The sequence below is a fragment of the Micromys minutus genome (genome assembly GCF_963924665.1).
Source record: "Micromys minutus genome assembly, chromosome: 1".
NCBI classification, from domain to species: domain Eukaryota; kingdom Metazoa; phylum Chordata; class Mammalia; order Rodentia; family Muridae; genus Micromys; species Micromys minutus.
In genome coordinates this window covers 243075088-243185732 of record NC_137969.1, presented here as the reverse complement: position 1 = coordinate 243185732, position 110645 = coordinate 243075088, and the positions used below count along the sequence as shown (strand labels likewise).

Sequence of the window (110645 nt, the reverse complement as noted above, 5' to 3'; positions counted from 1 at the left end):
ATTTTCTTATGTGTCTTTCACCAAGATATAACTCACCTAATTGGTTTGAGGTGGTCTCCCTAATTATCACCATGGAATCTTTAAAAGGCCCCATGATTTGTTTGGCCTATGGCTATTTCTTCTTTGCCTGTGCCAGAAGAATAAAAGGGGAAGAACCCTGGTTCACGTTGCCTCATCCTGAATCTACTTGCACTCCTGGGCCTCTTGGTTGCTCATGAGACAGATGCTCAAAGGAGCTGCCATGTTGGACGCAAGATCCAAGATCCTTGGAAGCAGAGCCATCTTTTTTATTGTTCTATCTAAGCTTCCTATCAAAAGCCTTTCACATCCTGTAAGCATCCTTCTGACACCAGGAAACCTCTTCCCTGACTGTTCAAACAAGATGTTCAACTGCTTCCTAATCATTCTGGCTTTATTATTTTTTTCTCCCGGAGCCTTACCCCAGCTCTCAGGTACATAATGGGGCTTTCAGTGGATCTGCCTTTCTTGAAGTTGGGTCTCTCTGGACTGGCTTAGAACCTTCTGAGCAGCTCACAGAGGCCAGGCCTTTGATGTTTGTTGAGCCTTGAGCAGAACTCATTCCCAGGGGGCTGTGGGGACTCAGTTGGCGAGTGGCTTGATTGTATATGGAGAGCAGGAAGGGGTGATGCCCAAGACCACACTGGTGAAGAAATTTGAGAGGCACTCATGGTCCCCTGGGGGTGGGTGATGGGGATACCTGTGGGGTTAATGTCTCAGTGGTGATGCTCCCAGACAAGATGGCTGCATGAAGCTGGCTACTGGGCAGATCTTGGTGTTTGCATGAACCTGTCACATTAAGTCTGAGGCAGATCCTGCATCTCTTGTGAGGTTGTCCTGATTGTCACCTCATTGTGTCCCCCCTCCCAAAAAAAAAAAAAAACCGAAAAAAAAAACAAAACATAAAAAAAAAAAACCCTCGGTTCTCAAAGGTTTATGTGCAGAGGAACCAGACTTTGTGTGGACAGAGGATAGGTATGAAAATGGAGATTCTTTTGCTTTTCCATGTGGACCTTCTGATGGTTTGGCTGGGAAAAGGCACAAATACCCTCTTTTAAAAAGAAAAAATAACTCTTGGGTCTGGATGAGAGTACTTGCTGCATGATCACGAGGAACCTAGTTAGGATCTCCTGCACCCCTGTGCCTGTAACCCAGCTCTATAGGGTGGTTTGGGGGCAGAGTCAGGAGGACCACTGCCTTGGGGCTTGCTGCCTGAGCCAGGTTCAGTGAGAGACTGTCTCAAGGGACATAAACATCCCTTTGTAAACTTGTTTGCTTTCCTCTACCAAGGAGAGGGAAGGGGCAGTTATTATCGGAGACCACTTTGACTTAACAAGCATTACTGAGATGACCTCATCTACCACTCAGCCTAACACTATTAGCTTTTCTACAATCATTACCCAATGCCTGCCTCCAAGCTCCTCAAATTTCTACAATGTATCACTCTTAGCTTTTCTCCATGAAGGTTCCATGGCAGGTAAAAAAATGTTATATAGTTTCATATCAAACACTAAAGTCCTGCTTTCCCTTTAGTTAGCCCTCCGGTGACTGACTAGAAGCAGACATAAGAAAAAGCTTTCTTTTTTTCCTTAAAGTTTTTTTTTTTTAATACAGAATATTCTGGTTATAGTTTCCCCTCCAGCAGGTCCCCTCCCACAGGTCCCCTTCCCACCCACCCAAATCCATATCCTTTCTTCGTCTCTTTCATTAAAATGCAAACAGCTGTCTAAATAATGATGATGATAAATAAGATTAAAAACAAACCAGAATAGGGCAAACCATATAAATAAAAAAAATTAGCCAAAGAAAAATCACAAGAAATAATACAGAGGCTGACATGCATTCATACACGTAGAAAAACGCATAAAAATAAAACAGGGCATCATAGTGTATAAGCAAAAGAGCTGTAAGGTTAAAAAAATAGTGAAGACAAAACTTGATACAAAAACAAAAATCCTGAAAGATCCCTTCAGGTTTGTTCTGTGTTAGCTGTTTACCGCTGGGCATGGGGCCTGCCTTAAGTGTGGTTAGTATATCCAGTGAGACTGCTGGAGAAAACAATGTTTCCTTTTTGAATGGTTATTAAGTAGAGACAGCTTCTAGGTTAGGAATGGGGTTTGTGTCTCAGCACTGGGACCCCATCTGGCTTAGACCTGTAGTGGGCTTTGTGCATGTTGCCTAGGTCTCTGTGAATATGTAGTTTATCAGTCATACCGTGTTGGGAAGGCCCTGTTTCCTTGGTGTCTTCCATCCCCATTGGCTCTTACAATCTTTTGGCCTCCTGTTCTCTGAGCCCCGAGGGGAGGGATTTGATGGCAATGTCCCATTGAGAACCCAGTGTTCCAAGGTCTCTCATTCTCTGCACAATGTCTAGTTGTGGGTTTTTTTTTTTTTTTTTTTTTTTTTTTTAATTATTTGTTTCCATTGCAGGAGGAAGCTTCTCTGATGGTGACGGAGTAAGACACTGATCTATGAGTATAGCAAAACATCACTAGGAGTCATTTTACTGCTATGTTCCCTTAGCAGAATTTGGTTTTTCCTTAGGTTCATGGCATATCTAGTCTCAGTTTCTTGGCCACCCAGGCAGTGTTGGACACGAATTTCATCTCATGGAGTGAGCTTTAACAATCATATAGCGGGTTAGTTACCTCAGTTAGATGGTAGGTTGGTTACTCCTACAACTTTTGTGCCATTGTTGCATTAATGTATCTTGCAGGCGGGTCACATGATAGATGCAGAGTTTGTAGTGGGTTGGTGTTGCATAGTTTTTGTTTTACTCACCTTTAGGTCTGGGAAGTGACTGCACTACCAGCCCCTACTTGGCTTCCCTTGAATCCTTGGATAAAACACACACACACACACACACACACACACACACACACACACACAGAGTTACATGTTTTCAACTTGCCAACTTGGCACAATTGTTGGGTGCTACTTCTTCTGCCTGGAAAAGTGTGCCCTTATCAATTTCTTATCTCCATCTCTCCCACCTGCCCTAAACTTCCGTTGCTAAACTATTCTGACTTCCCTTCCTATTAATCCCCCCACTTCTATTTTGCCTTCCCAGGGAGAGTCTTTCTTCCCCACTATCCCTGAATCTATACCTAACCCCTGTTTATGTACTGTAGCCTGATTATCAAGATGTAATAGCTAATGTCCACTATATAAGTGAATATGTACAATATTTATTTTGGGGGTCTAGGTTACTTCACTCAGGATGGCATCTTTTCTAACTCCATCTATTTATCTGTGAACTTCATGATTTCGGTGTTTTCTCTTTTAAAAAGTTGAGTAATACTCCATTATGTAAATAAAGAGAACATTTTCGTTATCCATTCATCCATCAGTGGACATGTAAGTGGTTCCCTATATCTGGCTCTTATGACGAGCAATGAACATGGATGAGCAAGTCTCTGTAGTAGAGTGTAGAGTGCTTTGGTTATGTGCCCAGAGGTGGTATGGCTGGACCTTGAGGTAGAACTACTTTTAGCTTCCTGTGGATCTGCCTACTGGTTTCCATAGTGCCTGTACAGACAGATTTGGACTCCTCAGCAGTGGATGAGTGTTTCCCAAACTCCACATCCTTGCCAGAGTGAGCTGTCATGTATTTACTGATCTTGGCCATTCTGATTGGTGTAAGGAAAAGAAATCTCGAAGTAGTTTTGATTAGCATTTCTCTGATGCTTACAGATGTTTCTTTTAAGTGCTTCTCAGCCATTTGTTTTCTCATTTGGTAATTCTGTTTAGATTTGTACTCCATTTTTTTAAATTGGATTATTTGTTTTCTTGAATTGCAGTTTTTTGACTTCTTTTCATATTTTGGACATTAATTCTCTATTGGATGTAAAGTTGGTAAGAATGTTTTCCCATTCTGTAGGCTACCCCTTTGTGTGTAGGTGTCCTTTGCCTTACAGAAGCCTTTCAACTTTATGAGGTTCCATTTACTAACTGTTCTAGTGCTTGCACTGAGAATTTCTGTTCGGACAGTCTTTCCTGTGCCTGTGAGTTCAAGACTATTCCCCATTTTCTTTTCTGTCAGGCTCGGTGTATCTGGCCTTTTGTTGAGGTCCTTGATATAGCTGGAGTAGAGTTTTAGTCAGGATAGTGAATGTGGATCCATTTGCATTCTTCTCCATGCAGGCATCCGGTCTAAACAGCATTTGTTGAGGATGCTGTCTTTTCCAGTGTACGTTTCTTTCTCAATTATCAGTGTCTAGGTGTGTGAACTTATCATGTCTGCGTCATCAATTCAATTCCACTAATCAATGTGTTTGTATTTAGGCCGATATCGTGCCATGTTTTTTATATAGCTCTGTAGTACAATTTGAGATCAAGGATGATGACACCTTTGGCAGGTCTTTTATTGTTCAGGATTGTTTTAGCTAATTGTAGTTACCCCCCCCCCCGCCTCTCTCTCTCTCTCTCTCTCTCTCTCTCTCTCTCTCTCTCTCTCTGTGCATGTTTTCACACAAAACTAAATATTGTCCTTTAAATTTCTATGAAGAACTGTGTGGAAATTTTGATGGGGATTGATTGAATCTGTAGGTTGCTTTTGATAGGATGGTGAAAAAGCTTTTTTCCCCCTTTCTGATGAACCCGTTGTCTAAGTACCAGAGACTTATTTCTTTTTGTCTGGTCGGCCTAGTGTTCTGAAGCCATTGCTTGATGGAATACAGGCTCCTATTTTTCCATCTCTACACAGTTTTGTCTTAAAGTGCAGCACTGAGAAAAATAATAAGTGTGGCTTCTAAAACTTAGATCTTTTTGTCCAAGGGTGAATAAGAGGCTATTATTGATTCCTACATGGGCCAGCAGGAGAGAGATAAAAACCAGTTATAATCTTCAAAGGGTTTAAGGGGAGAATACTACTAATAAATAATAATAATAATAATAATAATAATCATAATAATCATAATCATAATAATCATAATCATAAAACAGGCCCCTAAGCTCTCAAACAAGAATATTCTAACAAAAATCTGAGACAAAGCACAGCAAGACTGTCTCTGAGTCAGCAGGTGACTTGGGGATACACAGGAACCGAAGTGGGCCTGCTCAGCTTAACAGATAAGGTTAGTGAAGAGGTGAGAGAAAGTTCTAGAAAACCAAAAGGGAGTCTCAGAGCTGGTGATGCCATTAGAATTTTTGTGGAGGCTGGTTCTCGTGGCTGCCTCTCCTCAGGTGGACATTTTTAACAAGAGTTGCCCTCTACAGAGAGTTATCCCACCTTAGAGGCAGTCGGATGGTACAACCTGTAGGAAGAGCCTGGATTCCAGTCCTCATGGCACCAGCATGAGCCACGGTGCAATGGGGACCATGTCTGCTTTCCTAACACATGACTAAAAGAAGATCTCATTTACTAATTAATTTAGATATTGTATGTGTATTGACACAGGGGCTCACGAACTCTGGGCTTAGCCTTAAAATATGTAGCCTTGAACTCCTGATTCAAAACGAAACAAAACCCAACCAATTCAGAACAACACCTTACACACGTGAGTGGTCTAAGAAAAAACTCAAATCTAACTTAAAATCTGCATTATTTGCAAAAATTAGATTCTTTCTGCTCTATACCTGTGGGTCCCAGTTTTGGCCCCCAGAACCTTGTCTTCAGGACCTGCTAATGTTGGGATTTGGAGTTCCTTCCTTGAATGTAAGGACTGAGAATTTGCATCCGTAACAAGTCTCTAGTCACTGATGCTGCAGCCTTTGGCCTAAGAACCCCCGGCCCCAGACACTTCACTTCAGACTAGTGTCCTCAGCTGCCGAGGACATGAGAATGAACTTGTGTCACAGCGGTGAGCTCAAGTCACACCCCAGTCCAGGTGTGCCAGGCTGCGCCAGCTGCTGAAAGCCTTGTTTTGTTTCTTTCCAATTCTCCTACTTTGAGATAATTTTATCCTTACACAGCTGTAGAAACAGTGCAGAGTGTCCCATATACTTGTTACCCAACCTCCCCTTGCGCGAACAAACATCTTGCATAACCACAGAACACTCATCCAAACTAAGGACTTAGGCTTGGAGCAATGGTATCAACTAGACACCACCATTCACTAGACTTCATCCCCATCTTAGTGCCCCAGTCACACTCCATGATACAGCCCAGGACCTAGACTACATTAGTTCCAGGGGCCAACACAACCTACATCTTTGTTCGATCTCTTCTTCATTCTCCACGTAGCTCATCTGTCTCCATGACCCCGAGCTTTGAAGAGCCCTGGTCAGTTATTTCCCAGAATGCTCCTCAGTGGGGTTCAGCTGATGTCCTTATGTGATCAGATGGCAGGGATGGGTCACTCTGAGAACATAGGGCTCTATGTGTTGTGTCAGATAACACAGAAGTGACATGTTTCATTACAGGGTTAACTTAAGTTTTCCTTAAGAAATATGGTGCCTACCATGATTTGCCATTGTGGTTGTTTTCTTCATAAGTATCAAATATTTATAATTGCTAAAGAGTGAACCTGGGACCTCACAGGGCTTTGTAAGCTTCCTGTCATTGAGCTACAGTTCCAGCCCAAACTATCAAACATTTTGATAGCCACTCCTTGAGACTGCAAACACACTCCTTTTGCTTGAACTTTATATCATTAATTTTAATATTTATTGGTGGATCTTGCCTGTGTGTATCACTAATCTAGTACCTCTCCCTCTCCCTCTCCCTCTCCCTCCCTCTCTCTCTCTCTCTCTCTCTCTCTCTCTCTCTCTCACACACACACACACACACACACACACACACACACATATCATGTACAAGTCACAAAGAGATAATTTAGAAGCCAGCTAGAGAAAAGGGAATATTATGTTCTCAAGAACCAGAAAAACATAGCAAAATTCTTATTAGAAGCCACACAAATCAACACACAACTGTGCGGTACTACTTGAAGGGTTACATTATTTTTTTTTAAGACCTGGCAGTGTAGAATTCTGTTAGGAGTATTTTCAAAAGCAGAGGAGTAGGCTGAGGAGATTGTCTCAGTAGGTGAAGTGCTTGCTGCACAGGTTTGGACCTCAGCATGCATAGAAATTCTGAGCAGGCATGGTGGCCCACCTTACATCTATTGCTCAGGGGGTAGAGAAAGACTATCCTTAGAACAAGCTCACTAGCTAGACTGGCAATACCAGTGAGCTCTGGGTTCAAGTGAGGGACTCAGCCTCAATATATCAGATGGAGTTCAATTAGGAAGACCTCTGGTCTCCATATGCACCCACACCCACACATCTGTACCTATATGTGTAAACATACAACCTCTCTCTCTCTCTCTCTCTCTCTCTCTCTCTCTCTCTCTCTCTCTCTCTCTCTCTCCACAACCCCTCACCCTCACCCCTCAGTCACACACCCATACAGAGAGCAGAGGCATAACAAGGACTTTTTTCAGATAGATCATGACTGAAAGAATGAATTCATTGTTATCAAAGGTGCCTTGAAAGGAACATTACAGAAACTTCCCTACTATTTCAAAACAATGGAGGGCAGGAGGAGAAACAGTTCTAATAAACAGGATATTAGAGAAGAATTATAACTAATATCCATAGGTATTAGAGAATTACCACCAGAACACCAAAGTAAATCACTTCTAGCCATATTCTCAAACCACGGCCAACCCAATCCTCAGTAACTGGGGTAAAATCAGATCACTACTTACCTTCCTATTCCAGAAAGGGTAGAAGGAGTTTGAAGATAAGTGCCTGACTGTTCCACAGTGTGGTTATGAAAACATTACAAATATGAGTAAGCCCTAGATCTTCAAATGCTTCGTGTGTGTGTGTGTGTGAACACATGTGTGTATGTGAGTGTTTGTGTGTGTGTGTGTGTGTGAATGTGTATGTATGAGTATGTGTGAGGGTATATGTGTATGTGATTGTACATGTGTGTGTGAGCATGTGAATGTGTGCGTATGTGTGTGTGTGTATGAATGTGTATGTATGAACATGTGTGTGATTGTATGTGTCTGAGTGTATGCATGCGTGATGTATATGTGGTGTGTGTATGAGTGTTGTTTGTGTGAGTGTATGTGCGTGTGTATGCATGTGTGTGTGATGGTTTCCAAAGTGTTGTATCAAGTGCTTTGCTGAGGTCAGCTGATACTGAAATAGAAGCTCTCTGGAACAGATACAGGATTTGGTGGTGGGGGGTCTGGGGGGCAGAACAAAACTAAGGAGACACCACTGAATGACAGAAGGAAGTCAGTCATTTAAATGCTTGGCGTGCCAAGTCTTTCCTAGCTGGATGCAATGTTAGTGGACCTCCCCTTCAAATCCAAACCCGCAGCCCAGCGCCCCATGCCCGAGAGTCCTGATACCTTCTCTAGGCATCACCTCATTGGATCCTTCCATAGCTTGCGGAGGGAACTGGCGTTCAGAGATGGGCTCGGTGGAGAAGAGACTGAGAGCCAAGCTCCGGTGTTCTCACACAAAGAGCTGCTTGTTCACACGCTGGTCTGACCGCAGAATCAGTACTCTGTTATTTGTGTGCTGCTGCTCCAGATGTGGGCACCAAGGATATGGGCAGAATGTGAGATGCCTTTAGGGGCCCTCAGTGTGGAATTAACAGAATCACACAGTAAGGGAGAGTCCTTCTCAACTCCCTCTGGTTCTTTCGGCTCCATCACAGAACAAGTTTGATTCAGGTGCTCCCTTCCCCTTTCCTACATTTGATGACATGCTTTCTGTTGTGGATTAACAATGTGAAATGACATAGTCCTTTGGAAAAAAAACACTGTGTGCATATTTGCAGGCAAGTGCATGCATGTGCGTGTGTCATGTGCATGTGTGTGTGTGAGTTTGCTGTGAAGGCCAGTGTGTGTGTGGTGTGTGTGCATGTGTGTGTGCATGCATTTGCATGCATGTGCATGTGTGCGTGCATGTGCGTGTGTGTGTGTGTGTGTGTGTGTGTGTGTGTGTGTGTGTGTGTGAGTTTGCTGTGAAGGCCAGTGTGTGTGTATGTGCATGCATTTGCATCCATGTGTGCGTGCATGTGTGCATGCATGTGTGTGTGTTTGCTGTGAAGGCCAGTGTGTGTGCATGTGCATGCATCTGCATGCATGTGTGCGTGCATGTGTGCATGCATGTGTGTGTGTTTGCTGTGAAGGCCAGTGTGTGTGTGTGTGTGTGTGTGTGTGTGTGTGTGTGTGTGAGAGAGAGAGAGAGAGAGAGAGAGAGAGAATTTGCTGTGAAGGCCAGTGTGTGTGTGTGTGTGTGTGAGAGAGAGAGAGAGTTCACTGTGAAGGCCAGCTTATGACAGTCAGTTCTTTTCGTTCATCATGTGGATTTCAGGGATTGAACTCACGTCAGGTTTGCAGCAAGTTTTTACCACAGAACCATCTTGCTGGCCTTGTTTTGAGACAGGGTCTCATGTGGCCTTGCCTGGCCTGGAATTTCCTATACCACCAAAAAACAGCCTTGATCTGGGTCCTCTCACCTCAGCAGGCACAACTATGGCCACCTATTCTCCATTTTTCTAAGAGAGAAAAGCCCACAGGCTCAGAGTCTTTGCTAGGATACAGGATTTGGATAGGATTTAATAACACAGTTTGAGATTCACTTTATCATCTCCTATTTATAGCAAGTGCTTATGGCTTTCATTTGGTATGACGGTCTCTTTGAACAACAAAATGAATTATGAGCTGAGTTGATGGAAAATGTGGAGGCTGAAGCATGGAGTTTTGCCCCAGTGCAGGCAAACCATCCGGAACGAACCTCAGAGAGATGGGCTGCCGGGGTCACATTCCTGTCTCAGAGAAAACGCCAGACCTCGAACATAAAGCCTGAAGCACCATCAGCAGGGAGACCCTGAACTCCTGACACAGGATGCTGGGCCAATTTCTATGGCTTCTTGTTGAGGGGAGCTGAAAGCAAGCCAGGTGGGAACAGAGGCAGCAGGAGGCAGTAAGAGCAAAGAAAAACATGGCTGCCACCACCCAGGGCATCCACAAGCTTGCTTCCTTTCTGTGTGTATCTGCTACTCTTTCAGGAGCCTCATGAACTCGGCTTTGATTATCACTGTCTAAAATGTCCTCTTGACCAGTTCATGTCTATTAATAATAATAAAAACCTTTATTACGTGAGGGTTCCTAATTTTTCAAGTTGTTTATTTCCTCCCTCCCTCCCTCCTTCCCTCTCTTTCCCCCTCTCTCCTTCCTTCCTCCTCTCCCATACACTTTTCTTCTAATACTGGTTCTCCAATGTTCCCACTAGGAAACTCTCAGCCCACAGAAAAGGGGACTCACACTCAGAGACTCAGAATGGATTTTGAGGGAAGCAAGTTCGGTTTTCTAAAACTTTGGGTGAGTTGGGCACCATGGCTCACTCCTGTAATTCCAGCATCGGGGAGGCTGAAACCAAACAGGTCACGTGTTCGAGGTCAGATGGAGCCGCAGAGTGAGAACCTGTCTCAACAAACAGACAAACAACACAGCTGGGAAGTTTATGCTGGTGTAGGCGCACAGTTTCAGGAATCTGAGTTTTGTGATTGGAGCAGCTCTGTAAGCAAGCATCCTCTTTTGAAGTTGACTCACTTGATGAACCTTGATTGCAAGGATGCACCTGGCCTCCTGACACACTGCTGTGATCTCTAGGGACCTTTTTAGAGAAGAAAGGACATGTTCTATGCCGCTCTTGTATCAGAAATAGGAGCATCAATAAACTGTTAAGAAGTAGCATCCAGCTCCTGGTGGCACAGAGCAGAGGGGCAGCTTGCTTTGTGGTGACAATTACCCACTCTGGTAGCAACTCCAGGTTGCTTCCCTTTAAAAGCCATGCAGGTCCTGGAAGATAAAGAAAAGGTCTTCCGGCCTACAGAGAAACCTGGGGGAAGGGCTCAAAACTGGATGGAGGAGGGGCCGAGAGAGCCAAGTTTATTTCCCAGACTCCTGAGTCCTTCTCCCAACTGCATCTCACCAGGCCTGAGACTCAGATGAGGGGCTGGTCCCTGAGTTACCTGCTGCTTCCTTTGTGAAAGTCAAGGGTGGGATGAGGATCCCTAAGGATGTTCTGAGCTCCCAGGTTCTCTTCTGCCCATCCCTTGACTGGTTTTTCTGGTCCATTTAATCACTTCTGAGAGTGCTGTATGTACTCAACTCTAGTCTTGTAAAAAAAAAAAAAAGACTCCTGTTGTGCCTTACATGCTTTTTTCTCTTGCATTTCAGAAGGCTAGCAACCTCCATTCCTAGGAAGGATGCTGTAACAGGCCTGGAAGCTTCGCATCTCTGGCTGTGGTACAGTTTCGGAAGCCAGCCCTGCAGCGGAGAAGACTAGAAATCCGTACTTTATTATGTGGCCTAGAACGTTATGCTCCAGTCCAGACTCCAGGATGAAGCTCGTAGTTCCGGCTTCCTTAACCCTGTCTGCAATGATCACCATGGACTCTCGTAGTTAACAAAATGAGAATTTATTCAATGTTCAGTTCTAATAAATAGTCAGTTGCCTTTACAACAGGCTCTCAGCCCTGGTAAAGTGACCTAATCCGTGTAAACCATTCAGAGAGAACACAGCAAGCCGTGGGCTTCAGTGACAAGATGGAATTTTCCTCTTCTTTGACTCACTGCCATCATCTGCAACAGCTTAAAGGTTTGAAGATGGATTTGGTTTTCTTACTAGTAAGATCCAAAGGATACATTAGTCAAACAGGAAACAAAAGGAAACAAAACCAAGACTCCCAGACAGAGAAGCAGGTATAAAGAGGATTAGATGACTTCCCCATTAATGGAACCAACAATAGCTATGCTTGGAAGGAGGCCCAGCAGAAGGAAGGCCAGAGACATTCTGGAATGTTCATGGCTTTCTCTTGAGGGGCCGGATGAAGATCAGCCACCATTCCCAACCTGGGATAGAATCAGGCTTTACGGGGCTTTCCCTCCCTAGGGATGGATCGTGGAGGGGGAGACCAAAGCTGGACTGAGACCTGTCTCTCTTAGATAATCACGACTCTGGAGGAAGGTGAGGCCCTCAGCAGTTCCAAATATGAAATTTGGAATTCAAGAGTAAAGCAAGAGTCAGGTAAGGAGGCTCCAGTCTCCAGCCTTGAGAAGTTACTGTTGCCCGAGGCCAAGGTCAGGTTCCAACAGCTGAACTGGAGGCACTCACTAAGTACAACAGCCAGAGACGCCGCTGAGCTCACTGGGGTGGTAGCAGTGTCTTATTCCCCACTCGCCCTGGGTTTCCTCATCTAGCAGCTACTTTTGGTTCCTACCTATCTCCACTGGTCTCTGCCAGCCTGTTATTCATTACTGCAAAGGCTCCCACTCCCCCTGAGAACTCATCATCCCGGGAGGATGCACTGGTCTGGTGGGGTCCACCATTGGCCATCTCGGACAACTGCTTCTGCAGGATGGCCAGGGACACCTTGTTGGTGTCCTTCATGGAGATCATCTCCCCCGAGAGACGTCGCCCATCAGTGTCACTTTCCATCACCCCATCCGTCTCTATGGAGATGTTGCACCTGTTCCGGATGTTGCCTGGCATCACCACATTCCTCCTGGACCGCAGGAGTCCTCTTTGGCAATGTGAGAAGCACCCGCCATCCAGTTTCCTCAGGATCCAGTTCACTGTCTGTTTGATCAGGATGGAGATGACGTTAAACAAGGAGTAGATGCAGCAGACGCCCATGAGGATGAGGAAGAAGTTGACAAAGCGGTAGAGTCCTTGGCTCTCATATTGGGCGTTCTGGCTGCTGACTAGGTCCCCGAAGCCAATGGTGCTGAAAGCCACAAAACAGAAGTACACGGAGTCAAAGTAGCTCCAGCCCTCCATGGTGGTGTACAGAGCTGAGGCTCCGCAGGAGATGGCCACAGAGGCCAAGCACAGGATCAGCATGACGTAGTACACAGAGGGCTTCCAGCCAGCCAGGCTGTCCGCCTCTCCCTTTTCAGGGGCCTTCAGGTTGCCCTGGGTCACCGCCCCACGTCTGCGCAGCTGCTGCTGGTGACAGGACCTCATGACGTAGGCAATGACAGTGATCAGCCGCTCCAGGAAGAGGTTGAAGAAGAGGATGGTACTTGCACACCCAATAAGACCATAAAAGATCAGAAAAATCTTCCCTCCCGTTGTGGCTGGTGTTGTCATCCCGAAACCTGAAGAAGACAAAAGCCAGAGGGGAAAGGAGTCAACAGGAGCCTGGCTGGGAGTGGAGTTGGTGTTGAACAGTGGTTCTCGACCTTCCTAACACTGTGACCCTTTTATACAGTTCCTCATGCTGTGGTGAACCCCCTCCCACCAGCCATAAGGTTATCTTGTTGCTAGTTCCTAGCTGAAAGTTTGCTACTGTTATGAATTCTGATGCAAATATCTGATATGCAGGATATTTAAAATTCAAACTCCTAAGGGGTCACAACCCACAGGTTGAGAACCATGGGTGTCTAAGGCTTGGAGGCTGGTGAAGGACAGGAGGAAACAGAGTTATAAAATCCCTCAGCCCTAGCCTTTCTAGGACAGCAGAGAATCCCCTTCTCTGTTGGAAGGCAGTTAGTTGTTCAGCATACAGTTTGGCCTGCTGCAAGCCCATATGGTGCTATTGTGTGAGGCGGGAAAAGGCCCCTCTTCCTCTGAGTAAAGAACAGATCCAGCCAGAGAAAAAAAGTCTTAATGACAAGGATGAGACTCGATCTCGATCTCCTTCCCCCATTTTGCTGGATGCTCTTGTACACTGTGGAACATGAACAGCCATAATCAACAGACCTTGTTCAGAGACGCAAAAGCTTCTGTGAAGACTCTTGAGAATTCATTTATTCCACAAACACAGAACTAGGGATAAAAGCGGAAGTGCTCAGTCTCTCCGGATCTCTGGTTCTGCAGGATGACTGGTATATTTTATGGTACATGCTGGGTTTGGAAGTGGTTCAGGGCTCTGTTGGAACTGCTGAAAGGCGCTCAGTTTACACAGAGGGTCTTGGAAACCCAGAAGAAACACGCACGTAGTAATGATGGTCCCTTTTCCTCTTCTTCTGTGTGTATGTGTATGTACGTGGTAAGTGTGCGTGTCTGGATGTGCATGTGAACTTGCTTGCATGTGTGCATGCATTTGGGGACCGGAAGAAGATGTTGGGTATCTTCCTCAGCTGCAGTCCACTTTATTTATTGAGCCAAGGTCTCTCACTGAACCTGGAGCTCACTGACTCTTTCTAGCTTAGCTAGTCAGTGTGCCCTGGGGATGCCCACACTTGTCCTCCTGAGTGCTGGCATTAGAGGTTCTAACTCTGGTCCTCACACCTTTCCCTTCATTTGCAAGTTCCTCTCTCTCATTGTGTCCCATCCCTGGGATCCCAAGTCTCAACCATTATCCTTTCCTTGTAATTTCCTCCCCAGCCTGTCCTTTGCCTTGTTGCTACTGGTCAAATAGTGGCAGCCTGCCCTACGTTCCCTTGGGAAATGGTCAGATCAGATCTTGGGCTGCATGGACTTCTGGGGTTATAACTTTATGGTGACTGGAAATGAGGTCAAAGGGGCCACCTTTCCCAAGCACCTTACCACAAAGTCACAAGCGTGTTGGGCAAGTAGTTCCCAACTATTAAAGGAACTTGGAGTTCCTTGGATGAACTCCATGGATTTTCTGAACCAGGCGAGCTTGTGAGTGCTCCCTATAGAGTGAGTGCTCCTTATAGAGTGAGTGCTCCCTATAGGGTGAGTGCTCCCTATAGAACATAGAAGGCCGGAAGCTGAGCCCATGCACTGTGTGTTGAGCCACACCTATGATAGGCATGGTTTTTATCTCCCCAAATACACATGCTGATCTTTACCTATGAAGTGGAAGTTTTAGAAAATGCTCCTATGTGAGGTGATTAGCATGTGGGGGAGGGGCCTTCATGGATGGCATCTGTGTCCTTATAATACCTTGGGGGCGGGGGATGATAAGCTGGGTGTGGTAACAGGTGTCTGTAATTCAGCACGTAAGAGATGGAGCCAGGAGGATCAAAAGTTCAAGATTATTGTAGACTCTGTTTCTAAGCCTGGTGGCATTTGCTACAGCATCCAGAATTAATTTAGACAGCCATCCAAGATGACCTGGACAAGCTCCTTGGGAGAATCCCCTCCCTGAAGAACTGTAGACAATGTCTACCCTCTGCTTATGAGATCCCAAAGACAAATCAAAATATGACCTGCAATAAGCTCCCAATGACAAACCAAAGTATCACTCTGCCCGAACTTCACCCTGGGGAACCAAGGAGCTTACCAGGCTTCCTTATAGCACACAGGGTGGGTGGTTGCTTACATGCGGTGGGTGACTATCACAGAGGAAAGTCTTCATTTAGCATGGATGACGGCCTCCCCATAGCGACATAAATGCAGTCCCCAGTTAACCTCCTCCAGCCTAGAGAGATACTCACACTTCTGGACACCACAAGGCCATATGCAATTAGGGCCAAACTGCATACAAATGGCTGGGAGAAAACATTGAAATATCAGGGGAGCTTCACTGATCCTTGATCCTCTCTCTCCAATCTCTCCTTCTTTAGGGCAATCACCTGTCAACAAGCTCTATGTGATGGTCTCTTGCAAGCAGGTACAACACAGTTGATCTAGTGAAAATGGTGACCCTTGACCTCAGAGAGTCTACATCAAGGTAAGAACAAGAGGGGCCATTTACAAGAGAAACAATGAGTAAAAAGCACTGGGTAAATGCAAACCTAAGGGAGTTATCTCACTACAGGGGTTTTAAATGAAGCCTTGCTTTGGGCAGCGTGACCTAGGAGCCTTTGGGTCCAGCGATGAGGTATTGGTGACATGTTCCAAGGATTGAATGTTTCTGGATCCCATCTGTTGATGGACTTCTTAATTAAAGAAGGAGTCATTGTGACTTTAGGTCACCTGTTGGGCTCACTGGATCACAGCCATCTCTTCCATCATCTAAAATGGCAGAAAATGGTAAGAGTGGAAGCGCCATGGACCGCTGAGTGCCGAGGGCCTGAGAAATAGCCCAGTTGGTAACATGCAGGTCCCTAGCTCAATCCCTAAGTGCAAGGTGTTAAGAAACCAGGTATGGTGTGTGACTGTGATCCCAGCACTGGGGAGGAGGACACAGGTGGATCCCTGTTGCATCCTTTCCAGGTCCATCAGACACTCTGTCTGAAAAGTCAGTGGTGGACAGCCTGAGGAACATGACCCAAAATTGCACACGTGTGTGTGCGTGCGTGCACACACACCATGGTGTGTTCATTATGCTCTTAAACTGTTAGCAGCTGAGATTCTCAGCATAAGAGCTGCACAAGACTGTCCATGGGGCTCTGGACAATTTGTCATGGAGCGGGGAAGGGCTTATGTGCCCCCTCTCCAAGTAAGTACAGTTAATGGTTGCAGAGGGAAGAAGAGATGTTTTCTTTACTTTCTAAACTGCCAGGTGGAACTGAAGGGAGAAGATGGAGCAAGTATGCATAGTTGTCGACTTTAGCTTCTAGTTTTTAAGTTAAAATAGTTGTCATTATTATTACTACGTGAATGTGTGTGTGTGTGTGTGTGTGTGTGTGTGTGTGTGTGTGTGTATGTATGTATGTATGACATGCATGGTAAGCTCATGCATGGCTGGCACAGCACATGTGTGAAGATTAGAGGACAACTTCCTAAACTACCTCTCTCCTTCCATCACTGACCTCTGACCCTTTTGGCCTCTGGGGCACCTGCACTCAACTGCTCATCCCCACTGATCCACATACATAATTTAAAAAGGATATTCTCCCCGAGTAGCCTAACTTCCTCCCAGAAGGCCCCGCCTCTCCAACATTTCTCCTGGTTTGGGTACTCAAATGTTAGCACAGACTTTGGGGGGCAGTGTAGATAGGCCCAGTCACAAGCTGATCCACACTTGTGTGTTTCTATTGTTTTTGCTGACAGAGGTTAAAGGCTCACCCCAGGGGGTGTCGCTTCCACCAGCAGCTAGGGGATTTGCATGCTGCCTTTGTAGCTGTACATTTTAAGAGCTGGATTTCAGAGAGAGCCAGTTGGAGTTGGAGTTGATGGAATAAAACATTTTTTGGTAACTCGAATAATCAAGTCATGTCTTTCTATTCAAACCCCCAGGCTTCGCCTGATTCGAGGTAGATTAACAATGTAGGTGTTATTACATCCCCTAGGCTTGGCTTCTGGACTACATAAAATGGAGAAAGTGAGCTGAACATAGCCATTCATTGCTCTCTCATTCTTGATTGTGACCAGCTCCTGTCCTTCAAGCAGTTGCAGGACTTCCCTGCTATCATAGACTGCACCCTTGAAATGTGAGCTGAGTTTCCCAGCTAGACCCAGGTGATATTGATTGTCGTAAAAAAGCTATGAACATTAAGGATTTTATAGGTCTGGCATCTCATGTAGAAGGGAAATTTAATGTCTTTGTCTATTTGATGCAATCTTGTTGTGTAGAGGATTTGTGGGTTGAGAGTTGAATATATAAACCTGTATGAGAAGCTATCGGGCTGTAGAGTTGTGTTTGTGGGATTTTGGGGTACAGAAACACCCCGCCAAGGAGGCGGAAAACAGGCGGTAGTAAACTGCCAAGGGAAGGGAGTTGCAGGGACAAGTTGGGCCGAGGTGGCTCAGACTGGGTTCCAGAGGTGCTCGCGGCTCCGTATCAGGGTTGGGCCTGAGGAGTGAGACCTCAGGGCCGGTAAAGAAATAAACCGTTTTTTGTTTTTTTTAATATTTACTGCAACAGGTCTATATACACACACCCCATGGCGCTATACCTCAAGCCCTTTTGCTGGAGTATTATAAAGCAAATACTATACAGTACACTTAATTTACTCATCAACAAAGAGTTATCTCTGAGTACCAAGAACTTTATCTACCATAACCACTGTTCTATCACCACACTTAATAAAATCTAATTCCTAAACATCAGATAAGCCTGATTGATCCATATTCAGCTCTCTCAGAAACATCTTTCTATGGATAACCTGTATGAACACGGTTCTCCCACACCACAGACATCTCTTTCTATTGATAACCTGTATGAACATGGTTCTCCCACACCACAGACATCTCTTTCTACAGATAACCTGTATGAACATGGTTCTCCCACACCACAGACATCTCTTTCTATTGATAACCTGTATGAACACGGTTCTCCCACACCACAGACATCTCTTTCTACAGATAACCTGTATGAACATGGTTCTCCCACACCACAGACATCTCTTTCTACAGATAACCTGTATGAACATGGTTCTCCCACACCACAGACATCTCTTTCTACAGATAACCTGTATGAACATGGTTCTCCCACACCACAGACATCTCTTTCTACAGATAACCTGTATGAACACGGTTCTCCCACACCACAGACATCTCTTTCTACAGATAACCTGTATGAACATGGTTCTCCCACACCACAGACATCTCTTTCTACAGATAACCTGTATGAACATGGTTCTCCCACACTGCAAACATCCACCATCAATTGTTAGTTAAATGTTTCCTTGAAAGAAAATGTCTAGAAACAATGGAAGGAGGGAAAACCTTCGGTGTTTACGGGAGCGAGACACCTCCACTTTTGACGACTCATGCATTCTTTGAAGGGACAGAGGAGTTGGCACAAATTGTCTGGAAGCAAATTGGGAACATGTAGCAGTTGTCATATGTTTATGATGACAATAATTTACTATAACCTCCAAAATATCAGACATGAGACTAAGGCCACTGTACGCCCAACAAGCTATAGATTGCATTTCAAATCCCCAAAGACCACGTAACAACAGCTTGGCCATTATCCTCTGGTACTGGGTAGTGGGAGAAACACTCAGACCTGGGGCCAAGTGGGAGGAAGTTACATCACTGGGGCCTGTTTCTGGAACTTCTCTCCCCTCTCACCTCCTTCTCTCTGCTTCTTGTTCTCTCTGTCCTCTTTCTCTGCTTTTCAGCTTCCAGGAGGTGGGCTATTTCCTCATGTATGAGGCTAGGATGTTCTTGCCTTACCACAGGTCTAAAGGCACCAAGAAGCCAAGAGACTGTGAACTAAAATTCCTAAAACCAGGAGCCAAAATAAATCTTATATTATTATTCTTCTCATTGGCATCATTATCAGTGTGTGTGTGTGTGTGTGTGTTGGGAAGCGAGCCACCATGCTTACCCTAACTCTTTCCTTTTAAGAGTTCCTTATTTCAAATACTTTGTCATGATAATCTGAATAATAGAGGTCTCTTCACCACTTTAATGTCACATAATAGGGAAATGACTCAATGGCAGAGCTGCTTAAATTGGCACATACATCATGTTCTAAAGCCATCAGATTTACCATTGCCGACTGCCCTGCCTCTAGCCTTCTGCTTCATAGGCTAACACAACCCCTTCGCGCACTAGGACTGGCTGACAAAAGCATCTCAATGCTATGCATACCCAGGGTGTAAAGCTGATTTCCTCACCTAATGAATATTTAAGAAGGATGCTCTATGCTGAGCTTCAGCTCTTCTGAAGGTGTCCTCTGCCTCTGCTGTCTTAACATAACAGTTCCTTCAGTTGGGAAGAATTCTTTGGATTATAAAAAGACAAAAAAAAAAAAAAAAGTCTGAGGACAAAGTCCTTGACTAGCGTCTCCTAAAGAAAATGCCGTAAAGTACAGAGATTGAATATCCAAGGTCAAGGGTTCCCAGCCAAGATGTGCTTCCCCTGGGAAGTCATTACTTGGGCTTTGAACCTGGTCTTGGAGATCAAGTACCAGAAACAATGTAAAGTGGTTGGTGAAATCAGGCCAACCATTTTCTGAGTCATGTCTGATGGCAGACACTGTTGTCTGGCTTCAGGGAAGCTCTGTAAGGTGGCTAGAACTGGCTCTGTAAGGTGGTTCCTTGGATCTGGGATCCTCTGGGCTGGGTGGGTCTGCCAGAGCCTTAGCAGGGAGTGCTCCCCTCTTGCCTTCACTCCTTGCTGGTGTAGCCACTCTTTGCTGACATTGGGCTCTGGCTCCTTACCATTGCCACGTGAAAACCAGCAAATCTTCTGGGCTTTTGGTGTGAAACTGGCAACCAGATTCATGGGTCCTCGGCCTCTCCCCAGCATGCAAATGCCCCATGCTGGGTGACCTAGCCAAGGTAGGACAATCTAACAAACACTCTGTAAGATGTATTTCTTCTGTCAGTCTCTCTCTGGACTAACCCAGAGAGATAAAGCAGAGTGAGCTAAAGATCATGCAGGGCAGAACCCAGGTGCTGCAGTAGGCCTGTCTGCACATCCACCCCTGCCCCCCCACCCCCCAAGGAGCTTGTTAAAGAGTAAGCTACCCAAGTCTCACTCTGACATACTCCAATTCAGCAACCAGGGGGATGGAGGGCAGAATACCTCCATTTCAAATGGCTTGGAGTAATTCTGTGGCAAGAATGATCAATCTCAGCCGGTAGCTTGTAGAAGAATCCATTAGCTAGGGTCAGGGCTCTGGAGGGAGACAGGGTTGATTTAGAGGAAGGGAGAGAGCATCAGGAAGACATCCCCTAATGTCCTCACAAAACTCGATGAGGAGTGTTCATGGAGATGCCTGCAGCTCTGACTTCCATTTGACAGAAGAGGCATTTCAAATATTACATTATATCAGAACAGTCTTCAGAAATATTAGGTTAGCTACATGCCTCATGGCCGGTAAGATGATAGCTTGCCTTTTCTTCTTTGAGTTACAATGTTCTCCATAGAGTCAGGGCACTTTCTACTTCCTATATTACCCATGAGAAAGGACATGAATAGGTTTTCTGTTACTGTAACAAAATACCCGAGGCTGCACATTTCATAATGATAAGATGTTTATTTAGCTCACAATTCTGGAGGCAGTACCTTTGAACAGCATGGAGCCAACTCTCCTGCATGCATGATGTCATGGCAGATGTTGTCACTGAGGGAGGAACTGTAAGAGAGAGCAATCAGCTGGCAAAGACAGGAAACAGAAGTGGGCAGCCATCTTGCTCTTTTTATAGTAACTCTCTCAGGAGAAATACCCAGGGTCTTTGGAAAAGTGAATCAATTCTTTCTGGAGGGCAGCACATCCTGTGGTTTCTCACTACAAATTCTTGGCATTGCTAAACTAGGGACTAAGTCTTAACACTAAGCAAAACACACAGGGGCATACTCAAAGCATCTCTATCTGTTAATCCACCACTTTCAGTGAGGACCTTCTGTAGGGGACGGTCCAGTTCGTTTTATAGAATGAGGTTTTAGCTTATGGGAGAAGAGAAAGAAGAACAAAGAGATACAGAGATGGTCACTGGCTCAAAAGTGGATTTCCAGGTGGGCATCTACTTGTGGGTGTGTTCAGTGGACAGTTTGGGGTTGCATTGTAAGTTAAAAGTGGTTTGTTTCAAAGTGGGTCCCCGACCCTTTCTACTATTGTCACACATCCTTGCCTAGGCAATGAGGACAGCTTTGAGGTTCAGAGAAGCTGGTTGATTTGACCACGGGGGACCCACAACCACACAACTGAAACTTGATCATCACAGCTGTCGACACACTGTCCCAGCAAAGAGAAATTGGCTTAAAGCATTTCCTCCTTTGTTCTGTGGACTGTTGGCTCCTGAGCTTTGAACCTCTCTCTGCATCCTGAGAGGAAGGCCACTTGACTGTCATCTCAGCTCCCAGAGGCAAACATAGTCTCTCAAGGAGGATGTGCTGCAGTGACAGACTGCACAGGCAGAGCCCTGAGCTGGAGACAGACACTGTGTTCAGTGGTGGTGATCACATTTCCCATGGGAACCCCGCCTACTCCTATCACACTGGGGAACGCTGACAGGCTGAGTTCTACAACCTGCTCAGAGCTAGTTTGGTGGCAGTCTCCGTGGTTCCAACCATTCTTAACCTAAGTCCATCCTGGATGCCACTTGTTCTGGGTTTCCCTTTGATAAAATGAGGATGGGGACCTAGGCGAACCCTAAGACCCATTGAATTACAATGTTCTATAGCTTGGGTGCTGACGCCCGGATCTGGGCTCATTCATTTATTTGTTCCTTGCAGAATTCTGGGAAGATGAGCTCAGGGCATGTTCAGGGCTCCCCAGGCACGCAGGCCAAGCAGATTACCTGCCTCCCTGAAGAGTAGTTCCATATATACCATCTCTCAGGTGACAAAGGCATTGCAGGGTGATTGATCCCAACAGAGCCAGAAGGAAGCCATGTTTACTACCCCAGGCTCCAAGGCCTACAGTAAGGGCTACGGATGTAGATATACATGTTCTTCCTGAAGTTAACAGGATTTCTGGAACTTGATATTCTTAAGGTTATGGTTCCTCTCTCATCTTAATAACAACCAGCCACCACTGACAAAGGACTGGGAAGTCTTTAAATAGAACAAGCCATTTCACGAGTAACTTCTGGACTTAAGCGTAAGTATTTTACAGGTACGGTTTAAATTATTGCCCTCCTAACTACAAAGGCGACAACCGAGATACAGCAAATTAGGATTCTCTCAACCAGATGCATTACTGTGAATTACAGTCATTTCTGTACTCAGGTTACAAAGACCTGGACTCGTGATGGGAGTCAGCCCGGCACACAAACTCCTGAAGAGAAACTTAAAATTTCATTTCCTTGAGAGAGACCCACGAACAACAGGGTCATCCGCTGTGTGTTTTGTGCTTCCTCAGGCCTTTTTCCTCTTCACAGACATTTGCTAGAATGATGCTTGGAGTCAGCTCCGGCAGCAATAAATGCCATTATTATCTCTGACTTTACCTCCTTTAAAACGGGAGCGGGGAGGGTTGGGAGGAGGAGGATCATGTGATCTACTTTGCTCCAGGCACTGTCCTGATTCTAGTGCTTCCTAACTTTTAAATCTTAAAAAGTATTTCTTAAAAGCAAGTAGATATAATTATGTTCTCTCCTGAACTAAATTGCCCTCCCCCAGACTTGGAAGAAATGGTTCGGTTAAGTAGAGTGTTAGCTACCACAGTGCAGGGCACATGACTGAGGGAGGCTGCCTCGTCCTCAACTCCAGGGAGAGCTGGCATCTTGAGGAGTCCAGTAAGGAGACAGCTTTGTTCTGTGGACTTCTATCTGCCATTTAAATTTTTCTCCTGTAGGACATTGATGTGGAAGGGTTCTATAGACTGGATGATGGTACCCACAAAGCTGAGATCTCCTGCGGGATCTAGGATGGGTCTTTACCCCACCCTGCTCAGAACCCCATCTTTCCTATCTAGTGGCATCTTAAATACCTTTAGAATGAAACTCAAAGACCTACAGCGCATTGGTGGCTCTCTGTTCTTTACGGTTTACCCTCCATGTGCCATCTTGTAACAGGAACAAAGGTGGCTTAGGGATGCTGAACAACATCATCAGGATCTGAGGTGGAGACTTTTGCATTTCTGGAGCAGGCATGCATACAGAATGCCATGTGGAATCTGGAGCTACTGCGTGGCTTCTTTTGCTAGCCAGGGTCTTCACTGAAGCTTGGCCTCTTCCCTAGAGGATGGGTCTAAGGCTTATGTGGCAGTCACCAGAGCAGCATGGCTGTCGGCTCTGCTGTTGAGTGCACCCTGGATGATGTCATTATGATGAGCTTTAGTGTGGACGGAGGTCCTGAGCCTAGCAGGCCTAGCCTTGCTTACCAGGAACTCTAGGGAACCGACAAGTACAGCCACAGCCTAGCGGTCCACGTTTTCACAAGGAAATAGTTCTGGTTTTGTTTTTGTTTGTTTGTTGGAGATAGGGTTTCTCTATATAGCTCTGGTTGTCCTGAAATTCACTCAGTAGACCAGGCTGGCCCCAAACGCAAAGAGATCTGTTTGCCTCTGCCTCCCAGAGGCAGAAAACCCTTCCTGGAGGGTTTCAGTGAACTCTTGACATGGTACAGACGTGTGAATGGGTTAGTCTAATCAAGCGTAAGCAGAAGTAGTGGGAAACCATTATCAAGGAACAAATTACTTCAGTGCAAAAGTGAAAGCCAAAAGTACAAAGGTACAACCCAACCCCATCTGCTGCAGGATGTTACTGCAGAGAAGGTCACAGAGATGGGATGGCAGGAGCATCCAAACTCTTGGCGTTGTGGTGTCATATGCAAATGCATTGTGCTATGTTAATAAATATTCCGGCACACCCCAGGACCATGGATGAGCGTGTGTGTATGTGCATATATTATACACACATTTTTGTTTCTTGAGACATGGTTTCTCTCTGTATTCTTGGATGTCCTGGAACTTACTCTGTAGATCAGGCTGCCTTCAAACTCACAAAGATCTGCCTGTCTCTGCCTCCTGAGTGCTGGGATTAAAGGCATGCACCACCTCTGTCCAAATTTTTCCTCAGAAAAGTCAGCTGCTTAAATTAATTACGATAAAGTGTTTTCTTTCTTTTCTTTTTGCACTTTTGAGACAGGGTCTTACTGTGTAGCTCTGGCTAGCCTGGAACTCACTAGGAACTCATGAGCCTCCAAGAACAGTAACTCTTTAATCAAAGGTCTGGTCAGAAAAAAATTCTTCCTTTCCCCCTCGTCCTTCCTCGTTTTCTCATCCAACTTTGTGTTCCTCTCTTGATTTCTTCACTTTGCTTCTTTAAAGGAGTCTTTGCAGTATATAAGGCTCCTTTATTTTTTTTAGAGGAACTGATGGGCTGGTAGGGAAATGAACCACTACCCTGTAATAAAGTGGCCTTCAAAAGAGTTATGTTGGGACTTTCTCTTTATAGTGTTTAATTTCCCCCCCCACCCCCAGAGCTGAGGACTGAACCCAGGGCCTTGCGGTCTACCACTGAGCTAAATTCCCAACCCCTATAGTGTTTAACTTTGATATATCAGTTTCAGAGAATAGTTATTGTTGTATTTATACAAAGATAAAGAGAGTGAATATATTCTGTGGAGGTGTAGTGAGGTGTGGGGGGAGGGGGATACCTCCAGCAGACCCAGGTTGAAGCACCCCTTCCCCCTGAGGGATCAGCCACAGGACTGTACAGTATAAAATAGAGTTATTCAGGGCATGGGGAAGGGAGTTATAAGGGGAGATGGAGAAGGAGAAAAGACAGGAGAGGAGAGGAGAGGTCAGCCATGGGCAGGTGGAGAGAGAAGGAGGAAAGGAATGGGAAGAGGGCAAGAGAGCAAAAGCAAGAGAGTGAGGAGGGGGCAAGCAGCCCCTTTTATAGTGCCAGGTAACTGTGGGGTGAAACTTAGAATGCTAACAGTTATAGCTTTCCTTTGCCCAAAGCCAGGAGAGAAATTATTTTACACTTGATCTTAGCCAAAAGGCCGAAAAGCGATGAGAAATTATTTTAAGTTAAAAAAAAATTACATTTTTTTGATTTATTTTGTGTGTTCAACTTCCTGGAGTTGCTTCACGCAGGCTCCAGGGATCAAAGTTAAGCTTGGTGTTGGGTGATGTGCAGCTGAGTCATCTTGCCAGCCCACGAGAAAACGCCACATTTTAGAAGGCGTTTGTGATGCTGTTGGGATCCGTATACAGAAAACGGCTGCCAGAGGGAATGTTCAAAAGTATGATGCCACTGTGGTTTGCTATTTACAATGAGAAAAAAAGAAAACGGGCATGGGGGGGGGGCGAGTGTGAGCACAGAAGAGGTCTTTGTTAGGATTTATTTAAATACAAAGGGAACAAACAATGACATCAGCCTTTCCTGTGAACTTGGGGCTGGTACCATAAAAGCCAAAGTTTCAAGTGAGCCCCCTGGGGAGGGGGGGTGGCACATTGTCAGTCACTCCAGAACTGAAGGTATAAAATGCCATTATCCCTGGGGCGAGAGGAGGAGGAGGAGGAGGGAGCAGACAAAAAACCTAAAAGACAAGGGCAGAGCACCCTCGGAGCTCACTGTCAGTGGAGGCTCTGTAACCAACACAAAGACTGCTCCTCTGATGACGTCATCTCTAACCCTACTGGCAGAACATCTACCACGGAAGTCGACCTAAGTGCCCTTTCTGCGCATAAAAACCATTCTCTGCCCCCACTTTTCTCCTATCTGCACCTCGATTGTATCTGCAGTTTGGCAGCAGGTGCGTATTCTTCATCTCCATGTACCCATTCAATAAGCATTCACCGAGCCGCCGAAGACCCGGCGCCCACTGTACTCCGCTGAGCTCCTTCAGGATTTTGTCTTTTCCTTCTTTGTCTTTTCGGCTTCATTCTCCGTGCCCCTTGCTCCACCTCCCCTACTTATTGGGCTTTTGTGTCTCTTTTTGTGAGCTGTATACTTTCATCTTTAGTCCTTTCCCTATGGAAATACTCATCCTTTTTATTGACTTATTAAGAAAATTTAACTCTTCTTTTAAAAGGTATATTTTATTAATTCGTAAAGAACTTCATACAAGCATGCATATTTCGATCCTAGACACTCCCATGCTTCCTAGATTCGTCCTGCCTCCTTTTAATTTAACTCTCAAGTTTAATTCTGTCTTTTGATATGCACTGCAGATAGTTTTTTTCCTGGATGTGTTTGTTCTCACACTAATGTGTTGAAGTCAGGTGGAAGTTTCATTTCCCTACAAGTGAACCAATTTGCACCATTGGCTTGGAAAGTTGTTTACCTTGGGGATGTATTCAGGGTTGTAGTATTTTAAAAATGTGCTGCCGAAATGGAGAGGTGACTCAGCAGTTAAGAACACCGACTGCTTTAGCAGAGGACCTGGGTTCAGCTCCCAGAACCCATCTGGCTGCTGAAAGCCATCTGTAATTCTAGCACCCAGTCTGACATATACTTCTGGCCTCTGGGCACAGCTGTATCCAGTATACACAAGGTACAGGTATGGCATTCATAGACGTAAAATAAAAATAAAAACATCTCTTAGAATAATAAAAGACTCGTTGAGTCTTTGCTTTCAACTTTTTGGGGAATATGCTAACCAAAGAAGTGTGGTGGCTGGCACACAGCAGAAAGATGGTCTTAAATGTCTAATTATTAATATTCATACAAATAATATAAATAAATATTAACACCTGCCCCCAATAAAGCAAAAAGAAGTTATCGTTTTGTTTTTGAGATAAGGTCTTATCTAGTATAGATTGTCTTTTTACTTGTAGCTAAGAATGACCTTGCATTTCTACTCCTCCTGTGTTTATGCGCCCAGTGCTGGGACTATAGGTTTGCCCCACAGCGTTCAGTGTGTTCAGCTCTAGTGGGACAAGCACTCTACCACATCCCCAGCCACTCAGTGCTCCTGTTAAAGCCTATTCTGTTTCCCTTTGGCTTTGATTGCCCATGACAGTTATTCAAAACCCTCATCAATCCCTAGCCCGGGAGTACAGCACACACTAGTCCCTGAAACTACCTAGGTTGGATTGTTTGTGAAAAATCATTTCTCTCTTTGTGCTCTTGAGTCTTCCAGACGAGGTTTTGGTTTTCTTTTCAAAGAAAAGCAAAAGGAAGGGTTTGGAAGGGGTGCAGAAGAAAGCTACTTTCAATCCTGCAGAAGGGGGCACAGCTTGAGGCCCCCAAAAGCAGGTGGACTTATCTGAAGTGCGGCCTATTTCTGCCAATGTCTAGGTATTTAAGTGCTGGGTAATGCACTTAGAATATATTTCCCTTTTGCTTTCCCGTCGATGTGTACTGGAGTTTAGAGCTGGCCCCCTGGTCAATGCATCTTTGTATTCTTCCTTATTGCCTTAAAAGCAGGGGTGTGTCCCTCAACACCACCCCTGCCCCATATCCCCTTCAGTCTGGGTGACCGTCTGAATTCATTTCTCTGTCCTGTCCTTTATCCCAAGGACACCGAGATATCACAAGGAGATTTTTAACTTAGGCATTTTGGGATGTACTTCTAATCTCAAAAAAAAAAAAAAAAAAAAAAAAAAAAAAGTTCCCAAATTCCTCTTAATTTTGTCATTTATAGAAGAGAATGACAGTAGCATCCTCATAGGAAATTTGTAAAGATAATAATCCAGTATAGGTGAAATGCTAGGAGGAGGTGAGATCTAAGAGCTAGGCCTCTTTTTGGTATATTTTTCTTTGTTTTTGCAGCCCTAGGTATGGGACCCAGGGCCTCACACACACATACCCTTATGTCAGAAAGGAGCTCATCCCTGACCTAAGCCCTAGCCCGAGTCAATTCAGCTAAGAGCAGATGCCCTGAACACCTACTTAGGATGCCTCACAGTCCTGACTCTGCAGCCATGGTGACCCGGAAAAGATTTTGTATGGAATCACACCCATGCTGTGCCACATACAGAAAAGAGGGTGCCAATCAGCAATGCTAGACAGCATAAGAGGAGCCTGGGTGTTGGGCTGACTGACTGTGTTCATGGCCTTGGGAGGAGCCTTGACCAAGATCTTACTCATCTCATCTTCCAGCCCACAGCAAGCAGAAGGTCTATATGGAAAGGAAGGAGCCAAGCAGCATAGAGGGGAAGGGAATTATTTCTCCCTCTTGCAACCTGCTATCCACCACCTCTGGCCTCACTCACTGGTTCCAAGAAGCTTTCCCTGGTTCTCCAGCCCCCCCCCCCATACCCTAGAGAGGCAAACCCCTAATCCCCCCTGGTACTAAGGTTTTAGAAAGCAAAAGCCTGAAGTCATTGAGCTTCTTGCCCAGTGTGGGAGACATGCATTTCTAGTTGCTGGGGGCCAAGAACAAGGGTGAAAAAAGTCTGGACACTACTCAACACTCTTGATATCCCTGACTCTCTGGCCCAGTGCCTGGCTTGCTGCTGGTCAAGACCTTGCACCAATTGTGCATGATTCCTTCTGGAAACTTTCACTCATATTCTTTTCTCCATCAAGGACAAATAATAAAACAATCTCTGCTCTTCCACCTCTTTCCTAAAAGACATCAGCCCAGAGTGCACACCTCAAGACTTCCAACAACCTCCAAGGCTACACCATGTTAGAGCAGATGGGAACCTTCCAGACCAGCTTTTCTGCCACCATCTCACCGGGCCATGGATACATCTGCTTTGGCTGTGATCACTTCCCATCTGGTCCTTTGTAGAAATCAATGCCGATAGATCCTCTTTGGTTACAGGCAACTTGACTACAAAGATGAGCTAACTGTGAGGGTCTGGAAAGAGCCAGAACGTGGTGCTAGGAGATGGTTCAGTTGATAAAGAGGGTGTTTCTCAAGTATTAGAGCCTAATTTTGATCCCTTGGAGCCATGTAACAGATGTGGTGTGAATCTATAATCCTAACACCGGGCATGTGGGCCAGGTGGATCTTTGGATCTTGCTAGGTAGCTACTCTCACCACACCAGTGAACTCTGGGTTCACTGAGAGACTCTGTCTCAGATAATAAGTTAAAGATCAATAGAGGAAACATATATCTTCCTCTAAGAAACCTCCGGCCTCCACATTCATGCATCACATAAATACATGTATACACGTGCAGACAGACAGACAGACAGATGGTAGATAAACAAATAGAACCATCATATGTACAGCGGGATAAGGTCAAATTCTCTTAATGTTTTGCCTAACTGGGTATCACAATAAACAACAGATGATAACATGCAATTGTCAGAGTACACCAAACCCTGCTCATCAAATAAATTCTTCTAGATTATATTTTAAATGATCCTCGATGGTCCAGATGGTATTTCAGATTCTTGCAACGCATCAAAAAAAAATTATTAAAATGAGCACACATTTGTTTTTTGCAATAGCATTGAGGGGTACGTCTGATTGCACGAAGCTACTCTCTACTTGAATTCCAGTGAGTGTATTTGTTAAATCTATTTATACATAGAGTAAACTCTGGTTAACTATTACACACAAAATCAAAATATACACATTTAATGTAATGGGAGTAAGCATAGCCACTGGCTTGGAGACCAATGCGTCCCACTGCTCTTGGGGGTAATGAAGGCCAGGGCTTGGAAGGTTCACTGGGGGGAAAGGAAAGGGAGCAATGTCTTACACATGAGGCAGGACGATGACAGGGTGAAAGCGCGGACTCACATCCGCCTCTGCTACCATGTATGGACTGGCCTTGGACATGGTACTTGACTTCACTTGTGCCTCTATCTTTTCATCTGTAAGATGGGATGATGGTAAAAATGCCTACTTCTTAGGACTGATCATCGGAGTCAAGGAGGTGACAGATGTACTAGCACTTACTGCTCCTCTTTGTTTTGGCCCCTCTGCCTGGACTCTCCAGACAGACAAAATCAATGGGATGCAGACACAATGGTTTCCTTGATACTTAGGGGGTTGTTCCTAAGGCTTTCTGCAGATACCCAGGTCTAAGGATGCATGGATGCAGGGATCAGAGGAAGCTCTGAGTGATGGAGTCCTAAGTGAGCATGTATCATTGACATGATGCAGCCACAACAAGAACTCAGGCCTTGGACCCACAGGAAACTGGCAAGGCCTTCTACCGGTCTAACTACAACTGGACACAGGGCTAGCCAGTGACTAGCAGCTGCAGCTTCCTCCTCTCAGATGTTTGCAATGTGAGACTGCTCACCCACAGAGACCTACCGAGACTAGCTAATCCCTTCCCCTGTGCCTTAACAATCACCACATCGAGGGTCCCCATTGACCACAGCCTTTCTGTCTGTGTGTCTCTGTGTCCATCCTTTCTTTATTTCATTGCTGCTCCTAGTCAGGGTTCAGGTCCCTTATATAAATAGTAGAGTATTGGTTTATAACCTATAGTCATCCTATGTACTTTAACTCATCTCTAAATCATTTATAATATCTGACATATAAATATTGTATACTGCAATGCTATATAATTTAGGGAATAAAGAGAAGTAGAAGGAGTCTGAATATACTGAATTTGCTACAACTATTAGTTTGGGGATACTTTTAATACACAGTTGGCCAAGTCCGTGGCTACAGAATCTGGGACCCTGGGGGGATAACTGAACAGACAGATGGGAGGGGATCTAGCAGAGGAGTGAGTGCAATGTGGAATCTGAACATCCCAGGACACTGTCCACAAGCTTGGGACCCTGATGGTATGGTATGGCTGAAGTCCAAAGGTCTTAAAACCAAGGATGTTGATTGTATTATTCTTCATCAGAGGCAACAGACTTGAACATCTGGAAAGAAGGGGGACAGTGACACAAATCTCCATGTTCACAAACCAGGCAGCCTAGATTTCTGATATCTGAGGACATTACAGATGAGAATTCGTCCTTTCTCTGCCTTTTCTTCTGTCTAGGCTCCTTGCAGTAGAACTGAGGGTGGATCTTCTCCACTTGGCTCACAGCTTGATCTGCTCATCTCTTCCAATGTATGCTCATAGGCACAGTCATGACTAATCTTCATCAGTCCTCCAGGGATCCCTACTTAAAGTGTCACCTAACATCAAGCATCAGTTCCCCAGGTGCCTCTACCAAGTTCTTGAATATTTTAATCCTAGTCTTTACATCCTACAAGCTTGCCTCCTGTGCTTTCTTCCTCTAACAAACCACACCTCCTAATCCTCCCTAAATAGTGCCACAAACTGGTGGTCAAATATTCAGATACCTGAGAGTATGGGGGATAGACTCGAATGTAAGATCTAAAATGATGTTGGGTGGTGGTGCATGCTTTTAGTCCCATCACTCTGGAGGCAGAGTGTAATTCTCTTTCTGTGAGTGTGTGGATCTCAGGTTAATCTCTGTGAATCCAAGGCTATCCTTTATATATAGAGAGAGTGTCAGGACAGCCAGGACTACACAGAGAAACCCAGTCTCAAAAAACAAAAATGATAATAATTAATAATATTAATAATAATAAAATTAAAATTAAAATTAAAAATTACAAAATGGCTAGAAAAAATTGCAGGGGAAATACTTTAGGCATTGGTCTGGTCAAGGATTTTTGGATAAGACTCCAAAGCATTCGAAACAAAAGCAAAAAACGAACAAATAAAACTTCATCAAACCAAAAAGCTTCTGTAACAACAAAAAACATCCATCAGGATAAAGAAGCATCAAAACAGGAGAAAGACTTACGTTTATGCACCAAACAAGGCATTAATCTCTAGAATATATAAAGAACTAAAACAACTGCAAAGTAAAATAATATCAATAATTTAATTTAAGAATAGGTAAATGATCTGAATAATACTTCTCAAAAGAGGAACTGGTTAATAACTATATGGAAAATTTTCAGCACCACTCATTATAGTGGCTGAATGAAAATGGTCCCCACAGACACACATAGTCTAGTGCTTATTCATCAAAGAGTGGAACTCTTTGAAAGGATTAAGAGAATCAGGAGGTATGGTCTTGTTGGAAGAAGTATGTCATTGAGGGTGGACTTTGAGATTTCAAAAGCCTGTGCAATTTGTCTTAGGGTTTCATTGCTATGAACAGACACCATGACCAATGCAACTCTTATAAAGGCAAACATTTAGTTGGGACTGGCTTACAGTTTCAGAGGTTCAGTCCATTATCATCATGGTGGTAAGCATGATAGCATGCAGGCCGACTTGGTGTTAGAGGAGCCAACAGTTCTACATCTTGATCCAAAGGCAGCCAGGAGCCCATCTTCTGCAGAGAGCGGGGAAGAGGATCTGATTCCACTTTGGGCAGAGCTTGAGCATAGAGACCTCACAGTGACACACTTCCTCCAACAAAGGTCACACATACTCCAATAGGGCCACACCCCCTAATAGTGCCACTCCCCATAGGCCAAGCATATTCAAACCACCACACTATCCCAATCTCTCCCTTTCTTTGTCCGTGGAAAAAGCCCTAAGCTACTTCTCCAACACCATGCATGCTGCCAAGCTCCCAACATGACAATGATAAACTAACCTCTGAAACTGTGAGCAAAACCCCAACTAAATGCTTTCCTTTATAAGAGGTGACTGAGACATGATGTCTCTTCACAGCAACAGAACAGTGACTAAGACACTAATCATCAGTGATAAAACCAACAGTGAGATACCATCTCACCCCAGTTAGAATTGTTACTATTGAGAAGACAAAAGAGAATAAATTTGGTGAGAAAGTGGGAAAAATAGAGGCTCTCGTACATTATTAGTGGGAATGTAAACTGGTTTCCAATTACAGAAAACAGAGTGGGTTCTCATTCGGAAGAGCCACTACCGCGTGTATATCCAAAGGAAATGGGAGTTGTATGTTACAAAGACATCTGCCTTTGTATGAACTAACCTAGATGTCCATCCATAAATGAATGGGCAGAATGCTGTGTACCATATACCCAACAGCACAGCATTTAAGCCAAAGTGAATCTTTCTAATGCCACAACTGTTCTGCATGTTGTGATGGCCTCCAACCATAAAATTATTTTCATTGCTTTTCCATAACTGTGATTTTGCTACTGTTCTGAATTGTGATGTAAATATCTGATATGTAGGATGTAGGATATTTAATATGCAACCCCTGGATTGTTGGACCCCAAAGGGGTCAAGTCCAACAGGATGAGAACCATTGGCTTAAAGAGAATGAAATTCTGTCATTGTCAGCTGCCATGTAAAGCTAAAGAATACCCGGTTGAGTTAAATAAGTCAGGTACGCAAGGACAAAGGTGGCATAATCTCACTTATTGGTACAAGCTGAAAAGCTGATCTCATAGAAATAAATATGCAGTTGTGGTTTCCAGAGTTGGGAGAGAAAATAGAGAAGGGGAAGATGGAGGGAGGGCAGTTAAGGGTGCAAGTGGGTGGGAGGAAGGTTCCAGTGTTCTAGAGCACAGCAGAGTAACTGTGGCTGATGACATCAACCAATTGTAGGTTTTGAAATGATCTCAGATGATTTTGAATATTATCAACATGAAGAAATGCAAATGCCTGAGATTTCACATATGCTAATTACTCTAACTGGTCACATAGTATATATATACACACACACACACACACACACACACACTGAAATGTCATTTTGTACTGCAACAAACATGTATAATTGGTATGTGGTAATAAAAATAAAAGCAAACAGGTGTTATGAATCCCAGGATTCATTTTCACTTAGTCATCAAAGAAATGGGTATAAAACAGATCTGTCTATCATATTGATAAAGTTTTTTTCACTGACAAATTAGTCACCAATATACATATATGTATTGACAAATACCATATTTCTAGAAAACAAATTAGGCAATGTGTATACACTGAGAGTCTTAAAACCAGTCATTCCCTTGATCTCTTGGCATTCATTCTGGAAGAATGAGAAAACAAGACAGTGACTTAAAATTTTTAAAATAAGGAAAAGTCCGGGTGTGACAGGACATGTCTGTATTCTCATCTCTGTGGAGGCAAAAGCAAGAAGAGCCCTGGGGCTCCCTGGACAGCTAGTCTAGCCTGGGGCTCCCCAGACAGCTAGTCTAGCCTGGGGCTCCCCAGACAGCTAGTCTAGCCTGGGGCTCCCCGGACAGCTAGTCTAGCCTGGGGCTCCCTGGACAGCTAGTCTAGCCTGGGGCTCCCTGGACAGCTAGTCTAGCCTGGGGCTCCCTGGACAGCTAGTCTAGCCTGGGGCTCCCTGGACAGCTAGTCTAGCCTGGGGTTCCCTGGTGAGCTCCAGGCTCAATGACAGAATTGATCTCAAAGAAAAAAAAAAAAGATTGATAGAACTGCTGGATAGAAACCACCCTCTGCATACACGTGCATACATGTGCATACACGTGCATACACATGCATATGTGCTCACCTACAACATGCACACACATATCCATACATACAAGGTGACTAAATACACCACAATATTATAAATAACTTATGAGCAACAAATTAGGCAAGTTGTATAAAATTTCTTTAAAAGAAGCAAACTAACAAACATCCCCAAAGGAGCTGATGTGACAAAATACCCTTGTTCTAAGGAAAGTGGGCTTCTGATAAAATCTCACAAGCCTAGTGCGGTAGTACATCCTTTAACTACAGCACTCAGTGGGCAGAGGCAGATGGATCCTTGTGCACTGGAGGCTGGCCTGATCTATACAGCGAGTTCTAAGTCATTCAGGGCTACCAGCAAACAAGTAAACAAACATCAAACCAACCAAACCAAAAAACAAAACAAAAAGAACTCAGAAACCAAGTCCAAATGGTTTTACTCCTAAATATTTCTGAACATTTGAGGGACTGGTAACACAAGTTCACACAAACTTGAAAAAAAAAAAAAAAAAGGAGATGGAGAAGAGAGGAGGAAATATGCTTTCTAGTTCCTTCTATGATGTCAACCTTACTCTGACATATTAAGAAAACTGTATACTTACTTATCAGTTCATGTATGCATTCTCATTGTGTGTGTGAAGACACTGGAGAGACCAGAAACATTCTTGGATTCCTGGAACTGGAGATTCGGGCAGTTGTGAGCCACCATGAAGGTTCTGAACCAAACCCAGGCCCACTGTAAGAGCAGCACCTGTGCTTGACCACTGTGGCATCTCTTCAGTGCCCGATGACAATTCTTGGCATGGCTTTAGCACATCATAACCCACAACACATAGAAAAGATAATTCATCATGATTGGGGGGGGTTTGTCCCTGAACTGTTCAGGTGATTTATTATTTGGAAAATGGGCCGAATTTACCAGGTAAACAGACTGAAAAACAAAACTGCAAGATCACTCCCTAGGCACCAAGCGGTCATTTGAGGTGATCCAGCATGATGACAATGGGGACTAGATGGGCTTGTCACCAAAAGGTAAATATGAAAACTCTACAGCAAAGGAAGCTTCTCTATATGATTCTGAATGGGGCAAGACTTTCTGGATCTTTTCAATTCAGCATGCACTGGATGTTCTAGAGATGTCAGACAAGTTAAAAACATCGATGGCACTGAGATGAGAGAGGCTTAATTCACAACGAAACAGCTGTCTGTGAGACTCATCCAACAAAATCTAGAAAAACAATTAAGAGCTAATAATGAGCTTAGGAAACAGGCAGGCTACAGTATTTGGCTGTGGACAACGTGAAAGCAAACTAAAGGGTTGGGTGCTCATTGGCTGAGTGCTTTCCTCATGTGTCCCCGTCCCCAGCACTGCAAAAGTAAAAGCAAACTAAGATCATTTACAATGCCATCAAAAATATAAAATACTTGGGATTAAACATCCAAAAGGTGTGTAAAACTTATATTTTAAAAAATTGTATACTATAACCAAAATGAGAGAAATTCAAAATAAATCTGAATGTATGGAGGGCAGAATTACGTTGCTGAATCAGATTTACTATTTTGTTATGACTTTTATTCTCTTGAGATCAATCTATATCTTCATAGCAATCCTAATTAGAATTCTAGCTACATTAAAAAAAATGTTTTTGTAGCAGTTCTAGAGACTTGCAGTGTCTGCTTTCAAGATTTATAACGTGGCTGCAAAAACCACACATTTACACTTTTTGTAAAAGCATTTATACTTCCTTTGATGATGTAGAGTATTCTGGGAAGGTATGAGTCAAATAAACCAGTTGCAGTAAATATTAAAAGGATGGCTTAACCTTTTATAGGCCCCCGAAGTCTCAGTCCGCTCTAGTGTAGAGCCAAGCACATGGACTTTGTCACAGGGTCCTCAAGCCACACTCTTTACAGGGTTCCCTTCCCAGGTGGTTCACTCCTTCTGCCTCGCTTCTGCCCCGGGTGGATATGACCGCCCCGGCATTTTTTCTTTTCTCCACTGCCGGGTACAAACATGACCCCAAAGCCCGATCGATAACTTATCATACAGGTTTATATATTAAATTCTCAATCCACAAACCCTCTGCACAATAAGATTACATCCAATGGACAAAGACACCAATTGCCCTTCTATATGAGATAAAAAAAAAAAAAAAGACCTATAGGAACCCTTAAAATATTCATATCTGCCTATTGCCAAATAAGTCCACTTGGATCTAGATCCTCCTTCTCCAGCTCCATCTTGATTCCCCTCCTCCAATCTCCCTTTCGCCCCTCCTCTTCTGTTTCCCTAGCCTTCCCCCACCCCCACCTCTCCACTGTCCAATCATGTACCACCTTAACATATACGCTTTCCTCCCCACTTTGCTTTATGGTCATCATGTTTTATCATGGCAACAGAACCCCTCAGACATACTGGTACCAGGTATCACTTGACAGACCTGACCATGTTTTTAGGAGGACTGTGAAAGGACTTTGGAACTCTGGGATAGAAAAGCTCTTGGGTGTTGAGAGCTCAGTGAGCTGTTCTATAGGAGCTTGGGGGATAAGAATGTTGAGAACAGTGCAAATGATGGAGGCCTGGCTTGTGGCATTTCAGAGGGAGGCAAAGATTCTACCAGCCTTTTGTGCATAGAATCTGTGGTTCTGGTTATCTGTGGCCTAAGAATCTGCTGTGATTAACAAGGGACCAGAATTACTGAAGTGGAACATTGTGTTTGCTTTAGGACACTTGATGCAGCTTGTCTGGCTCTTGGAAATTAGTGGTGATTAAGAAGAGACCAGCAAACCCTACCGGCGTGTGCCACCACAAGTGACACTGAAGGCATGAAGGGGTCATGGAGAACAGCTGAGACTTGGCACTGTGGGAGGTGAAGCAAGGCCATTGGTGAAAATTTTCAAATCACTGTCTTGTTTTCTTAATCTTCTAGAATGAATGCCAAGAGATCAAGGGAATGACTGGTTTTAAGAGTCTCAGTGTATACACATTTCCTAATATGTTTTCTAGAAATATGGTGTTTGTCAATACATATATGTATATTGGTGACTAATTTGTCAGTAAAAAAAAAAATTTATCAATATGACAGACAGATCTGTTTTATACCCATTTCTTTGATGGCTAAGTGAAAATGAGTCCTGGGTTTCTTAACATCTGTTTGAAGGATCAGAATTGAAGGGGTGATTTATCTAGATTACCATGGGGAAATTGATTGCTTCTTCACAAGGAGGTAAGAAAGAGTCTGTATAAGTGCAGAAGATCCTTTAGGGATTTTTTGGGGGGGGTGCTACCATATCTTATGATTAAAGTGAATAGAAAACTACAACAGCCTAATCAAGGCAGGATGACAAAGGGCACAGACTTATCAGGAATAAAGGTATTATTATGACCTGCTTATTGTTTTCATTTGGAAATTAATCATGACATAAAGAGATATGGCTGTATATCAAGTTGACAAGGGGTGGACTTATGGCTATTTTGGGTTGTCACTCGATGGCATTTGGAATGAATTATAGTTCAGAAATGGAAAGAACACTTGTGAGAGATTGCTGCTTGGTTTAAAGTGAGTGAATCCACTTCAGCAGAAGGTTTGGCCCAGATGTCTTCCCAACCTTTGAAGTAGGAAGAGATACACCTTTGATCCAGATCTTGAGTCAAGAAGACACATATCTTTGATTTAGACCTTGAAGTAGGAAGACATATCCAGGTCAAACTTTCTGTTGGCAGCCTATATAAAGACATGGAAGAAGGACACTTTTGCTCTTGGCCTGCTTGCTCTCACCTTGCTAGCAGGTCCATTCCTTCACTGGCATTGGAGCCTACTTCTTTGGGATTCCATTGTCTTTTGAAGGCCAGCTGAGACATCCAGCCTCATGCGCTGAGCAAGCCAGGAAGCAGCATCCCTCCATGTCCTCTGCATCAACTCCTGCTGCTAGGTCCTTGACTGTTTGAGTCTGTGTTTTGACTTTCTTTGATGATGAACAGTTATCTGGGAAGTGTAAGCTAAATAAACTGTTTCCTCCCCAGCTTGCTTTTTGGTCATGGTGTTTCATGGAGCCAAGAGAGACCCTAACTAAGACAGCTCTGCAGGACTCAGAAGAGTCTAGAAGTAAGACCTTCACATGCATGGTCGATGAAGTTTATTTATTTTTTTCAACATAGGTGGCAAATGGTTAGTTGGGTTTTCTCTATAACACAATACCCAAGATAGTACAACTCTGTCATGAACAGGTTTATTTTGCTCATAGTTTTGTAGGTCCGAAGGCTCATCTCCAGTGAGAACATTGGCCTTGTCACATCATGGTGCCTGTCAATGACAGAAGCACACTTGAAAGAAGATCAATTATTTCAGAACAAAAAGCCAAAGAGAGACAGACCAATGGGGCTGGGCTCTCACTCCTATAACAACCATTTCTGGAGAATGAACCAGTACTCACGAGAAAACCCCGTGTGTGTGTGTGTGTGTGTGTGTGTGTGTGTGTGTGTGCATGTGCATCTGTAAGGTAGAGGACAACATTCAAGACAACTTTCCAGGGATTGTGGGTATCAAACTCAGGCTTTAAGCTTTTATGGCAAGTGTTTTCATGCACTGAGTCATCTTGCTGGTTTCCATGAGAAAATGTCTTCTGAGGCAAGAGACCTTAGTAGGTCTCCATATCTCCCACTAGGTCCCTCAAATACCACTACCCTGGAAAGCAAGCATGAACTTTGAGGAAACATCTAGCATCTAGAATAGATGAATGCTCCTCACTCAGTGGTGAATATACCACACACAAACATGCCATTTTGGCATGAGGCTTAGTTTGGCCCGAGTCTCCTGGAAAAGAAGATATGCAACAAGTTGTCTTCTCTTCCCACGTCTGGCTCAAAGTGACATACAGATGTTCACTGGGGATATACCTCACGACCCACAGTGGATGTGGGACCTCTGTCTAGTACAGTGGTTCTCCACCCTCCTAATACTGAGATGCTTTATTAAGGTCCCTCATGTTGTGGTGACCACCAACCCTAAAATGGTTTTTATTGCTACTTCATACCTGTAATTTTGGTGTTATGAAATGTAATGTAATGATCTGTGTTGTCTGAAGGTCTTAGGTGACTCCTTTGACAAAGCCACTTGACTCCCAAAGGGATTGTGACGCCACAGGTTGAGACCCACTGATTAGATATCAAACATCTGTGTGTCTTGATACTTCCTCTGTATCACCATGCTTGCTCTTTGGGAGCAGTATAATAATATTAAATAACATTAAATAAAATGTTTGAACATACATGGCAACAACAGAGACCCTCTGATAACCAAGGCGGACCGATTCTGTGTATGTAGGTAACAGATACAGAGTACACACTGGAACATGGAACATTCACGTTCCCCGTGGGATGAGGTGGAGAGGGCGAGATGTTGTCATGCCACTCAGAATGTCATGCAATTAAAAACTTACAAATTATTTCAAGAACTTTCCATGTAGCGTTTTGGACTTAACTGTGGATAACTGAAGTTCCAGGAGAGAGTATAGTAAATATGTAAACGCATCCCCCTTTCTCCTCCATGCTAGGAAGGACAGAAGTTATCCAAGGGAGACAATGTTAGAGCCATAGAAACCCAGAGATCCATAGAATAAACCTTACAAACTACCCTTCACTCTCTTTCATGTCTCTTTTTCTGTTCTACAATTTGGCATCCTGGAAACTTAACGTCTTTTTCAGCTGTTCTTCCTTATCTGCTCTCAGGTTCTGACCATCCCTTAGAATCCAGGGCAGGGGTGTGGCTGAGGAAAAGTAGTCCTTCCTCCTCTTTGGAGTCAAGGAAATTCAGTTGGGAACGGAAAATTTTTTTAATAAATGTCATTTAAGAAATCTGGAGAGCTGCTGGGCAGTGGTGGTGCCTGCCTTTAATCCCAGCACTTGGGAGGCAGAGGCAGGCAGACCTCTGAATTTGAGGCCATCTCAGTCTACAGAGTGAGTTCTAGGACAGCCAGGGCCACACAGAGAAACCCTGTCTCAACAAACAAACAAACAAATCCCACAAATTATTGAACAGCTAATTTTTAAAAAGTTGTTCTTGCAATGACATAAATAAATCTCAAGATGACTAAGCTTGGTGAATGAAGCCAGTCCGTAAGTACACATGTGCTGTCTAACCACACATAATTTTTAAAAAGGCAAATGATTCACAGTGATCCAGAGCAGGTGGGCAGGGACTGTGATGGGGAAAGGAATGGTTTGCAAAGCTCCTAAGGACCCTTGGCAAGGGGCGGGCTTTCTTCTATTCCCTTAATATAGGCTGCTAACAGAAGGGTGGTTCAGATGACAAGTGTATCTTCCCATCTCATAGATACGGATTAGATCTGAGCCATGGTGTCACTTGCTTTTTATCCTAGCACTCAGGAGGTAGAAGCAAGGAGATCTACAGAGTGAGTTCCAAGGTGACCAGGGCTACACAGGGAAACCCTGTTTCAAAAAACCAAAACCAACAACAACATGGATTAGAAGTGAGTCTTCCCTCTCCAAATGATGTAATTTATGAGAAGAAGATTCCTTGAAAACTCTGCACTAGGAACATTAGGTAACCCCACACCCCTACCCCTATCCCCTCACCCCCCCACTACCCACAAGCCCTTGCTGGCCAACTCTCCTGAAAGCACACCTAACAGTGGTACACTACACCTCATACCCTGCACTTCATTTCCCATGCCACAACTCTGCCTGCATCCCCAGAGGCCTGTCAGCACCAGGCACAAATAGGTAAGAGCCTGCCCCAAGCCCTTGTCTCACATGCTTCTCTACAATACACCCAACAGGCTTAAACTTCACCCCACCTTCTGTCTGTTTTCCTGGAGGTCCTCAGGTACCACAGACCCCCCCGACCATTCTGGTACTAGGGACCCCAAAGGCAAGGTTAGCACCCAAGACCCAGAGACGTTACAGACCTTAAAAACTACAGGAGAAACATCTTACTGGACCTGAACACTAGCTAGTCACCAGAACTGCAGGCCACCCAGGCCAGTAGACAGAGAGGAAACAGAAACCTAGGGAAAAAAATATCCCCCAAACACCCACCCAAAAAAGACAAACTCAGAAACTCTCCTAAACCTATAACAAGTGCAAAGCCCAGTTGCCTAAAGGCCAACATAAAACCACAATCAACAACATCAGGTCCACATATCATCACCAGAGCTCAGCTATCCTACTATAGCAAGCCCTGGATACCCAAACACAGTTGAAGTACAAGAGTATGACCTTAAATCCAATCTTATGAAGATGACAGAGGTCTTTAAAAAGGGTATGAATAATACTTTAGAAAAATATTGGAAAACACAATCAAACAGGTAAAGGGAATAAATAAAACTGTTAAAGACCTGAAAATCAAAATAGGAGCAAAAAAAAGAAAACACAAATTGAGGGAATCCTGGAGATGGAAAACCTAGGTAAAGAGCAGAAAGTATAGACAGAAGCATTGCCAACAGAATACAAGAGATGGAAGCAATAATCTCAGCATAGAAGATACAGTAGAAGAAACCAATATATCAGTCAAAAAATGTTAGCTCTAAGAAGTTCTTGACATAAAGTATCCAGAAAATCTAGGACACTATAAAAAGACCAAACCTAAGAATAGTAGGAATAGAAGACAGAGAAGATTACCAGCTTAAAGGTCTAGAAAATATTTGCAATGAAGTCATAGAAGAAAATTTCCCTAACCTAAAGAAAGAGACGTCTATAAACATACAAAAAGCCTACAGAACACCAAATAGACTAGACCAGAAAAGAAAATCTTCCTCCATATAACTGTCAAAACACTAAATGTACAGAAGAAAGAAAGAATATTAAAAGCTGCAAGGGAAAAGGGCCAAGGAGCATCTAAAGGTAGACCTATCAGAATTACACCTGTCTTCTCAACAGTGACTCTAAAGCCAAAGGAGCCTGGGCATATGTCTTGCATTCTCTAAGAGACCACAGATACCAGCCCAGACACTATAACCCCCCCCCCCAAATTTCAGTGACCATAGACAGAGAAAACAAAATATTTCATGACAAAACCAAATTTAAACAATATCTATCCACAAATCCAGTCCTACAGAAGATACTAGAAGGAAAACTCTAACCCAAGAAGGTTAACTCTTTCAAGAAAACATAAAAAACACAGGAAATAAATAATTGCACACTAGCAAAATAAAAAGAGGGGAAGCACATACATACTTGAGCACACACACACATGTATACACACACACACACACACACACACACACACACGCTACCAACACCAACATAAAAATAACAGGAACTAAAAATCATTGATTATTAATATCTCTCAAAGTCAATGGACTCAATTTCTTAATAAAATTACACAGGACAACAGACTCGAGGTAAAAACAGGATCCACCATTCTGCTGCATGTAAGAAACATCTCAGCAACAAAGATAGACATTACCTCAGAGTAAAGGGCTGGAATTTTTTTTCCAAGCAAAGAGACCCAAGATGCAAGCTGGAGAGGAGTCATTCTGATATCTAATAAAAGTAGACTTTCAACCTCAATTAATTAAAAGAGTTGGAGAAAGACACTTCATAATCATCAAAGGAAAAATCCACCAAGATAACATCTCAATTTTGAATACCTATGACCCAACTGCAAGGGAGCACCTGTGTTTGTAAAATAAATATTACTAAAGCTTAACTCACACATTGAACCTCACATATTAATAGCTGGAGAATCTGACACTCCACTCTCATCAATGAACAGGTCATTGAGATAAAAAACTTAACAGAGAAATAATGAAGCTAACAGATATTATGAATCAAATGGGCTTAACGGATATTCACAGAACATTTCACCCAAACACAGAAGAATATACCTTTTTCTCGGCACCTCAAAGAACCTTCTCCAGAACTGACCATATAATTGGACACAAAGCAAGACTCAATAGATACAAGAAAATAGAAATCACACCTTGTATCTTATCAGACCATCATTGATTAAATCTGGACTTCAACAATAGTAGAAACAACTAAAGGCCTACAAACCTAGGGAAACTGAACAACTCTCTACTCAGTGACCACTGGGTCAAAGAAGAAATAAAGAAAGACATAAAGACTGCCTAGAATTCAGTGAAAATGGAGGCACAGCATACCCAAACTTATAGAACACAATGAAAGCAGTCCTAAGAAGAAATCTCATAGCACTAAGTGTTTTCATAAAGAAATCAGTAAGATCTTAGCAACAGCACACCTGAAAGCTCTAGAACAAAAAGAAGCAAACACACCCAAGAGGAGTAGATTGCAGGAAATAAACTTAGGGCTGAAATCAATCAATTCGAAATAAAGAGAATGATAAAAAGAATTGACAAAGCCAAGAATTGGTTCTTTGAGAAAATCAAAAAGATAGACAAACCTTTAGCCAAACTAACTAAAAGGCATAGAGAGAATATTCAAATTAACAAAAGTCAGAAATGAGAAGGGGAAATAACAACACACAGTAAAAAAAAATCCCAAGAATCATTAGGTCTTATTTTACAAACCTATACTCCACAAAATTGGAAAATCTAAACAAAATGGATGATTTTCTTAATAGATACCACTTACTAAAATTAAATCAAGATCAGGTAAACTATTTAAATAGGCCTATAACCCTTAAGGAAATAGGAGCAGTCATTAAATGTCATGAAAAGTATTATAAAAAAAATGTCCAGGGCCAGATGGTTTTAGTGCAGAACTCTACCAGACTTACAAAGAAGAGCCAATACAAACCTCCTCAAATTATTCCATAAGATAGAAACAGAAGAAACATTGCAAAATTCATTTTATGAGGCCACACTCACCCTGATACCTGAACCACACAAAAGACTCAATTAAGAAAGAATTTCAGACCAATCTTCCTTATAAACATGATGCAAAAGTACTCAACAAAATACCCACAAACAGAATCCATGAACATTAAAACCATCATCCACCATGATCAAGTAGACTTCAGCCCAGGGATGCAGAGATGGTTCAACCTATGAAAATCCATCAATGTAATTCACCATATAAACAGACTGAAAGAAAAAAAATCACAAAATCATCTCATTGGATGCTGAAAAGGCCTTTGACAAAATTCGTCACCCCTTCATGATAAAAATCTTAGATCAGGGATATAAGTAGCATCCCTAAACACAACAAAGGCCACATACAGCAATCTAATAGCCAACATCAAATTAAATGGAAAGGAACTTAAAGCAATTCCACTAAAATCAGGACTAAGACAAGGCTCTCTCTTTACCTATTTAATACAGTGCTTGAAGTTTTAGCTGGAGCAGAGACAACAAAGGAGAACACGAGGATACAACTTGGAGAGGAAGAAGTCCAAGTAATGCTATTTGCAGATGATATGATAGTATAAAAAAGTGACCCCCAAAACTACCAGGAATTTTTTTTTTTTTTTGATTCTTCAGCTGACAGCAAGAGGATTTATTGTACACGAGTTACACTTGGCCACAAGAGAGAACAGAACTAGTCCAGAACGCCAAAGGTCCAGGGCGGAGGGCCAGCGGGACTGTTTTGGTTGTAAGAAAGGCAGTCATCTTCCCTGGGTGATCTCGGCGAGGCGGCGTTCCAGGTCTACGGAGACTTCATTGCCGACAGCAGCGTACAGTCCAACGACTTGTTCCGGTGTCCAGGCCCACAGCATCCCTTCTGCTCCTGCAGGCTTCGTGGGTGCACACGCTGCTTTACTTGGACCTCTGCCTCATCTTTCTTCTCTTGAGCTTCAGCCTGCGCGTTCTCTTCTTCCGCCGCTTTGCTCTCATGGCGCAGGAGGTTCAAGGAAGATGGCGCTAAGACCGAGCCCAGGAATTTCTAGAGCTGAAAAACACCTTCAAGCAAAGGGACTGGAGACTAAATTAACTCAGCAATAACCCAGTAGCCTTCCTTTATACAAATAATAAACAGCTGAGAAAGAAATCAGGGAACCAACGCCCTTCAAAATAGCCACAAATAATATATATATATATATATATATATATATATATGTATATATATATATATATATATTATCTTGGTGTAGTTCTAACCAAGCAGGTGAAAGATCTGTGTGACAAGAACTTCAATTCTTTTAAAAAAGAAACTGAAGATGGTATCAGAAAATGGACAGATCTCCCATGATCATGGATTGGTAGGATTAATATAGTAAAAATGGCCATCTTACCAAAAGCCACCTAAAGAGTTGATAAAATTCCCATCAAAATTCCAACACAACTCTTTGGAGACTTGAAAGAACAATACTTAACTTCACATGGAAAAAAACATAAAACCCAGCATAGCTAAAACAATTCTGTACAATAAAAGAACAAGGTCTGATGGGGGGTCACTTGAATCTCACTGAGAAGAGGGAATTGGATAGACATCGGGAGGGGCAGATGGAGGAATGGAACTGGGTTGGGGGGGTGGGAGATGAAAGCAGGAGGGATCAAGCTGAGGGAGGTTGAAGGGAAAGAACACTAGGAGAGGACAACTGGGACTGGGCCAGCATCTCTGCGACAATCGAGAAACCTAGAACAATGGAAATTTCCAGGAATCTATGAGGGAACCCTAGCAGTGGGGCAAATGGAACCTGAAACGGCCGTCTCCTATGACCAGAAAAAACTTCCAGTGGAGGGACTGGAATACCAAGCCAGCCACAAAACCTTAGGCTCACAATTTGTCCTGCCTTCAAGATGTGCAGGGGCAAAGATGGAGCAGAATTGAGGGAATGGCCGACCAATGGTCCAGCTTGAGACCCAAGCTATGAGAGAGAGCCCGTCCCTGACACTATTAATGATATTCTGGCATACTTGCAGACAGACACCTAGCATAACTTTCAGCTGAAAGGCTTCACCCACCCAGCAACTGATGGAAAAAGATACAGAGACCCACTGCCAAAAGTTGCAGAGACCCACCGCCAAACATCAGGCAGAACCTGAAAGATTCTATTGAAGAGGAGGAGGAAGGATTGAAGGGGCCAGAGAGGTCAAGTACACCACAAGAAAACCTACAGAATCAACTAACCAGGGCCCACAGGGACCCACAGAGACTGACCACCAACCAGGGAGCATGCATGCATGGGACTGACCTAGGCCCTCTGCACATGTGTCACAGTCACCATGTGGGATTCCTAACAGTAGGAGCAGAGGCTGTCTCTGACTCTGTTGCCTGCCTTTGGATCCCTGTCCCCTAACTGGGCTGCCTTGTCCAGCCTCAATAGGAGAAGCTGGGCCCTACTGCAACCTGATATGCCCAGGTCAGCTGATACCCACGAGAGCCCCACTCCTTTTCTGATGTGAAAGGGAGGGCTGGATGATGGGGAGGAGGGGAGATGAGAGGGATGGAGTGGCAAGAGAGGAGGGAGAGGAAGATGAGATCAGGATGTAAAGTAAATTAAAAAAAAATACAACAGAAAAAAGGAAAGAATTCCTCACAGGGTTTTAGTTAATTCCTACTGTAGTCAAGTTGACGACCAAGAACCACCACCACAATAGTATTTTCAAATTGCCACTTACTCGATCTCCTGAGGGATGTCAGCTTAGCCCAAAGTGACCAACGGATCGTAGGGAAATGTAGCACTCCTACCTAAACCCACAGAAGCCACGATTGCGCTGTCCTTGGCCCCCTCCCCAAGGTAATGTGACTAATTAACTAAAGGTCCCTCACAGGTACTAGGGGACCTAGTGGGAATACTATGCTGTTTCCAAGGCAGTGACTTTAGGACAGGTGACAGTTGGTGTGATGGTTGGTGCTGCCACAATTATGAAGGTGTGAGCCCGACGCCCAGGACCTGCATAAAAGTGCTGGGGGAGGTGGAGACAGGAGGATCCCTGAGACTAGCTGACTGGCCAAGCAGATGATGGGACAACAAAAGAGAGATCCTGTCTCAGCAAATGAGGTGGATTACCCCTGAGAAAGAACAGTCACAGTCACCTGAGATTCTACTCTGGCCTCTACATATACATGGATCTACATGCATCTCTCTCTCTCTCTCTCTCTCTCTCTCTCTCTCTCTCTCTCTCTCTCTCACTCTCCTTCTCTACACACACACACACACATACACACACACACACTAGAACACAACATTCAAGTTCCCAGCAGAATGGGGTGGATGGGGTGAGATTTCATTATGTTAATTGGAATGTCATGCGATTAAAAACATAAAGATTATCTCTAGAACTTTCCATGTCTAGAACTTTCTAGAACTTTCCATGTCTAGAACTTTCTAGAACTTTCCATGTCTAGAACTTTCCTAGATTTGGGGAGAGGGAGTTTGCTTATTATTCTTTGTCTTGAAACCTAAAACCCACAAAAGTCACTGACAGACTTTCTCTCCTTAGCTCCCATCCAAATATCTTGCTTTCGGACTCAACTGGGTGTGACTCATTAACCTCAGTTTGTCCAGAGGTGCAGCAGGCTCTCCTGGGGAGCCCTGGGACATTTCCAAGGGGACAACTCTGAAGTAAAGTGGGTTTCAGCTTACTTTCACCAGGAGAAGATGTGCCGTTCCACAGTAGGGGGTCTGCCACTGAAGGGAGTAGACCCCTGCCTTCCATCTGGCAGCTACTCATGGCCGCGTTCCAGAGACCCAAGGAACTGCTCTGTAGCGGGATGTGTGAACATGTTCAAGTTCGTTGTTTCTTGCTGGCCCTCTGAGAACCCCAGTGCCGTGAGCTCGAGTTTCCTGTTTCTTCATAAATCCCCCAAAGTTAGGGACTCAGGCTCACTCTTCTCTCATCTTATGGGGTAACACCCCTGTTCACCCTGAGGACACCGTGTCCTCAACATTCCAGATCTTGAGCTTTCATTTGCGTTGCCACCCACAGAGGAAGCCCCCACCGTAGGCTCGGACTGCTACAGATCCCCAGGGATCTTCTCCATCTCCCCTCGGCCCCTGTAGGCTGCCTCCCCCAGGGCCCACAGTAAACTATCTCTTCCATACTATGAAGACAGGCATCAGAAAATGAATCAGACCTCATCCTGGTATTGCTTAAAGCCCTTCAATGGCAGCACTCCGTTATGTAAAACAGGGTTAGAGAGCTCCAGCCCCCACCATCTCTTCCAGGCCTGTGCACTCCGCATCTTGCCTGTACAGTTCTCTGCAGGAAGAGCTCTCTGAGCATAGGGTGTTGCGGTTCTTGTTCATCAGCCTCGGCCCTGTGCACATTATAACAACCGTCTGTAGCAGCCTTGGGTAGTCATTTCAGAGTTTCCACATCAGGCCAGAGGATAGCTTTTTGTTTGTCTGTTTGTTTGTTTGTTTAGCTTCCTTCCTGTGAACATCTGCATTATGACATTTTTTTTTTACATGCACTCTGGTTACCCATGGCAAATAGAGAATGGGGATTTGAAGTCAAACATACTTTGCTGACACGGGACTAAACATTTCAAGGGCATTACTGTATCAGCTACACGATATCACCATTATTGAAAAAACAAAACACCAAACAAACCCACAGAATTCAAAAGGTTACGATCCCATTAGAAATTCAAAATTGTCGCATAGCCTTTATGTGTACATAGGAAAAATAGGTGGATAGAATTTCTTAACAGTAATTATTTATGGGAAGTATGGTTTGCAGTGGGGTTTAACTCTTGACATGTGCCTAAGTTGGTTTAGCTAGTTAAAAAAATATTTACAATTGCCTTTATTTACTTATCTAATTGAAGTGTGTGTGTGTGTGTGTGTGTGTGTGTGTGTGTGTGCAGAAGAAACATTCTTCTGAGGATTATGTGGAGGTCAGAAGGCAATGTCCAGGAGTTGGTTCTCACCTTCCACTGTGGGAGAGAAGAAACTCAAGTGGTCAGGACTGACAGCAAACGCCTTTGTCCACTGAGTCATCTTGCCAGCTGTGGATAGTGATTTTTTTTACAGGGAGCACCTCCTGTCTCTTTTATAAACACATAACAACAACAACAACAACAACAACACACTATCTCTATTCTGGAAAAGGCAGGTGAAAGGTCAGGTGGATTGTTTCAAATGGCAGGTTTTTCACTCTGCATTTGGTGCCCCGCTGTGGTGCAGGGACCTCCCTCCTGCCCCCATGGCTCAGGTCAAAGGAGGAGACGCTGTCAACTATTAATAATCAGCCCCCAGTGCTGTCCACTGTCACTGCGGCTGCTCAGAAGCAGCACTGGCTGTTTGCTCTGGGAGCTAAGCCATTTGCCAGGCTAACAGTGAAATCTACCTCTAATTATTCCAAGCTACAGGCTTTTGAAACGCACCGCTGTCATGTGTGTAAGCGGCTCATTACCACTGCACCAAACCACAGTGTGGGGAGATGAATTCTGACACTTGCGACTGTGATAAACACGCAGCTGGGAGTCAATTATACTGTTCACATTTTCACAACTCATTTATTTCCTACATCTTTTGGACCAACTTCAAAACTAGTTGGTTTTGCTCATTGGTTCCTAACGTGTCATTTCAAAACAAGAACATGAATACTGACCATGAGGCAGAAAGCTGTTTAAAAAAGAAAGAAAAGAAAAAGCCACCACATTCAGTGCAGACCTTGTTACCATATGGCTAAAGAAGCCAGGGACACCAGCATAGGAAAAAAACCATCAGGGGCCACCCAGGTAGGGGGAGGGGTGCGTGTGGCTAGAGTGTGTGCCCTGGTACTGCCCATCTGAGCACAAATATACAGAAGAAATATGAATCAGAAGACTCCTAAGCCACTAGGGATCTGCAGGATGCTCTCTCTAGACACTGTCCCCACTGCCTGTGGTGTGATGGGTGACCCTCTCTTTCCTCTTAAATTGTTCATCTTTGCCTGTAATGGACATACAAAGATAATAGCAAAAGTCACCTGCTGAATCCTAATTGGTGAGGGTCTGTTGAGGTCCCAAAGACCAGCAGAGTGGTTGAGAGATAGCTTAGTTAGTCAAATGCTCACTGTGACATCCCAAGGCGCCAAGTCCAATTCCCAGAACCCATGGTATCATTTGTTTATAATTTCAGCTCTGAGGGAGCCTCAGACTGTGGATCCCTGGGGCTTATACTAATTAGACAGCCAGACCTCCTTGTTGAGTGTGTGTGGAAAGACACCCAAGGTTGTCCTCTGCCTCCATACAGGTGTGGCTGCACACACATACACACATGCATGTATGCAGACAGATAAGGCTCAGTGGGGTCTGAGAGTCCCCTGGAATGCACAGGCATGCAAGAGAATCTCTTTCCAATCTCCTCTTCAGTTATCTTAGAGCTCTATGTCATGTCTGTCCTGCGGGGACATGGAGCCGGAAACAATCTTCTGCTGTCCAAGGCTTGAAATGGAGTTGGAGAATCCACCAAAGGATGACCAATCGTCATGTAGGCTGTGTTTTTTAGAACAGCTTCCACCTGACTTGACTATTTTATTCTCGGTAAAATTTCAGACTGTTCAGACTTTGCTACGACCCAGCCGTTTGTACACAACAAACATACCTACTTGTCTCTGTTTACTGTGACACCGTGCACAAGAGCCACCCACTGGCACAGGCATACACCCACAGGGGGATGGACAAAGTAAATACAGCATATAGGCTCAGTGGAGTTTTATTCAGTGGTAGAGAGAAGCAAAATGTTGGCATCTGCAGAAAAAATGGCTGGAACTGAAGATCGTCATGGGAAATGAGACTTAGAGACAGAAAAATCACATTTCTTCTGTCATACGCAGAATCCGGAGCATTTAAGAAAGCTATGAAAGAAGAAGGGAACTATTTGGGAATAGGAAGAAAGATGTTCCGCACAGGGAAGAGGAAAGCGGCAAGACCAGGTGATGGGAGGGAAATAGGCCAGTGTTTATTCAACACATGTACAAGGATGTGGCAATAGGTCTATGGTGTTTATAGTTAATGTGCCAATGAAAGAGAAAAGGTAGAAAGAATACAGACAGAAATGTGAGAAGCTGACTGTGTCTCTCCTGTTCTGAAGATTTCTGCTCTGCCGTCTCAAAGGCTCCCAGGACAATCCTCACCTCAGAGTTGGTCTGGAAAGAGCTTCCAGATTGCCTGTCCTGAGACGCCCTACTTCAACCAGTAATGACCTGCACTGAGTGGCCCAGCCCAGTCAGAAATGACTGTGTTGGAGCAGCGGGTCTGCAAAACACACTAGGAATCTATCTGCCTGTTGAGGTCACTCTGCAGCAAAGGAGGCTGCAGCAGGCCAGAGGCGTGGAATGCACATCGAAGGCACACAGACTTCCTGCATGCTCCTCCTTCCCCTGTCCCCAACTGCTCATCTACACCCTGGTCACTCCGCATGACCTTCAGACCCACCTCCATTTGTGGGTACCATCTGAAGACCCATCTACTGCATAGATGCCTGGGTTTGACATTTTAGGCCAGGAGTTGTGTCTTGGAGCACGAAAGGACAAAGTTGGCCTAGATATGCTCTGGGAACTCTAGCACCTATAAAGTAGGTTCCTTTATGGGCAGTGAGTGATGGAAATTGGTATGTATTCTTATCTCTCCTGGGGAAAAGAGCAGTTTGTGGATATTGAAGTTATTATCAATATGGATATAGAGGTAGAGATGGAGAGGTAGTGGGTAAATGCCTCCTGATGAATTATTTCAGACTGGTGTGTGTGTGTATGTGTGTGTGTGCACACATGTGTGCACATATTCAAACATGTGCAGAGATTCACATTCGATATCTTCCTTGATTACTATTAGCTTTAATATTTGAGATAGGTTCTCTCACTGCACCTAGAACTCATACACTCTGCCAAACTGGCCATCCAGCAAGCTGTCTGTCTGCTTCCCGGCACTTGGGGGTTACAGGTGCCTCCTTCTACACCTGGATTTTTATAGGGACACTGCAGATTCAGACTCAGTTCCTCATGCCTTCACAGCCAGTTCTTTACTGACTGAGCCATCTTGTTTGCCCCATGAAGATTTCTTCAATGCAGTGCATAGAAGGCAAGGCCCCTATACTAAATCATTAATCAGAACTTAAGCACAGAGCCAAAAGCTTCCTTTGGAAAGTACATCAGCACAGCCCAAAGCTAAACAGAGTGCTGGATGCCCCCCACCACCTTCTCCACACAGAAGCACCTCCCTCCACAGTGATGTCAGGCCATGGTCTCTCTATTGTACACCTATGGGTCCATGGACATCATCAGCCGTATGGGAGGAAGGTAAAGCATTCTCAAGACCCAACACTGGATTGCAGCCATCCAACAGAAAACTACGGCTGCTCCAATTTTCTGGTGTTGAGAAAATCTGACAAGCCTCTTACGGAGCATCTTTCCTCAGCTCTGGCACTGGGGGAGGCAGGAGTGGGCCTCCAGGACTCTTTTCTCTTGTCCCTCGGCTGTGGGAGCAGGCCTTTGTCCAAGGAGATGCTGGTGGGAGGCTCATTTCCTCTTTGTCTTTGCCAACAAGTCATTGGTACAGGTAGATTTTTTGTTTTTGGTTTTTTTTTTTTTTTTTTTTTGTTCATAAAACCTACTTCATCCTTATCTTTGTCTTCTTTTGAATGTGTTGGAGGATTTGGCACAGAACTGAGTGTTTTTCTTAGATGACCCCAGTCAGCAGTGTGGGGGTGTGTCCCTATACGACCCACTGGACGAGTTCCTCTGCCAGTTAACAGTATACCACATAAAATGTCTACAAAATACTTTGTGAGGAAGTTGGGAGTCAAGGGTTTATCTTGGTGACAGAGAACTTGCTTGGGATGCATAAGACCTTGGATTTAATCTCCAGACCATGAAACAAAAATAAATACAAGTTGAGACGCTTCAGCAAGTCTCAGAAATGGTGTTGGTCCTCAAGACATCATGGCCATGGTCCACAGGCTTTCTTCTGCTTCCCTCCCCCACTTCAGGAAGGCTTTTTGCTTTCTTCTTGGAAGTGTCTACTTTATTTTATGTTTGTAGCAGCGGGGCTTTGTGCATGGCAGGTAAGAGCTCTACCAGTGAGCCACCCCTCAGCTCTCTCTGTTGGTTTTCTATAGAACTAGGGATTGAACCCAGGACTTTTTACACACTAGGCCAGTGTACTAGCATTACACCACATGTCTGTCCCTTGGTTGTTTTTGTTTGGAGATAAGAGCTGGCTATGTATTCAGGCTCTGAACACACAATCCCCTGCCTCTGCCTCTAGAGAGCTGGAATTACAGGCATCTACCACCCTATGCAACTCCTGCCTAATGATGCCTTCCTGCCGAGAGAGTCCACGAATCTCTGGTTCATTTTCCCCATTTTTAAGGCAGGAGACAGAGTAACAACAGAATAACTTGGGTATTAGCTGAGACTATGGGCAAAGCCCTTAGCCTGGGGTAGGAACTAGATAGGGCCAGCTGTTCTCATGGTTACTGCTTTAGCATATTTTCTTTCAGTTGGTGCAAGTATCCACAAACATCCTATTTCTTAAGGAGACGGTTAATCTTTATTAAAAATTACGGCTGATGCAAATTTCAGCCAGGTAATTACAAATCTTCTAAGGTCATGTCCCATAATACATAGAAAAAAATGAACTGGCTGAAGCTTGGGAATTGAACTCAGAACCTATGCAACAGCAGTCAGGGCTCTTAACTGCTGAGCCATCTCTCCAGACCTCTGACTGAGGCTTGGAAGTGTTAAAAATCGTTATCTCTAAGACGAGAAAGGGATGTTTGTGTCCACCGCCTGGACATGACATTGCAGGTGGTTTTCCACAGGCAGTAATGAGGCTTGCTCAAAACACACCCATTCTTCCCAGGTCTCTCATCCTATCAAAGGCAGCAGACAGCAGGCTAAGGTGAGGAGGTCAGCCTGCAACCACAGGAAAGAAAGCACAGTGCTGCAACTTCATAGAGATTAGACTAGCCACTTCGGCTTCTTTAGTGGGCACCGCTCCTGAGCCAAGCTGATCAGCCCAGCTCTGCACACCACAATCCCACGTGAATTAGTTCCCTTGGAGGTAGTGTATGTGTGTGTGCATGTACATGTGTGTGTACATATATGTGTGTACATGTGTGTGTGCATGTGCATGCACGTATATGCTCGAGTGTGTGTGCTCGAGTGTGTGTGCATATGTGTGCTCGAGTATGTGTGTGAATATGTATGCATGTAGAGTGTGCACATATGTAGGTGTGGTACATATTTGTGTGTGTTACAGAAAGCACTCATCCAATCATAACTGCTATCTTCATTGTTGGAGCAGATGTGACCACTTGCAAAAGCTCCCAAGATCAGGGTTGTTGACTGTTGACATTCCTACAGAAAGTGCAGATAAAGAACATCACTGAATCCCCACCTGAGATTCCAACCGCCCCTCCCCAACACCTCTTGGATACTTATTTGCTTCTGTATCGATCGCACAGGTCCTTGCACTGAAAACTGACAGCATAATCAGACTGTGGAAGGAGGTGGAGGGAGCTCAGTCTGTGCATCTGTGAGGAAGTGGTCATCATTGGCACCAGAGTCCCCGGTGGGGTGGATGCTTTGAGGTCCTCCATGCATCTTCAGGTAGCCCCTCACCCATGCTCTGTAAGTGAGCCCCAAAACTACATGGCTTCACAAGTTTGACTTTGTTGGACAACATTTGGGTGTGTCTCTGGGATCCCAGAAAGGGGGGGGGGTAGATATTTGTTTATCTCCCTGGGGAAAGAATTCCCATAACTATGTGGGCACATGTGTGTGCATATGCACACAGAGGTCAGAAGTCAAAGGTCAGAAGTCAACCTTGGATGTTATTCTTCGAGTGCCCTCTACCTTGTTTTGAAAAACAGGGTCTTTGTAATTGGCCTGGAGGTTGATAATTAGGTTAGATTGGACGGCCAGTGGACACCAGGGATCTATCTCTCTCTACCTTTGTAGAATTGGAATTACAGTGGAACATTCAACCACACCTAAGCTTTTGAAATGTGAGTTCTAGGGACTGAGCTTGGGTCCTCATGTTTTCGAGGAAAACACTTTACCAACTGGGCTCTCAGGGGTCCTCTTTAATAGCCATGTCAAAAGATGTGGAAGGCCCTGGGAGATGCTTGTCATTTCAGCCACAGTGTTGGGTCTAAAACTCACGGGACCCATAGCAGACAGGAGGCTCTGGGAACACATGATTGAGGGAACCCAGTCTCCTAGGGTTAGCAACATACAGAGCTAAACTGTGCTACTCAGTGCCCCGCAGAAGGCATTTCAGTGGGTTTAAGCAAGCACAGCTACGTCCCAGAAGAGAGAGTGTGAAGGTGGCATGAAAATCAGAGAAGCATGCAGAAGAGGCAGATTTGAGCTGATTCTCAAAGAGAGCCAAGATGGTCCCAGGAAAAAGGAAGACAAGAAGCGGGAAGTGTTGAGTCTAATCTCAACATTCGGCGTTCATACCCCAGCTCAATCACTTGCTAGTTCTGTGATTTGAGGCAAGTTCCTTAACTCATCTGTGCTATTTTGCTTTTGAGTGAAATCTTTGTTAGGGGTGGGGAATCAACTTTAGTTGGGTTTAACTATGTACCATTAGTAGCCACTTATTTAAAGTCCACAGACCGGTGGTTTTCCAGCTCTGCAGAGCTGTGTAAGCCATTGCCACAAGCTGCACTTCAGGACACTTTTGTCACCACCCAAGGGAAAGCCATTCCAGGTGAGAGAAGTGGGGAAGCAGCCAGAGGGGCACATACTTGGATGTGGGAATAGCTGCAAGTTCAAGGCTATCCTGGGCTACACAAGTCCTTGCTAAAAGAAGGAAAGCAGACAAGAAGAGGGAGGGTCTATGGGCAATTAACTATGATCAAAGTAAAACATGGTAATGAAAGTAGAGGTTGCAGGTTGGGCCAGGGATCAGCGATCAAGTTACACGTATGTCGATAGGTTCGAGGAGATTAGGGCTCCTGCCACAATGACTGAGGCAGTTTGCAACGACTATCTGGGAAAGAAAGGCCACACCAAGCGCAACACTGACCACACCATCGAGGACTTGAAGAAACGGAGAGTGGCCCAAACTGGCACCCACTGGGAGAAGATCATTGTTTAAACATGGTACATAACTTTTAAGGGCCACATGTCTCTTGGTGATTATGAAATCCATGTTGGAATGAACCAACAGAGGGGAATTCTTTCTTCTTGCCCCACCCTTCCTCTCCCAGCCTCATTTGACACTGGCATAGATGCTAGTTTTTAACAACTCACGTGAATAAAAACTTTGATGCTAATAAATAAATAAATAAATAATAAGAGAGTAGAGATTGGGAAAGGGAAGGGGGGTGAAGAGAAGTTTAATCAGAATTAAGGATATATATGAAAAAAAAGTCATATGGAAACCTACCACTCTGTAAGCAGATTGCAAAAGGAGTTTCAGTAGAGGCGCCCTATGGGTTGAGAGGGTGATTTATGCTGATTGCAGAGGTCATGGATTATTTAAGGAAAATCCCAGTACCGAGAGTGGGATACCTCTCTCTCTAGGTGGGATACCTCTCTAGGGGTTGTTTGCCTCTTAGGTCCTTTAAACAACACAGTCTATTGTTCCTGCTCTTGGCTGCTCAATAGAACCAGATGCTAAGATCCTCCCGCTGAAAACACATCTTGTGCTTTGGTTCCTGGACCACAACACAGCAATCAAACAACACAGAGAAATCGAACACAGAGAAGTTGGAAGCTTCCTCCCAGATGGCTGCCTTTCAGGGTGCTGGCAGGTGCTAAGTAGCCAGAGGGAGAAAAAAAAAAGCACCAGCTGTGTTACCCAGCTGTGTGAGTTACACAGCTGACCTGCTGGGCAAGCTGTGTCTACTGATGAAATAGTGGCCTGACTGCCCTGGGGTAATGCTACTTTCTAGTAGGATTTGAGGACCTTCCCACAGGTGAGAATTCATATCTGCTACTATAAGCCTGGTCAAAACCATGGCTAGGAAGGTTATAGACCTTAGGGGGTAGCTCAACCTGATGGTTTTCTAAGTGTGCATGCCACACGTGTCAAACTTCCTTCTAAATATTTATGTTCATGCCTATAGATTGATGTCGCTTTGGCTGGAGATGCTGAGACTCAACTGATTAGAACAAGTGACTGTTAAGTGCTTAGCTCTAAACAGGGTTATTTAATTACTCAGGGAACATGGCAGAAGAGGGGACAGAAAGAAGGCAAGTGCCAAAGGGTGGAGAGGACATCTGTGGAAAGCTGACTTTGGATTTTACAGGACCACTGCACTCATGAACTCACAGTAGCTGTCATTACGGGCACAGGACTGGGCAGGTAATCATCCCAGGGTGAGAGAAGGGTTCAGAAGACCCCCGTCCCTCCCTGAGAGATCCCGACAGGTAATGGTTGCTGGGGAGGGAAGTTATACTCTTTTCAACCTCAGTGGCCTCAAGAGGTAGACCAGAGTCATACAAAGTGACAAAGAAACTGAGGCCCAGGAGAGACCAGGCCACTTGCAGGTCTTATACTGGGGCTCTGCCATTGGGCGTATTAGAAAGTCCTCACGTCCTCCTGGCATGTGACAAATCAAACTGTGTGCGTCTTACCCATGTCACCATAGACCACACATCTCAACCACACATTCCCCAAGTCTTCATCGTCTCAAAATTAGATGCTTTCCAAGCGAACAGCAGTGTCATGCTCAGCAGAATCGTGGCACCAGTGTTGGGCGTGTGGTAGGTGCCAAATTGAAATGACCAGAGCAACTGTGGGGGCTTCTGCTGTCAGGATCTACTTCATTTCTCTACGACTGCTTGAAACGAGCCTCACGGGAAAGGCATCTGCTGTCCCTGACGCTGGCAAGGAACACTGTGAATGTGGAACGTCCATGGCTTGTTCACTGTTGTCCTTAGGAAGCATATCAGAGCCACATCTTTCCCAGGGTAAGGAAACATACCTAAAGTATGTAAGGTGCTTGTGTTCTTTAATAAGACACCCCGGTCTCTGTGTAAGAACCTGATGCACTGTTCCCTCAGCCCTGGTGAGCACAGAGAAAGCAGATGACTGTGCCCCAGGAGCTGGATAACACACTGCTCTGTGGATCCTGTACTTCTGCCATGGTTTCAAAGGAGACAACTGAACATCATCATTATTATTATTAGCGGTCAGGCTGGGAGTGAATGTCAGGTCAGGGGTCAGCGGGTCGAGGCCTTCAATGAGGATCTTAGCGTTGCAGCTCTTTTAGGCAAAGACCTTCTCCGATGAAACAGCTGTCTCAGACGATTCTAGCTTGTGCACATGACTTCATTCCCGGTGGGCTTGTACACAGACATTTTATTCAGGATATACAGGATGACGTATGAGGCTTGAAGAACGGGAAGGAGTTTTCAGGGTGAATGAAATCATTGGCTGGAGTTTAAAGAACTGTGACCGCCTCATTTGTACGGAGAGGCGTTCCAGAAATCCCAGGTACTGGCTGGGTGGGATCTTATCAGGGAAAGAGGAAATTCAGCTTGTAGGTTTGCCAAGGACTACTGGACCTTCCCCAGGTAGAGGGTCTCCGGGGTCTGGTTCCCCAGGTCAGAGAAGAGGAAACTCTGCTGGTAAGGAGAGTACTCCATTTTGCACCAAGCCCAGAGAAGCTATCCGGACATGGTAGACTGCGACCTTAACTAGCAGGGTTTCCCCACATCTGAACCTGGGTCTGTGAGGATGTTCACCGTAGAGAAAATCACGGGAAACCCTATGTTCTGAGTTAAGAAAAGTCAGGTGAACTTGGAACCCTCCGATGACAGACAACACATGACAGGGAGGCAGAGACAAAGGAATACAGAGTGGCTTGAACACAGTGGAAACGAATCTTAGAGACACAGCAGTAAAGCTGCAACAAAGCTGCCGTTGACCAAATGCAGTAGATGCTTTCGTGCAGGTCAGAGCCCCAGAGGAAGCAATTACTTAAGGTTGTACACATATGTGATGGAAGCATCACTTTGGGAAAACTGGGGAGTAATAACCACATGGGCTATGTGGGGATGGGGGGCAGGTAGGGAAAAAGCACATGAGGAATGGGATGGTAACTGAAATGTCTATATCCTCGAATTGGTAGTAGATTTATGGGCATATATCATTTTATTATATTATGAATACCTCATAACATATTTGTGCTATCTGTATATCAATCTTTTTATATAAATATATATAGATATCTATATCTCTCTATATAACACGCACGCATGTATATGTATATAGAAAGAAAATGGAGACGTTTTGACCAAGTCCGGGAAAATATTCTGTAAGAGATGGAATATGCTATAAGATTCTAAAGAGCACCTCACTAGGCCAGACAAGCATGTGGCCTCAAAGGGACAGGAAGAATAATGAAGGAAACAAACACACAGAGGCCCCGTTGGTCTTGCCTCCTCGGGTATCCCAGCTCCACAGCGGTAAATTCCGAGTGCTGCCTGCCCAGGTTCCAATCTTTGTCCCACTTATTTGTTCACCAAACATTCAAAAGCCCGTGATGTGTGTCGTATTGGGAGCCCATACACAGCGAGCCCACGGTGACAGGGAACAGGACGAGAGACTATAATAGAGGAGAGCCATTCCAAGGAAAGCAGCTGGCATCGGAGGCCTGGCTTGAATCAAGTGCACAGCCACAAGGAAATACACAGCAATTTAATGTCTTCCTGTGTGTGTGTGTGTGTGTGTGTGTGTGTGTGTGTGTGTGTGTGTGTGTGTGTAAAGCACCAATTGACTTCTCTCTGGGATGAGAAGTTAACTGCTGTTTGGAAAATTACAAAATCATCCTCAGAATGAAAGAATCAATTTTCTTTGAAGAGGGGTTACTTACCCACCTTAGAAAGAACTTCAATATTTGTGCTGAGTCCATTGTTAAAGATTAGATGCCTGGTTACTGTTTTCCCTCTAGGGACTGTAGGGGCTGGCATTTGTTTTAACTTCCGTGGACAGATGGATTTGAAATCGTGTCTCACATGGAAAGATAGTCTAAATGGCCACTTTATTTTAAAGCATGGGCCAGAGTTAGATTCCCACAGGCCCATGGGCAAGCCTTCAGCCCAGGCACGCACTGACCACAAATCCGTTGGTTTTCTTCAACACATTTTTTCCTTATTTTCAGAAAACATCCATGGCGTCAAGTGCACTTGGTGAACTTAAGTATCTCCTCAGACATTAGATAGCTCTAACATACCGCAACCATATGTGTCATGTGAAGCAGAGAAAGCTGTGCCCGAGTAGGACGAATGTAATTTCCTCAGCTCTGTGAAGAACAAATGTCCTCTCCCAAATAGGGCTGCTCTGGTGCTGGCCTGGCTCCAGGTACACAGAACTCCGTATGCTGTCCAGAAGAGGCAGAAGGCAGTCTACACTCTACAGACATCTCTGGAAGAGACATCTGTAAGACTTCGATGGTTTCATTTCTTATGGTCTTTCAACCATAGAAAGACCACCCCACTCCAAAACAAACAAACAAACAAACAAACAAAAAAAAAAAAACCTGAGGCTACAGGTATTTGCTACTGTATCTGGCTGGGGGGGGGGGAGAGCTTATTTGAAAATATACTCAGAGTCACAGAAAAATTATCAAACTAGAACACAGGGTGAGCTCCTACAATATACCCGCTACCTTTTTCAATATTGTCCGCGAATATGGTATATTCCTTACCATTAATGATCCGACATTGTCAGATACCCCTGAACTCCATGCCATATTCAGGTTTTCTTTGCTTTTGCCCAATGTCATTCCTCTGTATCGGGATTCTATTCTGCATGCCATGTTGTATTTTATTTTTAACCCATGTGTGCATGTGAGTGTGTGCGTGTGTGTGTGTGTGCATGTGTGCATGTGTGTGTGTGTGTGTGTGTGTGTGTGTGTGTGTGTGTGTGGTGTGAATGCAGTGTGTATGTGAAGGCCAGAGGACAGTCACCTTGAATGTCATGACTTAATAATTCTGTCCATTTAATTTTGAGGCAGGGTCTCAATGGCCTGGATCTTGGTCCACGGGTGAGCGGCAGGGATTCCCACGTGGGCTTCTCTGGCACTAGGTTATCAGCTCATGCTACCACACCCAGCTGTTTCCCCAACCCCATAGGTTCTGGAGTTCGAACTCATGTCCTTGTACTTACAAGGCAAGCACTTTATTGAGAGCCATTTCCTCAGTCCAGGATGCCATTTTGTATTTATTCTGTTGTCTTAGACTCTATTGGTGTGTGACAGTTTCTCCAGATATTCTGTCCATTGAGATTTGACTCATGGCTGCTCATGATTATACTGGAGCTACAGGTTTCAAAAGGAAGCTCAAAGATGGGACATGTTCTCATTACATCGTATCACGGGTGAGCTCTATTAACACGATGTCACTGAGGACCGTGAAGCCTGGACCAGGGTGAAGCCAAGGTGTGACGCTTGTCCTGCTTCTCTGTGAAGTTAGTCCCACCCCTCACCATGGCCATGTTCTACTCTTGGGAAGGAGTGAAGACACTTAGCCCACAGCTGGAGTCGGTGGCTAATGAAAGAGCCACCGGTGGCCATGGGAAGAGCAGGGCTATGTTCTGGATGTCTGTGTCCCTCCAAAATTCCTATCTTCAAATCTAATTACCAAAGTGTTGATATACTGACCTTTAGGAGGTGACTAGGTCATGGGACAGACTATTTCTGTCCCACTAATTTCGCTGATGAGTGAAATTACTGTCTTTGCAAATGATGCCCGAGGGAGCATGCGTGCCTTCTTCACAGAAGGTACCATCCGTGAGAAACAGATTCTCCTTAGACACTGACTCTGCTAGTGAGGACTTCACAGCCTTTAGATATATTTCTATTGTTTATAAATTAACAAGTCTAAGGGATTTTGCTATAGTCACAAAACTGGACTTAGTCATTTGGAATCTGCCACATTTGTTTCTGCTCCTTTATTTATTTATTGAATCACTTACAAATAACAGTATGGATTCACCAATATTTACTTTATATTTGGGTTACGATCCAACATAATTTTATTTTGTTGCTTGAATTATGTCAGCTTTGGCTACTAGGTGCTCTTTCTCTTGGTCCCTATGTCACTCTGATATTACTGTGTTTCTCTTTTCTAAGCCAGTGATTTTCAACCTTCCTAATGCTGCCACCCTTTGACACAGTTTCTCATGTTACATGACCTCTAACCCTGAGACTGTTTTTGTTGTTACTTCATAACTGCAATTTGCTACTGTTGCGAATCATAATGTAAACATCTGTGTTTTCTGGTAGTTTTAGGCAACCCCAGTGAAAGTGTCATTTGAAAACCCCAGAGGGATTGCAACCCACAGGCTGATAAACCACACTGCTTTAAGCAATTACTTGGTATATACGGTAATTTTGTTGGCTTGTTTTTATTTGTTCCATTCAAAAACTAAGACGATTTGAGGGTTAGAAGATAACCAAAGAGCTGCCCCAAGAGGCAATACTTCTTCCAGCAAAGCCACACATGCCAAACTTACCCACAGACTACTATTAACCACATACTGAAACATCTGAGCCAACAGCAGTAGACACAAAAAAGACAAAGGACCTTTCTTGAGCACCTCCAGAAACAATCAGTCCTGCTGACCCCTTAACTTTAGTTCAGGAAAACTGGCCTGGAGCTCCAAACCTCTAGACTGTGATGAGAACAAATGTGTTGTCTTAAGCTAGTGCAGCTTTTGGTAGGGAAGCCCATAGTAGCTGCTACAACAGCCTGTCCACCGATGCTTATGTGTATCCTGCTTGTGGGCAAAAATGAGAAGCTGTATGGGGAGCCCCTTGGTCTGAGTGAAAATGTCAGCCATCGAAGATGAACCTCTTGAGATCAGTACAAGCATGGAGACTGGCTAAGGATAGTATGTAATTCAGAATAGCTAGCAGTAAGATTTCAGATAGATCCTGTCTTACTTAGAGATTTCTATTGCTACAACAAAACACCATGACCAAAGAGCAAGTCAGGAAGGAAAGGGTTTATTCAGCTTATACTTTCACATTGCTGTTCAATGCTGAAAGATTTCAGGACAGGAACTCAAATGAGACAGGAACCTAAAGGCAGGAGCTCTTGCAGAGGCCATGGAAGGGGGCTGCCTACTGACTTGCTCCTCATGGCTTGCTCATAGAACCCAGGACCATTAGCCCAGGGATGGCACCACCCACAAGGGGGTGGCCCTCCCAGATTGATCACTAATTAAGAAAATGCCTTAAAGCTGGATCACATTCCCCCAGAAGTTCCTTCACTGATGATGCTAGCCTGTGTCAAACTGATACAAAACCAGCCAGTTCAGACCTATACAAAAAGGATTTTAAGTGAGGTGATGGATAGATATGTCAGTTTGGTTCAACCCATCCATACTGGCTGCAGGGTGCATTCAGATTGCATTCCACAGATGCTATGCAATTGTTATTTCTCATTTTCAAATAATATTAATGTAGGATAAACATACAAGGGAGACTGTGGAGGGGAGGAGGTGTCTTAAAAGGTTGGAGGGGGGATAAGAAAAGAGGAGAGAGGGTAATAGAAGAAAGACAAAATACTGCTTGCTTTCCTCATAAACAATCTAGACTACAATAATGTTATAGTTTGTGTATACTTAGTCCAGGGAGTAGCACTGTTGGGAGGTGTGGCTTTGTTGGAATAAGTGTGTCACTGTGGGTATGGGCTTAAGACCTTCACTCTAACTGCCTGGAAGTCAGTCTTCCACTCGAAGCCTTCAGATGAAGATGTAGAACTCTCAGCTCTGCCTGCACCATGTCTGCCTGGATGCTGCCATGTTCTAGCCTTGATGATAATGGACTGAACCTCTGAATCTGTAAGCCAGCCCCAAATATATGTTGTCCTTTATAAGACTTGCCATGGTCATGGTGTCTGTTCACCAGTAAAACCCTAACTAAAACAATTACACACACACACACACACACACAGGCACACACGTACACACGTATATGTGTGTTCGTGTGTGTGTAATATGAAAGCAGAAGGAAGACTGCTTTCATGAATAAGAGAACCAATGGGGAGGGAGAAGAGATAAGAGGGTACAAAAACATAATACACACACACACACACACACACACACACACACACACATACACATACATACATATATATGAAAATGTCAGAATACACTCACCATGTGTGTGCTAATCAAAGCTCATTTAAAATTTAAAAGAAGACCACTGCTTTTAATAATTGGTATATTAATTAAAGAATTGGACACCACACCACCATGAGAAGGAGAGAAGCATCAGTAACCCAGAGATGGCCACACACAATCCACAGGTTCTCCCCCATTTCAAGAGGAAACATAGGTCTTGTTCTTTTTTTTTCTTTAATATAATATTTATTTATGTGTTTATTTAATGTATACACCATTGCTATCCCCAGACACACCAGAAGAGGGCATTGAATCCCACTACAGATGGTTGTGAGCCACCATGTGGTTGCTGGGAGTTGAACTCAGGACCTCTGGGAGAGCAGTCAGTGCTCTTAGCTGCTGGGCCATCTCTCCAGCCCCCATATGTCTTGTTCTAAGTGACCAGTTCCGTTGGGAGGTCCTCTCATGAGGAGAGGGGGATGCATTCAGAAGTAAAGGCAGTGCTGCTGATTGCATCTTGAATCTGCCCCAAAGGCCCCGGAGTTCAAGCCTTCATCCTAGGAAATGTTGGATGGTCCTTGGAGCATCAGAGGCATGATGATCTCTAAGGGGATTCTGGGACTGTAATCTCTCTTTCTTTCAATCCCTGGCCATCAACAGGCGAGTGTTTTTTTTCCTCCACCTGCTTCCAGCAGCATGTTTTGTCTCACCTCATACCCAAAGCAATGGGGACCACTGATCACAGGTTAGGACTTTTGACTTTATAAGCTGATTATTTGGGGGTGTTTTGTGACAGTGATGGAGACTGACCAATGCACCAGCTCTGGTTTGGATTCTACTATAGCTGTTGGAGGAAGATGGTGATGGATCTAGCTGTAGATTACTGGTCTGATCTAGGAATTTGGCAGCTTTCTCTCAACAGGGCTTGGCGTACTAACAGACCATGAGAGCAGAAGGAAGCAGCTCATGTCTCCATTCCTGGCTCACAACAGAGAGAAGGGCTTCTGTGTGGAGCATGCTGGGAAGCATAAGGATGATGCACGCTCGTCACCAGAGCTGCAGGAGGTTTCCTAAGGATGTGTTACACACACACACACACACACACACACACACACACACACACACAGCCTAGGGCAGTATGTCACTGTCCCACAGCATGTTAAATGACATCTGACCACTTGATTGTTTTGCAGGGTCCTTCAGCCATGTGTCTGCTGTATATCTTTGGTTATTTCACACTAATTGTACTCTTATTTTCTCAGATAATAAATGGGTTTGTTCACAATAGAAACAAAGGCAGGAACTCAGAGAAGCAAAAGAGGGACAGCCCCCAGACCCACTATCCAAGTCTTTGCTGGAATCCTTTCAGTGCCCCCCCACCTCTAACCTATGTATGTGTGTCTTTGTCTTAAGTAAGCATTATACTGAGATGTTTTTCACATCTTTAGCTTCTTCATAGTCCATGTCCCTCTCCATAAGGGACACTTATACTAAAGCCTGATTTCCCGCTGCCCCATGTTATATAATCAGGCTACTTCTAGATTAAGCATTTTCTCTTTAGAATTGAATAGCAGAAGTGAAATTTCTGAATATTAGGGTGTACATACATGCACCTGCAAACAGACAGAGAGACACACATGCCAGACCTGAGCTGATGATAGAGATAATTTATGTGGATTTATACACAGACATGAGACAGGCTCTCACTATGCCATCCTGGATGGCCTGGTGTTTGCTCTATATCCCGGGCTAGCCTCAAACGTCAAGCATCCTCCTGCCCAGCTTCCTGAGGGCTGGAGCCACAGGTTGTACACCGTTGTGCTGGCTCAGGATGAATGCTTTACAACTTTTCACTGTAACCTGTTGTCACTTTTAAGCCAGGTTGGAATTACAGATCACGTGTGAGATGCTAGGCTTTGTTTGGAACAGAATATTTACCAGGTGCCCAAAGCCATAATGAACACAAAAGAGCACGAGCCAGCAACTTGTTAGCACTAATTTTAAAACTCACGGATGTGGCAGGGAAGCTGGAGAGGTGGCTCAGCCGTTAAGACCACTTGTTCTTACAGAGGACATAGGTTCAGTTCCCAGTACCCACGAGGCAGCTCACAACTATCTAAGCACAAGTTCCAGGGGATCCAGTGCCTCTTCTGACCTTCTGCAGGTTCCTGTACACACATGGTGTATATGCACACACTCAGGTACACACACACACACACACACACACACGTGCACACACACACACACACACACACATATATATATATATATATATATAAATCATAATGGAAACCTGGACAGAGAGAAATACCTGAGTTTGGTCCCACCAAACCCATGTTTTAACAAACATCAAAAGCCTGCAGTAATCATAACACATTTGTAATCCCAGCATCAGGTGAGACAGATGGCTCCCTAGGGCTTGCTGGACAGATGGCTGATCCTACTTGGGGAATTCTAGGCCAGTTTGTTCTCTGGCCTCTACATGTATGTATATGCATATGCATACATGCCTGCATCTATGTATTCACACACACACACACACACACACACACACGAACAGACAGACAGACGGACAGACAGACAGACGGACAGACACACAGTGTCACAGCAGAGCTGATAGTGGGAAAATGCAGGGCATTGGTCTATGGTACTATTCTCCCTTCAGTACATTCTTGAGAAGCCTTCTCAGCCAGGCCAGGAAGTGGGGTGCTGGAAAGGTTTGGGTAGACTCCCCAGCCACAGGTTTCTCACCTCACATTCTCCCAGTGGTCTCATGAGGCTTCTCAGAAGCACACATGAAATGTCAGGACTGAGGCATGACTGCATAGGCTCCGTCTGCACTGCTTTGGTTGCACTGTCTTAGAGCGCTGTGCTGCTCTGTCAAGGAAACGGTGAGACACAAACCCTGTCCTCAGAATCGTTCTTCTAAAGGAAGCACAGCCATGCCCAGTGAGCAACATCCGGCTCAGTTTGCTAGGACAGCCAAAGGAAAGCTTCCCCAGCCTGGCCTGCTGAGTCAACCAGTTTACTGCCTGGAGTCTGTGAGCCCAGAGAGTGAACCCAAATCGAGCTATCACCGGGGCGGAATCCCTCTGAAACTGCATCCTGTGGCTTCTCCCTGACCACTTTCTCACTCAACTTAATGACCTTATTAAAGCCTCTACATCCAACTACAGTCACATGCTGAGACACTGCAGCCTTGGGACTTCAGTCTGCAGACAGGTAGGAGGACCAATTTGATCCCTAACAAAAGGGATGGGAACAGGCTAATGCCAAGCCTGAGACTCTTCTCTTTCTTCAATGTCACCTAAACCAGTGGTGCCCAGAGGTCCTGGTGTAAATGGTCTGTGGCAGGCCCTGGCGTGGGTTCTCCTCTAAGCTCCTTGGTAATCCTAATGTTCATCCAAGCAGAGAATCTCCTAGAATTGAAGTCCTAGGTAGAGATCTCAGCTGCTCTTGTTCTAAACTGCCATCCTGTCTGCCCAGGACATAATGTGCTCTCAAGTACACAGCAAACCTTCCAATCAGCAAGACACCTAGCAGCTGGGGGACACTGAGTCTTCAGTTCATGTGCACCCAGCTTACAGGATTTTTGCAGGCTTTCATTAGAGCACTTAGTCACTGTTAAACGCCCAAGACACAAGGTGCTCTATACCAATGCGACAGGCCAATAAAGGACTCCCCACCGAATGACTGTTCTCTGGAACCTATAAATGATCAATTACCTACGTGTGCTCAGCTTATCAGGCCTTAAACACCCAAATACACGGGACTAGGGAGGTTTCAAAAGTCACATGCCACTCCAGTCGCACTTTTGGTTTCTGGCTTGTGGTTTAAGATGTGAGCTCTCAGCTACTCCTGATCCTGGCCCTGCCCCCTTGGCCAAAATGCCACAGTGAATTCCCATCCCTCGGGAGCCATAGGTACAAAACCTCGCCTTCTATACATTGCTTTGGTCAGGCATTTCATCTCCACACTCTTTTTTTTTTTTTTAAAGATGCATTTATTATATTTGTGTGACTACATAGTCACTGTCTTCAGACACACCAGAAGAGGGCACTGGGTCCCCTGAGAGATGGTTGTGAGGCACCATGTGGTTGCTGGGAATTGGACTCAGGACCTCTTAACCACTGAGCCATGTCTCCAGCCCCTCACCGCCACACTCTTAAGTAGCCAACATAACTGTTTTTCTCACACCCCTTGGCTCATGGCTCCCGCCTCCACATTCAGGATCTCGATGACCAAGCTTCAGATTTCCTCTCAGCTTCTGTTCTGGCACACCTCCTCTGTGCAGACTACTGTGTCTTTCGTCCCTGGGATAATCCAGGATCTTCTTCCCATTCCAGCCTCCTTCACGTGATCATTTCTGCACAGTACTTTTGTCTATTCCTATGTTTTAGGGACCAGGATGCGGACACAGAGGGGGACGTTCTTTAGGATGTGTGTGGTAGAAGGCACCCCATTTGCCCATTTAAGCAAGCCTTGTTAGGTGGAAAATATGAATAAAATTTAGCCAAAACTAACTTTTAAAAAGTAGTCAGTTAATAATACATCAATTAGAAAAGTTGCAAAGCTCTTCTTATAGGGATGTATTTTCAATAGAATTTTATTTTTGTGTAATTATCCAAATGCTCATGTGCTATTAAGTAAGGAGTTGCTTGATTAGAAAGAAATCTTACAGAAAAAAAAATAAGCCTTATAATCACAGGAAAGGTATAAAAAAATAAATTTCAAACTTCTGCCTTTGTTGTAGAGTAATTGTAAATAACTCTTTGTCCTTTGGACAGAGGGCACTTCAAAATGGCCATATCAGCTGCACTGAAAACAAGAAGAGGGGGTGCCCAGACACCCCAATTTCACTTCTCACTCATTTCCTTCCCCATCCTGCCCAGACTGAGTCACTGTGGGCAGTTAACCATGCCCATGACCCTCACAAGAGTCACTGGTGCTGAGAAGAAGATCTTGAATGACTCCTAACACTAAGTCAGGAACCAAGTACACAGGACTAAACAGCAAGCTTGCCAACTCAGGTGGTGGCACCAGGAAACCAAAGCCATAGGTCCCTGGCTCATCCCCAAGCTATTTTATGGAAGTATTTTTTATGACCATAAGGGAGGTTCAGTGATTATTCTGAGTAAATAGATGTGACTAAAACTCAGTGCGTTCGTGGCAAGAACAAGTTGGCTATCTGTACTGGGATGACACACATCCATGTCACTGGCAGCAGACGACCCAACTTAAAAATAGACAAGGGCTGTGATAAAAAAAAGATTTCCCCCAAAGAAGACATACAGGTGGCCTACAAACATTTGAGAAGACGCTCAATACCATCAATGAATCAGGAAAATATAAGCTACAGCCACAGTAAAACGCCACTAGGGTGGCTATTAATTTAAAAGAATGAAAATGCTGCCCAGGATGTGGAGAAACTGGAAGCCTTGTGTGTTGCGGATAGCTGTTGTGACAGTTGGTTTGTCACAGCCTAGAAACCACCAGGGCCTGTGGGCATGTCTGTGAAGGATTGCCTTGATAACTGGGAAGGCGAGGCCTGAGAGCAGGTGGTGTCATTCCATGGTTTGGGGTCTTGGGTTGCGTGGGAAGAGAGAGACTGCTGTCTGAGCACCAAGCAAGCATGCGTCCATTTTCCGCTCACTGCAGAGATGGCCAACGGCTTCAAAGCTCTGCCCCGACTCCTCTGCCATAGTGGACCATAACCTGGCACTGCAAACTGAGTAAACTCACTCTTTCTTCAAGATGGTTTGTCAAGAGCATTTTACCACGGCAGCAGACATGAACCGAAAACATTTGTCGCAGAATTTAGGGAGGCTTCTCCAGTTCTGTCAGATGCCCACAAATACCAATAGAAGAACATGTAGAAACGTGTGTCTGGGTGGTTTGAATGATAAAATGTCCCCAATAGTCTCTGGCATTTAAATACTTGGGATCCCGTGACTGGTGCTGTTTGGGCAGTGTAGGTGGTGTGGCCTTGCTGGAGGAAGTATGTTTTATGGGGTGGGCTTGGAGTGTTTAAGGATTGGAGTCATTTGCTTGTTTGCCTCCGACACGCCTCGCTGCTTGATCATCATGTCTGGGAAGAGGAAGAAGAGTCCTCTGAGTGTCTTTAATTTAGATCGGGGAAGTAGTTACAAGGATTCAATGAATCCGAGTATGTAACAGCTGCACACGTTCTCGGCAGCTTCAGATTCATTCGGCCGGCTGTATTTATATCATATCTCAATAAAGATATGTTTGGAAGGCAGGTGTAGAAGCATGTGCTTGGACTTCTTGTAGTTAATGAAATACACACACACACACACACACACACACACACACACGCACGCACGCACGCACGCACGCGCACACACACACACACAGAGCGGGACCCCACTCTTCAGCAGATCTATGCAATGACAGTGTTAACTACATTAACAACAGTAGTTTTTAATCCTGGCCAATTGAAAAATCACCGGAAGAGCTTTTAGCAAATGCCAATGCCTGACACCACCCACAGAGATCCTAATTTAATTGGCCAGAGCACAGGGAAAACATTTTAGAGCTCCCCAGGTGACTTTTATTGGGGTAGACAAAAGATGGCCCATGAGCTAAGTAAGTCAGCTGTTACCTGTTTTTATAAATAAAGTGTTTTGGGAACACAGCCATGCACATTCATCTAAGTAAAACCCCAGCTGCTCTCGGCCATGCTGGCACAGGGGAACAGCTGAAGCAGGGACCATATGGTCTGCAAGCCTAGAGTGTTTACCAGTTGGTCCTTCACAGGAAAAGCCACCCCACACCTGGGGCACTGCTCGCACACAAATGATTGTACGGCACCACCTGGACCCTCTGGTTCCAGCTCAGGACTGAAACTACAGCATGGGTTCTCTGCAAGCCCCAGACCAGCTTTTCCTGAAGACTCCGAGTTCTGAAGCACTGCTCTTGATACACTGTGGTGATGAAGTACCCAAAGTATCAGACACTGTCGAGGACCAGCTATCCCAGAAAATCTGAGGCATGTCTAGACTCATATTTCTAACAACCACCCTCCTTTCAGGAGCTAGAAGTCCGTGGATCTTTAGTCACTGATGCACTAAACCAAGGAGCCTCCAAGAGCAAACAGATAAGTAGGGAACACCTAGGAGCTGAAATGAGGCCATTTACACCCCTGTGTTAGTCAGAGTTCTCTAGTCACAGAACTCAGAGAATAACTATTTATCTATGTATGTGTATGTATACATATACACACATATGTATACATAATATGAAATTTATTGGAATGTCTGTTGCAGTTGCCTCTTCATCCCAAATAAGCCTGTGCAATGAAAACACAACTCAGTTAATATGAATTGAAGCTGGAAGCCTAGATCGGGCAGATCTACCACTACACTACTCTGTTCCCCTGCTAAGAGATCCCTTATAACTTGCCGTTTCTCCATGCCACGTGCTTCAGCTCCATCTTCTCTCTGCTTTTCCCTCCTGCCACCCCCTCTCTTCCCAACCCTCCAGCTCCGAGTTCCCTTCCTCTGCCCAATCACAGGCTCTGGCCTTTATTTTACAAATTAAAATAGAAAGAAGGTTCTGATGAAGTCACCTGAGTAAGTGACTAGGCAGCCCTTCATGGGGAAGTGGAATTAACATCAGAATACAAACAACCCCAGGACAACCCACAACAGATGTCTGTCTAATACAACCACGGGCAGCTGTGGATGGGAAGTCCAAGAATCTAGTACTTGCTCAGTCCTGCCAGGTGGGCGTCTCAGCTGCTCTTCCATAAATGCTGGAATCTTAAAGAAAAAGGGTCCAACATCAGTGTAGGAATGGATGTGCTAGCAGCAGAAGGTGTGGCCCAGATTAAAGATCTTCCCCTCAGGATCTGGATCGGAAGCCTGTTGTCTTCCTGCCTCAAAGGTCCAGAGTAGAAGTAAATTCACACTTCAAACTAAGCAGGACAACCTCTCACCAGTGTGCCCTCCATTTCTGGATCACTGTAGTTTATTCCAGATGCAGTCAAGTTGACGACCAAGGACAACCATCACGGATCCTCAATTACAAATTACATGTGCATGTGCAGGTAGAGGTCAGAGGTCAACTTTGAGTGGCATTCTTCAGGAACCATCCCTTTTATTTTTTGTGACAGGGCCTCTCATACATGTTCACTAGGTCTGTGAGGCTGGTTGGTCAAAGAGCCCCAGAAACCCTCTTGTCTCTGTATCCCCAATACTGAGATTATACCTAATACTCAGATTATACTCCAATACCTGGCACTACACGCAGCTATGTACGTGAGTCTGGTGATCAGACTCAGGTCCTGGAGCTTTAGGACAAGCACTTAACTGGCTGAGCTATCTCCCCAGCTCCCAAGCCTCAGTATCTTGAAGAGACCACTCCAACTGGATGCCAGAGTTCACACGGGGGGGGGGGAGTGGGGTGGTAGAAGCCAAGTGACTTTGATGAATGTCAACTGTAGGCGCAAGCAAGCCAGTTGGCTCTGCCCCAGGGCACATGTGACTGCCACTTAAACAACGTTGTTCTCCAAGGGTCACTTAGCAAAAGAGAAAGCCAGCTTGAAAGAGTTAGAGCCAGAGACACCTAGCTAGCAGAGGGCCTCTCAGGATGTTGTTTTCAGAAACAAACAAACAAACAAACACACACACACAGCAATCTAACCCTCACTCTCAAGAATAAGACACAAGCAATCCAGAGAAAAATTTCCGGGTGGAAATACAGAGAACATGGAACCAAAACACTGCCCAAAGACAGGGTGTGCCATACCTACCAGCAGGTACACTGGGAGGAGGACGACTCATTGGTTCTGAGGGTAAAGGCAGGGCTCATCATGTTCTTCAACGATAACCAGGAATGAGAGCTACGTTGATACCGGTTCACAAACCTTGGCTGTACTCTACTCTAGGACCACCGGGAAGGGTTTTCAGATTCCCAGAGACCACAGTCAAGAATTGTTGCCATTCCTCTGGTGATGCCAACTTGCAGCAGGGTCTGTGTGATCTCGACTACACCCATGGAAGTCAAGGAAGGCTGGTTGGAAGCGAAGAGCAAGGAGAAGCCGACTAGGCAGGCATATTAAGTCGTCTGATCCTTTAGGAAGCCTTGGGAAATTAACTGGCCCAACCGGTGGACTTCACAGAGCACAGAGGCAGGTATTCAGCACGACGGATGTCTTGCTTTTGGTTTTGATATAGGACATTTTGAACATGCTATATTTTAGCAAATGTTTTTCAATCTACAGAAAAGTTGTTCAGCTAATACATTCCCAAGCATCCCTCACTCAATCTAATGCTAAAATCTCATACTACCATGGCACATTTGATAAAACTGAAACCCAAAACAAAACATTAGATTTCACCCTCATGGGCATCAGCATCACTTTCCTGTTCAGGACTGACCTAAGATGGTCCATTGTACTTAATCAAAATCTTACCCACCATTTTCAAATGCTCAGATCTGATTTTTTTCCCCTTTCTTATGAATATGTATCCTCATCTAAATTTGCCCAACACTGAAGAAAGTTTATTGAAAACAGTACTCTCTTTAGTGAATACCAGTACAGGCTACTTGGTTGAAAACAGTACTCTCTTTAGTGAATACCAGTACAGGCTACTTGAATGAAAAAAAAAGTTCCCGTTCTGTACAGGTCTTGTACATTTACAAGACCATTGGAAATATGTGTTTTCTGACATTCCCCTCACACAGGTTGAGGACAGCTGGTCGGGACAATTTGCATTTTCTTTGACAAGGGTTGTACTGCCCAGATTCCTTTGAGTGACCTGGGAGGCATGGGGGTAATGGATCTGACGTCAAGACACTGAATGTGGCCTGGAGACTCACTTGTCTTAGCAATCGTTAGCAGAGGCCATTTATCTGAGGACAATGCAGTATTATTTTTGCAGGTGAATGGGTTCTCATGAGAAAGGACATGGAAGCCCATGGCCAGAACAGAAGGGAAGTGGCTTTTTCTATTGTGACTCAGCCATCTGAGGCAGGAGTGCCACGGCAAGGGAGGCCATTTGCACCCAGAGGCACAGAGACCCAACGCCCACAAATGACCTTTCTGAGGATGTGCAGGTCAAACTCTCTTTGCTTGGTCCCCAAACAAAAAGGTCCGGTTCTCTATGTCCCTCAACTGTGGTTTCCTGCTGTTGGATTATATGAAATCAATAGAAAAAGGGCCCAGCTGGGAGAGAAAAAGTAATTGGGCTCAAGTAGGCGGGAGTAAGACTCTTTATCTTTCCCTGGGCTAATTGACTACATGTATTAAAGCCACAGAGATGAGGGCTTTTTAGCCATGTGGATGTGAAATGTAACATAAGCTCAGAGAAAAGAGAACAAACAGACAGACAGCTTGGACATCTGAGTACTCACCATCCAATGGTGGATTACAAAAGCTCCAGAACTTCAGTGGATTGACTGACTCCCAGCTTAGTTGACAACCCAGTCTGTCATCTGCGTTTTGAATGGAGCATGTGGTGGTCTGAATAAGAATGGACCCCATAAGGCTCACAGACTGAATGCTTGATCACCAGGGAGTGGCACTTTTAGGAGGTGTGACCTTGTTGAACTAGTGACTTTGTGGAAGGAAGTATGTGAGTGGGGGTGGGCTTTGAGGTTTCAAGGACCCAAGTCCAGTCTAGTGGCTCTCTCCTTGTTGCTTGTGGATCCGGATGTAGAACCCTCAGTGTCTCCAGCACTGTGTTGGCCTGTGTGACGCCATGTTTCCTTCCACATGGATAATGAAGTAAAAGCTCTAAGACTGTAAGCAAGCACCAATTAAGTGCTTTGTTTTTGTAAGAGTTGCTGTGGTCATGGTGTCTCTTCCCAGCAACAGAACACTAACACAGTACAACAGGATTTTGTTCCTCGAAGATCCTTAAGATTTATGGCGGTTCCTGACTTTTGTGGAATTGTTTGGGACAGTGCTCGGGATGATGAGCAGTGAGTCACAGATACACAAGACCCCTGATTTAGCACGAGGGGCCTAGCAGTGTGTGTATTTTTGACAGACACCCAGGTGACTCAGAGCAGATGAACAGAAGAGGAGGGAGAGGGGGAGAGGGAGAGATATAAATTCTTAGAATTATGCCCAGGAGACATTTGTGGGACTTTGTGTCATTCAAGGAACGGTCCCAAATTAACAGCAGCAACAAGCATCACCTGAAATGTGGTAACATAGCCACCTGCCCCCCAGGTCCCCAACCTGATGTTTTCTATATGAAGGTTGTTTGCACACATAGCTCTCAGTTGGATAAAGACAGAGTTCTCAGTAGGGACTGCACTGTTCCCCCACCGAACACTAAATACATTTATCAGGTGCTCCGGTTGTCATAATGATTTAGCGTTTAGTGGGCAGAAGCCAGGGAGTTGAGGCGTCCAGGACATTAAAGAGTTAATTGCATTGTGACTGACAGCCAGAAGTCTGGCTGGGCTTTCCAGCACACAGAAAGCCTGTCTACATTGATCTGGAGCCTGCCTAGTTCTAGTTTTACAAACAAACACTCCTTTAGTGCACAACTTTAACATATATTGGCATTTCCAGGAAGGCAGCTGGCAGGGACAATCAACGTTTCCAGGTGGCTTTCTGTTTCTAGGGCTTCCATTAGCTGAAGAGTCATCCAACCTCTAAAAAATATTTGAGGAAAATGTTCGCACTGAACATACACAGAACTTTTTTTCTCATCGTTACTTAATTTTTTTTAAAAAAAAGATTTATTTATTTTATGTATATGAGTACACTGTAGTTGTCATCAGACACACCAGAAGAAGGCATTGGATCCCATTACAGATGGTTGTGAGCCACCATGTGGTTGCTGGGATTTAAACTCAGGACCTCTGGAGGAGCAATCAGTACTCTAACCACTGAGCCATCTCTCCAGCCCTCACTGTTACTTCCTAAGCAACACAAGTTGCTAGCCATGCACCTGTGGTGGCCAGGGGACACTAGAGATGATGTAAGTCATATGAGAGAATGTGTGTAGGTCAAATGTGTTGACCACAGCACTTCATACAGGGGATTTGGGCATCCTTAGCTTTTAGTATCAGTGGGCATCCTGGAAACAACTTCCCATGGACTCTGAAGGATGACCATTTGAAGTGTGGCAAGAGCTGAGTACCACGGATGGGAGGGATGGCTCAGAGGTAAAGTATACTTCTCTCTCAGACAACATCCACCTCAGGCGGCTTCCGACTGCTTTTGAATCCAGCTCCAGGGGATCCAATGCCTCTGGCCTTTGTAGACCCCTGTACTTATATTTGTATGTACATGCCCCTACACAAGCGATCACATAAGAAGAGGCGTGTGCCCAGCCAGGCAGTTTCAAGGGCAAGGCTGCAGTGGTGAATGGATAATCCAGCTCCCGGCAACCATTCACAATGCAGACCTTAGCTTCACTGAGGCCAGAGTTAGCAGTAATATATTAAATCCGGATTGTCTTATTGTAAAATGCCTATGTTGTCTCATTGATGCAAGCGAGGCAATATGCTATCCTTTTGGACTTATATATCCATGTGGTTTATTTAATCTAAAGTTGTCATTCAGGGTAATATCTTATTCATAAACATTCATCCTGTAGGTGACAGTTAATATAGATTGTCAACAAGACAGAAACTAGAATTACCCAGGAGACAAGGCTCTAGGCATGTTTGTGAGGGATTACCTATTAGGTTACCCTTTGGGCAGGGCTATGAGGGATTATTTTAGATAGGCTAATGTCAGCAGCACCATTCCCGGGCTTGTGTTCTGGATCACAGAAGAAGAAAGCCAGATGACCACCACATTCATCTCTCTCTTCTTCATGATCACAAATGTGATATGACCCACAGCTTCCAGCCCCAGCTGCCCTACCCTTCTCTCGGAGACAGACACCTCACACTGTAAGCCACGGATACCCTTCCTTAAAGTTGCTTTGCCTTATGTTGTGTCGAAGCAGTGATTCTATTAATAAAACACTTCATAAGAAACATTTCTACCTATAAACGAGCTTGTTAGATGTGACAGGAATTGAGAAGACCTACTCTGATCAAACCAGTGAAACCCCGGGGAGGTGGGCCCTTAAAGCCGCAGGAGCAGCGAAGACCCACAGGCCACACCCCCACCCCTGGTGCTTGGCCTCTCCGCCCCCGCACTGCCAGCCCAGCCCCGCTAGCTCTGGAGAGTTCCTTCCTTCTTTGTTCTGCTCTTGCCAAGGTCTGGACAGTTAGACAGTGATTTGTAAACTCAGCACAAGCCTAACAAGAAAGCACAAAACCTTTGCTTGACTCTCTCATTATATTGAACTCAGGATCTTTTTCTTGCAGATACAGAAATTACAAAATAAACAGAGCCTTTGTTCCCAGCTCTCTGTGGGCACAAATTACTGCTTGTCCTTGTCTGTTCGGATTCGAGGGCCTTTAAGAAAATGGCAAGAAAAAAAATAATTTCCTTGACTCTAGAATGCATGGATTTTGTATGTAACAAGCCAGGGCCTGACTCTCTAACCTGTCAGTGACACCAAAACCCTCAGTGATTCGGGCACAGGGTGCACGGTGACTGATAACACCCACTCAGTGTCCCCACAAACTGAGGTTATGCACTTGGGTTGTTCGGATGTTGGCTGATATGCCACTTGTTTTATCCTGCACGTGAAAGGGTGACCCTCCCCACCGTTGCTTGAGCAGCCGTAATTTCCAAGAAGGGCAGTCGAATAAGTCTGGATGGCTGCGTGTGGAGGAAGGAGGATCTCTCTCATCTTCATGGGAAGGGTAGCACCATTTCTGAACAAGCTCAGAGAAGTTAAAGGGGGAGAAGGGAGAAGCAACTGGTAGAATTAGGAGAGAATACTAGGGGGTGGGGAAATGGCAATGCTGAGCATGCTGGGAGTGTGGGAAGGCCCATTGCTGCCCTCCAGCTTGTAAACAGCAACACAGAGCTGAAGAAGTCATCTCCAAATTCAAGACAATGGCATCTCACCAAGGAGAGACTTCCTGGGGGCTCTCCAACCTTCCTTGCTCACTTAGGTATCGGGTAGGGTGAAACGTCCCTTGGGCCTACCTTGGCCATCCCATGAGGTCATGTGGGCTGGCAGAACATCAGAGGTGTCAACCTTGTAAGACAATTTTAGAATTCTGATGATCACAGGACGGCTTTTCAAAAATGAACAAAGATCAAGCAAATCACAGGAGTTCCCAAACATAGGAGCCTGTGTTGTAACACACAGGCTGTGCCTCATTGCCATCTGGTTGCTTGCTGTGTCACGAGAGGAGGCCATGTTCGGAGAATTTGTGCTTTCACTAAGGTTTCTAGAAACTCAGAGAATAGTCTATAAAACAATACATTTCCCACAATATAAAAAATAACGAAAGCTACTTTTTCTCAGTATAGAAAAAAAAAAAGCCCAAAAAGAAAACTCAGGAATAATTCATCCCAATTCCAAAAGGAACACAGGGAATAGATGGTAAAAAGACACATAAAGAAGACAGCCGGGCTTTTGTCGAGGTGCCCTTGAGGAGAGACAAGATTAGGGGGCTGAGCCAAGACGAGGGAAATTGATGTAGAAAGAAAATTGGGCCGATGAGTAAGGCTTCTGAGCTGTCAGAGAGGGTAAGGATCAGGAGATAGAAGGAGGGAAGGCTGCTATACACACAAGAGAGGGTAGCCCTGCTGACAACATCAGGACCGGGTGCAGATGGGTCTTCAGAGGTCCAGAGGCCAATGTGGAACATCTGGCAGGGTCTATGTTTCAACAAGTTAGAAGACCAGAAGTCACACTTGAATCTGACTGGCAGGAGACGGCGCTTGTAGACTGGCCTTGCCTGAGAGGGGAAGAGGAACACTTATCTTTGCAGGGTGGGTCTAGTCTCCATGTATTTCTCATTTCCAGGACATCTTGATATCTTCCATGCAAATAACCCAGTAAAATAACCCAGGTGACCCCTGGAATCTGAACATTTAACAGAAATTCAGTTCCTTAAATATAGTGGTGTGAATAGAAATGCCCCCTCCCCACTCATGTGTTTGAATGTTTCACTCACAGGGAGTAACACTATTGGGAGGTGTGGCCTTGTTAGAATAGGTGTGGCCTTGTTGGAGGAAATGAGGAAATGTGTCACTGTGGTGGTAGGCCTTGAGGTCCTATATTCAAGCTCCACCCAGTGCAGAAAGGAAAGGAGTCTTCTTCCACCAAGTCTGTCTGGCTGCTGCCCTGCTTCCCACCATGGTGACAATGGACTGAACCTCTGAGCCAGTAAGCCAGCCCCAATTAAATGTTGTCCTTTATAAAAGTTGCCTTGGTCATGGTGTCTCTTCACAGCAATGGAAACCCTAACTACAACATTAAATCTGATGCCAAATATCTAAGACTAACACGTGCCAATTCAATGAGAAAACAGAAGAGACTGAGACTGAACCCCGCTCACATGGAAGGAAACACGGACATGCAGATTTGGAAGACCCATGGGTGTTTCAGTTCCCAGAGGCCATGTGTATTTCACAGGCAGACACCTCAACAACCAGGATAGCAATGGAAGAGAAGACAGTGCCATGAATGTGGTTGAGCTGAGAGGGGTGGAGTCTGGAGTCTGTCCATCCAGGCTTGCCTCCTGTCCTTTCCGCTGGGAAGCCCTGCATGCATGGCGTCCTTCATCTTTCTAAGCTTTAACTTTCATATTCATAATTGAAAACCCTCTATTCAGCGTAAAAGCCATGTGCTGGGCCTGGCCTACAAGGAATTCTCTGTGTGCTGGCTTTTGTTTGATGTGGCTGCCATGTCATTGCTGATTGGTTTCTACCCTAGCCAGAATCACCACAGCACCCATCTACCCAAAGTAACCATTCAAAAGGTGGTGACCCTGGAACAGGGATATTCCCTGGTCGAAGAGCTGGCTTTGCCATGTGAGGACAAGACATCATCACTGGCATTGTTAGTTTAAGACAAGGTTTCAGAGAGGGGACGGGGAAGGAGAGAGGAGCGCTAGATTGTGGTTTGAATGTTGAGTGTTCTGCATAAGCTCATGTGTGTGTGGACACTTGGTTCCCAGCTGGTGATGCTGTTGGGATGGTTGTGAAACCATGAGGAGGTAGAGCCTTGCTGGAAGAATGGATCACTGGGCTTTTGTAGCCAAGCCTTCAGGTTTTACAGCCGACTATCACTGACTGCATACTCACTACTTCCTGACTAGATGTCATGTGATCAGTCACTTCCTGTCTCTGCCACTAGGCCTTTTCTGCATCCCTTCAGACAGTTTGTCAGAACACATCTTAACTTGTGAGAGTTCTCTCCTTCCAGCGCCTGAATTCTGGAGATCAAACTCAGGTCGCCAGGCCCAGCAGCAAGCACCTTTACTGGCTGAGCCTGGCCTTTGAGATATTTCTTATTAGGGGTTTTGGAATAAGTAGCTGATAGAGACATCCTGGGATGTCTGACTAAGACTTTAGACACAGAGTCTTCCATTTGTCCTGGGTCTGAAGAGCAAGCATTTATGATATGCATCTAGAGGGGCCTCTTAATGCTGTGTCTGAGTTGTTGCCTTTCCTCTTCATAGCTACTCTGATGTTACAGTTACGTACTCCATGTTACAGATGGAAAAACAGAAACACAAGAAAGCAGAATGCCTCCCATGGTTTCTTCTCTCTACCTGCCTGGGCCACTTAGCTAAAAGAACAAAGAGGCATCTGTTATGGGGGTGGAGGGGCGTCAAACACCAAAGTCTCAGAAGCCAACCGAATTTTAAAAGGGCAGTATCCTTTTAAATATTTTTCAAAATCATTTTCCTATTTCATGCAGTTATATCAGAGCTATAAAAATCATCAGTACTGATATGATAGAACTGTTTCCTTTGTGTGGACCCCTGTTTTGCATCCTGAGGCCACCTGCCTAATATCCTTAGGGCTGAATAGGTCTTGTGCAGGTTGGGGGGGAGTGTCTAATTGTTTAGATAAGCAATCCTCTCTCCAGAAGAAAGGTCAGCATGTCCAGTCAGAAAGTGGCTTGTTCAAAGGCAAATTTCATTTTGTGAAGTTAGCTTCCAATTTAGGTTTTATCAACACTAATGTGCTGAAATGGCCAGTGACAAGAATGTCGTGATAGATTCATCCTTGGCATGAATCATGGAGTATCCTGGGTGGGAAAATGGACTCATTTCTTCAGCCCAGGCTTCCTACGTGCAGTGTTTGTCACTCTTTCTGAATGGATTCAGTCCTTGGCTCCCCATGTAGAAGATCTATGCTCTGAGCTCCAAAGTAAGATGAACTCCAAAGAGAAATGTATGTTTGACCCTTAGGAACGTCCTAACATAGACCATGCAAGGTGACTTTAACATCGGGCTAGGAAGGGACGAGAAGTCAGAGTTGCTAAGGGACAGCAGCTGGGGAGGGATTCAGAGCAACACAGCCAGCTAGGTATTTGTCCACGAGGAGTGGAAATCTTGCATGTATGTATTTATGTTGAAAGTAGTACTGTTAATCCCATTACCCTCCCTGGGAGGGGAAATCCCACTTGTTTGCTAGGAGGAAATATGCAGTTCTGTGACTTTCTCCTTCAAGTACATGTTCAGAACCTTCTGAATAATTATGCCCACCGCTGGTCTATCCACCCACTGTGTGGTGGAGTTCTCACCCTGTGGGCATACTGCTTCTGCTCTGCAGGGTTAACCTTGCTCTGTGGTAAACATGGCCTCATTTAGAGCCCACAGAACTTAGCTCCACAAACACTTGCCTCTAACACCCAAAGCCAACCACTGAACCCAAAGCTTCTTTCTAGCAACTTACTGTGTAGACACATCAAATCCCCCCCCCCCAGTTTCTTGAACTCAACTAATATTTTTTATTTTTAAAATGTTCATACTCGTTGTTTATGAAAAGGAATCCATTAACAAGAAACCTAGTGCCTCAGAGACTTATTTAGGGCACTAACTAAGCTGCTGAGAGGGCAACGTGACCAGGGTGGACATGGCCCATGTTTGTCACCCTCTACACCTGCTGCCGTTCACAGTAGGCGGAGATGCATCACTGAGGACATTCCTTGCATACAAGGTCAACTGGGCTGGAAGCTCCTTCTTGCTGAGGGAGAACACAAGGTTGCATTGCTAACATAGCTTAGAGACATCCCCCTGCACTTACCATGAAGCCCCGCACATAGTGCTTTTAAAGAAACAGAGACATATAAGAAGTCACTTAGGAGTTTTATTAAGTCCAACGGTAAACACAGAATTGTTTTCCAAAGGTTTTGAGTGGACCCCGCAATGGAAGAGAAACCCCAAAGAGGCTTTCCTGTCCTTCAGAAAGTCTCTGTGATGTGGACTTTTGGCCTCAGCAATCACATCCTTAATGTGTTACATAAATTGTAGTACTTTATAATTCTAATTTAATCTTATCCTAAGCAAAGGGAGCCAATAAGTCACAGAACATGGACTCGTGAGATGGCTCACTGGGTAAAACGGCTTGCTGCCAAGCTTGCTGACTTCTGCTGGATCTCTGGAACCCATGTAAAAGTAGAAGGGGAAAGTTGATTCCACCAAGTTGTCCTCTGACCTTCATGGTGGCCCACGTGTGTCCCCCTTTACACACACACACACACACACACACACACACACACACACACACACACACGTGTACATAATAATCAAAATAACAAAGGTAAAATTTTATCAAAAGAAATCACAGAATACTTTCCAGTATCACTTGAATAAATTAACAATGAAAACAAAGGACAAAAAATTAGCTATCTAAATAAGTGTTGCTACTTTTTATATACTGACTAAAATGGCGTACAGCCTTGGTGTGATATTGAGGGAGGGAACCCAGCAGTTAGAATATCCAGATTCTATGAGTTCATATTTCTTTTTTTAAATTAAAAAAAACAAAAAAACAAAAAACAAAAAAAGTGCATGTATGTTTGCCTACCTGTCTGTATGTGTACCATGTGGGTGCAAGTACCTGTGGGGGCCAGAAGAGGGCATCAGATCTCTTGAAACTGGATTTTCAGACCATTGAGAGATGCCATATGGATGCTGGGAACTGAACCCAGACCTTTGCAAAAATAGCATGTACTCTTAACCACTGAACCATCTGCAAAGCCCCTGAGTTTGTATTTTTAAAGCTTTTGGAATCCTTAGGTTAGTTACTTGTACAGGGAGCAGTAGAGAGACTGAAGACAATAAGGAGGCTCAGAGAGAGACCTAGAGGGTCATCTCTGCTGGTGCAATCCACTGATGTGACTTCAGGGGGTCCTGAGAGAGCTGGAGTCTCATAGTGATGCTCTCCTAATTATGAATCTGTATTTTAGAGTTGCATTTTACCTTTGACCTTTGGATACTGTTTATTCCCAATGCCAGTGGATGACAAATGGGTGTGAGACGCAATGTTCCTATACTCCAGCCCTTTCCCTACAGGGGATTTTAAAAACTAATACCTTTTGAAATTAGCATGCAAAGTACTAGGTTTCATTATGGCATATTCAAAAATTGTTTAAATAAATATATTTTAAGGGGGAGGTTGGGAGGGGGTGGGGAGAAAGGGAATAATATTTGAAATGAAAATACAGAGAATATGTAATAAAAAACTAAATTAAAAAATATATTTTAAATCTTTTGTTGTTGATTCTCCCCTTGTATGGTTTGAATGAACCTGCCCAGGATAGGCTCAGATATTAGAACATTTGGTCCTCAGCTGATGGCACTGATTGTGGGGGTTGAGGAGGTGTGGCCTTGTTGGAGGAAGTATGTTTGCTACTTGGGGGCGGGTGGCTTTGAGAGTTAAAACTTTGAAGCCATTTCTAGTTTGTTCTCTCTGTTCCTGACTGGTGTTGAGAGATATGAGCTCCCTCAGCTTGCTGCCTCGGAGACATGATGGAGTCTTGATCCCCTTGAAACTGTTATCTCAAATAAACTCTTTGTGTGTTGCCTTAGGGGGTTGTTTTGTTTTTATCACAGATAAAAGTAACCTATATACCTCCCTGTGTCCTTCTATAGTCAGTATCTCCTCATGTCATGTGTATTGGATTACTGCTCTCCTTCCTCTTGTGGTCCCTTACCTCTTTTTCATAGCCTATACACACACACACACACACACACACACACACACACACACATACACACACACACTGAAGCTAGGGTCTACATATGACAGAGAACCTGTAAACCTTTTTGAGTTTAGGGCATCTTGCCTAAAATAATACTTTACAGATATATGCACATTTCTGCAAAGTTTCATTTTTCTTTTAAAGCTAAATGAAATTTCATTATGGATACATACCACATTTTCATTATCGAGTTACTTGTTGGTGGAATTTTTTTTTTTTTTTTTAGCTATAAATAGTTCTTAGCTACTGTGAATGTGAATGAGGAAACATGGGTGTGCAGGTGTTTATGTGGTACAACAGAGAGTCTGAAGGGGTGATTTTGGTGTGATTTTTTTATTTCCAGGGTAACATGCAGGTGTCTTGTAGGTAATGGACATACACATTCAGAATCTGTGAACCCTCTTGCTGCAATTCAATAGTACTTGGGATATTCTCCATTGAGGATTATGACTATTGATAAAAGGTTGATTATACTGGGGGATGGGTCTCTGGGTACAGAAGAAGTAAGACTTGTACTAAGAGGTGCAACATAGAAGTAAAGATTTGAGGGTATGGCCCTGTTTTCATCCACAGGGATCACTTGATTTGACAAGGCATAAACAGATGGCAATACATTTGCTCATCAGACCCTCCCAGGAATGTAGACTCTGGACAAAGCAATCGCAGACAATTATTGTTAGTTGTTTCAGCTGAGGAGATGGCGTGTCCGTGTCTGAAGAGTGGCCATCAGCAGCCCGGAGTGAGGAGAATCAGAAAGGAAGAGTTACACATAAGGCAGGCTTAAACGGGGAGCAGAGAAAGAGGCTGGAGGGTGGGGGAGGGGCTGCTGATTTCTGCCTGTTCTCTACCTGGTTGAGGATTTCTGCAAGGCTCACCTATATTCCCTGCCCCACAGTTCCATGTGCCCTGAATGTGGATTTCATGATTTGTTTTGAGCCACTTCAAGGGGCCTGGATGAAGGCAACACAGAGAACACAGCCATTTTCCAACAATACAACTGTTCCTGTGTCTGCAGAATACTATGTCACAAAGCCTGATAATTTGCAAGGCCAGAACTACACAGAGAAACCCTGTTTTGAAAAACCAAAAACTAACCAAACAAAACCCAAACAACAACAATAAACCACATGAGCCTAGGCAAACAAAACCTATAATCCTCTCAAAAGTCCTCAGTGATAAAGGAGTTCATCCTCAGATATAGAAGACATCATATAGTGCCATGGTGCACACCTGGTGGGAGGAAGGAGGATGGGTGAGTCCCATCAGTTGACTTGAGATGAGACACTGTCAGGTTAGGAAGCAAGGCAATCTAGCCCTGCTGTTCCTCTGATTGATGGCAAGAAAGAGAATCTTCTTTATTATGAAGAAAAGAAACCTCACACTGCCTTCACCTGTAGTTCAACTGAGTGACCACCGTGATCCCATGACTGTGGCTGCCAGAGGGAAGGGAAGACTCCTCAGGAAGTCAAACCATCTGTCACTGGTGGTAGGCAGATGTTGTCCAGCTCCGCTGGTAGCCCAGAGTCCCCCCACCCACACACCAGCAAACCCTGCTCTGACCCCTCATTTCTAGATCTTCTGAATTCTATCCCGCCAAGAACAGGATATTTAAATGTCTAACACTTTATGGATCCCTCAATAATCATAAAGGATGATACTGATATTCATGGTCCAGTCCTTGAGTGATGTTTCTTCCTCCGGACAGTCTATATTTCAGGCTAGCGAGCAGTGTTTCCCCCCTACACTTGAGCATTTTCCAAAGTCAACATGGATGCTGTCCAAGGAGGCCTTAGAGATGCTATTTTTTTCTCCTGCCATGATCTGTCATCTGTTCACTGTAGAGGGCTTGATGCATTCTTAATTACCGTGCCGAGTTTTCTCCAAACCTGTCACTTCCCACCATTTCCAGTCGGTGGGTCTTAATATCCTGAGAGGGAAATCTTTAGCCTGCCACACAGTTCACAAGTTTCTGGATGAGTCTCATTAATTAAATACCCCGAGTAGAAAAGGCATTTGTGCCTACTGGTTTAGATGACCAGAAGGAAAACAACCAAAATGGAATAAAAATTTCCATGTACCTTATCAGGAGAAACCTGCTGGCCCCTTGATTCAACAGGGAGCAATTAGCAACAGCTTCCCATGGGATGCTTGCTGGGCCTTGAGCTTTTGATCCAAAGTCAGGCAATGAGATTATTTGTTTCTATTTCAAACATAGCACTGAAGTCAAGAGAAAAGAAAGAAGCCAAACACAGAGATAAACAGCAGGTGACACTCAGCCATGGGCAAAACCATGGGATGCAGTGAGCTGCTCCAAGGGAGCATGCACAGTCTCTCTTCCAGGTGTAGTTAGCTTGTGCAAATGTGGGCCTGGTGTGGCCAGATCTCCCATTGTTCCAAGAAGTTGTGTTAAAATCCCACACAGGAGAATTACACAGTCTCAAATAGAGATTTGCAACAAAGAGTACCTGAGACACTAAAACCATAGGTAGACTAAAACCAGAGGGACCCCATCACTAGCTGAAGATGAGGGATGGACTATTGGTCCCTCGAGTTACAGGGTGTGCTCTGTTGTCAGAGCATGTGTGAGAGGCACCGTCTCTCTACTCTCTGAAGCCTGTGGCCATTCATACCCCACATGGTGACTCAAGATTTTTCAAGAGCCTGGAGCAACCTCTGAGCCATCAGAAAAGGAGGGGATGTTGACTCAGTTGAAAAAACATGCGCATCCCCAATGCCTTTCCAACAGTTAGAAGGCAGTAGCTACTCTTCAACAACAACACGTGGCAGCCATAGTGGTGTGACAGCTTCTCTCTTCCTCTTCACCCCCAGTCTACCTTAGTCTGGGCAACCAGGGCAGACCTGTCTGTCAGGTGGTTTTTGTTATTAGGCAAATGAAAGAAGATGGACAGGATGAACTGAGTCACCATCCGGAAGCAGGGCCCTAAAATAATAGATAACGTGCTGTATTGCCTCATTATTAAAACGCAGGAAGACGGGTCGCCAAATAAGGTCCATGAGTTTGAAGTTGTGGTGAGCATGGGCAATGGAGTTCCTGACACGGGTGTAAAGTGGGTGGAGCAGGTCTGTCATTTCCGAAGGTGACAAAATGACAGCTGTCCCCATCCTGCCAACTGGGTTACCGCTACGCACACCACTGAAGGCTAACAACGTAGAGAGGGGTGATATTCCCATCCAAATTCACAGGTGCCCTGAACTCTATCCTTAAAGGAAAAGTCCTGGAGTTAAGTTGGCCACACAGTAGGGATTCAATAGATTCCAGCTGAACCAACAGAAATTTATATTTGACATGAGGTAGAGACAAGAAGAGAGAACTGTCCCCCTCCCAATGAGGGATATCCAGACATTCTTATCCTAGTTAGGTGCGGTGGCACAGACCTGTGATTCCAGTACTTGGGAGGTTAAGGCAGGAAGCAGTCTCAGGTTTGAATCTCAGCACCACCCCTTACTAGCCACGTGACTTAGAATAGCTCATCTCACTACTGTGCTTCAGTTTTCTCTCACAATGGGGCCAATACCAGTCTTCAGTCATAGGATGAAGGATTGACTTGGAACTTTTAAAGATGGGACTTCAAGAAATGTAGCCAGTCTTAAATACTACGGGGCTGAGGATGGCCTTCTCATCCTCCTGCTGGATCCTCACAGGTATACTGGGATTACAAGGATAGGCTGTCATACCAAGTTTAATGTGGTGGTAGGAACTGAGCCCAGGGCTTTGTACGTAATAGGCAAGCATTGAGTCAACTGGGCTACAACCTCAGCTTGAGGATGGAAGGTTTTGCATATAGACTGCTGGCTATGGTCCAAAGGAAGAGCAAGAATACAGTACACATTGGCTGCAAGAATGTGATTCTTGCCTCAGACTTCCCTTAGTACAGCCGCAGCCTACCCACAGGAGTCCCCCCTTATAGTCCACCTCCATACCCTAGAGACTCAGGCTCTTGGTACAGACCCAGGGTCCCCTCAGTACTTCTTCAGCCTTCCCTTCTAGTCCATCTCCAGCCCTCTGTGACTCTGCTGACCTGCAGAAAGTTTCTCTCAGGGGCCCACAGCTGCCACACTAGGCTGGGATTCATGTAGGGGCCTTCGTCCTCCTTCCTATCTTCCATTCCAGACTCCCCAGAGTAACCCTTAGCCCCAGTGCAGCTTGCCTGCCTGACACCCTCCTCCCAGTCTGCCTCCATTCCCTTGGGACTAGACCTCTTGGTGACCCAGGGTCCCCAGTTATTCTTCACAGATATTCTCAGCCTTCTCCATTCTTTTGTGACTCCCCAATGACCCACCAAACAACTCTCTACCAGGGACACCACATCCAGCACTTAGCTGGGACTAAAACTGTTCTCTACCAGGGATCCCCAGACATCATCCCTGGCTAGGAGCCAGAGTGGGTAATGGCAACCAAAGAATGGGATACCCACTCAACAAAGATGACACATACCAGATGTCCATACCAAGGAACACTTTAATCATTTAAGATGGCTAGATCCCAGCACAAAAACATAAGCATGAACAATAAAGACAATGTACCTCCTCCAGAAGTCAGCAACTCTGTTGTGTTAGGGCCCGAGAAAGGAAATTTAGCTGAAACACAAGATAAGGATTTCAATATAGCAATTATGAATGCTTAAAAATCTTGAACAAGGATATGAATAGATGTCCTAATGAGGACCATGAAAACACCAACAGTTGAGTGAAACAATCAGTTCAAGACCTGAAGGTAGGATTTGGCAAAGAACTCATATCACTAAAAAAAAAAAAAACCCAAACTGGAAATAAAAAAATGCAGGGTATCTAACAAAAACCTCAGAGGTAAGCCTCACCCACAGCTTAAAAGAGATGGAAGATGGAAGAAATTTCAGATCTTGAAAACAAGGTAGGAGAAATGGATAGCTCAGTCAAAGAAAACATAAAGTCTAAAAAAGTCAGTGTACAAAACATCCAGAAAATCTAGGACATTATGAAAAGACAAACCTATGAATAATAGAGATACAGGAAGAAGAAGAAACTCAGGTTAGAGGCACAGAAAATATATTTTAACATCATAATAGAAGAAAAGTTCCCTAATCTAAAGAGAGAGGAGGATGTTTATCATGAAACAAAAGGTATAAGAATCCCAAATAGACAGAAGCAGAAAAGAAACTTCATGACATACAATAGTCAAAATACTAACTTTACAAAAAAAAGAAAGAATATTAAGAGCGACAAGGAGAAACTATGGAGTGACATAAAAGACCCACCTGCCTTTTCAGTGGAGACTTTGAAAGTCAGAAGGACCTGGATGAATGTTCCACACGCTCTAAGGACTCATAGATGCCAGTCCAGACTACTGTACCAGGAATCAGCCAAGCTCAATAGACAAAGGAAAACTGTCTGAGAAGTTTAGTGGCACTCAAGAGAACACAGGGGATAAATCATCCTAGAACAGCTAATCAAAGGAAGGGGAGAAATGCAATAATGACAAAAAACAACAACAACAACAACAAAAAACAACAAAAAAACAAAAACAAAAAAACAAAACAAAACAAAACAAAAAAAAAAAACCAGAAATGTCAGGCCATCCTTGATTTTAAAAAGCTGGATATCAACAAAGGTAGAAATGACAGAAAGTACATAAAACTCATGAAAACTGAGCAACTCAGTACTAAAGGGAAATAAGCTTTTTTGTTTTGTTTTGTTTTTTTGAGACAGGGTTTCTCTGTGCAGCCCTGGTACTCACTCTGTAGACCAAACTAGCCTTAAATTCACAGAGATCTGCCTGTCTCTGTGTTCTGGGGGCTAGGATCAAAGGCATGTGCTACCAAAATCTGGCTTTGAATGAAAGTTTGGTATATGATATGAAATCAGGAAGGAAATAAATGAATGAAAATGAAAATACAACATACTGAAGCCTATGGGACACAGCAAAGGACTTTCTAATAGGCAAGTCCATAGAAGGAAGTTGCTTAAATTAAAACAAACAAACACAACCCTGGAGAAATCAAATACAAAGAATACCACACTGGAGGGCTGGGCAAGAAGAAATAGCACCCAACAAAGAGTAGATGGTAAGAAATAAACTCAGAGCTGAAATCAATGACATAGAAACAAACAATAACATAAAGAATCAATAATACTAAGTGTTGACTCTTTGAGAAAAGTATCCAACAGTCGCAGAGAGAAGATTCAAATCGATAAAAGTAAAGACAGAAAGGGAGACATTACTACAGACACTGAGGAACTTCAGAGACTCATAAGGAAATACTTTTAAAAATCTGTATGTCACCAAACTTCAAAAACCCAAGAGAAATGGATGAATTTTTGTTATATATAATGTACCAACGTTAAATCAAAATGAAATAAAAATTTAAACAAGCCCATACCCTCTAGTGAAGTAGCATCAGTAGTTAAAAAATCTCCCAACCAAAAAAAGTTCAGAACCAGATGGATTCAGTGCAAAATTCTACCAGATTTTCGAAGAACTAATGGCAATACCCTTACAATTATTCTACAAAGTAGAAACTGAAGGAACATTTTCTAATTCATTTTACAAAGCCACTATTATCCTGATACCAAAACCACACAAAGGCCCAAGGAAAAAAAAAAGAAAATTACAGATAATTCACAATAAAAGGCTTGTTAACTGAATTCAAGAATACATCAAAAAGAGCATGCACCATGGCTCAGCATACAAAAAAATCAGTTAATGTAATCTACCACATGAACAAACTGAGAGAAAACAAAAAACAATAATCATCTCATTAGATGCCTTTGACAAAAATCTAACATCCTTTCATCATAAAGGTTCTGGAGAGACCAGGGCTACAAGGGACACACCTCAACACAATAAAGGTAACGCACAGCAAGCTCACAGCCAACAGTTTAACTATAGAGAGAGCCAAAGCATTTCCTCTACAACCAGGAATAAGACAAGGATATCCATTCTGTCCATATTTATTAATACTGTACTTGAAACTTTAGGTAAAACAATGGACAACTGGTAAGATATCAAGGAGATTTATACAGAAAAGGAAAAAGTCACAGTATATTTATTTGTGGATGATATGATTTTTATACATAAAAAAACCTTAAAGACTCCATCAGGAAACTTCTAAAGCTGATAAACACCTTAGTCAAGTAGCAGAATTAAAACACAGAAATTGATGGCCTCTCTTTATATAAATAACACACATGCTCAGAGATAATGCAGGGAAAGCATAGCTTTTACAATAGCCCGAATAAAAAAATATCTTGAGATAACTCTAACCAAGCAAGGGAAAGATTTTTACAGTGCTGAAGAAAAAAATTAGAGAAGACACCAGAAGATGAAAAGATCTCCCATGCTTGTGAATTGGTAGTTAATTACTAGAGTGAAAATAGCCATCATACCCAAGGTAACCTACAGATTCAATGCACTTACCATAGGAATTCCAACACAATGTTTCACCTCCACCCTCCAAAAATACCAAAAAAACAAAATTTCAACTTTACATAAAAACATAAAACTTGGGATAGCCAAAAAACAAAACAAAACAAAACAAACAAACAAACAAAAAAAAGTGAATCATTCCTGAATAATGAAAGATCTGTTGAAGGCATCACCATCCCAGATGTCAACATGTATTGAAGAGCTTCTATAATAAAAACAGCATGGCGTTGGCACAAGACCGTTGATCCATGGAACAGGAGCGAGGAGCCAGACATAATTCTACACACTTATGGACACCAGATCTTTAACAAAGAAACCAAAGATACACACTGGGAAAAAAGAAAGTGTCAAAGTGGATAGATGTATATAAGGAATAATGAAAATAGAACCATATCTATTATCTACCACCCAACTCAAGTTCTGATAAATAAAGGAGTTCGACGTTAAACCAGAATCCCTGACAGATGAGAAATCAGGGGATAGACTGGAGCTCATTGCCACAGGAAAGGACTTTCTGAAATGGACACTGAGAGCTCAGACACCAAACCCCACAATTAGCAAACAGGACCCCATGAGGCTATAAAGCCTCTGCACCACAAAGAACATCATCATTTGAGTCAAGTATCACCCCACAGAGTGGAAAAATGCTTTTACCAGTTGGACAGCCGATAGAGGGTTATTATCCAGAATATATAAAGAACTAGAGAAAAAAAACAAACAAAACAAAACAACAACAAAAAAACCAACCTAGAACATCAAGAAAACAACCCAACTTAAAAAGTGTGATATAGGGGGAAGAGTGTATAACATTTGAAATGTAAATACAGAGAATATCCAATAAAATTGAAAAAAATGTGATAAATAGCATTCTCAAAAGATGAAACACAAGGGCTATAAATACTTTTAAAAGGATGTTGGACGTCCTTAGTCATCAAGGAAATACAAATTAAAACTAGTCTGAGATTCCTCCTTGCCCCATCAGAATAGTTCAGATCTACTATGGAAATCTCAACAAACTGAAAATAAATCTACCACGAGGTCCAGCTATACAACTCTAGTATACACACCCAATGGTTTCTACATTTTACTACAGAGACACTTGCTCATCTGTGGGACAATTAGACCTGGAAGAAGCCCTGGGAACCTAAGGTGAGACCGCAGAAGCTTCCTAATCTGTGGAGAAATCAGGCCCCTTCACACAACCATAAGCACCCCACAGCTGCCACCCCTCCCCGCCACCCCAAGTCCCTCCTCCACAGGTGAAGACTTGACCATGAGTCTCATTGGCTCAGAACAGAAGCAAGACCACACCCCCAAATATGTAGATACCCCAAGCCTTCAGGCCAAGCTAATAGAAAACACCGCTGTCAGACTCTGAACCATCTCAAAACTGTATATATGAGGCCTGTTAAATTAAAGATGTGCAGGAATTATTCCATCGTCTGAGAGCTTCTGTCATAAGAGCTGTAACACTGCCACTTGAGAAAAGATTTTTCTCACCCGAAGTTCTCCTGCACCCCGCGGCTGGGGTCATCTGCCAGCTCAGCCTGGCCTGGCATCTACAGGCAGAAGGGGAGACTGAGGCAGGGTAGCACCAACAGCGGAGGCGGTGGAACAGGTTTCCCCCTCCCTGCCCCGAGCTCTCCCTTCACCTGAATCTATGCTCCTAGCCTGACCCAGCAGCAGAGTTAGAAGCCATTTCCCCCCTTCCTGACCAGAGATTTCCAAAGTCCCACACTCATCCACGTTCATCGCCGCTCTATTCATAATAGCCAGAAACTGGAAACAACCTAGGTATCTATCAACTAATGAATGGATAACAAAACTATGATGCATTTACACAGTGGAATATTGTTCAGCTCTCAAGAGAAATGGAATCACAGTTTGCAGGTAAATGGATAGAGCTCAAAACACTCATCCCGGAGGAGAAAACCCAGTCCCAAAGACAAATGTTGCATGCATTCTCTCTTATGTGGAGTTCAGCTTTTAAGCCTTAGGTATGTGCATGTCAGCCCAAATAACTGCAGAGCTTGTAGGGAACTAGGGAGGAGGATCGCCCAGGGAAAGGGAAATTAGAGTATAATGTTGGGTTGGAGAGATGAGTTCCAGAGGCCCTGAATTCAATTCCCAGCAACCACATGGTGACTCACAGCCATCTGAAACGGGATCTGATGCCCTCTTCTGGTGTGTCTGAAGACAGTGACAGTGTACTCACACACATAAAATAAATCTTTTCCTAAAAAGAGTATAATGTTACGGAAAGGTAAGGGGAAGTAGAGTAAGGAGGTGCAAAGGGGAAGGAGGTGGGAGGGTAATCAGGGTGAGATAAGGAGGGACAACTAACACGAAAGGCCTTTGGGAAAGCCATATGGTAGCATACTCTCTAAAAGCTTCCTAAAATATATACATATATGAAAAGAATTTAAATGCAGTCACCATATAATGAGGCGACATCTTAGACCACCTAGTATAGCCTCCAGTACCAGGAATGGGTTACATTTTGTTGAGCTGTCGCTAAAGGGGTCCCATAGACCCTCCCAAACTTCATAGGCTCTTATTGTCACCGCTTTGGTTACTCTCAGTCACTGAACAATAGGCCATACTGCTGAAGACATGAATTACTCTAGCTGGTGCCCAACTAGAAGTTTCACCCCTATTGATTAACATTCATGTACTAAAAGGCGCCTTTCACACTACAGAAGGAGGGAATTAACTGAGTTAGTTCGGGTTTCACTGTCATGAACAAACACTATGACAAAGGCAACTCTCATAAGGACAACATTTAATTGAGGTCGGCTGACAGGTTCAGAGGTTCAGTCCATTATCATCAAGGTGGAAACAGGTAGGCATGGGGCTGGAGAGCTGAGAGTTCTACATCTTCCTCTGAAGGCTGCTAGCAGAATCCTGGCTTCTAGGCCGATAGGATGAGGGTCTTAAGGCCACACCCACAGTGACACACCTACTTCAACAAGGCCACACCTTCTAATAGTACCATTCCCTGGGCCCAGCATATACAAACCATCACAATAACCAACAATATCACCCAGCTATAAACTCTGTGGCTTACAAACAGAGACGTTTCTGCAGGACATGTTGGTGTAACAATGGTACAATTGTTATGGGAGTAACCAACCAGGTTTGTGGTCGCTGTGATTTGTTTTGTTTCTTAAAACCTAAGGCACACTCCTTGAGATGGAATATATATATGCCAAAGTGACCAGGAGCCTGAGACTAGATAGGTCATGGTCCTAAGACCCAGAAGCAGTGGCTGACTCTAAGGACACTGTCTTTCAGGCACAACGTGACGGATACACATATGAGCTCACAGAGACCATGACAGCACGCACAAGCCCTGCATAGTTTTACACCACACAGCATCCCAGTACTGGGCAGGAGAAATGGACACAAAGTCCCACCTATAACTAATAATCTGTTTGTGAGTGATAACTGCTGAGAAAGGAAGAAAACCAGTTTTCTCCACTGGTGTGTGTATGTGTGTAGTGGTTTGAATATGCTTGGCCCAGGGAGTGGCACAATTAGGAGGTGTGGCCTCATTGGAGAAAGTGTGTCACATTGGGGGGTGGGCTTTGAGATCCTTTTCCTAGCTGCCTGGAAGTCAGTCTTCTCAGCTTGGCTGTCCTGAACCTTGCTGTGAAGATTGACCCTGAACTCAGAGATCTGTGGCTGTGTCTCCTGAATGCTGGGATTAAAGGCCTGTACCACCACAACTGGACTTAAACTTTTCGTCGCCTAGAACTTGCTCTGTCACAGGCAGAGCTTCAGACAAAGGCAAAAAGCAACCACATTCTTTATCAAAATATCACAAGACAGTTTCTAGGCCACACTCTTCCCTGAAACCTTTTGAGCCTTGTCCCCAGAGTCTCTGGGTGTCTCCCTCACACTCTAGGGCAGGCACCATGCCCAGAGAACAGTCGGTCAACACAAAACAGACTCCATGCTTTGTTTTACTTTTATGTGTGTGCTTTTTTTTCTTTCTCTTCTTTTATTTCCTTTTTGTTTTTGTCTTTTCTTTCTTTTGTAAATTTTTAAAAGCTATTTTGAGCTGTGATTTTTTTTTTTCCATGCAAAAAGAAAAAAAAAAAGAATTAACATCAAAAGAGGTGGGGAGGATCTGGGAGGAGTTGGAAGAGAAAAGTAAATAAAATAAAAATATATTGTGTTTAAATTTAAAAAAATTAAAGTTAAAAATCAGAGAGAGAATAATTTCACCTATACATTATAAAAATGAGTAGTGTCCACATAAATATATATTTATAATTACAATTAAAATGTGACTTAGAGAGCTGTTGTAGTGGCAAGTAATTAGAGATAATTGGAGATTTATACTGTGGCTGTGGAACTCATGTGACCTCAGGAAGACAGAGCTATAAGGAAAAAATATTTTTCCATTCACTCCATAGTATTATTCAGATAACAAGACGAGACACATACATTGCAGAAAAAGAAACAGATATGCATCTCTTTGGCCAGAGATGCAAAAATCCTCTGTAAAGTATTAGCAGACCAAATGGAAACGAACAGTCACAGGGAAAGGCTAACACAGCCTGCACAAGTGGTATTTATTGTGGAACCCAAACTTGCTATGATGCTTAGAAGTTGTCAATGTAATATGCTCTATCCATGGCATGAAGGGGACAGTCACACGGTCCTTTCGACAGAGGCACGAAACAGTTCAGCTAAGCACCAGCTCCCTTTGCGGTTTAAAGAGAGAAGATATGGAGTGGAAAGGAAGCCCAGCATTCTCCGGAAGGCCAGCTCTAGAACCTAGAGGGCAATGGTGGGAGGCAGAAGTCCTGAGAGCAGGATGAAGGAAGATGCCCATTCTCACCTGCGCTGTGCTCAAGACTCCAGTCAGGCACGAGAATAAAGGTACAAAACTTCCAGACTAGAAAGAGATCATTTAAAGTGTTGCTATTCACTACTCTACAGCCTCCTATATAGGAAACCCCCAGGAAACCATTAAACTATGACAAGAATAGCGGAGGCGAGATTACAACATTTAAGATCAAAGGGAGGCAAAAGCCTGTATATCCCAACTGAAGAAAGAAAGGGTTAAGGATACTAAGTTACTGAGTTACTAGGCATGTTACTAAGGATAGACGACTTGAAAAGGAATTAACCAAGGACACTGCAAAACTCCCACTCTGAAAACTACAAGACACTGCTAAATTAATTAATTAATGTTAATTAATAAAAAGATCTATACAAAGAGGGAGGCAGCTCGAAGTTGCAGACTGTAGAACTTCACATTCCCAAGCTAGCCTACACACTGCACACACTGTACAGAAAGAACAAGATGATCTTATCATTCTCATGGATGTTTAAGAAACCCCGAAAAGCTAAATATAGTCCCGAAAAAGAAGAACAATGTCAGAGGACTCACCCTTCCTAATTTCATCTGACGACAAAGCCTCCGAATCCAAGGCACTGGTACAAAGAAAGCCTACACACTGATAGACTAAAACACAGTCCAGGAATCAATCCTCACCGTAGTGCCCGACTGATTTCTGACAGAGGTGTATGGGTAGGTGGGTGGGAGAGACAGGAGACAATGACAGACTTTCCATAAGGATTACGGGAACACCTGACTTTCCACTTGTGCATGAGGGCAGACCTACATCTCATGCCATATGCCAGGTACTAACTCAAAATGGATCACCCGCCTGAAGGAAAGAGCAAAACTACAAACTAGAAGAAAACATACAATCCTTCAGGACCGGAATTAGACAATGGCTTCTTATCCAACACTAGAATAGACAACAAAAGAGAAAAGGGGGAGGGGCTGCAGAGGTGGCTCTGCCCTTAAGAGCGCTCACTGTTCTAGAGGACTCAGGTTCAATTCCCAGAGCCCACTGGTCATTTCAGTTCTGAGGATATCCAGCTCCAGCTCCCCCTTCTGGACTCCACAGGCACTGCAAGCAGGTGGCGCACCAAAGACATGCGCACGCAAAATGCCTATAGGCATGAAATAAAAATAATAAAGAAATAAATAAGATAAAAATACAGAAATAGATAAATTGGACATTATCGCAATTTAAACATTTTGTGTTTCCAGGGACACTTAGAAGTTTGAGAAAAGACAACAACCTATAGATCCTAGGTGATGAAGGTCTTGAATCTAAAACATACAACACATTGACAGTAACTAGTTGAAAACAGGCAAGGGATGTGATTAGATATTTCTTTCAAGAAAGTACTTATAGGACTAGCTGTGGTGATACTCATCTATGTCCCCAGGACTTGGGAGATGAGGTAGAAGAATTGTGAGTTCATGGCTGGCCTGGATTACCCAGGGAAGCCCTATCTCTACACACACGCACATGCGAGTACACACACACACACACACACACACACACACACACACACACACATGTGCACACAGTATATAAAAGGCCATCAAAGCATGGACGGTTACTTGAAATTACTCGCTATTACAGAATGCCAATCAAATCTGCAGCAAGGTCCCATTCCAACCCTGTCCGTGACAGCAAAGGAGACAGATGTGATGTTGAGCATGAAGGCAGGAGGTGCTGCCAAACTGGTGGCTTCCTGGGACTGTTGCCCAGCCCTGGACAAGGGCCTTGGCACTTCTGGTGTTCAACGGAACATGGCACATTTCAGTATGTCTCTGACACTGCTGTTAGCACTTTTTTTTTTCTTTCTGCAGGCAACCCAGTGCCGCCCAAACTTCTCTTGTTCTCCTTCTCTCTCCTCTGTGGTTACAGGGCAGAGAAATGGCTCTGCAATGAAGTGCGTGCTGCTGTTGCTGCCTGAAGGCTGAGGTGGCTGTACAGGTGTGAACACAGTTGAGTCCCCACCTCTACCCCCACCTCTTCTCCGGCACTGAAGCAGCAGCTGATGTGCAGCTGGGGTCTCTTTTTCTCTTGTTTCACCCTAGACTTCGCAGTGACATAACTTCCTCCAAGGTTCATTTTACCGCCTTTGCCTTTCATTTGAAAGAAGAAGCCAAGCTTGAGGCATTGGATGGAGGCAGGAGAAGAAAGGAAACTGGAGGCGAGGTGGACCTGTGGAGAAGGACACGTTCATGCTGGGCCTGGTGGCACATGCCTGCAGTCCTGGAACCTGGGGCACTAAGGCAGAAAAGTTGCTGTGAGTTTGGGGGTAGCCTGGACCACATAACAAGTTTCCAAGAGCTGGACTACCAAGTAAGACCCTGTCTCAAAATTAAGGAAGGAAGGAAGGAAGGAAGGAAGGAAGGAAGGAGGGAAGGAAGGAAGGAAGGAAGGAGGGAAGGAAGGAAGGAAGGAAGGGAGAGAGGGAAGAAGGGATGGGTGAAGGGATGGAGGAAGGAATGCAGGCAGATAGGTTGGAAGACTGGTCCTAGTTGGGTCTGGTGGCACAAAACCCCAATCTCCACTACTCAGGAAGCTAAGGTAGGAAAACCTCAAGCTGAAAACCAGTATAGACTCCAGTTAGTTCTAGTTCAGCTTGAGCAACTTAGTAAGGGCTCTGTTACAAAATAGAGACCAGAAAGGATTAGGATATGGCTGAGTGGAAGGGTGGGAAGGGATGATGGCGGTGGTGGTCTTCAGAAGTGGGTGGAGAAGGTCGGGAAAGGATGGGCTCTTGGCTATTAGACATGAGGATACCAGGAAGGTATGGAATGCTTTATTCTGAAGAATATAAGACCAGGGCTTGGGGAGCTGGAAGCTGGGGGGTGGTGATGTTAGACTCAAGATCAAAAGGCTCTGCGTTGTCCAGAGAAGGCATCTCAGTTTTGTCTACAAACTGAAGGATAGTGGTAGAGATGGCCTTGGACCTCAGGTAGTTAGATTCTGTCTTGATCGCACTTAGAATGACCAAAAGAAACCCCTACAAACTAGGGTAGAAATCAGCATCAAAGGAAAACCAGTATGGAAAGAATGAAGAAGAAGAAGAGAGAGAGAAAACCAAGTAGTGGGCGTGGCAAATTTTCATGCACAGAGAAACATAGAGCCAGTTAAAAATAGGACAAAAACATGCTAAGTGGTTACTTAAACCAAAAGCTGCTCATGATTACCACTCGAGCAATGGTTTAAAGGTCAACAAACAATTGCTCATATGATGCAGAACTTTAATTCCATATTCAGATGTTCAAGATGACCACTGTTGCAGAATACATGAAGAGAAACCAAGTTAGCCCTGAGGAGTGTTCGGTTATGGAGTTACTGACAAAAAAAAAAAAAAAAAAAAAAAAGATGAATTTACATGTTCTGAAACACAGTAGAATGTTGTCTTTGGTGTGTTTATGAGAATTAAAGGCTGGTTGCAGGGTGGGGGGTGTCTATCCAGAAATCTGTGACCCAAGGGAAAAACTGGCTGGAATATATATATATATATGTATATGGGCTCCAGGACACAAAGAAATGTTCAAAGAAGAAAACAGAGAATTGTACAACATGCACATTCTCAGATCATTATGTGATAATTTTAGCAATAAATCAAAGCATAATTATAGAGCCAACCTCACAGAACCTTTAAAAAGCAATCTTTCTGAATAACATTTGAAATGACTTAAACAGCTACATAGAGAATGAGCAAGAATATTTATCTTAGCCATGGGAAGGCAGTGCATTATGAAAAACTAGGAAAAATACTCTGTCAATCAAATGATTATTTTTTTTCCTACACCAAACATTCAAGTCTAAAGAAGGCAGTTGAAAAAGATGAACGATCATCTAATTAATTTTCTTCCTCCCCTTCTCTGTTTCTCTCTATGAATGTCTCTGTCTCTGATTCTGTCTTTCTGTCTCTTACACACACACACACACACACACACACACACACACGGGGGGGGGGGGGAGGAAGTTTCCTGTCACCCTATCATAAGGGATGGGGGCCCTTAGCTTTAACACAGCACAGAGAAGCCCGTGAAGTCACTCCTCAGAACAGTTTGAAAACCACTTCAATGGTCAGTAGGTTGGCTTAGTAGCACCGGGATACTCATCAGCTACTTACTTACTCCGAGGGGATTTCCAGGACACAGGATACCTGGGTACCAATGTGCCAAGAGCCAATAGCAAAGGCCAGGAGGTGACTTCGGGATCTGCTGAAGAGCAGTGGCAATGGAACAGATATTGTCAACCATCATGGTATGTGGGGAGATGTTTAGTTGGTGGGAACTTTGAAACCCGATGCTGAAGGTCAGCTCTTTCTATGTGGCAGATTTTGCTTCAAATCTTGCCTTGGACGAGCAGACACTGGGAATTACAAACTTCCTTGGAACCTGCTAGCCTGACCATCTCTACTTGTCATTATTTTAGGATACCTAAAAGCCATCACAACCGAGGGAAAGAAAGGGTTGTGGTATCTAAATGGGGGCCAACTCTTCCTACAGAAAGGGAAATCAAGGAAGGAAAGGCATGGGGGGGGGGGGACAGCTCTAAGCATCATCTTGGAAGGGAGAACTCTGACACCTGCAGCTGAGCAACTTCCAACCCATCATAGACGTTTCCTGAGCCTCAGAACCTGCTGCTGCTATTCACAGGAGAGAGTGACCAGCATTACGGGGGCTTTCGGAAGAACCCGATGTGTACAGAGATATATGCTGTCTTTGTCCTCCAGAGGACAGTTATGCGATTTCACATTCATGGGAACACATGTAAGTCACATGACAGCACACTAAAGGAAAGAGAATGCTGGATAGTGTGTGTGCCCAGATGAAGAAGCTTTGTGGGAATCAGAAGAGCTGAGGAAATGCATCTCCCTATCTCATGAAGAAGCGCGCTCGAGCGCGCGCGCGCACACACACACATACACACACACACACACACACACACACACACACACACACACACACACACAAGAATCCTGTGTGAACTAGACTAGAGTAACCTGCAACATCAGGGGACTGCACAGGAAGGAAGAACTTCAAGTCCCCACAGTTGTCTAGCTAGCATGCTCTTACATTTAGACAGGAAATTCCTGCAGTAGGGATGCTCTCACCAGGGCCCAGCTGCCCCCCACCCCCCAGTGCCCTGCACCCCATGTCATACTCATTTTCACTCATAGTCTGATCTCTGGCTCACTGACTACCAGAGTTATCCATCCCACAAGAGAGGTGATCAATAAGAGAGATGCAGGTGTGATCAGACCAAGCATCCCAAGAGCTTAATTAGGCTCTTAAAGATGGCCCTTGGGAGGAAGGGTAGATGCAACCCATGTGCTAAAGAGGCATCGCTGGAAAAGTGCTGGCAATCCATAATGAAAGAGAGGGCAGGAGGGAGGAATGGGAAAGGGGAAAACAGTGGTCGTGGGGAGGGGAGACCACAGTGTGGGGGAGGGAGAGCGGGAGCTCCTTCTTATTAGCTGGACTGTGTCGCTTCCGGGTCTAAACACACAGGCTGAAGAAGTCACATGCCGACTACAGGCTCCTTTGTTTCTATGCTTTGATGCTGGCCACCTCCTGGGACTGTCCTGTATTTTGGAGACTCCAGGTAATAGATAAAACGAGAGTAAGCTAAAAGCAACAGGAGAGGGAGGAGGGAGGCCATGTCAGTTTTGAGAACAGAGCAGGAGACAGGAAGAGGGGATCCGGAAAGGTCAGAGTGACAGAATGTTCCAAGTCTTGGGGGAAGACCTTGGGGAGGACCTGAGGGAGGATCTTAGGGGAGGACCTTGGGGAGGATCTTAGGGGAGGATCTTAGAGATAAGAAGCCCCAGAGCCACCGTCGAGGAAAAGGGGGTGTTTCTTTTGTAAGTGTGTTATAAGGGGGAGACCTTTAAGTTTCTTTGGCAAGGGAACATTCATTTTTCACTGCTTTGGCTATTAGACCAGTCCTTTGAAAAGACAGCCACTTTCACACGGGGCCTCAAGAATGATTGGAGTTTATCACCACATCACACCCGAGTTCTCTTTACAGAGAGAGGTGTGGGAAGGAAGAGATAACAGACTAGAACTGAGAATTAACAGAGAAAAGTCATCGAATCTCTACTACGGTAAAGGAGTCCGGATGCAGCAGGCTCAGGTGAACACAGGAAAGGATAGGAAAGCCGGCTGGTTAGAGCGAGAGCTATGTTCTGGTCAGGACTCCGATACTACAGTCCTCAAAGTTTCCAGGTAGGAAACGAGTAACCGATGAGATTCCAGCTTCTCAGAATGGCCAGTCTGAGCTTCCCTGTGGATATTTTAGGAGGTGGGTCTCCGAGGAATGAGCCTCGTACCCTCCCCTGAGTGGGTACAAACTCCCACAGCTGCTCTCGCTCCTGCTCCTCACAGCCAAGCATGTACTGCGTCTCAGCTGGAAATTTTAGGTGCACCTGCCATTGTCCCCACAGAAAACCATCTTAAGCATAGAAGAAGCTCCTGCCTCGCAGTTGAGCAAAGTCTCTCATCCTTACAGGGGCTGGGTGGGAAAGATGCTCTAAACAGGGGCAGGAGGGGAAGAAAGCAGTCAGGAACGCCGGGCACGTTAAACTGCAGAAATAAAAGCCGTTCCTCTTTCTAGGTGACCAACAGCGGACCACCGAGAAAACAAGACCAAGTGGCGTGGTGAGCTGGAAGCACCGAGTACAGTTGTGTTCCCAGACGTGCTGGTCCCTTCTCTGGCCTGCTGAGTCATGGGCTCCTGGATAATCTTGGGAAGTCTTTCTTGGTTAATCTGGCCTATAGCCTGAGGCTCCTGCTTGAATGTACTTTTCTCCTGGCAGACTGTGGGCATGACACCTCAAGGTGGTTCACCTGCCACCGGTGTCACTGGCAAACCCTTCTAGAGAGCCGGGGAGGCCCTGGTTACTGAGAGTCCTGCACAAATGTGTACGGCTGCCGCCATGTGTTACTTCTCTTCTTCCTCTAGCTGTTCGGAGCCCCTCCCCCATCACAGGCCTCTTTCGCCCAGGGCCTCTACAGTACTTTCTCCAGCCCACTCAGTCCTCAGCCATACATCAATAGAGAGCAGTTTTGGGAGGTGGGGTGTGCTGCCCAATCCTCCAGCTCCCACCTCATTCTGCAGGGGAATATCACGAATGGGCAGCTCGCCACACCATCTCTTAAGGGCTCAGCTGCTTCCTATTAAATTCTAACTTTTTACATCTCATTAGCCACCAGGCCGCCTGTCTTAGCAGTCCTTCTTCTAGTCCAAGCTCAGCCAGTGCCGCACAGATTTCTGGATGCAAGCCTCTTCTGCCCCAGTGTATGCCCCTATGCTTAGTCCCTAAACCCGATTCATAGGAACTCAAACTCACGGTCACGTTCCCCCTGGTTCTTCACGGAAGGAAACACGTCCTATTCTTTGAGCCCCATTTTACACTCTTCTGTCTCTTTCTAGTTTGGAATTCTGAGCGTCTCTCTGTAAGTTTGAAATCACGGACTTTCCTCTGAACAGTGGCTTGCGCATAGTCAACGTTCAGGAAACGTTCCCTGCTTTCTCTTTGCAAGCTCTCTCCACAGATTTCACGAACTCAGCCCTGTCTCCTAAACCAGACTGGCTGTCTATAAAAGCGCTTCCCTAATTTAAGAACCATTCAAATTCCCAGCGACTGGTTGACACACAGCGGCTGGTTCGGGTCTAAGGCAGGGGTCTGGGGTAATTTTAATATTCACACCTGTTGATTAGCCACAAAGGAATCCCTAGGTCCTTCTCCAGACGCCCAAGTGGAGATCCCCAAGGGTGAGATGCTGGCTCTCTCGAGGGCCTAGGAACTAGGGCCATCGGTGACAGGCGGCTCACTTACCTATGGTAGACACCACTGTGCCCACGAAGTAAAAGGCGCCTGTGAAGTCCCAGCGAGGGCGCACACTGTCCATGCGGATGCCCGCCCTGGTAGCTTCCTCGTAGTGGCGGAGGAAGCCTCGCAGCTCTTCGCCGCTCAGGTTGTGGCCCCGGCTGAAGTTGGCCAGGCGCTCTTCCCAGCGCTGCTTGGCCTGCAGCTCCTGCGCTAGCTCGAGCGCGGAGAAGACGGCGGCGCCGCCCAGCAGGTAGAGCAGGATGAGCCCCGCGAGCAGCAGGAAGCGCGCGTTGTCCTCGTTCAGGTGGCCCGGGCTACAGCCGCAACCGCGGCCAGCCATGGCACTGGAGGACAACCCCGCGAGGGTCGCTGCCGCGGACTTGTGCCCACGCCCCTGGGAGGATCCCGCTCTGCCGACCTTAGCCCGCCCTGCGTGCGGGCTCGCCCATGCCCGCCGCGCGCTCCCCAAGGCAGCGTGGATCTCCCGGCCGCCGCCTCCTCGGTTGTTCCTGTGGAGCCAGCTCCCCACGTCCGCCTGGACTCGTGGTTTCGAATCCGCTTTGTCGCCGCCGCCTCCTTGTCCGCGCTGGAGTTCTCCTTAAGGCTGAAGACCAGCGAGAGGGTCGGGGCACGGAGTCGGCTTCGGCTTCCTGTGAGGGTGCGAGCGACCCGGCTTCACCCGGGCTCCTAATTCTGCTCTGATTGGGGAGGGGGCGTGGCGTGCCTACAAGGCAAACTCCGCAGAACTTGAACTCGTCTTGAAGAAAACGTCGTGGGTCCAGAGAGAATCGGCGTTACGGTAAGATTAACATCAAGGTCCGGGTTCCTCGGAACATTGCTTTCCAAGCTGTAATGGCTGGGATGCAGGCTGTCCTCTGTCTTCGGTGCCTCTCCAGGTGGATCTGTATTGCCTATCAGTGACAACGTCCCGCCGAGCCTCTATCAACCAGAACAACCAGGGCTCAGAGGCTGGAACGGGTTTGGAGCAGACACACGGATGCAGGGACAGTACGAAGGGCTGATCAGCCGGCTCGGAATCTCCGCTGGGGTTCACAGGCTCCGCAGCAGCACGAGGGCGGACCGCTGTGGGGAGGAGAGCAGAGGGGGAGGTTGGAACAGTGAAGGAAGTTAGAAGCATCCTCCCGGGGAGCCTTTCTTGACTTCCCCCTAACCAGAGTGCCCTGGGCCTCTAGGCCCTGCACCGGGCGTTCTCTGTCGCCACGTGCCAGCCCTGCCTGCCCATCTCCCGGAGAGCTGGCCAGAAGAGTTCCATCTCTTCCAGCGGTTTTGATCGCCTCGGCTCTGTAGTTCTTGAGCAGTCAATGGCCCTAAGATGAGTGCTCCAAGCTACAACATGCAAGCCGGTAGCAGGGCTCTCCAGCGAACCGCTGGGGCGCCCACCCAGAGACCCCAACTTGCCATGGGCTCTGGAGCCGCTGTCGCGTTCGCGTCTCACCTCCCCAAACGCACCTGCTCTGTAGGACAGGTTCAGGATGGTCCCTGGCTTCCCTTCTCAAGTGCTCTTACCCTGCCCAGTAAGGCTGGGAGCAGAAGTCTGTGCCCAGAGCTGCCTTCTCTGTGGAGTGCTCAAACACTGCAACAGGTGGAGCTCTGCTGCTGGGCTGCCAACCGCGGCGACCGCACCCGGTGCCCGCCTCCTGGCCTCAGGGCCAGTCTCCTGCGCAGGTCTCCGCCCGCGCTCGCCAGGAGCTCGGAAGGCCAACCTCCGAGCAGCGAGGCTCCCACCCGGGTGTGCGGATCCCTGGAGGGGTTGCTTAAGAGCGAGGACAAGAGCCTCGATGGTCTGCGTGGGCTCCTCTAGAGCCAGAAGAGGGCGCTGCGTACCCTCCAGCCACACCTGGTCCCCAGCAGTTTAGCCGCAGGGGATCGAATATATCAACGTGAAGGAATGGATTCCTAGCCACCCACAACCTAAGCAGAATTTCTCCGCCTTTGGAGAGAGTGGTCCCAGGAGACCCACCCACGATACTCGCCAGAAACAGAACTAGAAAAGCTTGCAGTTCTGTTGAATAGATGCAAATGGAGAGGAAGAACTTTAGAGAGTATTGGGTACACCCAGGGTGAGTATCCCAATTGCCTTTACTAGTTTAAGAAAAATTTCAAGTACATCAAAACCGGATGAATTTTACAACGATACAACACCATCTACATTCTACAAGTGATAGCTTACCGGCCTTGATTATATTTACCCATTCCCTTCCATTCACCAGCCCACTCAGGATACAGTTTGAAAGGTTGTAGACACCCATACACTTTCACCCCACCTCCAACCAGTATTAGCCATCATTAAGAGTTCCATGCTCAGATGTTTGCTTTTGTGGTAAACATCGAATACAATGACATGCAAATATATCATTAGCTGAGTTCTGACAAACTCTTTTTGGGAGCCCTTATCATAGAAAAGCCACCAACTGATTAAACCTCCCACAAATATCTTCCCAGCAAATCCCCACCCACATCCCTGCAGAGGTAACCACTGGTCTGATTTTCTTTCTTTTTTCTGCCATGGATTATTTCTCTTTTATAGAACGTGGTTTTGCCTATTCAGGTCTCTGGACTCATGAGAACCAGTTTTGTGTCTTACATAAAGTGTGCTTCGGAAGCACTGCCTAGCATTGATTCAAAGTAGCTCTTCTAACCACCAACAATGCAGTGTGCCTGCCAGTTTAGTTTCAAACCCTCTGTACACAGGAACATAGACTTATCTCCTTGGGGTTGTGTGTTTTCTGGATAGCTTGCATATTGGACATTTGTATTTCTTTGTAAATGGTTGGAATGTTTTGCCCACTCAAAGGCTTGGTCTTGGGGCTGGGAAGATGGCCGAGTCAGCAAAGAGCTCATCACACAGGCATGAGGACCGGAGTCCCAGCTCCCCAACACACACATAAAGGATGAGTGGATCAGTAGACTTTTGAAATCCCAGTCTTCCTGGGCAGGTAGGGACCGGTGGAGCTGACTAGCCACACCTCCTTAGCCAAATCAGGTTTGGAGAGAGCCTCCTCTGGTTTCCACTTGCACACATGTGCACTCACATACAAAGTACACACATGCACACACACACAATCTGGGCCCTATTATTGAAGTGCAGCATTTTATATAATCTAGACTACCAGTCCTTTCTTAGATGTGTATTTTGCAGCTATTATTTTTTTTTCTTCTCTGGAATACCTACTTGTATTATTACATAAACAAACAACCCCCCCCCAAAAAAAACCCAAAACAACAAACAACCAACCCCCCAAAACTTTCCTGACAAAGTTTTGTGTTTTGGTAAAGTCCAATTTTCCAATTTGTAATGTTTGATACCCTTTTGCATTATATTATTGCTGCTTTCAAGGTCATATTTTTTTTTGTCTCCCCTATTTTGTATCTTTGGTCTGAGTGGTTTAGAGTTATTGTGCAAGTGAGACAAGGTTCATATTGTTCAAAAGCATACTCACTTTTTCTAATGGCATTTATTGAGAAGAAAAGTAAGTAGGAACACACTTATTTCAGTGTTGAGGTAAATATTAAAAAGACAGCTTAACCTTATACCGCCCCCACCACCTCCAAGGTCTCACTCCCTGGGCACCACTCTAGCATGGAGCAGAGCACTGGGACTCTGACTCAGTCACTGGGTCCACAAGCCACACTCTCCACATGATCCCTTCCCAGGCGGTTCACTCTGCCCGCCCTGCTGCTTCTGTCCTGGGTGGATACCACCACCTGGCGTGCTCCTTTCCACTACCACCCAGCACAAATGTGACTCCAGAGCCCGGTAGCTTTGCAAGCAGGTTTATATATTAAATTCTCAATTCACAAACCCTCTACACAGTAAGATTACATCCAATGGACAATGCATGATACAATGACCTACATAAACCCTTAAACATATTCATATCTACCTACCGCCAATTACAACCACCTGGATCTAGAGCTTTCTTCCCCAGCTCCATCTTGATTTTCCTGGAATCTCCTGCCTCCACTTCCGCTCCTTGACCTTTCCCTGCCTATCTCTCTCTTGTCCAATCATGCATCACCTTAACATAAATCTATGTTTCAGAAACTTTATTTTGTCCATTATCTAATTACCTAGTTATTATGCCCATAAAAAACATTTTAAATTTGAACTTTATAGCTCTTGAAGTCAAGAAATGCAAAGACTCCAACTTAGCTTTTCTTTTTCAATATTTCTTTGGATGTAATAAATTGTTTCCACTTTAAAAATTGAAGAACTGTGGTTTTCAAGACAGGCGTCTTTAACACAGGCACAGAAAAAGTCTATGCTATCTTGATTAGGACTGTTACATCTTTTTTGGGAAGAAGTGGTATTTTGATGATTCATGAACAAGTCTATCTCTGCATACATGTAGCTCTCCCTTGTTATAGTACAGAGAACTTGCACAAATCTAACATACAGATTTGTTTGTTCTCCTGATTGTATTAAGCATAGAAACTCAGATGTTTTATCTTTTCATGTTTGCCATTGTATCCCATAAACTTTCGGCATTCATTCATTCATTAGTTTCAACGGAGTTTCTATGTATGTAACTATGTCACCTGAAGTGGAGGTTTATTTTAACTAAAAAAAAAAAAAAAAAAAAAAAAAAAAAAAAAAAAAAAAAAATCTTGTCTTATTGCAGGGTCTAATAATAAGGTACAGAGGGTTGGGGGCAGGTTATTTTTGTTAAGCTCTAAGGAATCCATCATCTTGTTACAGATGCTGTGGGCTGCGGGTTTGCCATAGATGTTCTTAGGACTCCCCCATCCCAAAGATTTCTTTGTGAAGTCCTAGCTGTCCTGGAACTCACTCTGTAGACTAGGCTCATCTAGAACCCAGAGATCTGACTGCCTCTGCCTTCCTAGTGCCAGGATTAAAGGCTTGAGCCACCACTGCTCAGATAGATGCCCTTTTTGAGGTGAAGATATTTCTCTTTATTTTTATTTCTAGTTTTGTGATGTCCTCTTTCTGTCAAACAAAGCAAAGATGACTTAAATTTCGTCAAATGCTTTCTCTGTATCTATAATCTTATGATTTTCTCTGTGGAGAGCTTTTTGGCACCACTGGATAGTTGGCAGGAATTTTTTACTTCACCAGGACAGTCAGAAACTAGCCTAGGCAGAAATCTGACTCTGGCTCTATACTTAGGAAACTGGCCGGGATTAAGAACATTTGCATTTGAAGCTCAGGGCAGAGCATTTACATTTGTAGCTAGGGGAAGGCTCAGTGATGTAGGTGTGGCAGTTTCTTGTCTCTTGGGATCCCCTCTTGTCCCTGTTCTCCACACCTAGCCCTCAGAAAGATGTTTACAGGATTTTTGATTATTAACATGATCTTTCCCTGACTCAGAACTGATGTTATCTTTCTGCATGTAATTAAAGTGGTTTAAAAGAGGATTGAATAAAGAAGGCTTCACTTCAGCCCCAGAACTGGCTGAAGTCTTGTTACAATTTTGACTAACTGTATTTCCTCACTCCTGCCCTGGGGAACCTGTTGTTTGACCGATCTAGTATCAGACAATTCTCTATTCTGTTAATATGTTAGATTTCATCAATTTATCATTTCTACTTAAGGATAAACTATAAAGCATATGAACATTTAAAAGCATGTCAGTTTTGAGATAAAGTTTACTTGGGACCGTATTCCATTTTTATTTTTCTACTTTTTAGGTTTGCTGTGGGTTATTTTTTTCTCCTAGCTACTTAGGAGGAAAAGCTCTTGCCACCTATGTGGCAAGATCACTGATTTTAGACTCTTACTTCAAAAGTGTCTTAATATTCGTAACTACATATAATTTGTTTGGGCCAAATCAACTGTCATTTCCCCACTCCTTTTCCCTCCCATCTCTCTTTCTCTCTCTCTCTCTCTCTCTCTCTCACACACACATACACACACACACCCTTTAGTGATTCTTATATGTGCATTGTATGGGACCATATACTAGAGGATGGGTAGACTCAGGGACCCCATCCCTGAAGAAAACCGACATTCCTTCTCTTAGGAGTTGGCAGTTGTCAATAATTCCTCAAATAGGGGTGAAATTTTGAGCCCCTCTCCCATCCATGCTGGGATTTTTGGCTGGCTTGGTCTTGTGTGTGTGGTTTCAGGCACTGGGTTCATGTGTACAATGGTGCCGGCATGCTTGGCAAATGCTGTTTTAT

At 44.7% G+C, this 110645-nt stretch overlaps 1 protein-coding gene across 1 annotated transcript; it reads right to left on the bottom strand.

Moving 5' to 3' along the window:
• Positions 1–12207: 12207 nt before the first annotated feature.
• Positions 12208–104823, bottom strand: KCNK13 (potassium two pore domain channel subfamily K member 13; the record flags this gene model as incomplete). The annotated part of the gene is made up of 2 exons (XM_080919528.1): positions 12208–13091; positions 104490–104823. 2 exons carry the CDS (start codon positions 104821–104823, stop codon positions 12208–12210), a joined length of 1218 nt encoding a protein of 405 aa, XP_080775654.1.
• Between the last annotated feature and the right edge of the window lie 5822 nt (positions 104824–110645).